The 144,179-nt window shown below is 42.6% G+C and overlaps 3 protein-coding genes and 1 pseudogene across 4 annotated transcripts; 2 read left to right on the top strand and 2 right to left on the bottom strand.

The window, feature by feature from the left end:
- The first annotated feature begins 6,705 nt into the window (after positions 1-6,705).
- On the top strand, positions 6,706-7,260 carry LOC311027331 (gamma-crystallin M2 pseudogene; annotated as a pseudogene). Its single transcript has one exon. The product of its transcript is annotated as a gamma-crystallin M2 pseudogene (transcript).
- Positions 7,261-39,687: 32,427 nt separating this feature from the next.
- Positions 39,688-43,214, top strand: marcksa (myristoylated alanine-rich protein kinase C substrate a). Its single transcript, XM_084031258.1, has 2 exons — positions 39,688-40,120; positions 41,212-43,214. The coding sequence occupies exons 1-2, from the start codon at positions 40,025-40,027 to the stop codon at positions 41,899-41,901; spliced, it is 786 nt and encodes a 261-aa protein (XP_083887384.1). The 5' UTR covers positions 39,688-40,024; the 3' UTR covers positions 41,902-43,214.
- Positions 43,215-47,347: 4,133 nt separating this feature from the next.
- Positions 47,348-60,670, bottom strand: LOC311027306 (histone deacetylase 2). The gene is made up of 14 exons (XM_084031269.1): positions 60,490-60,670; positions 58,893-59,005; positions 58,675-58,792; positions 58,076-58,150; positions 56,666-56,804; positions 55,981-56,122; positions 55,712-55,804; positions 54,762-54,870; positions 54,538-54,678; positions 51,499-51,607; positions 50,599-50,729; positions 49,679-49,834; positions 49,533-49,590; positions 47,348-47,673 (listed from the first exon to the last, which is right to left on the bottom strand). Exons 1-14 carry the CDS (start codon positions 60,542-60,544, stop codon positions 47,643-47,645), a joined length of 1,470 nt encoding a protein of 489 aa, XP_083887395.1. The 5' UTR covers positions 60,545-60,670; the 3' UTR covers positions 47,348-47,642.
- A 1,086-nt stretch (positions 60,671-61,756) lies between these two features.
- LOC311027005 (heparan sulfate glucosamine 3-O-sulfotransferase 5) lies at positions 61,757-134,687 on the bottom strand. The gene is made up of 4 exons (XM_084030750.1): positions 134,355-134,687; positions 94,018-94,093; positions 65,327-65,468; positions 61,757-63,671 (listed from the first exon to the last, which is right to left on the bottom strand). The coding sequence occupies exons 3-4, from the start codon at positions 65,431-65,433 to the stop codon at positions 62,741-62,743; spliced, it is 1,038 nt and encodes a 345-aa protein (XP_083886876.1). The 5' UTR covers positions 65,434-65,468; positions 94,018-94,093; positions 134,355-134,687; the 3' UTR covers positions 61,757-62,740.
- Between the last annotated feature and the right edge of the window lie 9,492 nt (positions 134,688-144,179).

Below are 144,179 nucleotides of genomic sequence, written 5' to 3'. Positions count from 1 at the left end.
AGCAAATATAGTAAAACAATACATCTCAGCAACACATTCATTCTTTTAAAGTTATATTTTTGGCCTTTTATTGTGGGAGGACAGCGTGAGAGTGAAATGGGCGAGAGAGAGGGACGACACGCTTTAAAAGAGGGCTGCAGAGAGCTTCGGTACATGGGGCGGTAATTGACCACCGAGCTATCAACACACTTATGACAATCCTTAAAAGCTAATATGCTTGGGTGGTATAACGGAATCACAGTTTACCAGGGTATTTACAAATCCTGACTGTCAATACCGTCATAAATATGCTCCTCTTTCTATGATGCTGTTTGAGGTAATGTGTTGTAGTGACCAGCAGATGCCACCAGAGGGCGTCTCTACAGAGTAACAGGCAGCAAACTCTTTCCATCTTTTGTTGCCTTAAAAAGCTTATAGTTTACAGTAGGGATGTTTATTTTGCTTTCGATGAAACAAATTACTAATTGACGTGACATACTCTCCTCTTTCTCCAGCGCTTCACCTACTTTTTATGTTTTGTGTTGTAAATGTCTTTTATTTTATTTTCTGTTGCCGACGTTTATTTGGCTACATTTTCATCAGATTACATGTACAGCCACTGATCAGCTAATATTCATTCAAAACAGTTTAATCAGAAGAGACTCATTATTTGTCTACATCAATTGGTTGATAAATTATTGTCAACTTCAGCCCAAAAATGAGCATTAACATTTTAACAGTGCAGTAAATGCAAATGGCTCTGTTGCACAACAAGAATCAAAGTTATGATTACCCCAGAGACCCTTTTAGTCATGACTGCGTCACGGCGTTCGCTGGAGGCAAAACAAAAAGGAAAGGCCGGACGCCAACATGGATCACCTTGGAGCGGCGGGCTCAAGTGACACCTCAACAGAAATCATTTTACATTTTAGTTTCAGAACGTCCACTTCAAATGACACTTCTGGCTCCGAGTTCAACAGCACTTCAACTTCATTCAACATTAACATTTGAACTGAGACTTTTAACAAAATAGTCTCAACTACTTGCTTGCTTTGTTTGAGAAGAAGTTCCACTTGAAAGTTTTCTTCTTTCTTATTAAGCTGCTGTTGTCAAAAGCCAAGAATAAATTAAATCATATTTGATGCAACATTTTGTACCAGAACTTAAATAGTTGCTCAGATATAAAATTACCTTGTGCATCTTATACATATAAAATGTATGCAAATAACTGTACAGTTTAAAAATACTTGACTTGTGACTGACTTAAGTTTCCTGTTAAGCTGAACTGATTCTGAAAGTACACAAATTAGCATTTAGAGGAAGTGCTTTCAGTGCATTTAGGTTCCGTTTTTGTGCGATGAGTAGTCAGGACATTTAGAAAAACTTTCAACAACAAAACTCCCTGGCTATCAACTCCCCTTTGTTATAAACAACCACAAACTATTGTTATATAAACAAAGACAAAGGCGAGCGCTCATTTCTGCTTTCTGTGCGTCATCTAAACGTTAAGTTTCTTGCAGAACATAAACAGCTGTCGGACCCAAAGTTCCTGGTTTGCAGAGTAAAGCAGTGAGGCTGGCCGGCCTGCTCTCCAGCTGTGTGCAGTGTAATAAGCAGCAATTACTCCGTATGACAAGTTAACAGTAAGTCCCCTGCTGCCACTGCTGTACTGTGTGGGTTTGCCCTGAGAAAAGCAGCATGTGAGTCCCGACACGCTGAGCTGGACTCTCGTTATCTGCGCTCGGTTAATCAGTGACCTGATCCTGGATCAACAGCTGTGCAGCCCAACCTTGCTGGCCTTAAAACACAGTTTGGTTCAGGGATTTTAGTTTCATCATGCAAGCTAGTTCACTGGGTTGTTTTGCTGCATTGCAAACAATGTGACATTTTCAATTGTGGCTTTCCAGAATTATATGGCAATTACATAACTGTTATTCCTGAGAATGTTTGAGTTGAAAGCTGAGTTTCAGGGGATTTTTCCGAGATAAGAATTTTGGAGGAAGTCCGCGATAAGCCTGTGACCTCTTGACCCTTCCTTCAACACCTGTTTAACTCATGTTGGATGTTTTTATGTTGTTTTTAAGATTTGAATATTCAAACCAGGAAACGCAAAGACCTACCTGACTCACAAAGAGCACATTTGAAAAAGGCTGTGATGAACAGAAGAGACCTTCCATCAGAAATCACTTGCTGACCTCACCCTCTTTCCATTTTGACATGTTTGTTTACACTTTAGCCCGTGTGTGTGTGTGTTGAAAACAAGCAGCAACCTTTGGGGCTGAGAAAGGAAGCCAATGCGGAAGTGCCCAAGCTGCCGTACATCGAATGACCACTTGAGGGTGGCTCCAAAAGCGAGTTACAGCCTGGTAATAAAACAGAAAACAAAAACGGTCTTCGTCTATTTTGCTAATTAGTTAGCTAATAAGTTAGCATCAGAATTCAAGGTCAACTTTACAGCTTAGTGTTTAAGTCATCTTCGTAGCTAACTGTATTGGTAGTGAGGCAGCAACCTTTCAATCACAAGGTAGCCCCGCCCTAAAGCATCCCCTGCTTTCTGGTCTGTTTGACTCTAAATGGATCATAATGTACTAAATGAACATCATGCTGGATTGAAGAAGACTTGAAACTAGAGATTGAGACCATAAACTCATGTTTACAATGTTTACTGAGATAATAAATCAAAGGAGGAGTAGGGTCATTTTCTCATAGACTTCTATACAACCAGAAAGGAGTCACCTCCTGATGGCTAGTAGAGAGAATGCAAGTTTGAGGCATTTCAGCATTAGATTCACTTTCCAGAACTGGAGGTCGCCGCCTGATTTTGAACCACTGACCATAAAAGTCTCTTATTTTATGCTAATGTTATCAGGTTTTAGGCTTGAATATGTAATTAAGGTATTCTTAATGGTAACTCTGCCACCATTGACAGCACTGAACCATTGCACAGTAGTAGAGATCTTATATTACAGTGAGGTAGGAGTTGAGGTACATTCCCAAAAGCAAAAACACAGGAAGTCCTATGCTACTTCCACACCCTATACTTTCTGTGGACAAACACCGCAGGAGAATACGAGCACTTTGCTGTTTGCTCAACCTGGAACAGCAGCCAGAGATGCCATAACTCAGTTTAACTACCATGTTGAGTTTAATGGAGTGGCCACACAGCATAGTGTTGCTGGCAGGACGAGAACATCTAATGTTAAGCTCCAGTCAGCTGATTGCAACATCCCCGTCCCTAAACACAGCCGAGCCACTGACTTGTTATGGGCTTCAGGGACTCTTCATCTTTAGTAGGACATTTTTCTTTTAAAAACATGATCAGCCTCATTTGCTCCGGGTGCCTGCCTGGACGAGGGTGTAAACGCTTTCATCTGCGCTGCCGTGGCCGAGGGAGGGAAAACACCTAAGCCACAAAGCTCCAGAGAAACCGAGCGGTATGCTGAGTGAAGCAATACTGGGACCAACAAGAAGTGAAAGTGATATGGTCACAGTTTACATGGAATCAGGGTCTGTTTCAGTCGGTCACCACTTCGTCGGTCACCACTTCGTCTGCGTTTGTGGCAGCCTTTCACATTTGTAGCTCGTTTGTTTAGTTGGCTCCTCTACACTGGCAGCATGAGTTACAATATTTCTATTGTCACTTTTAATGCTAGACTCAAACCATTTCCGGCAGTTCAGTTCTCCATCCACCCATTATCTGTAACCGATTATCCTTTACAGGATCGCAGGGGTGGGGCTGGGGCAGAACCCAGCTGACTTTGGGTCAGTTGTCAGGGCGGCGACATGGCGACAGTCATTCTCCATTCACTCCTATGGTCAATTTAAGAGTCACCAATGAACCCATTCAACCTAACCTGCATGTGTTCACACTGTGGAACTAAACCCACACCGGCATCAGGCGGCAACCTCAGGTTCTGAAAGGTGAAGCCTTTGTCGTTCTCCCTACTGGCCATTAGGGGGCGACTCCTCCGATTGCAAAAATAAGTCAGATTGCACGGAATTCAATGAGAAAATGATGATGAGGTTAACTTTAACAGCTTCACACCACGGCATCACTGTTCCCAGTGCGACCGTCAAACGGGCTCCTCGGTGCGGCGACATGCAATGACCCGACACACACACACACACACACACACACACACACACACACACACAACAACAAATTTTAATTACTAGAATGTTTCTTCAATAAATGTCTCATATTTTCTTCTTGGGCTGCACGGTGGTGTAGTGGATAGCACTGTCGCCTCACAGCGAGAGGGTCCTGGGTAGGGCTGAACGATTTATCGTTTTCTGACCGAAATTGCGATTTCAGACAACGCGATCATGTGATCGTCAAAGCTGCGGTTTTTGCAGCGCTCCTGACTCACCCAGGATCTGTTGTCAACTATTTTACACATGCCGTCTCCCGACCATCCTGCCAAGCTCACCAATCAGACTACTCGTGAACAGGTCACGCTAACCAATCAGTATTAACCTGCTCCGTACTTGTAATTAGTCAGAAATTACTTCAACTGGACCAGAAGCGGAGTTAGGGGATTTAATCGCCAAGAAAAACAGCACGTCCATGATTTGGGAGTATTTCGGGTTTGAGGCTGCAGACGTGCACCAGAAACGGGTACTGTGCAAAACCTGTGGCGCTAAAGTTGCAACATCCAGCGGAAACACAACCAATATACGGTGATATAATCTCCCGCGAGAGGGTGCATTTCACGGCAGGGCTGCTGATTACGGCACAACACCGGCACTTGAAAAATCACCACAGACATTTGCATGACGCGTGCATGACGAAAAAGTCCGGTAAAAAGTCCGGTGACTATGATCAGGCCCCCTGTAGCAAACAGACTACAATTACAGCATCTTTTGCCGGTGTAACTCCGTACGATAAGAGCAGCGGAAGACACCGGAAAGACGGATTTAAAAACCTCCTCCGCACGCTGGACAGATATACGATTCCCTCCCGCACCGACTTCTAACAGGTTGCCGTCCCACAGCTATACGCGGAGTGTAAAGAAAAAGTGGTAAGCCATAAATGAATGACCCACCTATTTTAATGTCTGACATATTTTTTAGAAGGGTCATTTTATTTCAATAACAGTTTTTGTATTTGATTTACAATTAAATTATTACAGTTAAGGATTTTTGCACATTTTAAGACAGTCAAAGATGGCTCTTTTAGTTCATTTGTAATAACTGCCATTGGTCAAGGACTTTAAAGAATGAACATGCATGTTTCTTGTTAATAAATTCATTTGGAAGCAATTTTTAACTTTAGTCCTTGCATTAGAGTAATAGCATTCAATGTTTTAATGTTACTGTACATTGTGAATATTGCACTGAAGCTTGATTTGAAGGAAATCGTGAATCAAATCGAAATCGCAATATCTGTCAGAAAAATTGCAATTAGATCTTTTCCCAAAATCGTTCAGCCCTAGTCCTGGGTTTGATTCCCGGGTCGGGTTCCTTCTGTGTGGAGTTTGCATGTTCTCCCCGTGTCAGTGTGGGTTCTCTCCGGGTTCTCCGGCTTCCTCCCACAGTCTAAAGACATGCGGTGACTCTAAATTGCCCGTAGGTGTGAATGTGAGTGTGAATGGTTGTCTGTCTCTGGTGTCCTGTCCAGGGTGAACCCTGCCTTCACCCAATAACAGCTGGGATCGGCTCCAGCCCCCCGTGACCCTGAATACAGGATAAGCGGTAGACAATGGATCGATGGATGGATGGATATTTTCTTCTTGAGTTTTTAAATTTGATTGATCTACAATGATTAGACACTATCCGATGAAAAAAATCTCCTAAATTGTTAAACATAGCATTTTGAAAACATGGAATTTGGGAAAATATATAAAGAGATTTCATAGGGCTCTACATCCATACTATCATTTTTACCTCTAATTTAAAGTGACATAGAAGGTCACAAGAGGAAACGTGGAACAGGAAGTGGACAGACGGGCTTTTTGGCTTCAGAATTCAGATATTGCCCTCTAGTTTCGTTGCTGCCAAATTCCAGTGTACAACATTCCCTTGTACATTAGTTTCCACCTCAACTTCCTTCTGCCTTCCTCTAAATCAGTCCATGAAAACTGTTGTAAATGCTGTAGCTGAATGTTTTATAATCTGCAACATTCTGTCAACCTCATTTTTAATTTAAAAGAGACATTATTGTGACAAATAATAGTTCAATAACCCTGCGACGAACCAATTTCAATGTATCTAATGTAATGAAATTATAAATGACGCTGTCAGTATGTAATTACATGTGGAAACAACCACTAGATTAATAGAAAACCCTGACAAATTAGCAGTCATTTTAGTGAAATATTCAATAAATGATTATAAATAAGATTAGTTTTTTGTTAGTGGTGAGAACAGATGAGCTGACAAACTGTTAAGAATGAGACGCCTGTACAAAGCAAAAACTCAAAGCTAAGGATGGTTTTGTGCCCGCGGTGATGCGAGCCTTTGCTGGTGTCACAAAGCTGCTATTGTTTCGTGTGTTAACCCTTTGAAAAAAAAAGGTTTTGTCTGACTGTATTGGTTAATTCTTTTGGGGTAAGGCTGTAAATGTGGACAACCACCAGTGCTCTATAGGCTTCTATGGTATGTTGCTGGCTCAGGCTGTTTTCACAAAAAGGGGACCTCTGCTTGCCGGCTATAAAAACGAAGGTTTCCAACAGGTAGACAAGCAGTTCAGCTCCAAGTGCAGCACCACCACCACCAGCAGCAAAGATGACCTCCAGCAACATGAACATGATGACCAAGATCGTCTTCTACGAGGAGAGGAACTTCCAGGGCCGCTCCTACGAGTGCATGAGCGACTGCCCCGACATGTCCTCCTACCTGAACAGGTGCCACTCCTGCAGGGTGGAGAGGGGCTGCTTCATGGTCTACGACCGCACCAACTTCATGGGAAACCAGTACTTCATGAGGAGGGGCGAGTACTCCGACTACATGAGCATGATGGGCATGAGTGACTGCATCAGGTCCTGCCGCATGATCCCCATGCACAGGGGTTCCTACAGGATGAGGATCTACGAGAGGGACAACTTCCAGGGTCAGATGCACGAGCTGATGGACGACTGCGACAACGTCATGGAGCGCCACAGCATGTCCCACTTCATGTCCTGCAACGTGATGGAGGGCCAGTGGCTGATGTACGAGGAGCCCCATTTCAGAGGCAGGATGATGTACATGAGGCCCGGCGAGTACAGGAACTTCAGCAGCATGGGCATGTCCGGCATGAGGTTCATGAGCATGAAGCGCATCATGGATTCCTGCTACTAGACGACGACCCGGCGCTAGACAAAGCAACTTTTCTGATGCAACACACACCGGTTGTTGACTCTTTGTGACCCTTTACCGGACAGATGAAAGTGTCGAGGAAGATTGGAAATGGAGAGAGAGAGTGTGCCAAGCAATGAAGCTCCCTGCAGCAGATAAATGAGAAAGATTGACAACAACTGACCTGCACAGAGATGTGTTTGACCAACGTCTGTCTGATAAAGATCCCAAATAAATTCTGCTTTGTTATAAAAAAAACAATTATGCTGGAGTTGATTCTTTTCCATCTTCTTTCTACATTTTTTAAAGTCAAACATACATACCCACACATGTTGGATAATAAAACACAATTTCTTATCAAGGGTAACAAAATACAGCACGTTAAAGTCAACTAAATTATTCCTCATAGGCATATCTGTATGAAAATGCTGATTGTTTATATTATATTAAAAAAATTCTATTGTGATGTTGAAAAAAACAGTGGCGACATTTGGACAACATTTTACGTCCTGATCGTACGAAACTGCAGCAAATGTTCAAAACAAGAAAAGCTTGTAGCTAAACAGAGGCTGCTTCTGTCCTTAAGCTTAAAAATATATATTTATAATATAAGTCTGTTACTACTGCTACACGCTGGTCATTAACCGTCACACTTTTTCTTCTTCTCCTTAAATAACCTGCAGACTACTTTCCACAGAAACACAGTGTTTTATTTGTGACACAGCGTTTTCTCCACATAGTCTGGTCCGGTCTCTGGACCACAGACACAGGAGACAATATTCCCTTTATGACTCAGTGATGTCAGGAGGACCATCTCAACGCTGAATTTGTGTTGATTTGCGTCTTGGCATGCAAAACACTGACTTCAACAGGCATGTGCTATTAATACAGGCTGAGTCCAGATAGGTAGGTGTTTTGCCCATCACCCCTTATCAAATCTACCAATCAGACAGACCTCGATGCCTTGAGAGGCAGTGAAGAGCTCTCTCTGTCAGACAGGAAGGTTAGAGACTACAGAGCAACTATATCACTTCAACAGATCACACCGGAAAGCTCAGCAGCCATGCAGTTCTGCTTTAACCAATAATGTCTCTGTGTATGTTCCAGGTCAAAGGTGCGTCTGCTTCCTTTGACCTCGTCTGCTCTCTCTCTCACATTAGCAGGTGGAACAGCCCTCCTCCCTCCCCGTCAGCACCAATTAGAGCAGATCTGAACAAATGACAGCTTCATACAGGCAGGCAGTCAAAGGCTCCTATGGGGCACTGCCCAGTTTTTCATAGCCGTGGTACAATAATCACATTAGCTACATATTAGTAGCTATGACTAAGGGATTTGTGACTCTAACAGCCTAAGTCCCCATCCCAGTAACCGACTGAAGGACCAAAGGATTCGGTTCACAATTAGCTTATTGAGATGTTAAAGTTGTAAAACAAAAACGCCCCGTTAGAAGCAGCCACTAGCAGTGCTGTTAGCTGTGGGAAAAGGTCATCAGCGGACACTTGTCATCACGGTCCTTTGAGCCCCGTCATGAGAGAGCCATCCGATTGGCTGGTTCTCTTTATTTTTCATCTGGGTATTTTATTGTCTTCTCTCATCAACACCAGTGCAAAAAAAGACAAAACGTAAAGCTGCACTAATTCATATGTTGGCATTAACACCTGCTGAGGCTACTATGTGTAATGTGACCGGGGCCAGCCATAGTGATGAATGCAAACAATCACCAAGTCTGCTGTTTTTCTTGACCTATCATGCCAAATGCATATTTTCCTTAGGAGTCGGTGGTGACCAAAACAGAGCTAAAAGGACAGCGAATATCCAACCTGCATTCGTCAGATGACCAAAAACCTGAAAATGCTAATCTTGCCATCATACACAACTATATAAGAAAAGTTTAAAAAAGGTGCAATGTGTAGTACCTGGCCACCTGCTCCAAATAAACACGGGGCAGCATTTCAGCTCTACTACTGTATTCATACAATCTACATCTAAATCGGTTAAGTTCACAATAGGGCAAGAATACATACAATTAATTGAGTGTCACAATCGTCTTGATAGCTTATTTATAAGATTAAATCCAAAGTGGCAGAAATTAGAAAACGAGTCACTGCTTGACAGTTGATATTGATGCACCGCAACACATAAGTGTCACTTCTTCACACTCTTCTGTCAAACTCGAGATCAGCTCATTTAAAAAAAAAAAAACCAATGTAAACCTCTCACGTTGTATTTTATATTCACAATGTGTATGCTGAGGATGTGATGAGTTATTTCAGTGAGTCACTGTGTCAAGAAAATAATCAGCAAGTTATGTTTGCCATTGATTTATGATCAAGAGTGAAGGCAACAAGACGTTTTCTTAATGGACATTATTGTTGATGGTCAGATGGCTCTGGTCTGCATGCTGCTTTCATATATACGTTTTAAACTAGTGGTGGAGCATTAGTCCCTTTGAAACCAGAACCGAGTTCTTCAGGGCCCTTGAATCCTGTAACTGGGATCTTTACAAGATGAAGAATGAGCTCTATGTTGGCTCAAATCAGTCTTCTCTTCCATCATGCTGTGCAATACTGACTTTTCAAAGCTGAGACACCTTCAGTAGCTACTCCCAAACAGTGAAAGGACAAAGACGCAAAGAAAACTTCGTCCTGTTCACAGTCCACAGCAGGGGAGCAGGGACACATGGGAGTCCAACCAACAACACACACCTTAAGAGGACTTTCTGCTGCATCTCATGTGTCCCTTGCTTCATGCTGGGCCTTGGGTAGCTTGTGGAGAGATCACAGGCAGAGAAAGGGAAAAGGGGCAAAATATCCCAATTCACATCCTTTCATGAAGAGAAGGCAACCATCTGCCAAATGCCTCCTCACATTATCTTTGCACCACTGAAGGCAGTGATGGTGCGGGACAAAACTTTACAATGCTGGAGCCAATACGACTGGCTCAAGAAGCTCTTCAATTGATTTATTGCCCCCCTCTCACTTTTCATACTCAACAGAAGCCGAGACCAAGTCTGGCACGTAGACCTGGTAGGGAGAGGTCGTGTTAGCGTGGCAGCTACAAGCCGACGACCTCAAGGGCTTCAACTGGGGATGAAAAGAATCATTTATCATAGATAGTTATTATAAAAAATTCAAAGCTATTACTTTCATATCATCTATTTATTGATCTGATTATTGTAATTATTATTCATAATGTATTTGTTTTTATTAACAAGATCATTGTTAAATTATTATAATAATTATAATATATATATATATATACACACACACACACACACACATTATACGTACCACAATATAAAACATTATATACATACATGTAGATTTTTTTATATTTGTTTTGTTAGTAGGGATGGGGCAGATTTTATCGTGGATCGCAATACGTTGATTGTGGTGAAAATAATCGTAAATACAGTCATGAGTACACTGTAAATAATTTCTGTAAATTTACGGCATAATTTCAACAGTAGTAAGGTGTTTTTTAATAAACAGTGCTTTACTGTTAATATTACAGAAAATTAGTGAAATTACAGCTCATTTACTGTTTCTTAAACGAAACTAATGTATTCCTATTATACAGCACTTTACCGTTAAAGTGTATTAGATAACAGTATCATGCATTATTTTTGGCATTCTGGGAAGAGCATTGCCTGAGCTGCACATGTGAAGCTAGTTACCTGCTATTCCTGATCCATCTCCATCTTACTAATTATTTGGTGAGTAGCAACTTTATTTGATTGTTCTTTATTACATATTATATTATTGTTTGATTTGATTAGTTTTGATTAGTTTTGTTAGCGTTGATGATTACAGCATATGCACATGCTAGAATGAGTTTGGTTAGCAGCTAGCTACATTTTCAAAGCTGATAGTCAAACAACACAAGGAGCACATTTTAATTTCTACAAAGTTAACGTTTGTTGACCGCTGCATTTTGCCAGCGAATTAATGAAACTTTATGATAGTTTGTGTAAACATTTTACCGTCTATGTAATTTACTCTATTCGCATGAGATAAGTATTACCTGGGGACCTCTTGTAATTTGTAATGAGGAAGTTCTCTCTCTCTGTGAAGATGTTGAGCTGTCATATTGTGTCCTCCAGCTTCTGATGGCTCAGTTTTCCCAGAACATTACAGATCTGATCCTACTTGCAGATGTATGTTTTCTTTTTGTATATACATATACTATGTCATACAATGACTCATCTTATAACAACACAATTTGTAATTCAATTTCTATGTCCTAGGGATCTGCCACTACAGCTGACATTGAGAGGACCATCAACATACCTGAAACTCCTCGTCTGATACTACTTGGTATGTTTACACCACTGCATATGCAAGCAACACAATTTGATATTAAAGGTACCAGGAGGATGTTTAAGGTTGGAATGTTATGGTTTGCTGAGGTGTTAGTTCATGGCTTGGGACATTTTTTTTATCAGGATGGGGGGAATGAGGGGCAGAAATGTTAATTTTGTATGCAAGAAGTTATAAGTTATTTTAGAGCTGATCTCTCTCTCTCTCTACCTCTCACACACACACACACACACAGGCACACACAGGCAAAAAAAACACGCACACGGTTACTTGCAGGCTGGATTGAGAAACCTGGTGTCTTCAAGTGAGCCGTAACTCTCCTGCCGATGTTCTTGGACTTCAACACTTACAGTACTGTATATGTTTGTAATACTGTTAATATGTATATGTTGGTAATACTGTTTTTAACATGTCATTTTAACATGTAATACTGTTTTTAACATGCAATTTGTTCAGCAAGTTTTTACATGTAATCTTTACATTCAAATAAAAGTAAAGTGCAATAAGAAGCTGCTTTTTGTCTTACATTTTAATCACAGGATTGAAATATCAGTAGGTTAATTTATTATGGTTTGCCTTCCGTGCTTGTGGGTTCAAACAGAGATTTTGTGAAACCTAAAGTCAGTCACATGTAATATGTTTTTCTTCACAAAAGTGCCTTTAACTGTGTGCAATCATATTTTTTTAATAGATTATTGAAACGTATAAATAACTAAATAGTCATTTAATTGTAAAACACAGTGAAAGTAATTTTAAATATCAGTTTACACTGTGTTTTTCATTTACAGGACAAAACTGTAAATTGAGTAACAGTAAAAATATGTAGATTTTACAGAAACATAATGGCAACCCAGCTGCCAGTTCATTACTGTTTTTTTTTTTACAGTTCACACTGTTATTTTTATTTACAGTTTAAAGCTGTAACTTTCAGTGACAGCAAAAATATGTTAATTTTACAGTAACATAATGGCAACCCAGCTGCCAGTTCTTTACTGTTTTTTTACAGGAAAATTTCTAACAGTAAAAAATAGAGCCTGATTTGAAACATACAGGATACAAAATTACATTTTAAAAGAGTGTATTTATCCTTTACTTATGAAGGGACACATTATGATTTTTGATCACCTTATTTAATTTGATTGTTTCTCATTAAAATGTCACTAAAAAAACAAAATATGTTCCTTCACTAAATGTTTTATGATACCAGTGTGTTTTATGATACCAGTGTGTTTTTATCAAATTTTGACGATTATCTGGATAAAATTGTGTATTGCAATTATTTTGGCAGGATATTCGTGACATGACATTTTCATATCATCCCATGCCTAGTAAGTAGTGTACTCTACCGGTCTTCGTATCCTAGTGTTTGTATGTCTTCTTGACTCCAGCCAATCGTCCTTTGTTTTTTGTTATTTTGCACCAATAAAAAAAAAAGTTCTTTGCTATAGAAATTGATCCAAAAATGGTATGATGTTCAAAAATGGTCTGTTTATATAAAGAGAAAACATTTTATAATATGGGATATTCAATTAAAAATCTGTGATGATTAAAAAAAGGAAGAAGTCGGACAGCTGCAGAAATAATTCATGGATTGTGCTGAAAATAACTCTGTTCAATGTTTTAATGCTGCCTTCTGTGATCTTGGGCGGTGATCCAATGTGACAAGCTCCTGTTCAGTCAAAATCATCCATTCGGAAAAAGATGTGTGCAGGCTAATCCCAAAGCAAACAATGAGCTCATCATTGTCTATCTAAGCCGGTTAATTTGCACAGTGACACAGGTCGGCGAATACAGAGTAGCAACTTGGCAAAGAGCAGAGCGAGCAGAGTTATTGAGAAGGTTTAACGAGGCTGCGGGCAACATTTGAGTTGTTTTGGATGTCCGGGAGCTGGCAACAGGGGAACCAAGGTTAGTCAAAAACCTGTTAAAAAGAGAGCAGAGTCTGGCAGGGGAGGAGCGCTATTCAAGATCCTTTTGTGAGTCAAATCAAGACAAGGCTCTACCGTTTCAACAACAGCATGAGGTGAAGGATGCCAGCTCTTCTTAGGCATAAACAGCACAACTAGGCAAACCAAAGCAGAGTGGTCAACACAACTCGACTACAGCGCCGGCAACCACTCGTACGAGGAATATGTGGACAATGGTGGGAAAGGATTAGACACTTAAGGGGCTTCTGGGTGGTTCATTGTGTGAGGGAGCAGCGAGTTGGGCCCCCAGCCTGTGCTCACATCAACTCACACATCAGTCTGCGACCGTGGCACAACTCGTACCCAACAGCTGGACTACAATTGGCAAGTCCGGATTTATTGTAAGGGTTGGAGGTGCTGGGAACTGGGGGGCTGGTGGGGGGCTTTGGGGGGGATCAGACTACCACTGAAAGTCCTCACTAATACGCAGAGGAGAGAATTAGAAGGGAAAAAGCTGAGGAAGGGGAATGCTGCTTCAAAGTATAACCCCCCCCTGCCAGTAGTTAATAGTTTTGACAATCGTGCCTGGTGATAACAACATGGTATTCACCATGTTACTGGCTGTTAATGTAGCGACAACATGGGTCAGAAACATGAGCAGTGATACAATCACAGACAGATTTCGACAATCCGGCCTTCTTGCCCTGTTGGACACTCTTCACTACTGGAGCGTGTCAGGCGTGGAACAGAGAAGCACTCGTCCACCCACGACATCTTCATAGAGGGAGGAGAGTCGGGATGGGAGTTACGTGACGTCGCCCATTGGTTTGTGGACTACGGTTTTCAAGTTTGGCAATTTGGCTGCGGAGGACGACGGGTGGATCTGATGAACACAAGGAGCAGAGTGGCAAACTTGCTTGATCTGGATCCATCTGGATTTTGGCGTGAAGCTGTTAACAAAGTTAGCTTCATAATTCAAGGTCAACTTTCGTGGCTAACTGTATTGGTAGCGTTGTAGCGACCTGTCAATCACAAGGTAGCCCCGCCCTAAAGCATACCCAGCGTTATGGTCTATTTGACTCTAAATGGACCATAATGTACTAAATGAACATCATGCTGGATTGAAGAAGACTTGAAACTAGAGATTGAGACCATAAACTCATGTTTACAATGTTTGCTGGGACAAGTGAAAAGTCTCTTGGACTTCCATGAAATCTGACTTTTTTAACAACCAAAGGAGTCGCCCCCTGATGGCCAGCAGAGAGAATGACATGTTAAGGCACTTTAGCATTGGCTTCACAGGACTAATGGCAATGGCTCCATGGTGGCAGCATGGATCAAGCAGCACTTGATGGGTGGACCGCAGGGCAGAGCACAGGAGGTCTCTGTTTGCATCAATGATGCTTGGTGCTCAAACGTGTTCAAAGCAGAAGCCGGCCATGTGATCTGCCCAGGCAATACACCAGTTTTTTTGTTGCTGCTGTTTACATTCATCTTGGTGCAACCGCAAAAAAATGCACCACCCTATAGTTTTGTTATGGTTACAAATGTGTAGCATAAATGGATCAGGTTACAACTGCATTTTGCTGTACAATCCTGTGCTGCAGAATTACAATAAATCCTCCATGAGTCCTTAATAGGTCGACTTCTTGCATTCCTAAGTTCATCAAACAAAAATGTTCCTTTCACTTGTGAAAGCCAACAAAAATGTTACAAGACATTATTTGGGGCCTCGGGGCTAAAATTAAGTCTTGAGGATCAGTTTCACAGGTTGAACTGAAAATGGAGTCGGTACGACCTCCCTATTGGGTTTCTGACACAACTAAAGGTATTTAGTTACACTCATGGGGGGAGATTTGTACTCAACACATTATGGCTTGTGGAGTTTTTATTTTGCAGACCTTTATTTCTCTGGTTGCCATGGAAGGCTGAGGAACTGGAAAAGCGTGTTTAGAGCAGAGAAGGGTGGCTCAGATTGAATATCAGACTAATGATCCTAAGGCCAAGCACGGAGTGTGTGTGTGTGTGTGTGTGTGTGTGTGCGTGCGTGCAGTGGGGGTCTCTCATATTGACTCATTGTGATTCCCCTCGTAAACTTGTCATGTCAAAAAAAACAGCTGTGAACTGTTAAAGGGATGAAAGAATTCACCATTACAAGAGTGCGAAGAATCTTGTTTCACACATTGAATGAAGCAAACAGCTGCACTTCTGTTGTCAGCCGGTACAAGCAGATAGGATCACATTAACCGTCACATTAACGGCTCTTTATGGCTGCAATTGGTGGGTACCACAATATGAGATTAGCACAAAGGAACCTTTTTGATTTGGGACTTTCTTGATACGCCATGAGACAGCGGGAGCCATCCAAGAAGCAAGATTTAGCTGCAATCTCAACGCATCATAGTGTCATGAAGTGGAACATAGTGCATTGTTAGTATCCACGACGCCATCCACAACACGTCCAAGACTGACGCTGGAGCATGTGACGTGAGTAAGAAGTTAGCTGTAACATTAGAGCTGTCCTGTGACAGTACAGTTTCGGCAATTTGTCAGATCATGAATGCAACAACTCAAGACCCAGGACAAGTTCATCCTTGGTCATACGGTCCAACTTTCTATTTTTTATATCAAAATCCAACCATTGTGCGTGCTTATGTAAGCTAGAACCAACCAGTTTCAACCAATAACAGCATGGCGTCCATCCATCAATCAAACCTGCCCTCCCATTCCTTTGAATGGGGCCAGTTTGGACTTCCTGTCTCATATTTCATCAATATATTCATCAACAACCCCCTCACAAAAGAAGACCCCTCTGTTTTAATGCAGGGCTGTACTAAACAGCATCTAGATATGAGACACGTTAAATAAAGTGTAAATCAGAACTCAGGCTCAGGTTACAGGCTTATCATTTCAACCCATCTTTAGAAAACCCTGGATTGGAACATGGTACCAGGTTGGATGATGCAATCAACTCAATTAGTTTACTAGGAAACATGAATTTATTTGTCATCCTGCTTCAGTTTGACACAACTGAGAAGATGAGTTTAAGTAAAGTGGGATCCAACATCACATATTACACTTGTATCTGCACCAAGCGGAAACCTCCGGTTCTGAAAAGTGGAGCCAAAGTCAAAGTGTCTTAAACCCGCATTCTCTCTACTGGCCATCAGTGGGCAACTCCTCTGGTTGCAAATAGAAGTCCAATTACATGAAAGTCTATGAGAAAATTAACCTACTTCTCACTTGATTTATTATCACAATAAACATTGTAAACATGAGTTTATGGTCTCAATCTCTAGTTTCAAGTCTTTTTAAATACAGCTTCACACCAGAATCCAAATGGATCCAAATCTAGTAAGGTTGCTGCTCGGGGTGCCGCTTGTGTTCATCAGATCCACCCGTCGCTTCTCCACTGTCCAAATATGGTCACTTCCTTCTCTGGTTGCAGAAATTCCAAGATGTCGACGGACAAAATGCCAAACTCAAGGTTTCAAACCCGAAGTCCACAAACCAATTCTTATAGTCTATGAGCTGCACTTGTAGCAAACAGACTGTCAAACTATTAGCTGCCACAGCAACTAGGCATCTGGTTTCTATGGTGTACTGAAAATGGGCTTTGACACATGGGGACAGGGTGGGATGTGTCTGTCCTGGGAGTCTGCCTGGCAGCCACCTTGGTGCTATTAGGCATGTTACAAACTGTTGCAGCAGGTACCCAGAGACAGACAGACAGAGCGCTGATTGTCGCTGGTGTTATCTGAGCCGAGTGGTGGCAGTTGGCAGGGTAGGTTTCACCCAGCGTAAATGTGAAGTGACAGTGTGTTATTGTGATAAAATCGAGCGGGGCCAGTCTTATTCCAGGCGGTTCTGCTGGCAGCAGACAAGGACACTGATGCGGGCCAACTTTGCAATGCGAGCTGAACCCAAACTGCCCGCTTCCCTTTGTGTGAGCGGTCGAAAAACTGCTGTAGCAAGCAGCAAAACCTGTTACCATCGTCGTTTGCTACCTCTGAATAAATATCTCAATCACTTCCAGTGAGATATCAAACTGAAACATTTGGACCTGGTTTTTAATATGTGATAATCCTGAGTGCAGGTTTGGCTTGAACATCAACAAAAGAAGATGGAGAAAGGGCAACAAAAAAAAAAGACCACTGACAGAGCAACTCAACACGTGGGTTGTGGCAGTGAATTATGGGAGCATATGGCACAGGATGGGAGGAGCAACGGGAGTCATCACCAGTGTGGCTTAAAGGAGACACAGAAAAGAGGAATTACTTCCATCACTGGCAGATGAAAAGTCCACCTCCAGACTGGGGAAAGGAGACATTACATGATCATATGTGTGGTTGGTAATCCACTCATCGACCTGCAGGGCAGGGAATGGGGAGAGAGAGTGAAGGGGGTGAGGGGAAGCAAAACCAATAAAAACCATTCACTCCTCTGCAGGTCAGGGAGCCTTACGCTTCTTTCCCCTTCACCAGCCGCCGCCACTGCATCGTCTGGGCATTGTGGAGCTGTTGCCATGGAAATGTGGGTCAGGGTGCCGATGTGCGAGCGCCGTGTGGATTTGGCGCTGGCAGCCGAGTGCAAACAGCCCAGGCTAGAGCCGGCAGTAAACTATGGCTGAATCTAGGTCAGCGGGATTCTCCAGAGCAGGCTGAGGCACAAGTTACTGGGGGGGGGTATGAGGTGGTGGGAGGGGGGAGAGAGGGAGGAGGCTAGGGGTGGGGAATACCGAGTCACACATAACTGGATAGACATAGGATAGGATAGAATTTTTCACTTTTGGGATTTGGAAATGTAATTTTTCTCTGGCTTCATCTTGTGACATGTTATGGCAGTCTGTTTTTTTGTATTATTTTTTTTGTGTCTTTTATAGCCACAAACAGCCAAAAGACATGTTGGGATATTGGCTTTAACAACACTGCGTTGTTGCTGTGACTTCTGTGAGACCTTTTCTTCCTTTCAGGATTTTCTCTTCAATAAACTTTGCCGTTTATAGTTTGACATTTCCGGTCACTCCTGGGAATCCCAGGCTACGTCATTCGCATCATGCCAGATTGTGCATGCAAGTTAAAATGGTTCACATGGAAGTCAAAAATGTATAAACTAAACATTATTTTTTAAATAAATAACTATGAAGACAAAAACAAATAAAATATAGAATGAATCAAGTCAATCGAGTGTTTAAAATAAAAAGAAACTTTAAAAAAAACATGAATTTCATTATTGACTTATTGTCAGGTTGTCCAAACAAATATTAGAAGAAAAGGGATTTCAAAAATGTTATCCAGGAGGCGATTAAAATATGCCCTCCATGAAATCAAAGAGAGTGAGAAATCAGTTTCCTCTGTGGGACAACAACCAAAGTGAGCACTGGGTTGAAATACCGAATACTGTTCCTGTACTGTCCAGTAAAGACGGGCTCTTCAGACCCCTTTCCGACCAACACAAACCTAGTTCTAGTTCTAGTGCTTGGCTGACGGGGCTCCTAACCGGCCTTCAAAATGCCTTGGTGGGAAGAGGGGTAGCTGAATTATGACCAAAGACAGTGAAGTGAAGTCTCCTTCATGACAACAACCTAAAATAAAATAATAATCCCTGGTGAATCTTTGACAAGGCAGGAAACAATTCCTGCCACTCTTTCTGCACCTCCACAAACAGACAAAAGCCCCCGAGGGGAGAAAAGCTGCGATCCTGTCCTTTCGAGCATCACCCGGTCAAAGGGAAATGCTAATGAGGTGCTGGATGCAAATGTGGAGGCAGGAGGACTGGCATGGTGAAGTAATTGTCATTCTGATTCACAACCTTGACAGGAGAAATAATTAACTTCTTTACTGGTATGGGAGAAAACCAGAGTCACTCAGCAGCTGGTAGAAGTGCATCAGTGCTGCCACGGCGGACTTCTAAAGCCTGAAAGGACAGAGTGGGCAGAGAGGTGCAGAAGTCGCGTTCAAGTCACTGCAGGTGCAGGAGCATTGTGGTGGCAGAAAAACAGCAGGAACAAATTGGAAATGACGATGTCTTGCTGTGCCTTGGATATTAAAATAGGAATGCAAAGAAAAGATGATTTCTTTATGGAACGGCGTCGTCCAAGACGCTGTTTGAAGCTAATGGTTTATTAAACAGACTAACTGGACACTGTGTCTGGGTGAGTCGGCATTTATCACACAATAACTAACACAGTCAAACAACACTAGTCAACCAACATCAACGTTTGGCAGAAGTCATGCTTAGACACACTCGGCATGCTTTGAAAAAGGGCCATCTTGATGAAGATAGCATTTGATTTGCAGTAAAAAGACCAAACATGCAAAACAACCGATGTCATCGGTCACTACGGCGGCGTGATTTGCATAACGTTGTTGAAGGCTGTAGGTGAGTAGGTGATAGCGTTGGATATTTGAATGACAGAATCATGCCAAAAGGCTACTGTTGGCATGGTTACAACAAACTAAATAACAACACACTACTAAATCAAACAGCATTGAAAAAAACAAACCATAATGCTATAGATTTGTTGGTTGGAATAGGATTTTGTGTTTGATGGTGATGGATGAGCTGCCTTTTTCTCTTCCGGAGACGCTGCTGACGCACAAGCCAGAGACTCTCAGCCAGCGCTGTCGTCACTTGTAACGGAAATCACACATTTACACAAGATGACGGTGACCAGTGAAGGCCCCGTCACCACGGAAACCTGGACACCTTTTATTCTCAACAAGAAAAGAGCAGTGCAACAAAATCAGTTGCGAGACAAAGCAGCTCTTCCCTTCACACGCAGCCCATGATTCAAAACGTCCTTGAGATACAAACACATTGGGCGTCATGTAACGAACACTCATTCTGCCATTTAGTAAGCTCTGTGCGAGCTCGGATAATAGAAGGGAGGGGACGTGTGAATATGGCTATTAAATATACAGTATTTGCATCATCCATTAGGGTTCTCTTACGGCAACAAGCACTAAATAACTGAAGCAAAGCTGCATCACAGATTTCAGATGATGATTTAAATATCTTTTATGAAAGCATGTTTAATAAAGTGGGCTAGTAAGTCACCACCATGGAGAAGTAAAAACCACAACGAACCCAATTACAAAAAAAATAAAAAATACCATGTGGATCATGTAATAAGAAAACAGACTCATACATTTTTTTTTAATTGATTTATCATTTATCAACGTAGCGAGACGTTATAGGCCTACTTCATCAAAAATAAAGGTGTGTTGCATCTGTGATGACAAAAAGTCATTCAATTATTTAAAAGTTTAAGTATATTTGGTAAGTTTCGGGTTAATATTGTGAATTGCAGTCATATGGGTCGGGATAAGCGTGGCAGGATCGTCCAGCGCATCATCTTTGCTGCTTCTCTGCGGTCTCAAATATGTCCCGTCCGTTCTATCCTACTTTAAATAAGCCAGTAACCATGAAACAGGAAGTGCTAGCAGCTTGGTCACACAGTGATTGTTCACAAGGCTAACTGTTGAGTCTTCATAACTCATTCAAGCTCCTTCAAGCTGCCTATAAACACTCACATGTTGCATATTTAATTTAAAGGACCATACCAGTCTAATTCTGACTTCTCTTCATCAGCAGATATTTAGTCTTCTACCTGTTTTAACCACCATTCATGTTGAAAAGGTGTGCAAAAACTTTATTCCACCTGGGGAACAAAAACTTCTCCATCATAGAACAATAACTGCACTCAGCCCCTCAGTGAGCACAAATTCATACTTACGAATGGATGAAACAATCTTTAATATGTACTCCTTTCACATGAAACATGATGAACTTCAAAAGCCCTTCAGCCTGCTGTCCAACTGCCAGCTCAGTGAGAGGAATTTACTTTCAGTACTTGCACAGCCCAACAAAAACATTTTGAGTAATTATTTATTTTACGTATTGAATGCAATTAAATGTCAAAGCAATTAGAAAAGTAATAAAATACTAAACAAATAATTAATAAATAATTATCAAACATGATTTTTGTTTTTCTGTTCCTTTCGTTTTCCAGAAGCTTACAGGCTGGAACATGGGCTCTTTACAAAGACAGAATAGGAAAGACATTCCCATACAGTGGGCCTCTTCTTCCAAACATTGGCGATGTAAAAAAGAAAAGAGAATCGGCCCGTGGCCTACTTCTTAATAAAATCCATGTTTTTTATTTTAAAGCTGCTCCTCTCATCAACAGGAATCTTGACTTCCTACCAGAGTCAAGATTATCGTGGCAAATATACAGTAATAGCGAACCATTATTCATTATTCCGATAATGTCTCCTCACATTTTGTTAAGAACATATTTTTATTGCACCACAGATAAGACCGGTGTTTTTTTTGTGTAAACAATGAATCTTAATTAAGCTAATCACAAATCATAAGGTCTCCCTGCATAAAAAGGATAAGTAAAATAAAAGTTTAAAAAAAGAAATCAGGGTCTATTTTTCACACTACCATGATCAACTTATTGGCTTTTTATCATGATCTTTAATTCTGAAAGTAACTAAATGGGGCTGAATAAAGACCGACACCACAGTAGAACCTCTGTATACAGGATTCACGATGCCCAAAACTCTTGCATCCATTGCGTAAAGAGCTAACAGGTGACTTGCTACCGGCATTTTTATGAGGCAGTGATATTGGTTTTCCAGCATGGTCCGTTCTCAGATGGCTTGGTGGCTCGTTTATCTGGGGTAAAACACCAAACTGTTTTTTTGCCTACGGAGATAAAAATGTAAACGCAGTTAATCTTGTTCCAAGTTACCGTCAGTGTTGGCTTGTCATATATTACGAGACAGTTTGGTTTTGTGACATTTGGTCTTGTGTTAAAAGTACGACCACAAACTATAATAACTGACGCAATCAGGTCAACAACTTCTATTATCCCTGAACAAACTGAATGACTCTCAGCTCAGCAGCCACGCCATTTAGCAGTGGTCCCTAATTCATCGCCACTCCTTTTGTGTCCAACTCCAACATTGTTCACGTGCCCACTGGTGCTTTCATCCCTCCAGACAAATCCCAAGCAACTGTGACCACATCCTTGCCATTCTTTCTATGAAAACTCCCAACGACAGCAATTAGTGGACTGTGAGTTACACTATGCAGAGGGCTTGGGAACATAACATTCGTAGACCTCGGAAGACCTTTCAAAAGAAGACAACAATGCCTTTCCGGCATTCCACAGAGAATATGTACATATGCCCTGGAGCACGGAGGGGGGAGAGCTCACATTCCCGGTCTAGAAGGATCACAATAATCCCCTGATGGAGTACAACAGTAAGAAGTCCAAGAGGTCTCATCGAGGATGAAAAAGCCCAATTGAGATTAGCTGTTTAATTCCAGTCAATTCACTGAGTTCTGATGATCTTTAGCACACGGGGGCACATGTTCAACCTGTTTCCCATAAACCACACAGAAGAAAAAAAAGAAAAAGTAGCTCCAGACGTGGGATTAAATCCAGGCATGACTAGCAGTGCATGTGTGTCATATAACGAAGAATTTCCTTCCATCCGTCAAAGAGAATTACGAGCGTGACGGGACATAATGTGCTCATTGTGCTCTCCGGCATCACGTCTTATCTACAGCGCGGGGAATGCTACGGAGGGAGCTACCGCAGTTTCTTTGGCTAAACTCAAAAAAAAAAAAAAAAAAAAGGTTTGTCCCCAGTGTGAGGAAATCTGGATTGGGGTATCACTGCAAAATCCATCATACCAGATACCTCAGGTGATAAAGCAACAGCTTTTTACTGTGTGTTCAGATTAACTGACAATCCAGATATTCATTCAAATACAATGACTCACCTAAAATAGACCCCATGTCGGCTTGGGCAGTATCTGTTATTTCATACCTTTCTGACATTTCACCTGGACATACGGTATCTGACGGTGTATGTCGGTGGCTAATGTTACAGATGATTTAATATTTCCTCCCTCCCTCTCTCACTCTCACAGCAGGTGCTACACATTGGACATTGCCCTGATCAAAATCCGGCAATAATCTTCAGCAAAGGCAACAGAAAACAAAACATTAAAAATGGATGGACATAACTCTTTGCAGCAGCAAATATCATTGAGTCAGTTGAGAACCGGAACGGAAAGTGACGCTTCTAAATCAAGGCAATTTACGTTTTTGTTTTGCAAGCAAAATGAACCAAATCTGATATCCTGACTATGAAGATCAGCTTTTTAAGGCAACAAAAGATAAAAACACTGAGTCACTATCTTTGTGGGCTCAGCTGCCTGTTACACTGTAGAGATGACCTCTGGTGGTGTCTACTGGTCACCTCCCATCAATACAGCATCATAGGAAGAACAGCGTCTGGATTTCTGATTTATTTATGTCATAATACAGTGGTATACAGTAATATTCCCAAGCTCCACGATTAAAAAGCACATTTGTCACTCACACCTGAACTGGGACTGCTTGCCGTACTGGCCTTGTGTTTTTCTGTATTTTTTTGGTTTTGTATTTGTTGTCTCTCCCAGTCTCTGCTCTACCTCCGGGCTGGGAGTGGCTTCCTGCCTCTGGGCCAGCGGCGCACGTGTTTCAGATCCTGATCATCTGTCCTCTATCTACTGTGTATTTAAGACCGGCTTTCGGTTTCACTCATCGACACATCGTCAGTTAACCCATGTGGAAAAACTTGTTCAGATCTATCAACTCGTGAAGATGTCTTTGTGTTTCCTAGTGTCCTTGTGTTGAGCTTTTTGTATGTTTTTTGTCCTTTTGCATCCTTTTGTCTGGACCAATTTTTGCCTTTTTCTTACCTTTTTAGTCTCCATTTCCCAATCCAGTGGCTAACCACATTCAGCCCTTGCCCTCTCTTCTTCACTAGTTTATGGATTTTTGCAATTTCTGTTTCGTGGTGAAATAATCCAAGTTGCTCATTCCCTCCTAAGCTGTTGTGAGCGTGTTTGGGTCCAGACTCTCGTTTGATATGACACGATAACAGAACGACGTTCAATTATACAACACATTTAGCGCTTCATCCCTTTCTCTCTTAGTCTCCTGCTTGCCCTATGCATCACAAAAAAAAGAATGCGTGCTAGCATAGTCTGATTTTGTGTTATTGTGGTTATATGAATGCTATTTATGGTTCTGTTAGATTTCTGCTACACCGCCCCGTTACTACTGGTGTGTGCGGTAAAGTTTTAGATGGCAGAATTTTTCTTAGACAAAAACATGTTGGAAAAACATCTGTCATTTTTTCAATATTGCATGTAATGTGTAATAATAATTCAAATGTCAGCATTATGAATGAAGCTTCGAGCTACTCAATACAGCCCTAGGTAGCCATTATGTACTAAAGATGTCTGCTCTCCTGAGCAAAAGGAATGTAAATGCAGCTATTCTTTGATTTAAAACCAAATGAAATTATAAGAATATGCAATTCCTTGGCCAACTTCATCAACAAAGAGCAGCTGGTCCAAAACTCCTCCCACTGTGAGCCATTAACCTTCAATCAATTTATGAGTGCCCAGTTCATAGATTACCGGTATACTGTATATTAGTCTCTCTCTCTGTAGCTTTCTGTTAGATGATCATTTCATCAACAACTTTGAGAAAAATGTTTGTTCATTTCATTGTTAAATATTAGAAATGCTGTTGCTGACTTCTAGTATTAATAAGTCTTAATTTTACACAGATTGGGGGCCTTAGGGAAGAACCAAGTATCAAAAACAACAAATAACATAACTAGTCAATCAGCTTTAGGTGCACTCTCTATTAAAGAAGTAGCTAGCACATGCTTTTTTCCACATTAAGCATGGTTAACAAATGGTTTGAGATCTGCTCAGTGGTGAATCAGCGGCATCATTTTACCGCAAAGCTTCATCTGACACCCATAAATGTGCCTCGCACGCTACGATTAAAGCATACTTTAGTCATAAGTCAGCGAGTTATGCAATTACAATTGTGACAAAACAAGATCAGAACGAGTCTACCCTAAAACTCTACATCAGACCAATACTACATTTAGCACTTTTCCTTGTTGCTTGCACGGTTTCCCAAAATATTCAAACAAAAGACACACAACAACTGAATGATTGCTGCAGTAAACATTATGCCAATTACACACCGCGTGAATCACTGCAGCCAGGTGCCACGAATATAAGGAAGAGCTGAGGGACAACAGATATTTGTAGACTGTTTGGTATGCAGGGAAGACTGTTATCGCACTCGCTCCACATTTTATTGAATAAACGAGCCTATTGGACGGAGGAGAAGCATGTGGTGTTTCCACACCCAGACAGACAGGAGAACAAAAGGGCTCATTAAAAACAGATTCATTCTTTCGGAGCCCTCTGTCAGCTTTACGGCCCCATCTGAATCATTAAACATAGGAAACTCATCTGGCCTTTAAGGTCATTTTCTTACGTCACATCAGCGAAGGGGCCTACTAAGACGCTGATGTCTGCTAACACAACTACAGGTCACATTGCCATGATATTCATGGTCCCCAAAAGGGTGATTCCTAATGTTTTGCTGACCCCCCTGGCCTTTCTTCTTTCAGCAGTCCAATATTGTCCAGTTGTATACCATAAATACCAAATAAATCAAATACACAGACATCACGAAGAACTGACCACATTCATGGTCCCCAGAGGACCCTTGTTGGCTTGCTACTGGAAAAATAACCACTTTGTGGTGTGTGATAACCATTGGAGCCTTAATCATAATAACAGTAACTAATGTGATGAATTTTGGAAAAAACCCATAGTTAAATCATCGTATCGACACCGTAATAGACGGCCACACCGTCAAATATGATTAACTTTATTTAATGTAATTTATATCCAAAATTCACCTCCCTTACATTTGCCATGAACAGAGATATTTGCTTTCCACGTTTTAAAGCCAAGCCTGATGTCAAGCCTTACCCACAAAACAATGATCCCAGTCACTTCCACATAGTGAGGCATTCAGCTTATTAACTAAACACTGTTATCAGATCGGTACTGAAAAATGCTGATGGGTGCATCCCTATGAATCTACAGCTTTCTGCTTCTTCAGGTCAGGACTGTTTGCTAATGGACGACGGCACACATTTGCACAGATAGTCATACAGATTATTATTTCCCTACCCGCAAGCTGATCTGCTGATTGCAGAAATTCCCTTGAAATTAGTTGATTTTGCTACAAAAGTTTGACGTTTTAGAAAATATCAATCAAATATCTTTGATTGATATTTATTCAACGTGTTAGTCATCTTAGTAGCTAATGGCATTGGTAGCGTGGTAGCGACCTGTCAATCATAAGGTAGCCCCGCTCTAAAGCATCCCCTGCTTTCTTGTCTATTTGACTCTAATTTACTAAATGAAAATCATGCTGGAATGAAGAAGACTTAGAGATTGAGACCACAAACTCATGTTTTACAGTATTTACTGAGATAATAAATCAAATGAGAATTAAGGTCATTTTCTCATCGACTTCAGACTGGAGGTTGCCGTTTGATGTCACCAAAGTTGAAGTTCACATCCAAAATTAAACCAGCTAAACCCTTAATGCTGATTTTCAAACAATTTACAATCTTCTTTTATTTTTACCTCAGAAATAAGAGCAGTCTTGTGCAGGATTCATCAGTTGCATCTTTAATCTTGTTTGATCCCCTTGAAACAAAACCTCTGAACAGAACCGCGCAGCACAGACTGCAGACTGCAGAGGAGCATATTGATTTCTGTCTGTGGAAGAAAAATGATTTCCTCCGGTGCATGCTGTTATGTACAATTCTACTTAATCTTGGTTTTGCATTCATTATTTATGTTATCGACAGGCGCTCTTTTGGTAAGCCCTGTACATCCCCACACTACACCCAGGCTCATTCAGATGTGTTGAATAGAGCATGAATATATACTGCATTATTACTTGCATCAGTAATAGCACAAGTCAATGGAAAATAAAAGCATTTGTCTCAAAGCAATTTTACACATTTCAAGCATGGAAAAAAAAATGAAGAAAGAAGATGATAAATTACAAAGCATGAGATGTGTAAAGAAATTATTTCCATTCCCACCGAATCGTATCAGCATTGCTTAAAGGAAGCTGCTGCGTATTTAAACCATTCTTTGATCTTGCTGTGCATATATGTGGGACAGGAGGAGCGTGGTCGTGCAGTCCAATAAGCATTGTAAGGGCTGGGTGCTGGAAGGGATTCAAGCATCCACTGAAACTGATTTCATATATATTATATATATTGTTTGTTATGTTGTTGTTGAAGTCCCAGATACGCCAAGAAATCAAACGCCATCCTGTCTGAGTTCATACCATCATCCAGAGATGCTCGGTGAATTTCACTGCTGGATTCACTGGATCTAGTAAGACACACATCTGGTTCAACTGGATGAACCCCAAAGAAACGATTTAGCTGTGATTTAATAGCAATAACCAGATCAAAAGGATGCTGAAATAACTCCATAAAGATGGTGATGAGTAAAAAGTCTGACATGCTTTGTTAGGTCTGTCTGCAAGACGGCAAGCTAACAACATTTAAAATGCTTGTTTTCTGAATGGAGTTTGGATTGATGGGTGCTAGGCTATGCTAACAGTGTAGCTGCTCCACCATCACTCCAAATAAGGTCATCTAGACATAAATACGGCAAATTTGCTTCACGTTTGGTGTGGACACAGCATTATTGGTTGGCTTTCTGATGAGGAATAAATTGAATACTCAGCTCAGCTGCTTCGCATTAAAAGGCTCAGTATGCTTATTGTATCATCTGTTTATATTTAGGCTTTATGGTGTATTTCATAAACACTCGGGCATGACAGAACTCAGATGTATGTACTTGTTAGTTCACATTTGATGCTCCTGACATTAGGTGATGTTGTTTCAAGGACTTTTCCTGGTGAGTCCTGTACATCCCTTACCCTACGTACCTACCAATTGCAATTACCAAAGGCATTTCCAAAAGCCATTCACCACATTTGCTTTTTTTCATCAAAAAGGCAAAAAGAAAGCTTCCTTAGAAACAAGTTATATTGAATTTAGCTGTTTCCATACAGCTTTTCTAAGACGATACTTCTTGTTTGCAAAGAACAGGAAACAAAATGCGCATAAAGGTATGTAAATGGGTTGATGAAGAAACAATTGAATGTGGTTTATCAAGTTTGGCTGCATACTCAACCAATTTAATATGCTAGTTATCACCACCGACATTTGCAGAATAATTTCACTTGAATTCATTTTGTCCTGAAGAGGACAGAAATTCAAACGACTCAAGTGTCATCACGTGGGCATGTAAAATCCAGCTGACTGACCCGTCATGATGCATGGCCTGATTTGCTCCCATATCTTGTGTCCTTTGTATCTTATGTGTTGTGCCGGAGATCGACACGGTTATTAAGGGCCAGGAATAGATGATTACAGGTCCTTCAGGGCTATCGGTGTCACTTTTAAAAAGCCTGAACACAGAAGCAGCATGCATGACTTCATTAAAACCGGATCAGTGGGACAAAGTTTCACTGTGGGTGTACTCCCTCTGAAACAGTAAAGATCTGATTTAGCTAAAATAATCACAGTGGACATCACTTCTCATATAAAATAAGCTATGTCTCACCCTTAAAGAGGATGATTTTTCTGCTTTTACCCACTTTTTATAGTTTGTTGTTAATGTAAAACATCTCCAAAGTGTCAAAACGTAAAGTCCATTTCCAAAGAGGGTTACTCTCGCCGACAGAAACTATTTAATTGAGTCAAACGCCTCTATTGAAATAAATGGACTGACATTACTTTTGCCTCCTCTTCTAGTTCTATGGCGACACAATGGATCAGAAGGTCAGACAGAAAGAGAAGCTGTCTTCATTTGCTTTGACCTTACCCATTGACTACAGACAACGTCCCATTTTCTACTTTTCATCGTAACCTGCTTCATCCAACTCAGCCCTATAGTAATCAACCATTTCCACGATCGTTGTATATGCACTCAGCATGTCCGTTTGTTGCATTTAAGCAACGTCCACTTCTTATAGACGGACTATGGTTTAATTAAAGGGATTCATTTTTAAGGATACTATCATTCTACTGTACGGTTGGTAATGTAATTTGTTATTGAATTCAAAAAAAAATTTGACAAAAGGTTTGGTGTGCGTTATGGGTATTAGTAATGCCAAGGGGATGAAATAAATCCAAATCGACAAATCCCAAAATTGAAATCCAAATACATAGCCAACTAAAAAGCCCCAACAATCTGCCGACAGATAGCAAACACCAGATCCTCGTTATTACATTGTATCCTGTCACACATTTAGCTTAACGAACAACAACACTGTGCTGTGAATGTGCTGTGGTCTAAGCTGAATTACTGCCACAATCACTGTTGGTGTAAAAATACCAGGTGCAGCAGGGCAGCGTTGTGGCCTGGAGCAGATATCCAGGAACTGCTGCCTCCAACACCCAAAACAAGTCCTCCAAGGTTAGTACGCTGCCAGCTGGCCAGCAGCCATGGAGCCTTTCCTTCCCTCTCAGATTCCCCCAGCTGGCCTCTCGGTCATTATCAGCAGCCGATGAAAAACCCAGTATACAGATGTACCTGGATCAGACCATTCCACTCAGCTGTCACCTCCCAAAACCGCTGTATATAAACCCCCAAAGTCACAGACAGCATGACCTGACTGAGGGGAAAGGCCTTTTGTTGGCATTACTGGCTCTGACTGTACAACATCAAAATAATCGGACTGAAAACATCCTTTGCAAAGACCCTGAATGACTACTTCCTATGTCCCGCCCCTTCCCTTTGTGCTCCAATAAGCTTACAACCTGGCAGAACCTCGGTCAACATTCCTCTTTCCTGTTATATTAGATATGACGATTAATTGACAGAATGAAACGGGCAGAACTGTGCTGCGCTAATGTTTGATTCAACCAGCCCTGTGTTTCATGCTTTGGGTCAATAAATGAATCATTTAACACCTTCAATAAGCACACCTCACCTCCCTCCTCTCTCCCCAGGGGGAGAAAAAATGTGAAAAAAACATTTGCATGCAAACCGAAATAATGTGAAGAAGCATTTGAAAGTAGCAACTAACATCAATGCAAAACTATTAGTCGCCCTTAATATGGATTATTTTTCAAATACTGAGCTGGAGAAGGCAAAAGCGGGGTTAAACAGAGGAGGCGGAAAACGCCAAAATAAAAACTGCGATTGTCAGAAGATATGCATATTGAAATGAACCTTGACATTTGCTGGAAGGGAACACTGAAACCCATGTCCTCATTTTTCAGGCCTAAATAAACTTGTCACTTCCTCATCTGCACCTCCATTCAGCTGGAAATGTCTGTGTGGGGGGCGGGGGGGCGATCAGATGGGCTCCATCATTTTTATATTTGGTGTCCATGTGGGAGGATATGAAACATTTTCATGTTGGTGTTGCAATCAAAGTCAATGGTAACTTCCTGTTACAGGCTAAAACATGATCTGCTTTCTGTTATTAATGTGTCCACACAAAGACAACAACATAATGACAGTGACAGCAGATACATTCACATTCATACATTACACTGTAATTATGTGCATGTGTACCATTGTTTCAAAAGATTTATATGAACAAGAAAAAGACTTCCAAGGCATTATTTTGGAATGAGTAACTTACAGGGGACCATTGCCAAGTTCAGCTGCGCCTCCACTGTAAGCAGCTGCAGGAATGGGTTATCCAACAGCATTGGTCTGGCTTTAGTGGTAGGTCAAAGGTCAAATGTCAATGGTCAAAAGAACAGCACACTAACAGATCTATCGACTATCAAAACGGCGACTTCTGGTTCTGAAAATTGAAACCAATGCTGATGCGCCTTAAACATTCTTTCTGCTGGCCATCAGGGGGCGACCCCTCTCTGATTGTATAGAAGTCTTTGAGAAATGACCCTACTTCTCTATTATCTTGGTAAACATTGTAAACATGAGTTTATGGTCTCAATCTCTAGTTTCAAGTCTTCTTCAATCCAGCATGATGTTCATTTAGTAAATGATGGTACATTTAGAGTCAAATAGACCATAAAGCAGGGGATGCATAGGGCGGGGCTACCTTGTGAATGACAGGTCGCTACCATGCTACCAGATCCAGATTCTGGTGTGAAGCTCTGCTGCTTGTGTACATCAGATCCACCCATCACCTTCTTCACTGGTTACAAAAATTCCAAGATGGTGACGGCCAAAATGCCGAACTAGAGGCTTCAAAACCATAGAGCACAAAGCAAGGGGTGACATCACAATGATTATGTCCACTTTGTGTATACAGTCAATTGTGTCAGATAAAGATGCATGATATTGGGAAAAACTGACAAAGCAACATGGTTTATTTTTGTCTGCGATGTGTATCGCAATATAACAAAAATACAAGAATATCCTCTCTAATCTTTGTGAATAACGTTTTAAAGTTAAAAGCATCCATCTGGTCCACTTTGAGAACAACATCAAGAGGCTAGATACACAAATGTGTGCTCCTAAACCATTTTGTGCTCCAGTAAAAAATTGGTTCACAAATATGAACATAAATATGAATGGTGATTAATGCCAAAAAAAAGTCCCCCCCCACGACGACACAAGCTCCGTGTTTCAAGACCCACCCCTACTCAACCCACTGACAGGCACGCCCATGTGAGAGGAGACCCTGGGGAAGACCCAGAATGCACTGGATGGATTATATACCCCATGTGGCCTCTCCAATATGAGTTGAATGAAAGAGGAAGGAATTCACATAAATCTGGAATATATGATGCGTTACTGTTTTATGATATCCCTACAGAGGCCGATGTGGTCCAAATCACCCCGAGGCAAATGTAATACATCAGAAAGACTAATGTGATTGTAAACGCTGATGGATATTATTTGGATATTAAATGAGCCAAGGGGAGTCGGTCCTCAAAGCAGCCCTTAACAGCTCTAACTGATGGTCTGACACTGCAGGAATGCCTTGTAGTTGAAATGGCCGAGGCTTTGGGGGGTTCACAGTTGTGATCTCGGTCCAGTTCCTGTTGGCCCTTAAATCCCTGCTTTAAACGCTGCTGATCTGACGCAGCACACGCAGCGGCAGGCCTGTTTACTGAAGCCAGGGGTCAGAGATTCTTGCCACGCGCTCGTCATTAATTGGGAGCAACTGGCCGCGAGGACGATCAAAGGAGCGACGGCACGCATGTAGACACTGTCCAGGCCTCTGAGGAGGGAGGCTGCGTGGGGACGGACCAGATCTAAGTTTCACACCCTCGAAAACGAACGGCTACTGCTGATTTCCATCACCCTTCTGTCGTCGTTTCTCTAGTTCTTATGGGTTATTGAAGCAAAAGTAAAGTGATTCCAGAATATTTTAGTGCCATAAGTGTCATAATCGTAGCATAGCATCTCTGCTATCGATGACATGAAGGTTCTCTTAAATAAAAACACGATTAAGCACGAAAAAAGACTTAAGAACGATTCATCGAACCAACCTGTGGCGTCACTGAAAGCAGCATTAAAGTTTGGGATGTGGGATTTAACTCTCTCCACATAAAAGTCAACATGAGAATTTTATTATAATGAAATAATGTTCCAAAAGAAGCAAGTTGAACTGCCAGATTTCCATTTGCTTTAAATAATATATATTTACAAAAAAAAAAAAGAGATTCTGACAGACTTAGTGGACTGACAGACAGACTGCTTGTGGATTTATTTTTTCAGTGTGTGAGCTCGGCAGGCATGTGGTGCGCTGGCAGACTAAACATGCTCCGCGAGACACATGCTGCTCTTGCTGCATCTGTCAGCCAGTGGCATCCCTGTGGCTGCAGCCCGTGCTGAGGCAGCAATCTGCACAGACAAAAGTCTTATCAACACACACAAACAACAGTCTGACCCCCGCCGCAGCCCGATGGAACGGGCCGCCGGTCGCTCTCTGCCTCCTGCTTTAAATCCAATCAGTAAAAACGATTAATCGGGACGTTTTTCCTCATCGGCCTCACTTTCATTTTCACACAGTTCTGCGACCTGCTGTCTGGGTGATAACACTGTTAGGACAAAGGTTGAGGAGGCCGAGAACTGTGTACGGAGATGAGGATGGGCCGAAGGAGAAGGAACTCTATGAAAGTGAGGGACTTTTCCCTTCACTAATGAGAAACACTGCAAACAGTGTTGGAATGCGGGCGACTATTACTTCCAGGTGACAGTCGCTGGCACACACACACACATACGCACACACACACGCACACACACACGCACACACACAGCAGATTTATGAGGTATATCTGCTCTCTAATGGATGCAGTGTCTCCTGCGGATGTGGTCGCTCCCACTCACACATGCAGGGAGAGTTGGCTCGCTGCATGCCTTTGTATGATGAGACCGTGTGTTAAACAGGAAAAAGCTTATTATGACTCATATTTTTGTAATTGCAGCTTTCACTTGTGTTTTCTCTCCAAAAGTTCACACTCCCTTTGTTTAGTTTTTTCCCTACGGTCATGAATATGACACATGGGTCTGCAGTAGATAAAATCAAAAGCGAAACACATTTTTACTGTGAACAGCAAGACACAATTATTTCAGATTATTGATTGTTTTTCACTTAAAAGGAAAAACAAACGTGTCTTATCTGTGACGCAAAAATGTTGGCTTCTTAAGACAATATTAATTGATTCCAGCGCGTTTTGCTGCCATTTTAAGAGTTTTAAGCACATTCTGATGACTATCAGGATAATATGATGAATCCCAATTATTTCGGATGGGATAATCGTGACGGTTTTCGTATCGTCCCGCATCTACTATTCCCTTTTTTGCAGCCAGTTCGTTGACCCGGTTCAGACTTACATTTAATATTTTATTAACTTCAATAATGACTTCAGTGTTACATTGAAGTAAGACTGTCGAATTTTCTATGTCATTCATTTTATGATTTAATCCACTGAGCCAGACTGGAACCGAGCCGGTCCAGCACCCAAACCACATCAATCATCCAAACCTTCCCGAGACGTGAACTCGTGGTTTTAGCTAGTGAAACGGTTCTGAATGCAAGAAAGAAAGGAGGTTTACAGTGTACAGATGTGGTTGCTTTCACTGACAGATGTGGTGTTTCGGTTTGTCACCGTGTTCGGAGCTTGTTGTTGAGTAAACGGCCTGAGCAGAGAGGTAGAGCAGGAAGACTGAAACCTCCTGTTTCTTATCAGATCCCCCCCCAGGTAAAACAGCCACAGTTTTGTTCAAACGTGGTATATGCAAATAAAAGCCCAGCGTGCGCCGCATGAAGTCACTGACAGTGAAGTCACCGCTCAGCAACGATCCCAGCATGGCGTTTGACATGCGGGATGCCTAAACGGCCATCTGTGTGGCTAAGGAGGCACACCCGAAGCAGAAGGAGATAGTCCCTGAATGCTTGCAGCTAGGGCGGGGCACCGGAGTGGGGGGGGGGGACAAAGCGACCGGGGCCAGATCCACAGTGGGGAGTGGAGAGACCTGCAATTATATAAGCCAGCGGAAGCACCTTACCTCTCCCCTCTCACACAAAACTCAGCCTGATGAGAAAGACGATCACGTTTCCGCAGCCTTTGTGTGGCCCCCGAGTGTTCGGTTCCTATACCTTTTGTATAGGAAGCACGTGGACAAATCTCTAGTCTTAGCTGCCAGCTCGAGCCAGGCTATTCCCACAGGGCACAATAGGCCCAGCTATTCCTGTAACGGCAGCAGAAAAGCTGTGGACAAACATTTACGCTGGGCCAGATTGAGTTTTAAAGAGCCTCTTTTCTCCTCCCGTCCTCGTCCCATTGAGACGGGTCGGTGGGCTCCTCCCTGGTGTTTTGTGCGACGCCATTCACGGCCCTCCATCACTCAGTGCCTCCGACTCTCTCCTCGGGCCCTCTGCTCGCTCAGACAACACTGACCCTGAGCAAATGAACTCTGGCATTCCTCAGCAAGGAAGCGGTGTTCGGAGCGAGGCTGCGGTGCTACGAAAAGAAAATGAGGAAACACTCCGAGATAGAAAGTTAAACTTCATCATGAGCAACAATGTCTTATCAAGCTGCAATGCAAAACGTTAGTGATGAAGGTATCCTTCAACATACTTGTGTTTTCCTCCTGTATCTGTTCATGACATAACTGGCTGGGCGTACCTAAAATAAAATATGCAGTATTGCTTGACGTTGTTATCACAACCAACAGACAAACAATGCTGGTGAAATAGAATTCCAGTTCCTCCTGTTTAGTACCAAGAATTAGTAAACAAATGTGGTTGACACGGTTTCCAGTTCAGCTTCTATCTTTTTTTTTTTTAAATCAGGTTATTTACTCTATAAAAGGGGCCGATATGCCAGGTGGAAGAAATTAGCCAAAATCTAATGTTAAATGGCAGCAAATAGATAAGATGTATTTATTTTGAAACAAGATAAGGACTAGGGAGGTTTCGCGGAGGGAAAGTAATCCTGAGAGAAAGGTTCGGGGATCGGCTGCTTGGACTAAAAACACAAAACACAGCCTGAAGGTTCCCATTCACCGTCTTCATAATACGAGTCAGCACCGGTGTCGTGTTTGCGTCATCCAAACACATGGGACTTGGGTCGCACATTTCCTTCGATCTGGCGAGTCACTGGTATCAGATTTCAGAAGAATGTGTCCACAAACAAGCTGCGTTTTGTCAACACATCATGTGTTAGTTGTTACTTAGCAGGTTGTTGTTGTTCTGAACCAACAGCACTTCTCTAGTTTAGGTGTTAGTTGTTTTATAATGTGTATAAAAGTGACGTCCATCTCCAATAAATGTTCCAAAGTCAAACATTTAATTTGAATTATCCTATCTTGTTGCCATTTTGGACTTTTTGCAACCAGTGAAGGAAGTGACCATATTTGGACTATGGAGGAGCGACGGGTGGATCTGAGGAATACAAGCAGCAGAGTGGCACCCCGAGCAGCAACCTTACTGACCGATCTTCTGATTGGTGGAAGACTAACTCGACCTCCGAGCCACAGCGTGCGATGCAGTGGTAACCCTAAAAAAAAAAATCTTCCAACCCTGCCAGTCCCTCGCCTTTGGAAATATGACTTGTTCCTCATTCTAACCTTAGCTCAAATTGTTCTGTTTTTTTAAGCATGGTATCACATTTGGTATCGAGAATCACATTTCCCAGTTTTTGGTGTCGACTACTAGATTTCTGGTATCGTGACGTCTCTAGAAAGTGGCATTAAAGTGAAAACAGTCATGTGAAGTAACATCAGTCGCAAAAAGTTTGACTCATCAGCTGTGTTCATCTCAGTAAATTAGTGCTCAACATCACCGCTGTACACCGACAGCCAGGTGTCTGCATCACAGAGCTTGTTGAGCAGCTCGGCAGCAGAAAAACCCCTTTCCAGTCTGACACTGAATATCCTGTAATTAGCACAACAATAAATCATTATCCACATGTTCTCACTTGGCAAGTTCTGCTCGTCATGAAGATCGCTGAGAGCAAAAAACTGCCAAACAAGGCACCAAGCACAACCGACCGCTCTCTACCCTCCGGGGCAATTTTTACCAGCTGGAGGTATAACCACGGAAAAAATAACAAGAACACTATGATTAAAAAACCCAAATACAACATGCCAACAAATAGCTATGAAGCTAATTTTAAGGTTTAAAATGAAGCCAAGTTTAGAATGCTGTACTTTTTCAATCCATTTTCTGCTTTTGTATTCAATGTCTGTCACAAAACACAATGTGGAATTAAAGTAAATATACAGGAATGAAAATGGAAGCCTTGTCCTGGAACCTGGCTACACCATAACCCCAGACATATAGTCCCTCACCCTCGGAGGCAAGACTGCATTTAAGAAATGGGTTTGTGGAGCCTCGGGTTCTGCATGTTGGCTGTCACAATCATGGAATTTTGCCAACCAGTGAAGGAAATGACCATATTCGGACTGAGGATGAGCGACGGACGGATCTGATGAACACAAGCGGCAGAGCCGCAACATTACTGAATCTGGATCCATCTGGATTCTGGTGTGAAGCTGCTAACAAAGTCAGCTTCATAATTTAAAATCAACTTTACAGCCAAGTGTTGAAGTCATCTTAGTAGCTAACTGCATTGGTAGCGACCTGTCAATCACAATGTAGCCCCGCCCTAAAGCATCCCCTGCTTTCTGGTCTATTTGAATCTAAATGGACCATAATGTACTAAATGAACATCATGCTGGACTGAAGAAGACTTGAAACTAGAGATTGAGACCATAAACTCATGTTTACAATGTTTCCTGAGATTACAAAACTAGTGAGACCTAGTCATTTTCTCATAGACTTCCATGCAATCGGACTTGTCAGAGGAGTCGCCCCTTGATGGCCAGCAGAGAGAATGCAAGTTTAAGGCACTTCAGCCTTGACTTCACTTTCCAGAACTGGAGGTTGCTGCCTGCCAGATGCTTTTCCGTCATCAGACTGATAGCCGATGGCTTCCATATTTCTAGTCTAGTTACAACAGAAACTGAATCAGGTGAGACTGGCCCCACAGTGCTGTTTGTCTACTTCTGTTTGAGTTTTGTTGATACTCCCAGTGCTTCAGAAGACAGTTGACTCTGCCTGTGCTTGTGTGGCTGTTTTGCATTGCAAATGTAGGATGAGGAACCTGTTTGAACACTCGCAACCTTCCCCATGATGCAAACCACGAGGTCGTCAACACGACTGCACCGGGAACACTCCAACCCCCCAGCCCCTCCACTACCTACACACACACGTGTGTTTGTTTAGCTGAAGTGTTGGAAGGTGGTGGTGATCTTTCCTTTTTAATACAAACTAACTGCTTCTGATGTTTTATCACCCCTCTCTCTGTGTGTCTGTCTGTTCTGTGAAGTTTCGATGATCACATCTTAATGTAGGCAACACTTGAAAGACGTGCATGCAGAAGGCAACTTCAGGCAACAGGTTCATGGTGGAAAACATGCCCAGTGTTTGTGTCACTACCTGGTTATCCAGGAAATCCTATAACAGGGTAAACGCAGCGTTTACTCGATTCAAGCCCAAGAAAGCATCAAATGTATTTACTTTAAATATACGGTTGATGAAGCAGAACATCTGTGGCCATGACAAGTTGATGCTACAGTCTCCAGTGCTGCGTTCAAGGCACACCGAAGAAATTGTACATACAGGTTCTGACTGGGAAATGAGGATCATGATGACGTTCAGACGCTGAATCATTCCAAAATGACTCTTCAAAGTACTGATGATTCTTGATGTCAAACTACAAAATGAATGATTTCATTACACATTCATGCATGTAGGTCGATTACCTGTAAATATGAACTGTTGTGTTACCTAGAGGAGTGCTTACCAAACCCCTTTCACATCAAGTACCACTACATTGATCCAAATTAGACCAAGGACCCAGAGTGTTTTAAAGAAAATATTGAATAAATTGTTCTTGCTGAGACCCTCCTAGAACACCCTCAACAACCCCAAGCCAGTGGTCCAGAGATCTTTTGCTTCTAACTAGTATCTCCGAACGAAAAGGTCCAAAATACTGTATATTTTAGTCTCACCAGAATCAAGTCGGGTCCCGGTCTATTCGCTCACCGGCAACTCTAATCATGTGACACATCGTAGGTACGATCAGATCCATCGCATTTCAGAACTGGTCTTATTACCCTCAAGTCCAACCTGACTGTCCTTCAGTCCACTCTTTGGTCGGTTGTGTTCAGTTCTGGTAGGATTTCAAAAAAGTCAGTTTTGGAATCGGGTGCAAAAAATGTCTGACCTGGTTCAACACCGACCTTTAATGTATCTCTGACATCACATAGATTAACTTACGTATTGTCCACAGATCATATTCTAACGGTTTTATCTGGAAGTCGAAATGGAAAATACGACTAAAGTTAATAAATAATTACATACCACAAATGCAACACATTTTTTTTTTTTTAAAGAAAATTTAACGGACGATTTTTCATTTCAGAGTTGCCTGAAGTGCACATGAACATCTTTTTATTTAAAAAAAAGTTATCTTTCATATATCGCTCCAAAAACGAGTAGGTGGACCTGGACTTCTCTATGATAATGTATTATGACGGGGTATTTACCATCTAAATGCTAAACTAATGATCACGTGGGTTGGTAAGATACAACTCCACTATAAATGTTGCCTTATTTCGGGGTAAATCTGTTTCTCAACGTCCCGTGAACGCAGCGCTACAATCTATTGTTCACTCCCTATCGCAAACTCCGCCCACACTCTGCGCGGCGCCTGTGATTGGCTGAACGGGAGTGCGGTGCCGTCATCGCTCGGAGCGCCCATTCATCTCCTCACTTGGGCGTTGGACTCCGCATCTTATTAGCAACAAGGGAAATTTCTCCATTTTGCAGCCCGTCTACGGCGACACGGCCACCGATCTGGGATTTTATTGCTTCTCCGCTGCCTGTCAGCTTTTTCCTGCTATTTTGAAAAAGCCTCGTCGCGTTTAACGGGACTTTGCTTTACATCCCCTCTGTGAACTTTTTCTCTGTGCAGAGAGAGAGAGTGAGAGAGAGGAGGCAGCAGCGAAGAGCTTTGCGTTTCAACAAAGAGGCTTGTGGGGTCTTTGTTCGGGGTTTTTTTGTGCGAGGATCGGTTGGGTTTCTTTGTTGGGAGCGAAAAGCATGGGAGCGCAATTGTCCAAGACAGCTGGGAAGGCTGAAACCGTGGCTGAGAAGCCCGGGGAGGCTGCTGCTTCACCCACCAAGACCAACGGACAGGTAAATGATATTTTATCACCCTGCTTCTTCGCATCCGTCGGGGGAGAATCTTCTCGCTTTGGAGGGGAGGGGTGGGGGCTGCGCTCTCAGGGCGCAATCCGTGCGTAAATGTGGATAGATTGAATGGAGATCCTAGGATGGAGTTTTAACTGAATGCAAGGGGTTGTTTTTAAATCTGAATAGAATATGAGCAACAGTTGACCGTTTGATGTACCCATTGTTTCCTGGGAGACGGTATAGTAAGCGGATATTTAGAGGAAACAAAATAACAAAACGTTTATTTTCCAAGAGGAAACCAATTTGGTTGCATCTTTTGTTGGTGATTTCAGTCATATGAACCGTATCTGAATTAAATCGCGTGCTGCTGGGTTGATCGGTGAATATGCCCCCCCAAAAAATTAAATAATGGCACACCGACAGCGAGCACATTTCAATGAAGTCGCCCCTCGATCGCAATTTGGGAAATTTGCTGAATATGACGAGATGCGCGGCGGCAACAAAAGGCTGTGTGCGCTCGGAGCGCCGCTCCTTTTGTTACAGATGCTCGACGAGAAAGTGGAGATGGCAGCCTGCTATCACACGGGAGGGGAGACGGGGGAGGCGAGGGAGACGGGGGCTCGGAGCCACCGGTGCGCCCCGGGGGGAGAGAGAGAGTCCCTGCTGTTCTCAGTCGCTCCTCTTTATAAGAGTTTGGATGTTTGCAGAAATATACAAGTCAGAACCCCGTTTAGATTTGAGCCGTTTTTAGGAGATTTAAGTCAACTGTGCAGGCCTAATGAGCATCTGCTGTTTTAATGAGCAGCTGCTCCGCTGTTGAGAGTGAGAGAGAGAGAGCGACTTGCGATCATATGAATGAAATCCAGGAAGAATCGATTAACCGTTAGTTGAGCGCATGACTGGGATCGATCATTTCCATATAAAGTCTCTGAAAGCTTGAAAGTAGAACCTGCGTCCAGGCTGAAGCGAGTCCTGCTTTTGTCGCTGCTGGTTTGGTGGTGTCTGCTGCCCCCGGCGTCCGTCAGTGGTACTGCCCGGCTGGACAGCATGCCAGCCCTTTACACGGCAATAACAGCCACTGTTTGTCTCTTTAGGAAAACGGCCACGTTAAAGTGAACGGCGACGCCTCTCCTACAGCGGCCGAGAACGGCAAGGAGGAGGTGCAGGCCAACGGCAGCGCCGCCGCCGAGGAGAGCCCCAAGGAGGAGGCCAGCAAGGACGAGGCCGCCCCCGCTGAGAAGGAGGCTGCAGATGGGGAGAAGGTAGAGGCAGCATCCCCTGCTCCCGCTGAGGGAGAGGCGGCAGCAAAGACGGAGGATGCCGCTACGCCATCCACCAGCACCGAAACCCCGAAGAAGAAGAAGAAGCGGTTCTCCTTCAAGAAGTCCTTCAAACTCAGCGGCTTTTCCTTCAAGAAGACCAAAAAGGAGACAGGTGATGGAGCGGAGGGCGAGGAGGCGCCAGCTGCAGCAGCAACCACAGAGGAGGCCAAGGCTGAGGGCACAGAGGAGGCGGCTGCCGCCAGCGAGGAGGCCAAGCCCGCCGAGGGGGAGGCTGCACCTGCCGCTGAGCCAGCCAAAGAGGAGGTAGAGGCCAAGCCGGAGGCGGCGGCGGCGGAGAAGCCTGCCGAGGAGGCCGCGCCCGCAGAGGAGCCCAAGGCGGAGGAGCCCAAGGCTGAGGAGAAGCCGGCCGAGGAGGCGCCCAAAACAGAGGAAGCCGCCCCGGCCGCACAGGAAGCAGCGTCAGCGGAGGCCCCGGCTGCGGCTGCCGAGGCCGCTGAATAAGATCTGGGAGAAATTTGAAAAGAAAGAAAAAGGAGAAGAAAAAAAAAGAAAGAAAGAAGATAATCAAAGAACATTTCCCTGTTTTGTATTTTGGAGTGACGCCAGGTCCTGGCTTTGAAGAACTTTCTACAACCAGGGATATTTTAAAGCTTTTCTTCGTTTTTTTTTTTTGGTTTCCATTCCCCCCTTATACAAAACCCATCTCAGTCCATTGTTACTTCCATTCCAACGGGCGAGGGAGGTGGGTGGCTTCGATATGTACAACACATTAAATACATCCACACTCTGCCATTTACCTTTTTTTTTCAACAGTATTACATGTTTGTTTTTTTGGATTTTTTTATACAAAATGTAAACAAAATGGTATGGACATGCCCGTGGTATGAAGGAGACGGGGGTTGAGCTGTAAATGAAGGGGAAGGGAGGGGGGGATGCCACAGACTATTATGAACAAGAGTAGTCTTAAAGAAAAAAACTAACAAAAAAAAAAACGATGAGACCAACATCTACACACGCCATACGCTTTGACAACACTAAGTCATTTTTACGATAAGACGACAAGAAATCCCAGAGTTAGTTTTTTTAGGAAGTCAATATAAACTCATAGGAACTTTTCACTTCTCATTAGCCGTACCAGTCAGTGATTCAGTAGAAATACAAGTTGTATAGGCTTTTATCGTTTATTGTTGGTTTTATGACCTTAATAAAAAAAATGTAAGTATGTATAGGCGGGGTGTTTTTAACTGTGATTATTGTACAAAATGAAATCTTTGATCAAGAAGCACATGAAGTTTGCAGCTCTTTTTTCCAACCCGCTCATTTTTTGTAAGATAACACACACACACACACGTACATGCAACCACACACACACACACACACACACACACACATTACAACAGTAAGAAAAATTAATCCGGAAAGACCTTCTGAAGCAATTACAAACTCCAAACCAAGCTGTGATAAGTGGAATGGTTAACTGTTTATATACTGTGGTATGTTTTTTTTTTTTATTACTACAGCAGGCGATGCTTTTTTTTCCAGTGGTCTTTGACTAAATTTAAGGAAACTATCAGATGCAAATGTTTGTGTAGCATCTTGTCTCTCTCTCTCTCTCTCTCACTTCCTCTGTCTCTCTCTCTCTTTTTCCTTTTGTAAATACTGGAGAAGCTTTGACCAGTTTGACTTAGAGATGGAATGTAACTTTGCTTACAACAAAAAAAAATGCTATTAAACTCTGCTTCAAGGTGTTCTAATTTTCTGTGAGCACACTAAAAGCAAAAAATAAATGTGAATAAAATTTGAGCCGCATCTGTCATTATTGTTGGGTGTCATTTCGATATTATTCGATAATTATATAACTTTACATCATGCATCGCCGATAAGACGCACCTTTTTTTCGTGAAAAATAATCTTAAATAGGATGAACATAAATCATAAGGTCTCCCTGCATAAATAAATGATAAATACATTTGAAAAAATGTAGTTTTTCCAAGTCACTCGTGAAGATTATCCTCAAATTAACCATGATGAACTCATTGAGTGTGATAAAATCTTACATCATCCCATCTCTATTGACGATATTACCCCGATAATCATCAAAATGTGCATAAATCTCTTAAAATGGATGAAACATCCTGAAGTCACCTTACATTTTATCAAGAAACAAATATTTTTATTGCGTCACAGATGAGACATCTTTTTGTTTTTCATGAAAATCCTTTTTAGTGAAACAGCCAAATAATCTTGAATAAGACAAACAGAATGTCTCACTGCATGGATAAAGGATGGAAACATAAATAAATAAAACACGCTTTTGCATCCTGTATTTTTTTACTTCTCTACCACGATAGTGAGCTAGACGGTTTATGATTGTGCTGATAATGATAATTCACTACGATCAGCTTGGATCTGATATCGTGCCATCGCTCATTGAGGCCGAGCATCACACCAACATGAGCCTGCTGATCACCTCCTTTAAAGCGGCGTTCCCCGGCAGCTCTAATCTGCTCCGGGACGCCGTTCCACCAGATCCTGGATCCTGACTGCACAGAGTTTGCTACCAATTCCAGTCGAAACCCAAAAGGTGTTGGATGGGGTTCAGTTCAAGACTCTGCACAGTTCTCCCACACCAAACTGTCCACATACTTTTGGCCGAATAGCAAAGATACCAGCTTGTTTAAGTTGCATAATGGCCTCCTGGGTGGAGACACGGCCCTATGAAGTGCACACATTCAGTGATTTGGTGCCAAGGAAAAGTGACTAGACACTAGATCCCGTCACTGATCTCCTGCCTGAAGCCGGCTCTATTCCACACACCAACCTGAGCTATGTTTAATGATACCGTCACTAAAAAAATCATATTAAAGGGGATGGTTGGGATGTTTGACAAGGGTCTATTATGACGGTCAGCTGGTTGCTGGTCTACAGCTGCCTGCATTGGTAAGTGTGTTATTGCAATAACACAAACAAACAAACTGAGGCAGCGGTAGACCAGCATCCAGTGTTCTGCAAGCACAGAATACTGATTTCTTTTAATGGAGTCCTGAAGGCTTTGGCGAAAAGCACAGAAAACTACTTCAGTTCTCTGGAAACAGACTGTATAGCTGTCTCTCTCAGCAAGTAGAGAAACTATTCTAATTACAGCTGACTCTGAAAAGACCATCGTAGTAACACTGGTCTGCTACTGGTAACACTGGTCTGCTACTGGTAACACCATGTCATCGTCCATTGAAAACATCGGCCACCTGGCTCACATAAACCTCCGCCATGTTTACCAACATTGCTTTATGTTTTAGATATCGTGAGACAGTTTGTTTATTTATGTTTTGTCCAGATTCAACAAACATTACAAACTATTTTCCAGGCGTTATAACATTTGGCGTAGCAGCTCTGATAGGCCACAACATATAAGAATGCTTTTCCACTTCTCCCAGTACGTCTTCCTCATATTCATACTGGGACATGTTGGGAAAGCATATTCTTCTCTACATGAATTGTGGATCATAAAGCAGTATCTCATAAAGCCTTGTTTATATCAACGCTTCCTGGTCACAAAGTTCAATCAGAGCCAGCCAGAGAACGTTTGACCAATAGGATGCAGCCGTGGGAACATGTGTAAGAAAGTAAAAAGGGAGCGTCCTTGTTATTGAGGTCCAAAATCCGACTCTTGAACTTGATATTACCGGCTAGCTCCATCCGGTTACTCAGGTTAACTGGAAGCAGCTGGATATTAACAAAAGGTGCATCCAGAACCTGCTTCTAGCTTCAGACGTGATTTGATATCAATACGTGGATTTGAATTTCTTTCATTAGAGTAATACAGTCATTTTAGATCAAATAAACAATGCAGTGATTTTCACAAAGTTGAATTACCTAAACCCAGAGACTAAACAGTGTAGTACTCTTGAGTTTCTGAAACTTGAAAGCATGAGAAAGGAGGTGAAAGTCAAACAAACTTCAATATGCTCCATGAAGAGCAGACTGAAGCAGGACGTGAAGGCCAACTGAAGACATCCCAGTCCCTGAATTCACCTTCTGCATCACTTTTAATGTCAGATAATTGTATTTAATTGTCAAACATCATCCTACCCGAGTCATGGCTGATGCTCGCCCTCTGTGTCTTTCAGGTGGACTCGGAGAACCTCAACCTGTGGAAAACCATAACAAACATGAAGCTAATGGCTCAAATGAAACGTTACTAGCTAACCCCCACTAGTTAGCTTACCTAGCCTGGACTCCCCCGTGGGCCCTCGAGCGGTCTGTCCCTTACAAACCCCATTCAAAAGTCGGACAGTTATATGTTTATCTGCTGCTACGAAGGGGAACGTTCCTGCTAGAACATAATTTTCGGACGTTTACAAACAATTAGGAGGCACTTTTCAATTCGGCACTCGAGGTTTCCTGTTATTCCCCGAGGTCTGATTCTGGCTGGACGGCCGGAAAGAGGAGCCGTCTGACCGATAAATGGCCTTTCATTACTTTTGAGTTGTCCTCGTTGGGCTCTCTGTGTTGGCTCACCGGAATAAAGTGGTCATATTGTGTGTATCTTATATATATATATATATATATATATTATTTATTCATTATTTACGCCGGTTGAAATGAACGTGGAGCAGGTTTCCCTCCGAGAATCACTCCACCTGTAACTGGCTTGACACGCTATCTCCTGGGTTAGAGCGCCCCCACGTGTCTGCACGTGGTCATTACAAAGACCTCGTGATTCTCTCAGTCCACATCCATCCATCCATCCATTTTCTACTGCTTATCCTGTATTTAGGGTCACGGGGGGGCTGGAGCCGATCCCAGCTGTCATTGGGCGAAGGCAGGGTACACCCTGGACAGGACGCCAGTCTATCACAGGGCCAACATGTAGAGACAAACAACCATTCACACTCACATTCACACCTACGGGCAATTTAGAGTCACCAATTAACCTATCCCCATCCTGCATGTCTTTGGACTGTGGGAGGAAGCCGGAGAACCCGGAGAGAACCCACGCTTACACGGGGAGAACATGCAAACTCCACACAGAAGGAACCCGGGCCGACCCGGGAATCGAACCCAGGACCCTCTTGCTGTGAGGCGAGAGTGCTACCCACTACACCACCGTGCAGCCTCAGTCCACATCATAATTGAAATTCAAATAACAAAAGAGCAACCATTCCTAAACTGCTATGTTAATTCCTACAATACAAGAAACGTAATATATAACTTCAATTAAACAACAATAGCACCTTTATGTTAGTTAATCATTTTACCATGTGAGGTTATTTGTTTGACTATTTATATTCCTTTTATGTGTTACTAATATTAACCCTCTTAAAAATGCATTCATCAGCATAAAGGTGTTTGAGATGCAGCTCAGCAGTGTGCATCAAGTTGTTCTAGTCATGAATCGGAAATAAAAAAATGAATTGTGAAAGTGTAAAAGGAACACTATGACGACCATATCAATTTTGAGTTGATACAATCTTTTACAGAGATTTGGTGATGACCTGTAATGAAGATAAAAACAGGCCGCCTTAGTGTTGAGCAGAAAAAAAGCCACAGTATCAAACCAATTAATTTGTGAGCTAAGTACAAAACTTAAAGGTTTTCCCCGTTTGACGGTGCAGTTGTGTTATTTGTATTTGACGAGTGGTAAACTGGTGCTGAAATACCAAGTAACAACAGCCACTCTACGAAAATGGATCCTTATCGTTAATACAAAAATGTGTTACTTCAACTCTAGTTACATATGTGACTATCTTTAAGACGGAGCCCACAGGTGACCCCGTGAGTGATGGTTTATATGCCTGGTATTATGTGTGTTGGCCAGACTCCCAGTGGGGTGAGGTGGGAGAAATACTGTATGACGTACAATCTGCACACAAAACATTACTGACAATCATGAAAACTGACCTTAACAGAGCTAGCACCACATTTAAAGTAATGCACACTTCAAGGAAACCGTATAAAGGTTTTATTGACCAATACAAAATATTAAAATTTAGACATGTTTGGTTTACCTAAGTTTCCTAAAAAAATAAAAAAAACAAACAAACAACTTGAGGTTTCATCCAGAAGATAACGCACATTGGAATAAGATGATTCAAAGGGCATCAGAAGGGCAAAGTCAACACAAAGAGAGACGATTCAGAAGATTTACACGTAGAAAAGGGTCATAATAAATATAAGGCTTCTAGAAGCGATTTAGTGCAGAGTTGGATCCTTGAGGGAGGACAGCACCGTCGAGTCATTATTCAGGCGCTGCTGGTCGGCTCCGTCTTCACACTGCCAAAGAAAAGGAAGAGGTTCAGAACTGTACGGGGGCAACAAGGTGCCTTTTCTCCTGTCAGAGCTAGGACGACAACATTGAAATGCACCAACAACACCAGCTTTATTTTGAATGGTGACATGCGACAGGTGTGGTGCTAAATAAAAACACAAATTGTAATCATTTTTTTTTCAAAATGTTTGTTTGTTTTTGTATCCTAAACACATAACAATGTTCCATGTGTTCCGTTACTCCCCAAGTCGGTTCATACTTACAAACCAAATCAAGAGCAGTGTATAGCTACGTTCTCAGACACATGACCACTTCCTGTCTACATCAGACGGAGGGTGCAGTCGAATAGTCAAAAAATAAGGTCCTAACTCCTATTCCTATCTCCTATTCCTTGACCTCTGGGGAAAACGTCACAGGGTTAAGGAAAGGCGATAGGAGAACTCAAAAGGATTTAGGAAAAGTCGACCGCGGTGCTCAGAGAATACGACCGGACTTTCACTAAGCTACGTCATTATAACGCGGCCGCTGATGATTGACAGCTGATGATCGGCACCGGCGATTGACGTGCGTCTGCGCTGGAGAAACTACAATAATGGACTACAAAAAGCGCATCGTCCACTTCTCCACATGTTGGTTTTATAAACAGCTGGTTCACTGACCGGCTTCAGTCCAGCAGCTCCTCCTTCCTGTTTGACCGTTGTTTTATTTACGTTTCATTTGTGATTTTAGTTTAGTTTTTGTCAAACATTTGTAACATGATTGAAATAAATTAAATTATAATTAAATTATTATCACTGTTCACACACATTTATTAACACAATTCCAATTACTACATGTCTGCATGAAAGTAACGGTCAAACAGGAAGGAGGAGCTGCTGGACCTGAAGCCGGTCAGTGAACCAGCTGTTTATAAAACCAACAACATGTGGAGAAGTGGACGATGCGCTTTTTGTAGTCCATTATTGTAGTTTCTCCAGCGCAGACGCACGTCAATCGCCGGTGCCGATCATCAGCTGTCAATCATCAGCGGCCGCGTTATAATGACGTAGCTTAGTGAAAGTCCGGTCGGATTCTCTGAGCACCGCGGTCGACTTTTCCTAAATCCTTTTGTGTTCTCCTATCGCCTTTCCTTAACCCCGTGACGTTTTCCCCAGAGGTCAAGGAATAGGAGTTAGGACCTTATTTTTTGACTATTCGACTGCAGCCAGTGCCTTTAAATATTGTGCTAACATGGTGTAGCGTAACACACACCAGGTCAGAGAGTCCACGGTAATTAAGCATGTAAAAACACTGTCAGTCGGGTGTGATCGCGGGCCTTAAGTGAATTTAAAAATGTGATGACCCCTGCTGTTGAGGCAGCAGGCTCCTGATGTGACTTGGGTTTGTGGGAGGAGTTTTGGTCAATCATGGGCACCTGGGCCCAGTGTTCCTGAGATTATAAAACGACCCATGATTCATTCATTCTCTCTCTCTCCTCTCCAGCAGATGTCCTACGGGTGATGTGGCAGCTGCAGTTTTCTTAAGTTCCATTATGCTCAGTTATGCACTTTACAACACACATCCATTACATTGTACACACATGCACATCCTACACTACTGATAGACTGATGGTCACATCCCATTTGTTCATTATTTTCCTTTGTTGCACATTGCGTTGCTTTATGTTAAATAAATATACTTTGCTAAACCTTCTTAAATTCAGTGTGTCTCCCGTCTTGTCGTGGCCCAAAGAGCCAGGTTGTGACAAAAAACAACATTGATTCTTCGAGAACTGGATCTCGAGGAAGTGAGTGAACCCAGATTTATAAAAGCAATTATAAAAGCAAAACATGTCTGTAAAGAATACTAATAAAGGCCTTTTCACCTTTTTGCATCAGTCTTCTCAGCACTGACGTCGTTTGTTTCCTCTTCTTCTTTTATATCTAGGACGAGACGGAGAACAAAATAAACCTTTATAATAGCAACTAACAGCTATTTCATCGCTGAGAAGCAATTCCAAGTTGAGAATACCGGTCTTCTTCTCCTCTTCTTCCTTCTTGTCCTCGTCGACTCTCGGCCTTTTTGGAGACTTCTTGTGATTGGCCACGTTTCTCCTGCCTCCCTCCCCCTCGTCTTCGGAGTCAGAGAACTCTTCGTTGCAGGCGATCCTCTTATCTGTGGCACGAACTGCAAATCACACAAGACAGCCGACGAGTCACATTACAGCTGGGCACGCCCGGAGACGTCCTTCAACCGGGTCACGCTGGAGGAAACGTTTGGAGGACCTCTCAGAAAGATTTGTCGAGACACGTCATGTATTGTTACTTTCATGTTCACAGACTTAGATTAGCGCGTTGTCATCATAGACCGGATTCAAGACTGAATTCGACATTATGACCGTCGCCATCTTGTTTTGTTGCAACCAGAAGTGTGACTCGATGATGAACAAAGACATTTTAGGTGACTAAAACATTACCGAGCTACCGTTTGTTTATCACAAACATAAAATCATTTTGACCTCTTTTGCTTGATTTAATATTGTGCAGTATAATCCTGCATTAGCATGCTAACATTTGCTAAATAGGACAACATAATTGTCATATTTCATGGTAATCCATTCAACTGCTGTCATGACATTTTCCTCATCAAGGAGGAGGATGACTAAAAATCATATTCACTCTCCGGGTTCTGTGGATGTCTGAACCACACGTAATGTAAATCTGTCCATATTGTGTCCATATATTGGGTGATGCTAACGGGAATAGCGTTGCTTTAAAGATGATTTACAATGCTATGCAAACAGTAAATACTACCACATTATAAAATAAATAAATAAGAAAGTCAACTATTTGAACAACCAGTGTTTGTGATGAAATACATATGGGTGTTTGAACTCGTCCTCACTGTACGTAAGAGGAGGGACGTCGTATGAAAAAGAACAGCAGTCTTACTGGACAAGCGTTTGTCGGGATCCTCCGCATCCTCGTCCACGGCGTCGTCTGGGACGGCGTCCTCGGGGATGGCCTGCATCTGCACTCCAGGAGCATGAGGCAGCATCCGCAGGTTCTCAAACAGCCGCTGCCTGAACAAATCAGAAATGCAAAGATGCAAAGGGTGGAAGCTATATTTACAATATTTTCATCAATCTACCCAAGAGAGAACTGAAGCAGTTCCTTTGATCTAAACAAGATCCATTGAAGAAAAACAGCAACACTGCCTCCATCAGTTAGTTTGTTTGTGTTATTGTGTGTTTTAAAAAGGTTATTTCAGATTACCTAAAAGTCACATAATAACAAACTAACCAATCAAGACTGCGGCACCAGCTACTCTCGAGTTCTGGGAGATAAAAATACATAGTCAGTTTTTTTTAATTGTTTTTTTAATTGGATCTCATGGCTTGGAAGAGATTACGGGTACAACAGCTTCAGTTCCTCGTCTGAATGAGTTTTCTGGCGGCAAGTTAAAGCAGTGAAAATATGCTAAATGTAAACCAAATTTTGGGGTGTCCAACATACGTGTTGCTGCCGCCCCTTCCACAGCAGTACATTGCTTTGCTTCTGTGCGGCTGCTCAATAAACATTGCTCATACTTTTGAACAGACATGCGTCAATATAAAAATGTTATGTCACGAATATCCCAGCTTCACATCCCTTCCATGATAGTGAGCTAGACAGCTTTTTCCACGCATTCATGACTATATTGACGATTATCTCGATAATGAGAATTCACCGATCAACTTATTGGGAGTGTTTGAGTCGGGATTCAAGATAAAATCTAATATCGTTCCCGTCCTTACTTTTGAAATCCACTGCAGCTTTGTTAAGAGACAGCGCTATAAAACGACTACATACTTGATCTTGTCCATGTACTCCTGCGTGTTCTGGTTGGTCATGTTGGACGGACTGATGTGCAGCTTGAAGTCGGGCCCAAAGTACTCAAAGTAGTCGTTGTACGGCAGCTCTGCGATAGAAAAACATCCGTGAGAACAGTAAGCGAACCGAGCCGAACACAGCTGGCAAATGATTTATACGCTGCAGATAAAACAAAGTGTCAAATTATCAGTCGTTTGGAATGAAGAAGCCGTGATAAGACACCTGTTAATATGATTTACCGAGGCTTTCTAACCTCCACTGATCCCCACTGAGTGGACGACGGACTGGAATGAGTGGGGAGTTCAGTTAATGTCCTGAAATCCCATTAAGAGACCTGCTGGCTATTCGACACGCTGTGATTACATCCCCTCTCTCTATGCTACACAGTCAGTCTGCTGAGTCAGCTCCCTGAAGGAAAGGGTAGCAACCAGGCTGTCCCTTCACAGAGGTGAAGTCATATAGCATTCACCCCCCCAGCCTAAAGAGGCAGCGGAGCCAAAAAAGAAAGGTGCTGCAGACATTTAAACTTTTTAATTTCAAGTTCCAGTGATTCAATTCTAAGCTGGAGCTCATTTTCATGCCCCCGCTTTGTTAGATGAGAACTAATTTCACTTCACAAAAAGATCCAATTATATATGCATAACATCTACACATGTTAATCCATCCATCGTCTACCGCTTATTCTGTATTCAGGTAACCAGTCTATCACAGGGAGACATGTAGAGACAGACAGGTAACCAGTCTATCACAGGGAGACATGTAGAGACAGACAGGTAACCAGTCTATCACAGGGCTGACATGTAGAGACAGACAGGTAACCAGTCTATCACAGGGAGACATGTAGAGACAGACAGGTAACCAGTCTATCACAGGGAGACATGTAGAGACAGACAGGTAACCAGTCTATCACAGGGAGACATATAGAGACAGACAGGTAACCAGTCTATCACAGGGAGACATGTAGAGACAGACAGGTAACCAGTCTATCACAGGGAGACATATAGAGACAGACAGGTAACCAGTCTATCACAGGGCTGACATGTAGAGACAGACAGGTAATCAGTCTATCACAGGGCTGACATGTAGAGACAGACAGGTAACCAGTCCATCACAGGGCCGACATGTAGAGACAGACAGGTAATCAGTCTATCACAGGGCTGACATGTAGAGACAGACAGGTAACCAGTCTATCACAGGGCTGACATGTAGAGACAGACAGGTAATCAGTCTATCACAGGGCTGACATGTAGAGACAGACAGGTAACCAGTCTATCACAGGGCTGACATGTAGAGACAGACAGGTAACCAGTCTATCAAAGGGCTGACATGTAGAGACAGACAGGTAACCAGTCTATCACAGGGAGACATGTAGAGACAGACAGGTAACCAGTCTATCACAGGGCTGACATGTAGAGACAGACAGGTAATCAGTCTATCACAGGGCTGACATGTAGAGACAGACAGGTAACCAGTCTATCACAGGGCTGACATGTAGAGACAGACAGGTAACCAGTCTATCAAAGGGCTGACATGTAGAGACAGACAGGTAACCAGTCTATCACAGGGAGACATGTAGAGACAGACAGGTAACCAGTCTATCACAGGGCTGACATGAAGGAGACAGACAGGTCCCCGTCCTGCATGTCTTTGTACTGTGGGAGGAAGCCGGAGAACCCGGAGAGAACCCACGCTTACATGTTCAATTCGGGTTGGACGGTATTAAAGGGATAGTTCGGAAGTTTGGACATAAGACCTATTTTCCAAGTGAGCCGGTGTGTTCGAGACGTCTGGAGACGTTTTCAAGACATTTAATTCAGTTCTTCTAGTTGCCGAGTTCGCTTGTGCTATGGCTAGCGCAAGTCAACAGTTCTAGCTAGACAGGCATTAAAAACAGTCTTGCCCACTCCACAGTGCACCCGAGGCAAATCAATTAAAACACGAGACTGTCGATGTACATATGTGTGTTGATAGAATAATATTTGAAACAAAACTAACCTTGCATCGCATGAATCATCCATTTTTTGAGGGACTAGTTTCTCAGCAGCAGCGGAATTTTACTTTGCTCCATCGGACTCAAAACTCAAGACGCGCCGCCCGAAATACTGCCCGTAAATAGGCAATCGAACCGGGACGAATTGTCGGGACTCATGACCTCAGACCTGGGTGAAAAGCCCTCGGAGCTCACTCAAACACCGGGCAGCCCACGGCCACGCGAAGCCACAATTACGCACCGCGAACCCCGACCTCTGCTCCGTCCCTAGACCCGTAAACCACCACACCGGCTCACTTGGAAAATAGGTCTTATGTCCAAAATTCTGAACTATCCCTTTAAGGTTTATCAGGGAAATCCTGATTCTCAATAAATACGGACGTTCCTCTTTCTATCATGCTTTAGTGGTGTGATGTATTGTAGTGACCAGCAGATGCCACCAGGGGTCATCTCTATTGTGTAACAGGCAGCCAAACTCAGTGCTTCCATCTTTTGTTGCCTTAAAAAGCTTATGGTTTATAGTAGGGTTGTCAGTTTTGCTTAATTTTGCTTAAAAACATAGCAGTGAGCTGCCTGCGTCAATATCGGCAACCCACATGATACACATAGCCGTATCTTATTATATAGATGATCTAATCTCTTAATTTTGCTCTCAAAGTGCATCAAATTGATGCATTTAACTTAAAATGTACAACATTTAGGGTGAAAATTATATAGTTTTGTCAGTTGTGTACCAATAAGGTGCAGCCCTAGCACTCACACAGAAGGGACAGCTAATGGACCTTGAATTTGAAAACCACTGTATTGAATAAGAATGACAGACTCCGCCTTTAAATACACCCTTGTCATATTATAATTCAAAAAATTAAAAACCAAATGAAGGGCAACAATAGATTACAACTCTATCCGTCAAAATGACGAAGCAACCACTGGATTACAGAACATAAGGCAGTTTTACGGGGTTAGTATAGATTATCTATATGTAACAGACACATTCACTAATATTAAGACATAAATCTGTGACAAACCGTCAGGGATGTCCGTGTCCAGAGCCACAGCCGTCTCGTAGGTCCAGCAGCGGGCCACGTTGCGGATGGTGTATCCTCCTCCACCCAGCATGAGCAGCGGGAGGTTGAAGGACTTCATGTACTCCACACACTTGGCATGGCCTGGGAAAACAAGAGGCACAATGCAACACTTCCAGCACGGTTTACGACTCCCACACATTTCACACCACGTGCTGACAGCGTACCGCGGATGGTGAGGTTGAAGCAGCCCAGGCGGTCTCCCGAGAGAGAGTCTGCGCCACACTGAAGAACTACGGCACTGGGCTGGTACATCTCCATCACCTTGGCCATCACCTGCAGGGCCACAGGAAAAGTCACACTCGGTACATGTTGAAAGACGGGGCATCATATTCACTGCGCTCTCCCACAGCATTATTAACACTGGAAGCCTTATTCAAATACCTCAAAAGAAGCGTTTAATGTTAAAATAACCCAAGTGACTCGGGTCTGATCCACTTTGCTTGACAAAAGGTGTATTGGATATAAATACGCCTACGGTATGTCTTATAATTTAAAACATTCAAATGACAGGTAATAAATAATGATGGAGTTTTTACATCTTTGAGTTAGACTTTCTCCGTGTCGACTGAACAACTAGTCAGGATACCAGAATTATAAGGGTTAAGGGTATAAGGGTTTTTTGTACTAAAACAGCACCATAAGTAACCCTCCAGGTGGAGAGTGGTACTGCAGCACGGGAGACGGCGAGCGGCTTCCGAAACAAAAACACACACAAAATGATATTAGTATTCAGATAAAAGTTATGTGAGAAATGGATGAGCTGCTGAAATAAAAACTCTGTGTTGTGTCAAATTGGTGTCAATTTCACATTAATGAGGAACACATTGGTTAGAATTTAACGGATACTTAACACATGCCGTATGGTGGATTTGTGTTTTGCTGAATTGCATGAGTTGCTTGGATGGATTCAGAAATAATAGCAGATCTAATTTTAGCAATACATTTGGTTGGATATTAGAGTAGAGTGGTTATTCATATCTGCTGTATGAGCGGAACTGTGCAGTCGCCGAGTGGATCCAAATTAAATTCAGGTCTAATAAGTGCTCATCTGCACTAACAGGACAGAATCCTGTTTCATGATAGATGAATATCAGACTGTCATTATTATACTCACTGGCCTGAAGATTTGCTGGTATGACTCATCGTCAATGCCGTCACGTAGGGGGAAGTTAACGGCGTAATATTTGCCTTTTCCAGCTCCAATATCCTGAATACAGCGAGGAGGGCAATGGAGTAAAATACAGAGAATTCATTATCTGAATGCACATCTAATCAGTGTGACTCCACTTCATTCCCATAAAACTCCCCAAACTATTGAATGTGTTAATGCAAAGATTCGGGTTTGTTTTAAATCCTGACGTGAGGTCAAAGGCTGAGGCTCACCCTGAGGTCTCCGGTTCCAGGGAAGTACTCCCCGTATTTATGGAAGGACACAGTCATGACCCTGTCTGTGGTGTAGAAGGCCTCCTCTACTCCGTCCCCATGATGAATGTCTACATCGACGTACAGCACCCTCTGGTGGTACCTGGGAGGGAGAGCGACAAGAGAAACAACCCGCGAATCAGACTATGGCCCAATCCCAACCTCCACACACCGAGGGTTTAGTTCTGTCCCATCCATGACATGTTAGGCCCTTTATGCCCACTCGCCATTAGTCCACAGAACTTAAGAGGATGGCACGAGTGTTCAGACTGGCATATTACATTTACACAGAAACATTCAATATGGAAGATTAAACCCAGAGGCTTTATTACACACTTGGTTTACTCAGCAACTATTTCTTTCAATTGAGTTTGTTGAAGCGGTTTTGACTTAAAAAAAGTAAAAAGTAAAATAAAACCCCATATTTTTAGATGACATGTTTGAGTGTCATCAAAGTATTTATGCCACTTCAAGCCTTCGCAGCCTCTCACACTAATATTTCTATATAAATAAAGTAACAATATACCAGATGACGTATATATGTTTCAGTGGACATCAGGATCTGGTCTATCTCCTAATCTCAGGTTCTTCTGCTTGCTTTAGATTATGTGAAATGAGAATTTGCCAAGCTGTTGGTGAAACTCACTTGAGCAGCTCCAAGATGGCCAGCACGATGTCATTGACGTAGCAGAATCCAGACGCTTCGGACTTCTTCGCGTGGTGAAGTCCTCCGGCCCAGTTCACCGCAATGTCAGTCTGCTGGCGGTTTAGTTTTACCGAACCAGCTGTGCACAACAGAGAGCACGCGATCAGATGTAAGGAATCACACAAGCACAAATGAACTAATGACATCTAAAGTTGGAAGGAAGGACTTTAAGGTCTCATGCCAGAAACGAGTCTGTAAGCACATTCAGAGTTAAAAAGCATGCTCCCGAAATCCTCGTCATGGCTCCAGAGGCCCACACACACCAGAAGAAGAAGCTTTAGTGTATTACATGGTCATAATTAGGAATGGGATCATATACTATTTTATCCTGGATTGCTATAACTTAACAACACTCACAAGCTGATTGAGGTCAATTTCCATTATCGGGATAATCGTGAATAAATGGTCCTCATTTGAATATCGTCACATTTTTGATTGTCCTGAACCAGAGTCACACAAAAAAAGAAAATTTGTATCATCTGTGAGACAATTAAAATCTGCTTCTTTACAAATTGTTATGTAAAGTGATTCCACAATATTTGCTGCCATATTGTATTTTAGCAATTATTTGGGCCACGATGATCGTGGCATGAAATGATCATATCTTCCTCTGCCTAGTCATATTAATGATTATTAAGGCAAAAGAAGGCCATTTACTTTAGTCAACGGTGAACAGCTCTGTTCAACCAGGTCACCAGGTGACTGAATGTGTTTATGATGAACAATGCACACGATGAAGGGGCTGACGGGATTGTATTTCACTGGAGATGTAAAAGTTAAAATAAATTAATTGATAAAATCAAGTTTGTATGCAGCTTGAACGTCCCTATAACGGAGAGGAACATGAAATTGCCTGCGATCTTCTGCTGATAACGGCCTCGTGGATGTGATAATTTATCACAAGAAAATGGGCATCATTAAAGCATTTGTTACTGTTACTATTCTATTAAACTAAGACGGATTGTATGTTCTGTTAAGAGGCTGCTGATGGCGAGCACAGCTGGCGTCAGAGCTGATCGTGGCCACTTGTTAAGTATTTATGCATGTTTTGAGATTTCTTTTTATTTGTCACACACAGTAGAACATAGTGACCTCAAATAGAAAATATGATGTAAAGAAAATACGATGTCTAGTGATACATACATCTTGTATTGGTATATGCCAAGGATTTAAATACTTTTTCCTGTGAATGTGTTTCTCTGTATGTTGTATCTATGTGATGGTCTGGTGTCCTCTACGTCTCATCCTGGGTTAGACCCCCAGCATGCGATCTGTATGTGTACTTATCATTTCGTAATTTCATTTCCATGTGATGGAAGTCTATCGATTTTCTATTTTCTTGGAACTCACCAGCAGAGCCGCCAGCGGACAGTTGGCAGAACTCAAACAAGCCGTCGAACACAGGACAGTCCTCTCCGACGTTGACTGCAAGATCAGAACAATAACTGATTAATTACTGAGAAACCAGAGACTGTCTATGGTCCAAACAACAAGGTCGCTGCAGTATTTATGTCTAGATGACCTCATTTGGAGTGTTGATGTAGCAGCTACAATGTTAGCATAGCCTAGCACCCATCACTCCAGACTCAGAAAACAAGCATTTTAAAAGTTGTTAGCTTGTCGTCCTGCAGACAGACCTAACGGACCATGACCAGACAGGACTGCGGTTGTTTTCCCGTGTATCTGGGACTTCACAACATGTGGAAAGCAGCAATAGTGGTTATTTCAGCCATGATGGATGGAAACGTGTTGGGGTCTCCTCCTCTCCGGCGCGTCCAGCGCGAGTGACATGAACAATAGCAAATGATTCCACGAATAAACACGAATGATACTGACATTGTATCAACACTTCCTGTTTCTATTTCAAAATAAAAGTCCTCCCGTGGTTTTCTGCAGCCAGAATCCCTTCACTTTTTTTCAGAAATACAAAGAGCCCACACACTACTTACACCGCTGCATCTGCTTGCTGTACTCAGACATGTTGTCTGGTCGTATGGATCGGAGGAATTTGATGTAGTCGTCACTGTGATACTTTGTCATCTCCTCCCCTGTGGCTTTGTGTGGTCTCTGAAACATGAAAAAAGAAGCAGCTGTTCTCACGCTCTGTTTAAACAGTGCAGCACACAAAACAGGATGTTGTTAAATCATCTAATGATTAGAAACATACATAGATCTCCATTTTCCTGTACAGTCCATAGTTCAGGAGCAGGTTGTGAGTCATCCGGATACGATGCGGTTTCATGGGGTGCCCTTGTCCATAGTAATAATTTCCTACGTCACCTGAACAGGGAAACATATCCAGTTAAAGACCACATTCACGAGCAACAGTGTGTGTAGTGTCAGGCAGGATCTACAGTTATCTAATAAGGAGGACTGACTGATCCAGGTAAAAATTATTCTGTAGAGGTTATCAGCGAGTACAGAGAGTCATATAATATAGCAGCTCATTTACGCTACACTGGAACAACAACAACAACAACAACAAAGGTTTGCTACCTAATCAGTAACATACATGCAAAATAGTACTAGGCAGCTGTGATTAAACGTTTTTCTTTGAATTTCTTCTGAGCTGTCAATCACAACAGAGCCAAGAAAGCCAACAAGCCAAATGGTATTACGCCTGGAAAAATAGTTCCTTACAAGAACTGAGTTTCTAACTGGACTTTGAGCGAGAAGGAAGATTTCTCACAATATCTACAAAATAAAGCAATTTTGGTAAACATGGTAGAGGTTTATGTAGACTAGCTGGCTGATGACATTTAGTAACATTTAGTTTGCTATAACCATATTATAATGATTATCATGTGAATCTGGTGAATTAAAATTATTTTGGCCAGGATAATCATGACATGAAATGTTCCTATCGTCGCCTGCCTACTCGTGAGGATATTTACATTATCCCGACAATGGAAATTCACCTCAATCAACTTATGTTCATCATGATCTGCGATAACATCCTATATCGTCATCCTTGTTGATTTTAATCAAAATCACTTTGAATCAAAATCAACTATGTAATCACTTTTAATCGGCCTATGTCACAATGATAGTTTGGTGAATATTAATGTGTATGAACAAAGCTTAAAAACAGCAAGCCAGAGTATCTCAGAGTTTCACCACTTGTAATTACTACTTGAGGGGGGAGTTCATGTGCAATATCCGAGTTGGCAACTCGTATTTACTATAATTCCGATACCACGTGAAGGCAGCATAAATCCACTACAGTGGAATTCGGCTCATTTGGACGACTAAAGGGGCGTCAACAACCGAGCCTACTGTGTAATTATGTAACCTTCCGCATCAATTAGGCCCACTGTTTTGTGCGTTAAATACTTTCGCACATTTCGCTCCGCGGCTTCAAAAATGTAACTTTGGACTCTCTGTTTCTAAAATGTGTCGCCATTCTCGTGAACTCTTCCAGGTCGACGTGCTTTCACATAGATAATGAGCGTCAACCACATTCACATCCAGCTAATTAACATATTCAACATCGACGTTACGTTGTCCTACTTTACGTTCATTTCTTCTTTCTTTTTTAGTTTAAAACTCTAGCTCGCTCAACGTGAACTGTGAGCTACATGTAAGATTAGCGTGACCCAGTTAACACGCATACAGTAAGCACCTTTCAAGCAGCGACGTCACTGGCTGTCAGCGGCGAGCTGGTGCGTTAGTTAGCTGGTGCGTTAAAACACATTCACCGGCGGTGAGCGGCTAGCGTTAGCCCGGTTCAGGCACCTGATACAGACACTCGGGAGGTCCCATACCGTCATAGTAGTAGCAGACCTTCTTCTTCGTCCCACCGGCGGTCGTGTATGCCATGTTTGGAGGATGTTTATTTTCTTCTTCTTTAAAAAGTTGGTCTAACGGATGGAGAGGAGAGAGTGGACGGCATCAACACAGAAGAAGACGAAGAAGCGGCTCGTCGTCGAATGGAGGCGCGTCTGAAGCGGGCGGAGGGTTACATTAGAAAGTGGCCCCGGGTCACCAGAACACAAAAATAAATAAATAAATAAAAAAAACACAGAGTGAAACCAGGTTTTACATCCGTGAAGTCAGCAGACGCACAATATATGTTTTAAAATAAACATTTGCTTGTTACGGTTGTGTATGAAATTAGTGTTAGTTCTTCCCCACGTTGAGGAAGCCGCTGCACTTTTTGTACTACTCTAACACAACACTAGGTGGCAGCATCATCATCTCTGATGCATTGTTTTCCACCAGACTGTCATCCACAGAGGTTTGAAAAGGTACAGACATCGTCTACTTGAGTACTTGTGTTCAAAACTACTCTAATAGAAGCAGAAGTACTGATTATTAAACTTCTTTACTAGAGTAGAAGATGAAAAAGTACAGGCTCTGAAATGCACTCAAAGTAAAAATGATCCCTATCATGGACATTTCTACTGGATCTTTTTACAAAGCTGATTCTCACATCATATTAATCAGAAAATAATTTCTTGATAATTCACCCTATTCCGTCTGAAACCCCTCGTTTTAGCGCCTGTCTCTTGAAGAAAAAAGCTCAATAAGGTGCACATTTGCAATGGTAGTTTTCAAGCTCAAGCTGTGTGCAATGTGTGAGTCTATACTTGGTATAGAACAGGCAGATAAATCTAGAGCTAGATACCCAAATGTATGTGCACAGGCACTGAAAAGGGTTTTCACGATATGTCCCCTTTAAGACTGGAAGCAGCGGGGAATCAGCTGGCCTGGCTCTGTGTGAAGTTCAGGAATACTACTAGCATACATACACCGTATACATTTACACCACATACACGACACATTTTAACATTTCTGTTTGTGTTAGAATACACAAACAAGACACAGCATGTTAATACGTGGACTTATGAGCTGTTGATGTTTTGTATGCTGGAAAGCAAGCTAGTCATTTCCTCCTGCTTCCAGTCTTCATGCTAAAGCTAGGCTAATTACCTCCAGTCTTCAGATAAACAATTTACGCAGCTATTGGAATGGTGTCAACCTCTTCCTCTATTTCCCAAAATGTTGAAGTAAAGGATAAATCAGCTGACAAATGTTTACACGTTCTTTTAATTGAACCTTTTTTAACAACACACATGATACAGAATGAATATTTGCACGGAAACAGACATCTCTTGCTAATCATCATAGAATAAACAGTTGGTTTGACAACAATCATCAGAGGACAACCATTTTTTTCTCACTATGGCTTTTTTTTTTTTTTTTTTTTTTGCCAAGGTGTTTCGCAAACCAATGCAAAAGCTGTCGTTGGGGAGGAACCAACATACTTACATTAAAAACACAAGCTTGAGTCTTAAAAGCTTCGAGGGTTTGGGACACGAGTCAAGCTTAAAACACTAGATTGTGATGAGCCTGTTCTGATCTTCAGACCGGGTGCTGAGCATGAAAAGAGGTCACCTTGTAATGGATTCATCACAGCATGAATTATGATTAAATGTGGTGGAAAACAACATGAACAGACGAACCGAAGGCAACTGATACAAGTCTACAATGTTAAAATGGCATCTTGATTGCACATGCAGTTTTGGTCAAATAAACAACATGATGGGGGAACAAATTAACAATTATGTCGTTTGTCAAATTGTCATCTTTTTAAGGTGTTTTTTCAGGAGAAAAACATCACACTTAAAGCTTATCTTAACAGCATGAATGTCAGTGTTTGATAGTCTTTTTAAAGAGCAACAAAAATAATCTCTCCCATTAATCACGCGGCTCGGTACTGCTTCGTCTCTTCATGGGGAACGATGACGGACAGGGGAATTCATTTTGCAAGATCAAGTGCTTTGAATTGAATCTTTTAGTCAAACCATCAAACTATTTTGTTTTTATTTTCACACACGTAAAAACAAAAATGACATCAAGTCCCTTTTTTTTAAATATTTGGTCACACTGTCATTCTTGTTTGAAACTCAATCAAAGTGCTTTTCATATTTCATATTTTATTTTGAGCAGCTTGGCGTTTTTACAAAAAAAAAACCCAATCGGAGGAATCTCATTGGAGGAGTCCGAAGCTCGTCATGGCCAGCTGAATGTCCTACCGGTGATCTGGTAAAACTTCTGATTGAAGGGGTGAAAGAACTTCTGCAGTTTAGTCACCACTGACGGGTCCACCTCTGGATGGATGCGGCCCTTGCTGCCTGCCAGGCACTTGTTGAAGACTATGTTAAATCGCAGGCAGTAAAATCCCCGGGTGGCGTTGAAGTACAGGTTGTACTGGCTGATCCTCGAGGGGAGGTTGAGGAAGCGCTCCACCAGCTGCAGCTCCGGCAGCGGGTCGGTGATGAGCCGGTCGCCGTCCACGATGTGGAACTGCTCCACGGGAAAGTACTTCAGCCAGCGCTCCAGGTGTTTGGTGTAGATGCTGGTCCGCACCGCCTTGTACTTTGTGTTTACCTCGCAGGTGTTGGAGTCGATGGCCAGCTTCTCAAACTTGTGGTAGGTCTTGTTTTTGCGCTCCTTGCCCTCCAGCACCTGCGTGTAGTCGGACACGGCCCTAGTGGTGGGCTCGCGGACGATGATCAGCAGCTTGATGGAGGAGTTCATCTTGAAGATGCGTTCGGGGACCTCCTCCGTGATGAAGTAGGCGGGGCTCTTCTCAATGGTGATCTGATGGGGGAAGGAGAAGGGCATTTTCTCCCTGTACCAGTCGATGCCCCGGGCGTAGTTCTGGTCATTGTCAAAGAAGTGGATCTCCTGCGAGGCCTTGACCACCGCCGGATGCAGGTTGAGCATCTCCAGCAGGGCGCGGGTGCCCCCCTTGCGCACCCCAATGATGATGGCCCGGGGCAGCTGCTGGACCAGGTTGTGCAGGCGGATTTGCTCTTTGGTGGCATTGCCTTTGCGTAGTTCATGGAGCAGGCCACGCTTAAACTGCAGGGTGCGGAGAGGGATCTGCTCCGGCTCAGCGGGGGGCAGTCTGCTCTCGATGGGGCAGATGGGCTGCAGCCTGAAAGAGACGAAACACCGGCATCACGTACTCATTACAAGAATCATTAACTTCATTTTAAATTAACTCTCTGGCTGGTTAAACTACAGGCCTCGGTAAATGATGTGGAATGTGAGATTCTGCAGGCGGTGCTTTGCAGGTTCAGCCATTACTGTCCGTGCCAATAACACGGCCTGATCTTGCACAAAAATACACGCCATCTGTTTCATCTAATATGGACACTGCAAGCGAAATATCCATGTCCCGAAGAAAGGTTGCTCTATTATTGAAGCTGGAAAGTATTGTATTCTTAAAACAAGTGAACAATCTGCTCTGCAAGTTTCTACCCAAGAGTTTTGTAGAAATCAGTGTAGCATGAAACAAACCACAAGGGATTTTCTGCTCAAACAAAATGCAATTGATCCTAGTAACTTAATCAAAAATGTATATTTACTGGTATGTAAAGTTGATTTGAAAAGTTTTAAATTTTTAAAGTGTATGAGAAGTCAACCATGGTGTCTGTCAGGTGCGTAAATATGCAGTGCAGCTGGCGGGTACGAAGTAGAACATTTCACCGCTCTTTATAAACAACCTGCTGGAAATTGTTGCCCTGAGCACAGTCTCTCAGGAGTGTTCCAATGTTATGTACAGTAAAAATGTTTTGGTTGGGTTTGAAATTGAATATTAATGTACTGCGTACTGAATCAGTATGTACTGCCTGCTGCCTGCTAAGATTGAAGACGTTACTGATAACGTTTAAAGCCCAGCGAGCCAGAGCGTAGCCTCACATCCTCAGGCTCAACTCTAAAGGTTTTTGCAATCCAGGTCCTTTAGATCTACAACTCCCTGCCTGAGAGCATCAGTAACATATTTTAAATCATTAATTAGATTTTTTTTATTAATGTGAGGAAATCGTTTTATTACATGTCATATCTTTTTTACTTTTGGATACTTCATTTCATTTTTAATATGTATTGTTGTAATTATCTTAATTGTATTTCATTGCAGTCCTGAAGCATTTTTATTTCAACTACTAAAGCACTTTGTAATTATGTTTTAAAAAAGCTGCTGTATGAATATAGTTCCAGCAGACTGTTCACACAGAAGTATTTGCCTGTATCTTGAATTGTGGCAGTTGCCATCTTGCAGCACCCAAAGCAGCAACCTCACTGGATCTGGATCCATCTGGATTCTGGTGTGAAGCTGCTAACAGCTGCTTCATATTTCATCTTAGTAGCTAACTGCATTGGTAGCAATGGACCATATTTGACTAAATCATCATCATGCTGCATTGAAGAAGACTTGAAACAACAGATTGAGACCACAAACTCATGTTAACTATGTTTACTGAGGTAATAAATCAAGAGAGAATAGGGTCACTTTCTCCGATAAAATCAGTCTTCTTTTTACAACTAGCAGAGTCGCTCCCTGGTGGTCAGCAGAGAGAATGCAAGGTAAAGACACTTATAAATTGGCTTCACTTGTCAGAACCGGAGGTTGCCGCCTGATTAGCACATTCAAACAACTTCATTAAGTGGAGAACTGCATTGAATCACCAATTCACTAAACGCTGTTATCGTAATCATCAGTAAAACAGACTGTGAATGCTACCACTTACCGCTATCGAAGTTGCTGTAATCGTAATAGTTAAATGCATTGTGACAGTGATGACTTACCTATCCAAGGTCCCAACCCTGGCCACGAGATAGAGGACACTTCCGATAGCGAGGCTGCCCAGAACGAAGAGCTTCTGTCTCAGCAATGCCTGCTGTTTGAATAGCATGGCCCTCCATCAATCTTCAGGACTGCGTCTTCAGCCTGCAGAGAGCAGAGTACATAAACCACTAATCACCGGGGGAAGAGAGACAGCCTAATGTTTATTAGCACACACTCAATCAAGTCTTACAAGTGATTAAGCCACACTCACACGCGCCTTAAAAGTGCTGCAGTGCCATTAGAGAAAAATGTTCCCCCACCAGACGCCACTTTGTTGCATTCATCTATTTATTTATTTCTGTAAACTCGACAATCAGATTTGAATGTGCAGGCGAGATGCGAGGGCCCAGTTGTGAGACGGGAACGTGTTATATGAAGTAAGTCCTTGACCGCTGGTCACTCGTCCAACGCTGCATGTGCCGCCTGGAAGTTCTTGCACAACTTTAAACTGCAGGTATCAATATATTGGTCTGTTTTGTTCTGCATTTTGGCCGTCGCCATCTTGGAATTTTTGCAACCAGTGAAGGAAGTGACCATATTTGGACTGTGAAGGAGCAACGGGTGGATCTGATGAACACAAGCAGCACCCCGAACAGCAACCTAACTGGATCTGGATCCCTCTGATTTCTGGTGTGAAGCTGGTAAGTCGTCTTAGTAGCTAACTGAGAATGTATGTATCCTTATGCAGGGAGATGTTATCATTCATGATCTTATTCAAGATTATGTGATTGTTTTTCACCAAAAAATAATATCTTATCTGTGACGACGTGATAAATATATAAATATATTCTCAATGTAAAGTGATTCCAGTATGTTTTAGTGCACATTTTGATGATTCTAAGGATAACATCATGAATTGCTATTATTTGGGGACCGTTCCATGTCTAGCCTAGTCCTTAAAGGATTCTTGTCTTGTTTTCTTCTTGACCTTAACGAAAGGATGCACTTAAAAATCTTCTTTGCCTCTAAACATCGCCAGACAACCGGTACAGATTACTCACATTATGTTGATGTTTATGGGTCTTTTGACTTTAAAAGAAAATGAAAGAATTCATCCGTTTATCCAAGAGAGGGCACTACATCCTTTCAGGAGGATCCCACACAGACAAGTTTGTCTCAATGCAATTAAAGAAAAGAGTTTCTTGCAGATCGATGCACCTGAGCCTTTTCTGCATCTGCAAGCTTACCACGGGCTAAATCACATTATGGAATAACAGATCCATACAGGAGTCGCAGCACTATTAGGAAAAGGCCAACTGCACTTGAGTCCAGCCTTTGAAACGGCCGGCCGTTACCAACAGAGCAGATCCTCCAGAGCATCTCATAAACAAGTAGAGCCAGCTTTTGACCCCCGTGTGACTGGACAACATTTCACTCATATTGCCTCGTGGTGACTTCTGAAGGGAGACCAGCAGAGCAATTGCAATTTCAGTCTGACAAAGCAGAAGAATGAAGCCGGTTAGCCGGGGGCCGGCCTTGTGTTTGTGGAGGCCCATTTAGAAAATAAATGTTTTTCATTACAGCCTGTATCTCTGAAACAAGTGGGAGCTATAAATTAAATTGTTTCCACTGGAAATAAAGTCAGTTCAGTAGTGAGTGTGTGTGTGTGTGTGTGTGTGTGTTTGTGTGGGGCAGAAAACACTTCTTTCAGAGTATTTAAAAAAAACAACAACTTCAAAACATGAACCGTAAGTTAACACTATAACACATTTGATTGTCCAGAATGTTTATGAATTAAAGCGAGACTGTCACTTTTCAAAGAAAATAAAACAGGTTCTTCTCTAGCAAACAAAAAAATAATAATTCAAAAGCAGAACAATGCACCATTAAATATTCTTGCGGCCACAGCTTTACTTGGTCTGGTATGATCAGTAGCTGTTAAATATTAATGTTTACAATCATGTAACCGGATAACTCCGTCAGTTGTAGGTTGTAAATTAGTCCATGTGATGCTAATAATAACACCATATTCAATAAAGTTGGGTTTAATAACCTTGTACAGCAGATTAAAGTACATTTTCAGGCATTTGTTGTACTATTACACATCAAGTTGGATACATCAGAGTATTCTGAAGACCGATGCTGTTGGTGAATGATATTTACAGATCAGAGGAGCGTCCCATTAACTCCAGTATGCAACACATACTCCTGACTTGTCAAACACCGATGCCATGTCAATGGACCTTCGCTTCAAACTATGCATCGCTCCGGGTACGCCTCCAGCATCCGTTTTAGGGATGGTGAGATTACTTGCATAATAACCTCTTTGCAAAATAAACTTCCAACATGGTTCATTCACATGGACGGAGGGAGGAAAATAACTTGTAGTACAGTTTACTGGTAGGACCTGATGATTTAAATGAGGGCTATCCAAGTGTTAAAAAAATGGTCCACTGATTGGCAGACGTCTCTTTCCCAGTGTAAGTCTATGGGGAAAATACTTTTTGGGCCCGGTGGCATCGCGTGACGGACGTGGAAGTTGTAATTACACGATTTTGGAGACTTTGTGAAATTTGCTACTTACTGGCTATTACAGCCATTAAAGCCCGGTTTATTCGCTCCAAACCACCGATTTTGATTTCATTTTTGGGGACATGTCACAAGTTTGTTCAAAATTTGCGGGGGAAAAATGAATAAAAACATGCACTAAGATATATGGCAGCTCTCACCAGACACGCTGTACTACCATACTAATGCATGGAGAGTACCACTACACATTCTTCATGACTTATTTATAAGCAAACAGAGACATTAATTTGTTTGCTCTGTCAAGGAGCTGTGCCAGGCCGTGAGCACAAGAGGGAGCCCACACAGAATTATCAATTATGGAGTTTTTATGGAAAATTATGGAGTATGGAATTATTTCCATAACCCGGGCACTGGACCTTTTTCTTAAGGAGGTAAGATAAATGTATATTGGCTCTGGCTGCCTATGTTTGACTGCACTACAGTTAGATTCATATACTTCAGAGAAAAGCATAAATAAATAAAATACCACTTTCCATCGTGAATGTGAATTCTAAATTGACAGTATCATACTAATCCACAGCGCCGGTGAGATCACTCCCGAAAAGGAAATGTGCAAGTTGTCTATAAAGCAGATTCTCATAGAGCGTGACCTAAAAAAACCCTGCTGTTTTGTCCCGGTGGGGTGTGAAGACGGAGGGATGTTTTGAACGAACAACCAGAGGGTAGTAGCTGGGAGAGAGAGGAGAGAAAATGTTGATTACACGCGATGCAGCAGAGACGTCCTCAGCGAGGGAAGCAACGTTTGTCTGGAGATGCTTTAGACTGTAGTGCGCTACGTGCAATAACAACCTTTTTTCCCATGCAGTAGATGGGCAATGGGTATCTAATCAGAAAAATCACTTTTTTTTGGTTCAAATACAGACGGAGCTAAGCATGAGTATGAGGGATTTTGCAGGAGAGCTATTATGGAGCCTGGTTGAAAGTTACACAGGTGCAGTACGCTGTGTTCAGCTGTGCCGTTTATATAAGAACAAACTGACAAGCAAGTCAACTCCAGAGCTAAGACGATGTTTATTACAACCCGGATACAACAGTGCCGTAGTGTTTCCGAGCACCAGAATCCCTTTAGAAAACCTCTCATTTTATTGAAGCAGGGTGTGAGTCTGCCCTGCTCAGTCCTGGTTCTGGATCTCCTGTGGCTCCCTTACCTCCCACGAGCCCAGCAATGCGGCAGCAGCCTGGTGTTTGTGTTGGTGTTGGTCAGGATCAGGGCGCCACAAAACTTGCTCATGTTGAATTCAAGTGTTTGTTTATCCAAATGGTGTGACCAACCAGGATAAGTGGACCATGAATCTGTCCTTTGTTATCCTGGCCTTCTACTCATTTAAGTTTAAATGTCCTTTTGAAAAGTTTAAACATTTGGCCAAACTCAAAATGGTTCATCGTCTGGGGAGTGGGGACTCACTGCACACTTATGGAAATATTATTATTTAGATTACTTTTCAAGATACCTTGCCATGGACAAAAATGTACCTGATGATGGCACTAGACCTAACAGCCAGGAGATGAACAAAATCATTAGGAATAATAATAACACATAATAATGTATCCATATTTTCTTACACTATTAATCGTACATCTTGGGGCCGACCAGGCGGCAACCTCGGGTTCTGAAAAGTGAAGCCCCGTCTGAAAGACCTTAAACATGCATTCTCTCTACTGGCCATCAGGGGGCGACTCCTCTGGTAGCAAAAAGAAGTCTGATTCCGTGGAAGTCAATGAGAACTTCTCCCTTGATTTATTATCTCAAAATATCCTAAAAATGAGTTTATGGTTGTCATGAGTGGATTTGAACTCAATGGTTGTGCTAAAGAAAAGATCATTGCCAATATGTTAATCCTCTGTGGACCATGAAAGTGCTCAGTGAATATAAGCAGTTGTATATTGAACACAGACCAGGAAGTCCTTAAACACACAAGTATTTATCATCTGGAGAACATGAACATCCACAATATATTTGAAACAAAGTATTGCTGAAGTGGAAACATGCACTAAAAAATGTGTGAGTGGGTCACAAAATAATGATGGATCATCCTCTGGGGGCCGTTGAGATTTATGTTATCCTGGTATGACAGACACATGGTCTTTATCCCTGTTGCTGACGGACACAAGGCGCAGCAAACGATCCCAGCTGTAGCTGAAATTGGGTCGGACAAGAGCTCTAATCATACAGTAGATGCCCAGCTTTAGTAACCTTCAGTCACTTTTGGGCAAAACGTCAAGACATTGTGTCCGAAGCCATTCTACAACAGTGATCCCCCTCCTACGTCACGCTTTCATCTCACCTCCTGACTTCTACACGTCTCAGATCAGCCTTCTACCATCCTCTGCCTTCACTATCGACGCAGAACTGCAGCAAAATGAAAAGCAGGTCATCCCACCCACTCCTCTTTGACCGACATATGTCCTGGGTGATCAATCATATACAGGCTTCGGAGCTAATGGGCTGAGAACAAGCATGGCAGAAACACACTAGGCGATTAGGGGAACGCTGACTGGCCTTTTCTTTGTAATTAAAACACTGAAAAGCGTTGCTGTTTACAGGCCCTGATAACAACTATAATTAGTTTCCAAATACTGGAACGTGGAATATATAAACTTGAGAAAAAGAAAAGTGGTTATTTGCGGTGACTCTGCAGTTTAGTTTTTAAGACACTTGCTAATAATCTGCACAGTGTTATTTTTTTTGAGGGCACAGACAACTGCAGCCAAACTCATTATATTTCCTCCTAATCTGTTAATTCATTGTGTTACTGAAACACTGTTGTTGGAATAGCAAAGAGGACCTGTAGTCCCTTTGGAATAGAACCAGTAGAATCACACGTTCTGTTCAGATCTCCTCTAATCCGTGGGGCAATATCCAAGGCATCAACACATTTTGAATATTGGATACTGACCCTGATTTTATTCTTGGATTCAGCTTTAATAGATATAATTAATATGCTGTGTTCACACCAAATGATTGCATACAAAGTCAATGCAAAGACGCCAATGGGTGCAAATTTGCATCTAAACTAACCCAACAGCAAATTGGTTAAAGTAAGTTCCACCTAAACCAGCTCCAACAGCAACATGTTCCTTACACATTAAAAGTATGAGCAACAATAATCTTATGTAATATATAATTGTATAACACATAAGGGGATAAAGTACAGGAAAAAATTAAAATGACAAATGACTCATGTTCGACTTTGCATAACATTCTCTTTGATTTGCACTAAAAATGCAAGTTACAGCAAAATGTGGACTCAGTCTTAAATCAGTTGGCTTGTGTGCATGAATACAGCAGTTACAGGAGGTGTAGTTTTGGTTTTACGTGCAACTTGCATGTAAGAAAATGAGTAAAATTCTACAAAGGAGGCGACGAGTTGGTGTAGATGTATCTAATAGCTCCACACAGACCTGATGTAAACTCAATACATGAAACAAACATTGTTATTAGGGCCACGGGGCAATCGCACCGAGCACTGGCCCCTACAGCTATGAAATAGCTGTAGGTGAGATAGTGCTCGGGGCGATTTTTGGGATTTTTCCCTAGTTTTCTTTCATCTTCCGGACGAATTTTGAGTGGCTACTCTTCGAGTTGTAGGACAAAGCCATTTGAGAGGTAAATTCATGCAAAACTGCTGATGCGCGTTCCTTTCAGGGAGTTTTTCAGCAAGCAGTCTCTGTATTTGCCTCTAAAACAACTCCGTCTCGTTTGAAATCTCAAAAGAATCTCATCGTAATGTATACACACTCCGGCAGTAGCCCCCGTGGCCCTTTCAAAATTTCCCGCGGGGGAATTTTCTAGTTGTTCTTATTATTCACCATTTGAGTTGACTGCCACGCTTTTAGCTACGTCACCTTGTTGAGCCCTCTTCTTCTGCAGTAGTGTTGTGACTGGAGAAATGGCGCCACCTACTGCCCATCTCCAGAGAAGAGACCAAGTCATTTCTTTTGCAAGTCACAGTTAAGTTCACTCAAGTCCCGAATCATGTCCCACATCCTAAACTTTGTGTTTGCAGCTTTTATTGGACGCCATCGGATTGGTTGAAACAAAGTGGATCTGAGGGAATTAATTGTCGGCTTGCTGAGCGCGAATAGTGTTCAAGTTAGTTGATTCAGGGAAGGAACGGTAATGAATTGATTCGTGGTGAAGCCGATTGCTTATGTTCAGAATCTAATCTGACATTTTAATGTCTTCTTTCATGGTGAATCTCCCACATGGATACATGGACCAGCGTCCCATAACACTTCCCTAAATCAGCAAGACCAGACAGCTTGCAAGCAAATAACCAAGCAATAATCAGAGCAAACAATATAAAAGCAGTTCAATATGAGACAGTGGTATAATGTAGAATCCAACCCAGGAAAAGAAAATGTATTTACAGGCAAGACCCGATAATAATGACTCAATATAAAGTGTCCAGAGTTCAACAGAAAACACACCTCTTTTTGGGGATTCAGCAATGCTCACAAGTAAATCCTCTCACCAAACAAATCAATAAAGGATCTCTCACAGAGTAAATAAAACATTTCCGAAGCTGTCGGAGTTACCCCCGGTTACAGGCGGATAATTGCCTGCAAGCACACACTTTTTAAATCACATACTTTAATCTTTGGAAATGGGGGGAAAGGGATCAGGTATTCTCAAGTTAAAAGGCTCAAGTCCAAGTGAAGTCACGAGTTAAAGTCCAAGTCAAGCTGCAAGTCTTTTTTTTTGTGGACTCGAGTCAAAACACCTCTGCTCATCTCCATGATGAACTCCTAATAATCACATAATGGTAGTGGATGGAATCAAGCGTTCACTCGGAAATCATTTGGGACTCATTTGGAGGAAAACCTGGTTTGGGAGCTACAGTAGCTAATCCCGAGTTTTCTCTCATTGCATGCCCTGATTAACGTTATTCTAACCGGAGTTCACTTTCCCCAAATCTCTCCAACAGTGTACGATCATGACCAAGGATGAAGTGATGGATAACAACCAATACTCTGCACAGTGCATCCCGCTGATCGATCGCCTATAAATGGCAGCCACCACAGTCTACTTCACACAGCCATTACACATTTAATCCTCTGACAGAACTGGTGCACCGCTCCAAAGACGGTCTGCGATCAAAGATGAAGTCATCCACCCATCGAAGGCATTTCCATGTACTAAAAAAAAGCAAAGTGAATATGCGTTTGGCTCTTTGTTAGTGAAAATAAATTCTCCTAAGTTTGCTGCAGTGTGCTGTAGCTCATAGTGCTGGAGACAGAGAGAAGGTAGAGCGTTGATGAATAATTCACCACTATGTGCTTTATTATTGTTATTGATCTTTGCTTATGCACAAGGGAATCATTCTGCTGTTCAGCTTAGAGCTCAGCCCTCCGCTGACCTCCACTCCACTCCTCGAAACCAGGCGTCCATTTTGTGATATTACACCTGCATTATTTATCACCCGTCGCTGCACATCCCTTTGTCTCCAACTCTACCCTGGCATCCTCTGATCTCCTGCCACTGTGTACATCATACATCAACTGTAGGTAGGAAACAGTGCAGGAAAAGGTACTTTCAAAATGACTTTCATTGCAAAGGTAACGAAATGACTCTCTGCGTAGAATAATGCCTGATCCTCTTTTTGTTACTTTCACCAAAATATTAGCCATAACAAATAGTTATTACTAAATTAATAATTGTGTTTCATAGTGGGCAATCAAACCACAGAAGCTCCAGTTTATTGCTGTTACTGCTCTACACCAGGCGGCAATATGCGGTTCTGAAATGTGAAGCCAACACTGAAATGACTTGAATGTGCATTCTCTCTGCTGGCCACCAGGGGGCGACTCCTCTCTGATTGTATAGAAGTCTATGAGAAAATGACCCTATACTTCTCTCTTGATTTATTATGTAAACATTGTAAACATGAGTTTATGGTCTCAATCTCTAGTTTCAAGTCTTCTTCAATCCAGCATGATGTTCATTTAGTAAATTATGGTCCATTTAGAGTCAAATAGACCATAAAGCAGGGGATGATTTAGGGCGGGGCTACTTTGTGATTGACAGGTTGCTACCAATGCAGTTAGCTACTAAAATTACTTTAACAATTAACTGTAAAGTTGACCTTGAATTATGAAGCTAACTTTGTTAGCAGCTTCACACCAGAATTCAGATGGATCCAGATCCAGTAAGGGTGCCGCACTTGTGCTCCTCAGATCCAGCTGTCGCTCCTCCGCAGTCCAATTTTGGTCATTTCCTTCACTGGTTGCAAACAGTCCAAAATGGCGACGGTGAAAGTGCCGAAATGGAGGCTTCCAAACATAGTCCACAAACCATCGTTTGACGTCACCATGACAACGTCCACTTATATACAGTCTAGGCTCCAACACTGGTAAGAATACACAGAGGTACACGTATGCATTTAGACATGATTATTACAGCACCTTCACTAAAGCAGGTTTCCCATATCTAAATCGAAAGAACTTAGTCCACAATTTCAGAATGTTTTTAAACTTTGAGAATGCACCGTTTCCAATACCAGGCCATCAAACAACTCTTCTCCAAAAACCCATGCTGCACTTGAACTGTTTTAAAAGGACTTAATGTTTTTGCTGTGAACGCCGAACTCTTCCAGCATGATGAGAACTGTCACAACATTCAGAGGCACGGCTTCTCAGTAAACAGACACGTATTAGAAATCCCAAACCTGATTAGCTCTCTCGGTCTGCACTCGGCTGTGCGGCTGCGAGAGCAGCTGACCTCTCACATAATCCCAGAGTGAATTCATTACTAAATCTAACAACCTGTGAGAGCGTCTCACACAGCTCTGACAAGACGGCAGAGGAATACAACATGAGGAGGGGCGGACGTCAAGGACTCAAAGCGGCATCTGGCTTTTACTCAAGACTAAGTGACCTTCAAACACCAAATAAGACAACGTAATCACACAGTTAGACCTGGGAGACAAACAGAAGGAGATATCCCCACAGTGGTTTTATCTGAAGGTGCTGTGTGGAGTGTTACTCCCATTTTAACACTCCAACTGAGCTGTATAGAAGAATTGGACGTAGTCATGGTGAATATCCCATTGGTTTGTCGAATACAGGTTTGAAGCCTTGTGTTCAGCAATTTGGCCGTCAACATCTTGGAATTTTTTTAACCAGTGAAGGAAGTGACCATATTTGGACTGTGGAGGAGCGACGGGTGGATCTGATGAACCCAAGCAGAGCAGAACCCTGAGCAGCAACCTTACTGGATCTGGATCCATCTGGATTGGATTGGTAGTTTGGTAGCGACCTGTCAATCACAAAGTAGCCCCGCCCTAAAGCATCGCCTGCTTTACGATCAATTTGACTCATTAGAAGCCAGATGAATCCCAATCCAGTAGGGTTGCTGCTTGGGGTGCCACTCTGTGTTCAGATCCACCCGTCGCTCCCCCACAGTCCAAATATGGTCACTTCCTTAACTGGTTGCAAAAATTCCAAGATGGTGACAGCCTCTGCTCTATGGCTCAAACAGAACGTTTCAGAGAGCTGCTGCAGCAAAGCCATGGGAAAAATAAAGCGTTTTTGGGCATTAAAGCATGTCAACATGTTCTAGTAGTAACCTGAATTATGCACCAGAAAAGGAGCAGAATCAGTCATATTTCATTCTTTACCAGCTACATCCAACAGGTGTCTATTTGTCTAATGTGAGGCTGATGTCATGGTGCGCTCCGTGTCACATTGTTCCCTGTATCACTGTTCATGGCGACAACTAACAAGATTAAGTAAGAACGGTCTGTTTTGAGCTTGAGAGAAAAGTGCACTAATGGGATTTATTAGCGGAAGGCATGTGTTCTGGTGAAAAGGGAGAGGATGTGTGTGATGGGAGGGGGCTCTCTCCACCTTTGGGAGGATCCTGAATCACATCAGGTACAAACACCTGCAAGCGTAGAGGTCTCCGGAGCAGCTGTGTGGCTCCAACAGCTGCAGAGCCAACGACGACCCCCCCCCCAGAGGAGATGCTGGTGTCCCAACAACCAACTGGCTACATCCTCTGTTTCCTGCAGCTCTGGGTGGCGCGGGGAGCTGTTGCTTTCTGGTTCTGGCCCTACAGGCGGACAGACAAGGCGGGCGGTGTTGCCGGGCCTCTAAGCACTGCCGGTCGCGTCTGCCCTCAATTCCCAGCACTCCCTGCAGCAGCTTGCCTCTGTAGCATCTGATTTTCTTCTATTACCCCAACGTGCTGTTGTTCCCCACACTGAGCACAGCTGCCTCTCCTCACTGTGTGCAGGCAGGACACGCGACAAGAACGGGCATCCTTCCAAACACTCACTTGTTGGCTGAAAACATCTATATCCAGATATTCAAGGGAAGTTGGATTTACTCAGTGGAGGAGTCAGAACACTTATAGAACTTCCACATTGTGGTGCACACTGTGAAGAACTGCAAGCATTCAAACTGCACATTTACCTCGATAACTCTTTATTGTACGAACAGCAATGGTTGATTTATTTAAAAAAAATAATTTTAAAAGAGGCTCTATTATATAAATTCTTAATTTGTATATGAAACTGAATATAAAAGGGTTTTCAAGAGAACCCCCCCTTGCTTATGCAACTTTTTCCAATTATCAGTCTTAGACCTCAGTTAAAACAAAATGCAACGTGTAAAATTATATCAACTATCTGTGTAATTCATGGCACAATTCAAACTGGATAAAAAAAATTATCTCGCTATTGATGGATTATCTGGCGATTAGCGTCACTAATAGAGAGCTAGCTAATATGATCCCTCCTGCATATTCTTTTATTAAGTAACAGTTTGATGGTTGGGTTGTTATTAATGACAAAAATGCTTTATTGCAATCAAATACTTGTGGAATATTACTGGCTTGGCACCAACGGGAGTTCAGTGATGTAATGACCCTTCCTTCTTTTATAGGCTCCTTGACTCCGGCTCTGTCCTGAACACACACATTGATATTGATTCAGAAAGCTTATTTCCAAAACTCTCAAATTATTCCTCTGAGATTAATCTGAGGACGCAGCGAGCTGCTGAAGTGCCTCTGTAAGAACTCAGACAGCTGATAATCCTCCCCCATCTATCATGACTGTGTCTCAGTCAGCAGGCTAACACCTGATCATCCTGCGGAACAGCAACCGCCTCTTTCCCAAGATCCAACAGGAGATAGATAGAATGCGCCAGGGTGCTTTTATATTGTTCAAACAGATGAAAACCTAAGCAGATTTTATCAGCAAATGATGCACACATACACACAGCAGGGTAAACCGCAGCTTTATGAGGCTGACGCAGGGGCAGCCAATCCACATTGGGGAAAAAAAACCTTGTCATCTGATGTCATAGCTGGACTAGGTGAAGGCCCTGGGGGAGCAGCGGGAGGGAGGAGGCAGGAAGAGGGTAGAGCTGAGTAATGTGTAAGTGATGAGACTCTGAGTCATGAAGAAACCGCAGGGATGGCCGAGATATCTCCCCACTGAACGCCACAAACGCCGTTCACCTCCTGGTTTTCGGCAGCTGAGCCTCTGATCAGCTCCTCTTTGTTGTCTTGAAATGAGACAACCTTGGGCCATCCTTGCTGCGCCGCTTCAATCAAAACTGCACATAAAGCCACGGATGCTTTATGTGCACGCCCGTATACGAACAACCACATCAAGAGCCAAAGAGCTCGAAGGGAGGGGGGCTCTAGGTGTCACGGGCCCTGCAGCCGGAGTCAACATATGCGTTGAGCTAATTAGCCACGCTGTGCTTATTCAAAAAACCTTTTAACTGTTTCCAGCCATCAAGCACCTTGCTATTCCCTCTGAGAAGGCCCTCGCTCTGTTTTGCATAAAGAGTGTTTAAATAATTTCATCCGCTTGAGGCAGACGCCTATCACAGCCCGGGATCATTCCTCATTCCAGCCTGCTGGCTGTTGTTTCTCCCATCTCAGGCTGTTCAGTTGGTTCAATGTTAATGGCTTGGAATTCACACAAAAATAAAAATGTGTCACGCCTCGATCTGATGAAATCATTGGGAACAATCCGATATGCCGACCAGAGGGAGAGCGTGTTAGTCTCCAGTGATGTCATGACCAACCACCTGTTTCCCTAGCTTTGGTCTCAGACGGACAATAAATTGTCTGATATACTTCTATTCAGCTCCCGAGCTCTGTTCTGAGGATGCCGATCGTATTCAATGCATCTCCCAGGTAGTTGTCATGTTCATATTTGATATCAAGTCCGTCTGATAGAAACACCTCAGTTAACCGTGTTGATACGGAGACTAACGTTAGCTACATGAGTTTCCAGGTCAGACCTATTCCATCTCTATTGCATTCTGTCAAGTCGCATCATTGTCTCGTGTGGGCTGCTGGTAGAGGTGGCAGGAATCAAATCCGTGACTGTTCTGTCAAGGGCCCGTATCTGTTTTAATAACAGGTCACTCTGGCACCTGACTGATATCATGTCTTTGCAGTGATGTGATCAGTGATGGTTCCCATTACAGCACCAGTGTGAAGATGACACATTCTGTTATTGGGAGGCAACTGTCACTAAAAAGAAAAAGTCATTAATTCATTATTCATTCATTCATTCATTATCCTATTCTTTTATAAAAGTATCTGAATTGGCCAATTAACATGTAAATAAAACATCAACATTTTAATTATCTATTATGGCAATTCAAAATTTCTATGAAATCAGTTTTCATTTTCCAGATTACGTTTTATTTCTCCCCAAATTCCGTGCTTTACATCGACATTTTTCATAATTCTATGTTTTAGAATTAAAAAAAAGTTTTTTTCCCATCAAATCGTGTCTAATCATGTGGTTGATGAATCAAAATTAAGAAATTTACTGAAGAAACATTCTAGTAGTTCTCATTTTAATTCCTTGTCATTCAGAGACCATGAACATGTGCATAAATATGTAAGTGTATGTGCAATCATCTATGGAGGAGTCACAATAAAATTGTCATTGTCAAATTCCGCGATTTAATCCATCATAGGGCCCTACTCGCCGCCCCCCCCCCCCCCCCCCCCCCCCCCCGTCATAGCTCCGCCTAGGTGAGGCGCACCCCCCAGTTTGAAAACCACTGTATATGTCAAGGGGCGTGTCGCATAATGAAGCAGTTGTGTTGTGTAGCCACAGCCACACCACGCCAGCAAGCTTCATATTTTGCAGACATCCATCTTGCTAATAGTAATGCTAAGCTAGGCCAATCACGTCCTGACTCCAGAAATACGAGATCTTATCGTCTTAATCTTGGCAAGAGATAAAGTCTAAAAAGTTTCCTGATTTACCGATTAAAATGTAGAAATATCTAATCAAAGTGTAAGTAAACAAGACTAAGAATCTAAGTATTACCCTTTTATATACAAACTGCAGCTGACACATTTTGGTCAGTACTCAAAAGTTAATTTGGGTTCAGTAGTCCACCGTGTAGCTTTTCATGAGTAACTAAAATCCTCCGGGTTGTATCATGAAAGTAACAAGTGAATGATTGTGAATTAAAAAGGTTTATAATGGCCAAATGACTCAAAGCGCTCGCTCCATGGGGAAACTGGCAGTGAGTTCCCCACAGGGAGCACATCTGGATGAGGACTTTCATTGGCAAAAGAAAGACACTCAAAGTCAGAATGTGTGTGAGTGTGCACTCTGCCAGTTCCACTCTGCGTCAGTGAGTAGAAAATGGATCAGAGCGGCACTTGAATGGATAAATGGCTGTAAATACACAACAAGTGTCGGGGACTATAAACAAAAAACACCAACGGGACAGAAACTCCCGGTGGAAGCCATCATCTGTAAGCACTCAAAGATGTCCCTGAAAGATGAGGTGACGCGAGGTGGAAATTGGCTACCGTAGGAGGCGAAACCTAACGGCAGTCGAAAAGGTTTTTCAAAGACTCCACGGATCCCACTTCGGTGCTGCGAGATAGGAGGAAGCAGCAAAGCAAAGGGAGCCGGTCAGCTGCCATGAGGAGCTCTGCTTGGGTGGACAGATTCCTCTTCACACGTCCAATTCACTGCGTCTCCCTCCAAAGCCTCCGCCTGGCGTCACGGAAGGATGAACCGACATGTCCAACCGTCCACAGAGGCGTCAGTTCGGAAGAGGAGCAAGCACCCGAAACCCGGGGCAGGAACTGATGTGTTCACAAGGAGACAGATTCAATGATTAAGATAGGAAGAGTAAATGGCACGCTTATCAATATGTTTTCATGTGAGTGATGGATCAAATTGTGATGTGAAACACGTTGCTCAATGCTTTTTTTTTATTACAGTATAAAACCCACTGTATACTAGCTAACCAGCACCAAATGGGGACAAAGATACTAAGAGCAGAAACAATGTCAGACAGCTACCAAGCTGAAATTCTGCCTGAACCAAAAACTGAACCACCAGCCACCAGTTTCTCCCAAATTTCTGGATTCTCGTTTGAAAACAAGTGAAGCAAAGACAGTGTTAATAACCAGTGCACAGAATGACAGTTAGCTGGGTAGCTACAGCTGATACAATGAGATGCATCAGCTGTCTGAAATCAGGAACCCATTGTTTTGTGTTCCCAGTGCTTTCATTGTAAACTGAAAACATGCTGTGCACGAATGGAAAGCATCACATGCGGGCAGAGCAGAGCCAATGATGTTTGCCATAGACATAGAAGGAAGTGACCATATTTGGACTGAGGGTGAGTGACAGGTGGATCTGACAAACACAAGAGGCAAAGCGGCACCCTTACTGGATCAGGATCCATCTGGATTCTGGTGTGAAGCTGCTAACAAAGTTAGCTTCATAATTCAAGGTCAACTTTACAGCTAAGTGTTAAAGTCATCTTAATAGCTAACTGCATTGGTAGCAACCTGTCAATCACAAGGTCGCCCCGCCCTAAAGCATCTCCTGCTTTATGGTCTATTTGACTCTAAATGGACCATCATTTACTAAATGAACAACATGCATTGAAGAAGACTTGTAACTAGAAATTTAGACCATAACCTCTTGTTTACAATGTTTACTAAGGAAGTACTTTATATCAAGAGAGAAGTAGGGTCATTTTCTCATAAACTTCTATACAATCAGAGAGGAGTCGCCCCCTGATGGCCAGCAGAGAGAATGCAAGTTTAAGATACTTCAACTTCAAAGTGTTTGCTAACACGTTCGACGCAACAACGGACAACCTTAAACAGCACGATGGTAATATGTCTTCCATCTTTTCCCCAGATGTTTTCTGAATGGATTCATCTACTGTATGTCCACGTATCATATTCCATAAGAAATGTAGTGGTTTCCTTTACTCAACAATGTGAACTACATAATCCTTGAACAGGAAATTAAAGATGACACATTCTTTATTTAACAACTGCCCTGAATACAGTAAACTGTATGTTTGAAATATCTTTATTAATAATACATCCAGATAGAGATACACATGTGCTTTTCTTTTCTTGGAATGCCACTCAAGACAGAATTAAATATTTATTCTGACTTACTCGTGGTCTGTACTGTATACCTGACCCTGAAACCGTTTCACATGTTTTTGAAAAATGTTTAACTAGGGATTATATTATCTTCAGGAGACCTCAGCATACGAGAGCTCATTTAGTAGAAGAAGGTCATAAATCACAGAGTGTGGCGCTGCCCTGCCTCTGCTCTGATCTCTAGTAAGCTGGGATGTGAGGTGTCGGCCCTCTCTTAATTAGACTTTTTTTTACGAGAGAGCATTTATCTAAGTGACAATATGAGGAAGGATCCATCTGAAAAATTCTGGCTTTAGCTACAGAGAAAGAAACACATTCTCCCTCCCGACTCGTGGAGAACCAATGCTTGGTCAGAACCTGTGAAATTCCACTATTCTCGATAAACGATTCGATGCCACGGTGAAAAACAACTATAATAATCATCAGGAAGTTAACCAGGTCATAATTCCCTCTGTAATTTATTTTCAAAACATCTCCTTGAAATGACTATATTTATTCAAGTTTCTCGCCAAGAGAACTATACAAGATTATATTTTATCACACATGACATGTTATTGTCATGTGTTACTTGTTATTTATGATGTTAGTGCTCTAGGTACCTGTCTAGTGTCATTCTTGGTTGTGTGACTGTCTGCTCATGCAAAGTGTCTTTTCAAAATAAACTTCCATCTTCACAGGAAACTGTTTCCGCCTGTATAGTCTTTTCGTAGGTTTACTTAGTCTAATATGTTTACTTTTGCAACAAAATAACTTGGTTAGGTTTAGGAGAAGATTGAGTTAAAGTAGTTTGTTACGTAAAAATACGTTTGCTTGTTGTTTAACAGCTTATATAAGCTAAGCCCCCATTCTCTGTGACCTCCACTGGCTCCCTGTTGCAGCCCACATCCAATTCAAGACGCTCTTACTTTATCGGCAATGATATGTTGTGGTTTCTTTCTTTCAACAAATGTACTTATTGTAAGTTGCTTTGGACAAAAGCATCTGCTAAATGCCCTAAATGTAAATGTAAAAGTAAGGCTGACTCTTAGTTGCACAGGAGACACGAACACTGGTCTCCTGGGTGAAAGTCCTATGTTTGTTTGACCAATCCATCCTAACCAACATAGACTTCTTCACACTTGAGTTGCACCGAGCATTTAGTAATGATGTGGATGGGTTTACATTAGAGAAAGTTGAAATCTCGGTGCGACGGTGCCAGACACCGAGAGGTTGGGTACCAGATGGTTTGGAACACCAGACGAGACTACCTTTTATGAAAGACAATCGGAGCGGTTGAGGCAAAATGATGTCACATTTAAAGGGCTTAAGAGGTTCACAAATTTGCACTGGCCGAGTACACACACTCCCTCCCACTTCATTTGGTGCAAATAATCTTTGGGCTCCTAAAAGCTTAAGTAAACACTTCATGAGATTATAATGCAGGGTTTGGGGGGAGATCCATTTCAATTCTCCAGATCCCACACAGGGAGACGTTGGAAGCCTTACTGAAGGCGAGAGAGGTCTGGAGTCACGCAGGAAACAAAGCTCAGCTCTGTTATTGATGGGCTCAGTCTGTCTCGGACACGTTTGCCATTTCTGTAATGTCACAGAGCAGTGAAGGAGGACGCAATAAAACACAGAGCCTGGGAGCTCACTTATTACAATTAATAATTCATATGAGTGCATTAACTAGGCGAAATCCACAATTTCACATGACAGGCATGGAGTGAATGCGGAGGGGTGGGGGGGCACCGCCGCCACAGCTGGGGGAGAGAGAATCGAAAACCCTTGTTTCGAGCCAATGAAGACTGCAGCCAGTACCGCGGGCCATGAATAATAGATGTGATATGTTGATGCTGAATGATGACGTTTCCCTCCTCTGAGTGCTTTTGTGTCTGAACACAGAACTCAGAGCACAGACCATAGTTAAGATACATATTATAGGCTGTTTTATCTTTTTAGGTTATCACTTTATATAAACAACAAGGAGACAAAAACGGATGTCTGATGCTGCCAAAAATACAGATCACAGCACATCATCCCTCTGTGTGCTGAATACTAAAATCTCATTTTTCTTTCTTCTGCCATTGAAGTGACTGTACTGGACACTTATTTATGTAAATCCCATTTATTTCTGTTTTTAAGGAGGCAGTTTGAAAGCACAGACCATACCTGTACTTCTGGTCAGGAGAAGATTAAGATGGCTAACCTCAACGTTATTTCTTTTTTGAACTCTATTACCATATATTCTCAAATAAAAGCTTAAAGATCCCCTCCAGACACATAACAATCAAAATGTCTGTGATACAGTTTCCCACAAAAGTGAATTAATAAAAAAACTTCTTCCTTCTGCCTCACATAATAATCTATTAATAAGGAAATATTTTTCATTCCAACTGCACACGAGATGTCTCCTACTATAGTCCACTGGAGGCTTGTGTAAGTCGCTTATTGGACCATCATTGGCCTCCAACCTACTAGTAATGTCACCAAGTCCTACCAGTATTGTATGTACATGTTTTAAACTGAGTTTTAAGGTTTAGCAGCAGTTTACATCCATGTCTGTCCAAAATGTCATCGCTTCATCATTCTATCTTATTAGACATCTGTGTGAAATTGTCAGAATTGTCATTGCACATTAATTCTTGAGTTTGAGCCAAAAATGTGTTTTATCACCTTTGACCTCCAAAATCTAATGAGTTTGTGCCAAATTTAAAGAAATTCCCTGCAGACAACCTTGAGATATCGCGTTCATGTGAACTATAGCGGAATGCCTCTGGTCACGCCAATCGCAGCTAATAAAAAAAAATATTATGAGATGGAGGGGGACTTTAAATAAATGGCTGTCGTCACCACTAAGAAAAAAAAAATAGCCAATCAATATTGAGGCAATAAACATTGGGTGTAATTACGCTCAGGAAGGGATTCACAAAGACTGAACTACGGCCGCTGACAGCGCTGGGAATTGGAATCATTTATAATGGCTATGTGCCTCTTAAGATCTCAGTAACAAAATATATAGTTCTAATGATATTACAGTACAAACACGCCCAAGTTTGGGCACTGAGTGCAATATGGAGCTTTTTTGGCGTTGGATTGCAATTGTAGCAAAGTATGAATGCATTTGCGTCGTTACGGTGTGAAAGTCGGCCTGAGCCACCAGCACCGATGGATCCCAATATTTCATTATTAAAATGAAGTTTCTGGATTACACTCACTGTTTTAAACGGTATAAAAGACGTGTTAGCATTGTATATTGAAAAAAACAACAACAGATTAACATGGTTTTGGCTTAAAATGACTCTTGAAAGTGAGACAAAATTTTAAAAAAGCCTGCAACAAAATGAACAGCAAAAAATCAGCAATGTTGTTTCCCATCCACCCGGATGTAACCCACAACGAAATAGGAGACAGGGTTGAATAAGAGAAATATTAATTACATTCTCTTGTTCTAAGAGTTTTTTTTAACTCTGATTTTTATTAATTACCTGCAGCCATCCGACTGCAGCAGAAACAATGAAAGAGACACCCTTTAAAATCGCTTTTTTCCCCTCATGCATTTTATAATATGACAACAGGAGTAGCTTTATTCATTTATTTTTCATGACACCGCTGTCATTGCGTCCCGTCACTGCATCCCGAAATAAATAAGTTAGAGTAGACGCACCTCATAAACGCGTCTCAGTCACCATCAATTCCCTGCTGACGCTAATAATGTGACCATCAGCGCTGATCTGTAGGACATTTTGAAATGAGGCACATTTGCATAGAAAGACAGATTTTGCACGGAATGTATGCATATTACCTCATTTAAATATGTCAAATAACACAGGAGCACCGAGATGGTATTTGCTTGGCAGCGCAGCGAGGGGTGCGTCTCACTCTCTGCAGGTGCTTTGAGACTCAGTTTCTTTTTCTGCTTCTTTGTGCAGCCTTCCTTTCCTTTTGTCAATTCGGCTCTCAGAGTTCACACTGCACATTGAGTTTTATGTTTAGTCCCATCATTACGCCATATTTACCACTCTGCTTGGCATTTTTGTTTCATGAGTGCTGTTGAGTTCTGTCAATGAAACTGAACACTGCACATTCTTCCAGTTAAAAGGGCTTTTCAGATGGCGTTGCATATGAAGCTTATAAATGCTATATATGCAAATCGTAAGCCTTCCAGGATCTTTAAGGATTATGCCCTTCAATCAATGGAAGGCTTTTAATGGGAAACCTCTGTGCAGGAAGTGATGAATTTTAATGGCAGTAGACCAACAGCAGTCAAAGAAAATAGAAAAACAAGTGAATATTCCGTCACTGTCATTGTACAGAGGGAATTAGTGTTGTAGGATCAAGAGGGAGAGGCTTCAAGCAAACAGCAAATTAAAACAGAAGCAGATGAGAAAACATGGAGGTCTCTTCTTCCCACTTCTTTGCAATTTCCAATAGTGAGTTGTTGTGTCACGCCGCCGACACGCTGGACTCCATGTCGGCGTTAAGTGCCGCCGAGTGGCACAAAGCGCAGCCGGAAATGTGATCAGAGCAGCCAGTCGGAGACGTGATCTCTAGAGTGAAAAGTGACGTAATCACATCTCAAAAGTACGACGGCGTATTAGGGCCACTGTAGGGGGAAAAAACAGAGCTGAGAGAGGTGGGCAATATTCAGAGGAAAAAAGTTGCGACTTTATAAAGTGGTAAATTTGATCGTTTTAAAGTTCGCAAATTTGCTACTTTATTACGATGCTAACAACCGGCATATATGCTAACTAAAATCCCATGAATGTTGCATTTATTAAGTAATACATTCCTTAGGGTGATGGCTGTTGATGGTTATTGTGGGTTAATTTTAGGGGCCAAATTTTCATCTTATGGGAGTTTACTGATTGGGCAGTTGGGGTAAATGCTAGCAGTAGCTTTCACTTGTTGCCATAGCAACAGCAAATATCCGGTGTTAGCGGATCCAAGCAACTTGTTCATATTGGCTATATGTACACATGAATATATGCCAAAAGAAAACGGAGGCGAGAGAGGGGGGCAAGATTCTTTATTGTATAAAAAAGTGGCAAATTTGCTAGTTTTAAACTGATGCAGCATGTAACCTATACGGAGGTATTATAAGAGGAGGCCTTTTCTCCATTTAAATATTTCTGCAGGAATCAGGTTGTCAGCACAATACAGAGATTATCTCAGCAAAGACATGATGAGTAAGGCCCGTAATGTGTCCGCTGCCCGACAGGTGTTTCAGTAATGCTGCAGTTACCCTTCATGTGGCGTACAAACAGCTTGAGGTGAGCTCGGTGTCGTTTCACGTTTTACTTTCTCCTTCAAGTTATTGTCCTGCGAGTACATCTTAAGTGGTGACAATGCCATAACGCTAAACCGCTGAAGTCAAGCGCTGGTGTGAAGGGCAGAGGTTTATGTATCCGTTCTGTTCCCCGGGTAACCCGGTGGAAGCAGTTTGTCAAGTATACAGGGAAGGTGACTGCAGTTACGCCGGCGTGTCATTTGGCTGAGATGACCCCGCCGCGTTGCAGTCATGACTTACGCATTGCTCCTGTCTTTTAATATCAACTTCAATTATGGCCCAATAGCAGCAGCTTGTCTGAGTTGGCCATCAGCGATATGCAGCAATAAAAAATAAAAAAAAGCAGCAAAGCCTGAGGCAACAGCTCTAGATATTGCTTTTGTGGGGGGGTTTCATCACTGCATTTCTGCCATTTATATCACTGCTTTATAGAAGGTGAGTCATCTTGCCAATAATATAGATAAAAGGGTTTGAAAGAAAGGAAGATAAATATTAGATTAATCTAGATACCAGAAGTCTGTTTCTTTTAGTGTCTTTTCTGGATATTTAGAATGATTTGTTGTAGAACTTTCTCTTGTGTTAGTAAAGTTACAAACAGAAAACTTCAAAACAAAACAAAATGCAATAAAATAAGAAACCAGTTTGAATTAGTTTCTGTTGCAACAATGAATTACTTACAGCAATGTTGTCTAAGGTTGGCAAGTACTGTTAAATGTGAAGCCCTTGTATCAAACTGACATGGGGAATAATTAAGAATCTATAGATTTACTCTATCAAATAAGACTGTGCTGCTCTGTTGAGGTTACCATTTGAATAAATAATTCAAATGACAATTTTCAGAGTAGAAAATACTTCCAAAACCTCCATCACACCAGCATCTGTAGCCTGGTGAGCGGGAAGATGAGTTCATGTCCACTGAGGATTTGAACGACATGGAACATTTACATCGGGGCCGAAGCAGTGGACTACAGGGGACGTACTGTACTGAGCCTCCATGCATTAAGACTAACGAGGCCAGAAAACCGATTTAGCCTGCAGACTAAAAGCACCTCACAGCTGGCAAAAAATAGACTTAACCTGAATTCAGACAAACTCTGCCACTACTCCTGCTCTCCAACATTTAACCAACCGGCTGTTATACACCGTGAAATACATTTAATTACTGGAGTCCTCTGTTGGGGCCTTACTCATTGCACTGCGCTGTGAGCAGCTATTGATTTCAGGTTGTCTCCTGCCTCATTAGACCGTGGCGGAGCTCTGCCCTGCAAGCTGAAAGGGAAAAGCGCCAATCCATAAGCTGACTACATAATATCTTCCATTGTGTGGGGTTGAAATATTGGACGCCCCGGAGGTGGGGGAAAGTCAGCGCTCGGCCTTTTAATGGTTCCCCGTCAACATTGGAGACGCAACACGACGGCCATCTTTGATGCCCTGGGGCTGACGGAGGGCGGCGGGTCTGAGGCGCGTCATCTGCATTGAATTAGAGGTAATTGTGTCATTTCAGTTATTACTGCTTGCTCATTGCAAGTGGCCTGTGGCAGACGCTTGAGTGAGGACAAGCAGGAGTCAGAGTCACGACCGGGATCACCATGATGATCCTCTCTGAGGACCCGCCGCTATTGACGTGCTTCCTACTCCGGGGCTGCCGGGGGGGAAGATGCAAGCCTCGCTCCCCACACGGCCAAAGATCAGCAAGTAATAATACGGAGGAAGGAAATGTGAAGGGACTAATGACTTCTAAACTCTCTACATGACTGAGAAAAGAAGGCTGGAAAACTTTACACGTTTGGGGAGATACAGGACTAGGGGAGGTTGGGAAATACAGGACTAGGGGAGGTTAGGAGATACAGGACTAGGGGAGGTTAGGAGATACAGGACTAGTGGAGGTTAGGAGATACAGGACTAGGGGAGGTTAGGAGATACAGGACTAGGGGAGGTTAGGAGATACAGGACTAGGGGAGGTTAGGTGATACAGGACTAGTGGAGGTTGGGAGATACAGGACTAGGGGAGGTTAGGAGATACAGGACTAGTGGAGGTTAGGAGATACAGGACTAGTGGAGGTTAGGAGATACAGGACTAGGGGAGGTTAGGAGATACAGGACTAGGGGAGGTTAGGAGATACAGGACTAGTGGAGGTTAGGAGATACAGGACTAGTGGAGGTTGGGAGATACAGGACTAGGGGAGGTTAGGAGATACAGGACTAGTGGAGGTTAGGAGATACAGGACTAGTGGAGGTTAGGAGATACAGGACTAGTGGAGGTTGGGAGATACAGGACTAGGGGAGGTTAGGAGATACAGGACTAGTGGAGGTTAGGAGATACAGGACTAGTGGAGGTTAGGAGATACAGGACTAGGGGAGGTTAGGAGATACAGGAATAGGGGAGGTTAGGAGATACAGGACTGGAGGTTAGGAGATACAGGACTAGGGGAGGCTGGGAGATACAGGACTAGGGGAGGTTAGGAGATACAGGAATAGGGGAGGTTAGGAGATACAGGACTAGTGGAGGTTAGGAGATACAGGACTAGTGGAGGTTAGGAGATTCAGGACTAGTGGAGGTTAGGAGATACAGGACTAGGGGAGGTTAGGAGATACAGGACTAGTGGAGGTTAGGAGATACAGGACTAGTGGAGGTTAGGAGATAGAGGACATGGGGAGGTTAGGAGATACAGGACTAGTGGATGTTAGGAGATACAGGACTGGAGGTTAGGAGATACAGGACTAGGGGAGGCTGGGAGATACAGGACTAGGGGAGGTTAGGAGATACAGGACTATGGGAGGTTGGGAGATACAGGACTAGGGGAGGTTGGGAGATACAGGACTAGTGGAGGTTAGGAGATACAGGACTAGGGGAGGTTGGGAGATACAGGACTAGAGGAGGTTAGGAGATACAGGACTAGGGGAGGTTGGGAGATACAGGACTAGTGGAGGTTAGGAGATACAGGACTAGGGGAGGTTAGGAGATACAGGACTAGGGGAGGTTGGGAGATACAGGACTAGTGGAGGTTGGGAGATACAGGACTAGGGGAGGTTGGGAGATACAGGACTAGTGGAGGTTAGGAGATACAGGACTAGTGGAGGTTAGGAGATACAGGACTAGGGGAGGCTGGGGTTAGTTTGAAGAAAGGTGTACAGGTTTATAGAGGAGATGAGACACTTGAATGCATGTGTGTGTGTATGTGTGTGTGTGTGTGGACTGGACATCTGTAGAGCTCCTGCTGGCTCCTGACATGGTGCTGAGTTGCCTCCATATGCAGGAAGTCAGACGTCTTCGGCGGATGGAGCTGATTGGTAGGAAATATGACAAGCACTTAGGATAACGCACATGTACTCAAACGTAAGCCGCAGCGCTGGAACCAGCTGTTCCACTGTTTAAATTATCACCTGTCAGCACAAATATCACCTGCTTCTGAGGGAGCTGGGATTTTAATGTTCAGATCTGCCATGGAAATCACCCACTGCCCCCCTCCCGCTGCCATCCATCAAAAAGTACAGGCAATGGAGGACCAGCCATCAATTTTCCTTATTTCCTTTTAAGATCACGGGGAATTCATTCAGTCTTCCTCTGGCAGCTCCGCATGATGACTGAAGATGGAGTCCAGACGGATGGAACACATTTCTAGACACAAAGGTTCGATCAGCCAGCCAAATCATATATATTCCTCTAATAAATCAGGTTATTGTGGAAAGATGAGAGGGTATAGATTTTCTCTCATGGTCCATTCAGATTTATAGCACACACAAAAAAGTATTCAATTAAATGTGTTCATGTAAATTTGACAACAGCTTTAGTCAAACTTTTGAAGTAGAGAGATTTAAAACTTTTGCTGTCATCCAATGAAATCTGTGCCCATTAAACGACAGACATTATTTTGTGAATTTTCCAAGTCATTGCGGGGTTCAATCCTAATCCATCTTGGTAAAAATTGAATGACTTTCCACTCATGTGCAACAAAGATGTTTTAGTCCTGTAAACATATAAAACTTGCCTTAAAACAACAACTGGCCATCAGGAAAGAGACGCAGCCAATGTGAGCTAGACCAGAGGGGTTAGGATCTGAGGACACTCAGGACTTGACCTGGACCTCTTTGACAACCTCAGGCAGGTAAAACATGTTTTTCTAATGAACCTGTATTTTCAATCACACATACATGGGCTTTTATTCTCCTTCAAATAAATACAGTGGTATCAGTGAAATGTCCTGTTAAAGAGGACCTATTATACTACATTTCTGTTTAATATCTGCATTTCAGGTTAGTACTCGAACAGGTTTACATGCTTTAATGCTGAAAAAAACTTTTGCAGCAGATCTCCTCAGCCTCTCTCTGAAATGCTCTATTCGACATCCTGCCCCTCCCTTCCAAAAACCCCAATCTGCTCTGATTGGTCAACCTCTTAGTGTGTTTGTCAGAAATGTCCCGCCCCCTTAAATAGTGATTGAGTTTCAGCCACTTCTTCAGTTCTTCATCTCCTCTTCCTCTAAAAGTCCATGAAGAAAAAAAGCATAATGGGTCCTCTTTAAGACATTGCGTTCCCCAAATATTTATGTGTGACCTACATTACAATAAATACATGTGCAATTTATGAATCCTATTGTTTTAAGAACAATCATCAATAATGGGCAGTCGGCTGAATGTGGAATCAGCTAGAAAGGCTCATCCACACAAAACAACCTTCCGATATTACGGGGTCAACAAGTTTTAATAGGAGAGTTAGGTCTCGCCCTCCATTTGATTCATGGCTTTTGGTGTATATTTGCGTTGTTTACACATGCCAGCAGTCTTAATTTGGTGATATTTCAGAGTGGAATTGTCACTTCATTTCAGAATAAGCCTATAAAGCAGCGAAGTGCTGACACATGAGAAGAGATATGAGAGGTGGGATTAATCATGTGCCACAGAACGTGTATAAGGAGGGACGTAGCTCAGCTAAGCTGGAGGGAGGGAGGGAGGGCGAGAGCCGCAACGTGGGCACATTGATGGATGAGGACGGTGCGGATTTACTGCTCTGCCTACCTACGCTCCGCTCCACCTCCATCCAGCTGAGGTTGGTACTAAACTAACAGCGTGCCAGGCGAGGCAGCAGCGGCCATCGAGGCAGGACAGGTTAACAGGGCAAAGTCAAAAGCCAAGGTCAGATAGTGAAGTACAGTCATCTACAGTGTACGGCACAAGAGTCAGTCTGAGTTCTCCACCTTCAATATCATGAGGCTTCTACGGACAAACAGGCACAGTTTATGTTGGCCCCTAGTGGCTGGAGCCAAAAATGCATGTAGGGAAGTAAATCTTAGGCTATTTATATTTGTTATAACAACACAAGGATAAATAATTTATAGTAATGCCTTGCTCTATAATAATAAATAAAATAATTAATATGACGGATTATTTTCCAAACATCACTAAAGTGTTTTAAAATGAATGGGCTATTGTGTTGATTGATTCACAACTTCAACTCATGCACTAAATGGAAGAAAGAATTTACGCCTTAAAAGTTACGGGTAACACAAAGTAAATGAAAATGAGCATATTGTAATCTAATTGCATGTAAATGGACATCAGTAGTGGCTTTAGACTTGTTCTTAGGTGAAGGGATTTGTAAAAGTTCCGTCAAAATCTATGATTACCTGCCATTTTCATTTTTTAATTATAATAAGACATGACCAAGACGTATTTAAATTTGATACATTTTTTGTCAAATTCAGAAAATAGCTAGCTAGCGGCTCATTCTGTATGCTGTGTGTGTGCTGACAAACTAGAACGGTGCAGATCTCCACCAGGAGCGTCTCCAACGACCAATGCTGTATTGTGTTAGAATGAAAACAACTGGCTAACCCTCTCATCACTAAACGGCTGCAAGGCGTCGAAAAACACACTTCATTCAAACGGGCAGCGATGCACAATCTGCCCCTAGTGGCCGGGGGTCAGGAAATTGTTGTCAATCAATTGCAGTATAAAAGAGGCAAAAAAAGATGTTCCGATAAGTGTGAGTCACCGGAACCAGGAGAGGTCCTTGAGCATGATTGTGATTATGCAGTCTGCTGCAACAGAATGCGAGATCAGCCTCGGACAGACACGGGGGTTCACATTCACTCACGGACACACACTCGACTGTTCTAGTGGAGATAAAACAACTGGACTTCTCCTTTGAAAGCAGACAAGAGTGAATAATATAGCTGTGGTTGGATGGATCCAGGGTATATAGTTGCAGTCAGATGGAAAAGCTGTTGTGCAATCCACTGCAGAAAGAGATTCAGCAGGAATTCAGGCAGCATGTTTTTATAGAGCGCTGAAGATTAAGGGGAAAAGAACCGAGGTGAAGTTTCACTGTCTTTGCTTACTGAGATCAGGCTGACAAATCTTGCACTAAAATAGGAGCAGGTATTTATATCCTGTCAGGATTGTTCCAGTATTCATCACTTCACCAATTTTCCACATGAAGTTGGATGTATTCATCATGAGGAGCAGCGCTCAGTATGCACATACAGTTAGAATGTGTTCTGAGGCTCTGGAGGAGAAAATGGGCTCCTGTTGGCTCGGGTCTGGAGATGATCCATTTATAACCGTATTTATAAGAAATACTTCATCTCTGGATGACTCCTTTACATTTGGCACAAACCCCTGTAATTTAAAGTATTTGGACATGAATATTGTGAATTAATAATCATAGAGAAATTGTACGTTGTGTGATTAAATACTGCTCTGACATGCTGATTCATTATGTGCGACTCCTGCAGTAAAATTAAATATGAAATACCTGTGTTTTATTAGTGTATATACAGTACATTATACAGTATATATATATATAGTCTCCCTGCATCAATATAGAACAAATACATTTTAATATATATATTTTTTTTAAATCAGGCTCTATTTTTCACTTATCCACCGTGTATAATGAGCTACACCACTTTTTCAACTCGTGGCGATATTTACGATTATCCCGATAATGGAAATTCATCACGGTGAACTTATTGTGAGTGTTTATATCCTACATCGTCCCATCTGTAATAAATACAAACACAACTTTGTTTTCCAATCACGCGTTTGATTGTTCCACGTCTCAAAAATGTCTGAAAATAGTGGAATGGCCATCACAGTTTCCCGGAGGATTTTGTGACGTTGTTCTGTCAGACCCAAAACTATCCAGTTTACAATGAAGTGAAACAGAGAAATGATCGTCTTTCAGACCTGACAGACAGAGGCAGAAGAATCTGTTGATGCACATGTGTATCAAAACTTCCTTACCAACCTGATATCATGAACAGTAATGTCTGTTCAATACATTGTACTGATATACAGTATATTCTGGATTGTAATGGCCTTTACTCTCCAAGACAGTTAGCTTACCTCCCTGTTCTGTGATATCAATGAAAGGTGTTCAGCTGCTCAGCAGGAGCGGGGGATGCAGTATTGTGCGAATAAGAGTCGTCCATACATACCCTCTATTCCTCATGACTGCCAGAGGTGGTGATTTGCACCTGGATACTTCTTCATACAGACACGCAGATCCAGCATCTGTAACACAGAGAGTAATATTCAGATTAAAGCAATTGGAAAGTCACTATTTGTAAATCCATTCCTTAAAGAAAGAAAAAATGGTGACGAGTACAGAAAGATACCAGCCAAGCCATCACACCACAGAAATGTCTAAACAAACCCGACGGACTCACTGGTTTTCAGAGACCAGCACAGGAAGAAAAAAAAAATCATCCACTTTCTAGTTTGCATGACAAATGGGATCCAGCGCCTGGCATCCAGTTGGGAGACCACATGCTCTGTGAAAATATACCTCCAGAGGAGAATAAAACATCTCCTCCTTTCCCCGGTTAATGAAAACCAGCCAGTAGTGGATACTCTGCAAGGACAAAGTTCTACAGCCTGTTTGACAGACAGAACCGGTTACATAAACGGTGAGTCGCATGAAAAAGCCCATCCTCACATAGATGCCTCAGGGAACAAGTGCATGTGGTCTGGATGTGTTATGGAGGAGACAGTGCAGAGAGCTGAATGCATCTTAACTGCAGTGCCACTGCAAAGGTCGCAGAGGTCAGCTCCCACTGGGGGGCTAAAAATGGGCACCCTGATGGTACAGTATAGCGTATGCACCAAAAGACACATGCTCCAGAGGCAGCTGATGTGCATTGTAGCCGCGGATGGAAGGGCGGGTCACTATTATCGTGTGTTATTAGCTAATATCTGTATCAGTATGTGTGTCAGCCAAGAACAAGAAGGAGCTACACTCTGATATGGCCAGCCTTCGTTCCAGGGGCGGGACTTTGCTCTGTAAAAAAGGTCACACTGACGACCAGTCTTTGGCAAAATTCTTCAAAGTACAAATGAAATTAAATTGTAGTAATATGTTTAATATGTAGGCTTAATGTGTTTTATTTTTGTTACAGTTAATACAAACGTTTAAACTCCAGCGAGACCTCCGGCAATTATATATACATTTAACTACCCAGCTGTAATAAGAGCCTAATCTTACCGATGACAATAGCCATCAGAAGAGACCAATAAGACAAAATGTCCTCACTTTAACCACTTTTGCATGCATTGCTGCAACAATCAAAACAGCAAATGATGAATTAATAAAAAAAGGATGAATCAATAATGAAAAGAGAGAAAGGGACAGACATGTTTAGCTGCATGGGAGCTGCCGATAGATGAGGCTGCTGTTCACATCCTCACTGCAGCCGTTTCAACACAAAGCACTTTTATAAGCAGCTGTTAGCACTTAACACACATCCAATGCATCGACAGGTCACACCAGGACAGCTCTGCTCTGCTTTTAGTTGGGTTTTGTTATTTTTCAAATCACAGTTCTAAATGAATCACAGTTCTAAATGAATCACAGTTCTAAACCAATCACAGTTCTAAATGAATCACAGTTCTAAACCAATCACAGATCTACACGAATCACACCTGGGGCCTGTACTACGAAGCAGGATTTGTGCTTAGCGAGGTAACTTAAGTGTTAACTCTGGGTTTTCCGTCCTACGACGCTGGTTCACTTCTTACCGGGGTAGATCGCCATGGTAACTTACGCTGTGGAGCTAACCTGCTCCGGAGCAGGTTATGTTCCTGATAAGAGATCAACGTGGAGAAACACACCGCCTACTGACCAATCAGCTGTCTTGGTGCACGGATAAGAAAAAAAAAAGAAGCTCGGTGGATCGTGAGAGGGTCTCGTAGGAGAACTACAGAGACCGGCAAAACCCTTTTTCTGTCCCTGACGATGTTTTTTATGAGAGATACAGATTCTCATCGGAGGGAAATACTTTTCTGTGTGAGCGTACAGCCTACTTACCACTTTGAATTATGTTTTTATATTTATTTGATTTGCTCCAAAGTCCGTTTTACACCGCCGGGATTGCAGCTGAAAGATTGAGGCTGATATTGTCATAAACCACGTTATAAGAATACATCCAAGCAACACATTCATCATTTTAAAGTTATGTGTTTAGCCTTTTATTGCGGAAGGACATCGTAAGAGTTAAAGGGATGAGAGAGAGCGACGACATGATTTAAAAGAGGACCGCAGGGCGGATTCGAACCAGGTCCGCTGCAGAAAAGCCTCGGTCCATGGGGCGTCAACACTACCACTAAGCTATCAACAAAGTTACTGTTGTCATCAAATCAGTCAGATCTACTAGTGTCCTTATGATGGGGCAGTCATATTATACTACTACTAATACTATTAATACGACTTCCGCATTCACACAGTCAGCGAGTTTTTGCCAGCTGTCCTTCCTGCATTTGGCAGATGAAACTGTTGCCTTTTGCCTGTATTATATTAACTTCTTCGTATTTCTGTATGATTATGGTTCTCTCCTCGTACGTGAAATACGCCGCTCCGCTGCCGTAGACTGATCCATGTTTGTGATTGGTCAAATGCTGCAAACGGCGCCTCTTTCATGTGCACGCGCTCATAGCTGAACAGGTAAACCCTGGGTTGAGTTAACGAGTTGATAACCAGCTTCGTGTGACCGCTTATCTCCGATTGCCTTTGTTAGGGTTACTTAAGCTGGATCTCTGAAAGATAACCTGGGTATGTTGAACTCGCTTCGTAGTACAGGCCCCAGGACGGCTCTGCTCTGCTTTTAGTTGGGTTTTGTTTTTTTTCAAATCACAGTTCTAAATGAATCACAGTTCTAAACCAATCACAGTTCTGAATGAATCACAGATCTACACGAATCACACCAGTAGGACGGCGACATGCAACACAGGGCTCTCACACACGCATCTCAACCTGTTTACACGTCACATCTAGTATTTCTCACGCAGACAAATTACCAGGATAATTAAAAAAAACGTTATGAAATAACGAAATAAGCTATGCAGTTGCTGAATCTGTCTTTATTTTAGATCGACAACGGTCAGTTTAAAAGATTTTCGAGAGCTTGCGTGAGGCGGCGCCGTCTCTCGAAACTTGCCGCGATGCGAAGGCATTGCATGGCTTCTTACATACCGTAAATCCTCTAATATAGACAATGGGAAGCTGGAAATAACGCTGCCTGTGGACACGTACCTTCAGCCAAAATCTCACGCTGAACTAAGTTAAAATCTTGAGAGCCCTGTGCAACTTAAAGACTCATTTTCGAGGGGTGGCACGAGTGTTGCAAATTTGCACTACTGTTTTATACTGTTCTATTTAAAAATGAATTAAAAAATAAATGGCTTCCATTTGCTGTATTCATTCATGTTTTACAAAGGGTTTAATCTGAGCCAGGCCTCACCACAATGATAATCATATCACAGTCATGCAGGCGTAGCATGATCTTTTTCTTTCTTTTTTTCTAACACACTGGTATCTGTACTCGGTATCGGCCCACAGCATGAGTATCGGAATTGGTATCCGGAGGGGAAAAATGGTATCGGAACATCTCTAGTTTAAATCTTAACTTCCACATTACTCCTTTAAGAAATACAACAGAGTGCTTATTAGCACGTTAGCATGCTAATACGTTAGAAAGATGCTGAACATGGTACATGGTTTTACCGGCATAATAAACATGAGCATGTTAGCATGTTATTAGCATTTTGCCGCCTCACAGCGAGCAAAAAAGACATTTTAATGTGATGTATTTATGCACACACATAAACAAATAAGATAAAAAATTAGATATAACCATTTGTTTCCAAACGCTCAGCATGGCTCTAATAAGTATACTGTATTAGAAACTAGTAATATCACCGACTATTCCAGGTTGTGAAGGACATGGGCAACAATCTGGCCTCCAAGAGGAAAGCCTTACTGCCAAAAATAATCCGCAGGCCACTTCTTTCTGATGTTCTGCTTCAAATCCATCTATTAGATATATTATGCAGCATAATATAGTGCCAGCAATACCATATTAGACAATATTATAACATCAATGTCGAAGTCCAAGCACGTAGCAATCAATAAGAATTATATTGTGCTACAGCTCGTTTCCTCTCGCCTGAAAAGGGGGCCAGGAGGCCGAGCTGGAGATGGTGATGAGGTAATATTGTGATTGCAGCACTGGAGGCTGACCCGGGAGGTCAGGGGTCGCGGGGTCAAATCCCAGCAGGCGGACTTTAATCTCGAAGAGTGACTGAGGCTAGATCCAGTAAATACACAACACATAAGGCAGTTAACCTGAGCTGTTTCCTGGTATCACTGCTGCTGTGTGGATATTATGGCTCCTGTAGGACAACACACTCTGCCAAACATGGCCGCGCTTACACCCTGCGGCGACAGCGGCGGCGACGCGTTTGCCAAGCCTCGCCGAGCAAATATTCATTTACTTTATGCAAATACGCACAAGGAGAGAAAATTAAATTAAATGATTAAAATGAGACAGCTCTGTGCGCAACAGATTGTTCTGCTGGTGAATCGGTGTCGTACACCTTTCTAATTATTAACAGCAGCGTTGTTCTTGGTGAAACAACTGGGAGACAGCAGGACTTCCTGTCGCTGCCACACAATGGGAGTGGAAGTTTTTTTTTTCACTGCAGTCTTCATTTCTGGGTCTCTCTCTTTTTAACTCAAACACTTGCTTCCTTCCACAGGGAAGCTTGAACTTGGTTTTATTTTTGGCCATCGCTTCCATTCTTCATGGTGTTGTTGTACACAGACATTTCTAAACAAACCCAGCGGTTAGTCAAACTCATTTGAAGATAAAAAGGATGTGAAAAAACGTCAACATTTGTGGGATGATTCTGAAACTAAACTTGTTTTGTATCATACATTTCTCAAAAACAAATGGAAAAATAAATTTATGCTGTGTGTGAAATTGGATGTGGATGCAAATGATTCTTAATGTAATCCATTTAATGCCCTAACCCAGAAAAAAACAATGTTGTTTATTTGTTTTTGTCAATTCTGAGCCTCTGTAGTGCAATTACAACAATCGGCATGAATTATTTTATTAATGCACAGTTCATTTTAAGCAAAAGAAATTAAAATTCACTAGATTTTATATTTTTGGCGAAGATTCCGTTAATATGGAGTAAAAAGAAAAATTCTGATATCAATATATCGACATGTTTTTATTGGCCGCCGATGGATCGGTGCATCTCTAGTTAAAATGTCTCCTGAGAATAATCTGCTGCTATGCTAATGCTAACATGCTAATATGGGTGGCAATGAGTAACTCCCTATTTTGTTTTGTAGTTTGAATAAGTATTAACTTGGTTAATGGCCAAAACAACAAAAATAATCCCTATGTTTTGCTGAAATGGTCCTGTAAGTGATAAAAACGGCACCTCCCGTCTTCATCCGTCAGTCTGAGTTGTGTTCCTGAAGATTCTTCTTTCCGTTGGCCGAACTTTAACGTCACTATGGAAACTGAGAGGCCACTCCTCCTTCTACCCTCACGCTTGTGAAACAACATGCCTACTTTTTACCATATAAAACTAAAATGTGCCTGCCTGCTATTACTATAAGTGGCATTAGCGAGATTAGTTTGCGGAGCACGTTCCCCAGCTGCACAAAGGCACTTCCTTTAGAAGAGTCGTTTAATGGAAGCTATTGTTTCATGGGCCGATAAGGATCTTGCATTATTAAAAAAAAAAAAATAAGGCTCCCGCTGGAGAAAATATAACACTTTTAGTACATGTAATCAGATTAAGTGTTGGAGAAACTATCCCGAGAATGTGGTTTGCATTCGCATTAAAATAGCAGAAACTTCTACATGAATTACCATGTTTGTTAAATTTGTTGATTGTTTGTTGTTTTTTTCCCACTGGATGACTGTGTTTACTGGTTGAGAATCCACGTAGTCCCTGTAGCAGTTTGTTCTTCTGAAACCAAATACTGATAATGAGCAGAAAATGCTCTTCTGGGTAGTTTGTCCAGGAACAGATAATGAGCCTGGAAGTAGAAGCATCTCTGGCAAGACAAAAAGCCCAGAAGTACTTAATGATAATGTCTTGAAATGACAACATTGTGGATGTAGAATAAATGACTGACGGTATTAGCTCGTTTCAGTCTAATGGTGTCACATGATACAACACGGCATCATAATATTAATATTTTAAACTGTTAGTTCAGTTCACAAAGTGTTATTTTGGACATTAACACTGTGACTTGACAGATTTGCCCAGATGAACAGAGTTGTTAAAGAGACCAGATTTGAGCCTCCTTCTCTAGCTCTCTTCTTAAGGCTACATGTTTTGTTTGTGAACAGGAGCACCTTCATGAATGCTTGTGAGACGAGACCTGACAGAAACAGGGATGTCGCAAAATGCCAAAATATTTGATGCCAATGTCTGAGGGACGATAGAACATCAGGATTAAAAGAATCTTTAACAAACAAGAGATTGCATTTTGGTCCTCTTTTGTACCCTGTAATTGTGTCATATATGAGGTTATACTGTTCAGAGAGATACAAATAAATACAAACTTATCTGTATTCCAAGTGAAACAAAACGACAACAACAGGAGTATGAGAGGGCAAAATCAGTTCCGAGAGAACCTGAAAGTTTACTTTAGAAAAGTCATTCAAACTCTCGAGAACTCCCGCAAACAATCCCACGTCCACGATGTGTCCCCTGCTGCACTCTACTGGTGTTTGTTAATTAGTTTGGATGTCTTTTGGCTGCAGCAGTCAAATAATTAACAATGACAAATAGCTTTCGTGTCCACTAGCGCTTATCCCACCTCCACAGCTGTGGGGATCTCGCTCTTCTTCAACCTGTCTTTATCAGGCCACGGGAGCCAAACCAGAGCTGCGAATGTGTTCGTTTATAACATAACTTGGCATCAGGCCAAGACAGCCACTCAGAGAGAGAGAGAGAGAGAGAGAGAGAGAGAGAGAGAGAGAGAGAAGAGAGAAGAGAGGGTGGTGTTGTGAAAAACTGCAGTGTCACCACAAGTCCACTTTTAGCCCTCTTGCATCAGGTTACTGTGTAAGCGCTGATACAGCCCCGGGAAACAGATGTCCTTGTGTGCCTGATTGTAATTATTAATGGGTGAAACTTGCTGGTTTCATCAAAGACTGGGCTGCGTGGCGCCGCACGCAAGGCTTGATATCCGGGCGACGGACAGGATCGCTTAAGACGGCGACGCCAGGCGAGATCGATCACGACTTAGCAAGCACGGTCGGATGTTAATGTGAGAGCAGGAAGTTTGGGGTGATAAAGGGAGAGACAGTTGGATGACATGATGAAATGATGATGAGGAAGGTCAAACGTGTTAGTTAGCTAACTCGTGATTTCAAACACCCTTTTACTCCACAGAGAAAGTTATCGGATTTTCACTCTTCAGACTCTCAATTCTAAAAGGTCTGCATCAAGAGTGTGAGGTCAAACATTTTCTCTGAGAAATAATAATACATTTTTGTTAGTAGTTGATGTAAATGATATTTTTCCTTGCTGGGATAACTCATTGACCTTCATTTTGATCTCATCTATACACCTGTGCAGTTGTCCACATTCTTTAAAGCTGCTTTAATACGTATTTTTATATTAAAAGTCCATAATAAGAGATTGGGAGCATTTGGATAGCCTCTCGGCAGCTTTCGCGAAGTCTGAGCTGGCGTTAACAGTGCTAACACAAGGCTATCATACTGACTGAGCTAACAGTGTTTCTATCAGGGGGGGCAGAGGATGAGCCAAATGCTAGATGCTATTTGATGGCAGACAGCTCATCAAGCTGGCCGTCGACTGTCACAAACATAACTTGACAAAATGAGGTTAAGTAGAGGAAAATAACACAAACTATTGAAACCAGCTATAGAAAAGGACGCCTCAGAGGAGTCTTGATGTACGTGTGTATGATCCCACATACGCAACAACCTGGGATTGGGACATTGGAGTTGCTTAATAAGGACAAAATATGGTCCTTTTCTGGTGCATACTTGTATTTAAGGTTGCTACTAGAACAAGTTTACATGGTTTGCTGATAAAACGATCACTTCATTTTCCCATCAGGCTGTGCTGCAGCTTCTCTTCTCAGCCCCTCTCTGAAACTCTCAGTTTGACTTCCTGCCCCTCCCTCCCAAAAAGCCCTGTATGCTCTGATTGGTCAGCTAGTCCACTCTGTTGCGATTGATTGAAGAAAATGAATATGAGCTGCTTGTTCTTTGACTCCTCTTCCTTTAGAAGTCCATACAAAGGACATCTACGTATTCTCAACATGGTGACTGAGCTCCACTCTCACTAGCTTCGTTTGAGGTAGGGGAGACCGGGGATGGTTGTAACAAAGGGATAGTTGTAACACTCTCAGTTTGACCAATCAGAAACGAGCTGTGGTGATGTCATCAATACAGTCCATGCCCACTGACAAATTGACCTCACTGGTGAAGCCTCATGTATCTGAGTTGAAAACTGTCTGTTCTGGAGCCAAAAAACTATTTTTCCAGGTAAGAAAGTAAAAATTTCCATCACAACTATTTTTTGAATAGTGTCCATTGTGTTGTTGATACAGTTGTTTCACTTACATAAGCTCAAGTAGTAGTTTCTCTAGTTTAATTTGACGTGTTGCATTAGTGCTAGCTTTGAAGCTAAATGCTAAAAATGGTTAGCTATTAATGGCTGCCTGGCATGGGGATGGTTGTAACTGTTAAAGTGTTACAACCTTCCCCATATGTTGACATTTTGTACTGGTCTCCTGTTTACAGCATGCCTAGGCAGTGGAAGCGTAAAACAGACAGGGGTGTCCCTGCAGAAGTTCTCCAGAAGGCAGCAGCTGAAGTCATCCAGGGAACATCTGTGAGACGAGTCGCCAAGGCCCACAAAATCTGCCATGTTACCTTATACAGATATTGTAAAGCTGCAGAGAAGCTAAGAAAAGAGGGTAACAGTGAGATACCCCATGTAGGCTACCGTAGCAGCCAGAAGGTCTTCAGTGAGGAACAGGAGGAACTTGTGGCTGAGTACTTAAAGGAAGCAGCTGACCTGTACTATGGCTTAAACCCTCGAGAGGTAACAAGATGTTTAAGTGCTTACACTTTGCAATATGATTCACAAAAGAGCAATAGTAATAAATAATAACAAATAAATAGTTGATAACGTGTATTTCTGATGTGTGTCTTAGGTCAGGAAGTTTGCCTACCAGTTGGCAGTTCAATACAACTGTAAGCACCCCCACTCCTGGGATGAGAACTCCATGGCAGGACCAGACTGGTTTTCAAGCTTCATGAAACGTCAAACCAATCTGGCCATCAGAAGCGCAGAGCCAACCAGCTTGTCTCGGGCCACAAGCTTTAATCGCACAAATGTGGAGAGATTCTTCAAGAAGCTTGGAGATGTCATGGAGAAACACGGGTTGGATGGAAATGATATTTGGAATGTAGATGGGACAGGTGTCACAACGGTCCAGGCTCCTGACCGTGTTATTGCACACCGTGGTGTCAAGCAACTCGGGGCCATGACGTCAGGAGAAAGAGGTGTTCTGGTGTCAGTAGCCTGTGCTGTGAATGCGTTGGGAAATGCCATTCCTCCAGCCTTTGTCTTCCCACGTAAAAGGTACAACGAGCACTTCCTAGCTGGTGGACCACCAGGTAGTGTTGGGTGTGGCCATGCCTCAGGATGGATGCAGGAAGAAGAGTTTCTTGTCTTTTTGAAACACTTCGTGAAGCATACAAAAGTCACTCCTCAAAGGAAGGTGTTACTGTTGTTAGACAACCACAGCTCACATATCTCAGTGCAGGCAGTCAACTACTCCAAAGAAAATGGCATTATCCTTCTTACATTTCCACCGCACTGTAGTCATAAACTACAACCCCTGGATCGTAGCGTGTATGGTCCATTTAAAAAAATGATCAACACTGCCAGTGACGCATGGATGAGAAGGAATCCTGCTAAAACAATGAGCATCTACAACATCCCAAGTCTGGTCAATACTGCATTCCCTCTCACTGCAACTCCAAGCAACATACAAGCTGGATTTAGATGTATAGGAATCTGGCCTTTTAATCTAGACATCTTCCAAGACTGTGACTACGCACCTTCACAGGTCACAGACCGCCCTGATCCGTCTGCTTTTCCTGCCACCTCAGCTCAACAACCAGGCCACGCCTCTACCTCAGCCCAACCAGGCCAAGCCTCAGCCCAACCAGGCCACGCCACCACCTCAGCTCAACCAGACCAAGCCTCAGCCCAATCAGGCCACGCCCCTACCTCAGCCCAACCAGGCCACGCCTCTACCTCAGCCCAACCAGACCAAGCCTCAGCCCAACCAGGCCACACCACCACCTCAGCTCAACCAGACCAAGCCTCAGCCCAACCAGGCCATGCCTCCACCTCAGCCCAACCAGGCCACACCTCCACCTCATCTACCCTGGCAGCTGAAGCTTCAACCTCAGCTAACCTGAAAGCTCAAGGCTTCAGTCCATCTGCTGTCCGTCCATTTCCTAAAGCAGGAGCCAGGAAGAATCCTGCTGGCAAAAGAAAGAAGTCCTCACAGACACACCAGTAAAACAGGCACGGGAAGAGGAAGAAAAGAAGAGAAGCAGTGCAAAAAAGAAAATCAACTATCAGGGGCAAAAGAAGAAAATTATTATTCATTAAAGTTCTTGCATACATTTTAAGTGTAGATCTTTTTTTAAGTATAATAATTTAATTGTTACATCCATCCTCAAGTAGTGTTACAATTCACCCCGGTATTGGGGTAGGTTGTAACAACATACCTCTTTGTGTTTGACATTAATTTACATAATCTGTGATGGTGTAGTAGAAGTCCAAGTGTATGTCATTCACAGCAGACAAATATGGGTACCACATGTCAAAATTTGAGATCTCGAGCACCAACAGTGCTTACACTTGCTCAAACAAAAGGTGTTACTATCATCCCCGGTCTCCTACTACGAGAAATACATCAGCAGCCCATTCTCTTCAAACCAGAATAAACAAATCCACATGACAACTTCACAGCTTGCTTTGTTATAAAGCACATAAATCTAATACTGAGACCGAGGTGAGAAAAAGGTTTAAATTAGTCAAACTTTTGAAACGACACACTGGCGTTCGCCTGTAGACAGGAAGTAAATTACAAACAAGGGATGTGTTTCCGCTAGAGGTGTAACGATTCATTCGATTAATCGATGAATCGATTGTCAGCCCTATAGATTCTACTAAATCGATCTGCTAAAATAAATAAATAGAATGAATCGTTTTGGCTTCACCAATAATCAATATAAATGCATTTAATCGGATTAATCGTGATTCTTACTTATGATTAATGTTTTAATACGTTTAAGACGCACTTTCCCCTGCCAGCATGTAGTCTATTGAATAATGTTCAAAATAACTGAGCAATGTTTAATTACATTTTTGTATTCAGCATAAAATATTATGCAGGTTTACTTTTTTATAGAATACATATGTTATTTTTCCCCTTTGAGAAGAATACAGATAGTCTCACTTGCATTATTGCATGTTTATTTAATGGATATAGAATTTTGGTTACAAGTTACTAAATCGAATCGTGGTTTACAGAATCGAATCGTTACAAAAAAAAAAAAAATTGTCCTTGAATCGAATCGCCAACTACTGTATCGTTAATCGAATCAAAGTGAAGCCAAAGATTCACACCCCTAGTTTCCGCTCTCTTTGCCATTGCAGTCGGTCACAATGCTCCCACTTCTTGCACTGGCCCAGTGGTTCCAGTGCATTCCCCTGACCGAAATGGCCCTTACTAGTCAACAGCTGATCAGAAGATCCACCCATCCATCCCCTTGTTTGCCGGGTCGTGGTGGCTTCTTGCTTTAGAGGAGGCTGCAGCAGTGTCAGCACCACATTTAAGGGATCGTTCCACAGTTTTGTTCCACCCAAAAACAACTTTCTGTCGCTGCAACGCCATCTCAAATAATGTTCTGTCACAGCCTCTGAACACAATAATGTATTAAAGTGTGTGCTGCTGCTGATGCCACGGAAACAATTTAGATTTATGGAACAAAAATGCTTTGTTAGGTTTAATAAAGAAAACATCATAGTTTGGTTACAAATAAGTAATGTTAGACTATTATTAAAAAACTCCTACCTGTTTGTTTAGGACGACAGAACTGCTGAATGTCTCAATGACAGAGATGAAAAAAAACAACAGAAATAACATTATTTATTGTTATTGAGGTTTAACTGACTGATACTATGTGCTATGGGGTAAACATGCAGTCAGCAGTTTAATTATGAAAAAGAATGAATTAAACAAGAATTTACACTGAAGATTGTAGGCTTTGCAGAAACCTGGAGGTCCTGAAACTGCAGCTTCGTCCACTGCAGGAACATGCTACGTAAAACTTCCAAAAGAGATGTGGCCGAATCACCTCAACTGACTCCTTGAATACCAAAGAGCAGAACGCTTCATAGCCCACGGCTACAGGTGACAGTCGGAAGGTAGATCTAAGAGCTTTGACTTCAGGCTAAGCTCCCCTTTCGCCACTGTAATCTGTACTACATCAATCCAAGTCTTCTGCAATCCTGCATGATGTTCATTTACTAAATGATGGTCCATGTAGAGTCAAGTCGATGATAAAGCAGGGGATGATTAAGGGGCAGGGCTACATTGTGATTGACAGGTTGCCGCCATGGCTTTGTGCTGTCTGTGTTTTTGTCTTCCACCTGTCAGTGTGTTCTCAAGTCATGAAAGATAATTGTTACATTTTGGTGGCCTAAAATGTGATTTTCCCACACGTGGAATGCCAAAATCAAGGCTTCAAAACCGTAGCTAATGGGTGATGTCACGATGGCTATGACCACTTCTTGTAAACACTATGAATTAAAATGGTAAGTCAATATCTTCCCCTTTGGTTCCCCCTCAGCACAGCAGTTTGGCATTTCAGCAACACCTCTAACCCCAAAACGCCAGGCGCTTGTGTACTTTAACAAACGCCAGCGACTGAAAGCTCAGCTGAGACACGATTATAACACATTTTTCTTGCAGCTCCCCACGCCGTCGCAGTACGACTCAGGTCGGAGAAAGATTTGAATATTCAGTAACTATTTCATCAGTTAACTGCCATCTTGGCGCCCACACAGAAAGTAATGATGCCTCCAGTCAGTCAGTCGTCGTGTGGCTGTGAAACAGGTAGCATAAATTGCAATAACTGTTGAAAAAAAGAAAAAAACTAGCAGCTTTTTAAAGTATTAATTCCCTCTTCACATAATTGGATAGGACACCGAGGTGGCTGGCAATATTTTTTATGGGACTACCCTGTCAGGAGTGCAGATTGTCTTTTGAGCCAGAGTGATGGTTGAGTGCAAAGTGACAGTGAATCTTGGAAATGGGACTCCTTAGAACATTATTTGCCATAAATTACCGCGAGGATCTCTGCTCAAGGTCAGCTGTAAAAGTGACAGCCTTCAAGCAAGGCGAAGCCCGGTCCAGCTCGCCGCCGCCGCCAGCCAACAAGAAAGAGTCCTGGGGCCCGTCCAGCTGAAATGGGGGTGTGACCCAGTCCCCCCTGTGAAGGCCTTTTAAAGATGGTCAGTCTCCAAGCAGACTGGTCCACGACTCATAACCGGGGACAGCCAATCACTTGGCGCCTCTCATAAAGAGTTAAAAGGCTGAACTTTAAGATTGATTTGCTCCCGGCGAGGTTTACTGATCCCTCATGAGCTCACAGTCGTCTTTCGTATGGACCAGCGAATGCAATCCATTTTAATTTGGATGTTGGCTGGAAAAGGTTCGGGAGACACTGAAAATCCTGAAAAATATCAGCGGCTGCTGCATCGACATATACTTAATGTCAACATTATTTTCATTTAGCAGCGCTGTTAAAAAGGCTGCAAGTTCAATCAGCGAGGAGTTTTTTAAATGCCCTGTAACTAAGGTGAATGGATGGAATGGTTTTTTTTACAAGCTGTTCCTATCAGGTGTGTTTGCCAACTCTTTTTCCGATCTAATTTATGGAGCAGAAATTATGAGCTGCTGTTAAACACCAAGCCGAATGTTGCTCCTGCAGGACTTTCATGTGCTGGCGAACGCCGACGACGCTGTACCATATAACAAAGGTGCAGGAACTTATTTATGTATTCAGTGAACAGTCACGTCAAGGGGCCGTTCTCTTTGAAGGTCAAGAGCCTTTGGCCATTTCATGATGGCACAAAAGTTCAAATGGAATTACATGGGCTAAGATGTGCGATAAAATAAAGACAGTTTTTATTAGTCTTTGATCCAGATTTGATTTTGATTAATTTAAATCCACAGTGAGAAAAAACAAAGCTAATAGTTCAACCTATAGGCTTAAAGAATTAACTTAAAATCACAAGTCAGGTTGCAATTGAGAAGCAGCAACTGCTATTTTGCCCTACTGGATCAAAAAATGAATTATAGCGCAGACCATGTCGATCCATAGGCCATCTAATCGATCGATCTAGCCTCTGGGGACCAATATTTATGGGGTTCCCAGAAAACCAGCAGATATCCAGGACTTGCTTTTCCGTTTCCATTCCGATCAGCAACGTGGGATCAGTGGCAAATTGAAAAAGTGAAACAGTCTTTAAAAAGAAAAAAAAAGCAGCCAGTGAGCGTTCTTCTCACCGAAAGCACAACTGACCAAAGTCTGACCTTTCACGTCTTGTCCTTTTGCCGTCTTGCCGGCATCGTAAAAGTGAGCATGTGAAGTCGACTGACATCATCACACCACATAATGGGACCTCGTGATGTGCAGAGCTCGCCAACATTCCACGCCGCCTCGTACAGCTTTAATGAAAAATGTAATCCCTCGCTATCTCCGACTCGCAACGCTGCATTTGCCCAGACGGTTCGTCAGACTCTGGTGACACGTATTCCTCCGCGCAGGGGGGGTGACATGTGATAGCGCAGGGCTTTTTCTGCTTTATTCCGCAGCCCCCAGTGATAATTTCCAACGGGCCGCGCAGTCAATCACGCTGCGCTGCCCTGTCACCAGCCGTCAGCCTGCGCCGCCTTCAGGGAGAATAAACGCCAGCCCCACGCTCCTCTGCTGACTGGCAACAGCTCGTCCTGTGACAGTGCAGCGGCGGCGTGTGTGTGTGCCAGAGATAGCCCTGCCATATAATCATCCTCTACCCTTCCATAGCGCTGTGTCAGGCTTCCACACTGGTTCAGGCTAATGATCTTAGCTGATGCAATTAGAAAGCACATGGATGCGACCAGTCAAAGCCGGGTTATGCAAATTTGTTTTTTTCCTCTTTTCTTCCCGTTTGTTTTGTTGAGCGTCCTGTCTGGAGTGTCCCATGTGCTGATAGGGCTCGAGGGTTGTCGGGTGAAGAAGCATCATTAGCGACTGCGTTAGCGTCTGCGTTAGCAACTGTGTTAGCAACTGTGTTAGCAACGAGTGGCTTAATCCGTGTTTGGCGGACTAAATTAACACAGACGTGGTTGTTAGGAATCAATACCTCCATGCATCAGATAAGAGCGACGGGACTGATTGTACTGTGAAAATGTGTTAATTAATGGTTTGTCCTTTTGAAAAGATCAGTTCACCCAAATTAAGAGAGAACATATTTTCTATGATCGTTTCTTATGTATGAAATTTCTCTGATGCAGCCAAAAGCGCTGGATCGGGTATTGGTGAATCTGTACAAAATCTATAATGGATCTCCACCGTCTCACCCTCTCATCTCTGAGAGTTGCACATGTGCAGTACCAGTCGTGACCTGTGGAGTTTGACTTGAAATAAAGTGATGTGGAATGGACGCTCGGCCTGAAAGAACATGTGCGCCAACTAGGGTTGCAAAATTCCGGGAATTTTCAAAAGTGGAAACTTTCCATGGGAATTAATGGGAATTAATGGGAATTTATGGGAATATACGGGAATAAACTGGGAATTTTTAAAATTGATGGTTGGCTCTTCAAAGGGGACTTAAATATAGCTGAGGAAAGTTATTTTGTAGCATAATCTTGACTAAAACAAACAGATGCCATTCAAATACACTTTAATATCCATGCCATTTCTAAACCACATGCACAGAGCACACTGCTTAGTGCACTGCTATTGAGACCACACCCCCTACTGGCTCTGTGCATGCCTCCATCACATGTACAGAAGATCACTAGAAGACTGGACCACACTTTTGAGCCTGAAGCACAAAGACTATTGAAGGCACACATTTGAGCTTCTGGACTAAACAAAGTGAAGTAAGTTTTGATGCTATTATGGGGAAATATATTTATTTTATTAAAGCTCTAGTCTACGATTTGAAAGGTTTGAAAAAAGCCCCCCCCCCCCCACACACACACACACACACACACACATGCACCCCTCCCCTCTGTGCTCTGTGCTCCTCCGAGCTCGTATCGTTCTCCCCTCGCAGCCTCCCACCTCCCTCTTATTTTACAAAAATAGTTCACTAAAATGTGTTTCTGAAAACATTTTAGGAAAGAAATAAGCTATGCAGTTGCTGAATCTGTCTTTAATTTAGATCGACATCGGTCAGTTTAAAAGATTTTCGCAAGCTTGCGGCGGCGGCGCTCCGTCTCTCGAAATTCGCTGCTCCGCGACGGCATTGCACGGCTTCTTACATAGACATGAACGGGAACATTCCATTCCATTTTTGAATGAGTGGAGTTGGGAGTATTGAACCTAACATTCCTGTTTTTGACTTCACCCATGAAACAACTAATTAAAACATGTTCTGTTCTACTTTCAAATAAATCTGTTGAAATATCTGTTGAAAACATTTTGTATGGATGTTTTCTTATGACTTCTGTTCATATTTATGCTTGGATATAATATATTCCCAGTTGGTTCCCCTAAATTCCCATTAATTCCCATAATTCCCATTATTCCCATGGAGAGTTTCCAAATATGGAATATTTCCAAAATTCCCAAGCTTAAGTTCCCGTGGAAATTTACCGGAAACTTTCCGGAAATTTACCGGGAATTTTCCACCCCTTTGCAACCCTAGCGCCAACTAGCGAGCCTTTTTTGCATTTAGAGTCAGATATCTTGTGGTTGGTGGTGGAGACCAAAACAGAGCTTTTACTTCCATGAGTTGAAACTATAAATGTATGTTAATGTTGCTCTTGTCTGAAATTATGATTGTGTTGACAGTATGTGTTTGCAGATGTCGTCTCCGGGGAACAAAAACAATAAAGCTTGTATCTTTGACACAGGGTGATCCAATAAAAGTGTTGCTGTTGAGGAGAGTGGCTGGGCTGACTTCAAACAATTCTAAATGGTCATTTACAGAACAGCTCGGTGACCGAACTTTGTTTTCTCCTTTGCAGTAATGATCCACCGTTTGCCCACGGCCTCTAAAAAAAGACACACATTGCTGGGCCACATGTGAGGAGTCTGCATGGCGGTAAGAAACGCCGCCCCCGCCAGGACAGATGTAAAAGCTCTCAAAGCAACTGCAAGTGTTCATTAGAGATAAGGGAGTTTGCCTGCCCACGTAATTGCCCGACTCCTGTGGCAGACTGTATGTGCCAGTCAACTAGTAGGACAGCGGCCTGCCAGGCTCAGCAGCTGCTCTTGTTCCCTGACATATAGACCGATTTAAGCTCATTAGAACCAAGAGGCCAGTGGGATCGTTTGTGTTTTGTCTGTTTTGCTCACACAGAAGATAAATGAGTGGCAACTTAAGTGATTTTCTAGCATTTGTTTTAAACTTTGGTTCAGCCGGTCTGTTGTGACAGGAGAGGCACTTGCCCTATACGCCTGTATAAACACATTTCACTGCTGGAACTCGCATTTCCACGCGGCAGTGAGAGGTGCAGAAAAATGTGAGCACTAACCAGAAATTGTAAGCAAACAATGCATGGCGACGGCCAAAATGCCAAACTGGATGCTTCAAAACTGTAGGCCACTACTACAACTGTGGAGACCATGTCCACTTCTTATATAGTCTATGATATGTTGGTTGTATAAGTTGGCTTATCAATAGTTTTTCTAGATATCAGCCAAAACACGCAGTTAAATATTTATAGTTTTAGGATTCATAGCCAGAAGGCATTGTTTGCATAGGAACATAGGAATCAACAGATGTGGCAAAATTGCTTTCTACAACCTGAGGCATATTGGGACGCTTACAGATAATCACATGCATTTTGTGCACATTGTTAAGAGTCAAAAAGGATTTACTAGAGTCCATTGTTTGATGTGTGAAATCTCATGTGCTCTGACCTCCTTCGTGAAGTTAAATTTAGTGAGGGCTCACTCAGAACTGCCATCATGTTGCTTTGATCTAACCATGTTTCCAGTTAAAAGTATGAATAATCAAGTTCATAATTAATCAGCAATCAAATCATCCACTGAACCAATTTCCCTGCCAGAGACCAGACATTAAATAAGGGTAAATGAACTGCGATGGAGACGGGATGTAGTTGAGGGAAGAATAGTGATAGTGTCAAACCTTCCGGTGTTTGATATTAGAACATTTAATCTCTGTGATGACAGGAAACCTCAGCACATCTGCTGCCGTCTTTGTTTTTAACACAGGAGAGTTCACTGAATTTCTTGCTGCAGCCTGGTCTCACTCTCATACCCTCAAATACCGATCCCTCCGAGGCCCCCTGTGAAGCCCCTCCACGTCATCATTAGACCCTCAGAGCAACCGGGCATAAAGAGCGAGAAAGTCTGCTAACAGTTAGAAGCAAGGGTGGTCAAACAAACACAGGACCTTTAGCAAGGGCACCAGCATCCGTGTCCCGTGTGAAACCAAGGTTAGGTGACACAACGCCACTGGTTCACATTAATCAGAAGACACTGCAAATATTAAAGACAATATCCTTAGCTGTACTGTGTGGGAGTTTGTTGTACATTTTTTATTGGAATATGCACTTTATTAGGCCTTCAGCTGGGACCTACTTTATCTCGGAGCCCACTGCCTCAATCTAGTTTTAGGACCTTCATTATTTCTAAAATTATGCTTACGTGGTGCATATTCTTAAATGAATGTGCTTAGTCCAATTACCCAGAAAACCTGGGGCAGTTTCATATTCTAGCGCAGGAATACTGTACCTATTAGAGAGAAGAGAGGCTTAAAAGATACAGATTATCATTTTGGGGGACCTATTAGCAGATGTAAGTACAGCATAATGACTTGAAACGGAAGAACTGAAACAAAGCGACTACGTTTTTTTACTCAGCGGCTCACATTTGTGAGTGAGTAGCGGCATATGCAGTTGGTTGCACTCTGCAACCACAAAACTTGCCACCAAAACCTAAACACTGGCCCTTTAACAGGGGCCCCAGCAGAACAGCAGGAGAATCTGGGAATGCGTACGACTTGAGTCAAGCAAATGTCAACGGTTTGAACATCGTCTTAAAAAACGCCAATGTAGTGAAAAGAAGCGACACAACAGTTGGGAAACTGGTCAGTACTATTGTAATGGTCCAATTAGCTTAGATGCAGCAGTTCCTGTGGGCCGGTGAGTGTCTATATCGGACACAAAGTTTGAAGCACACAGGACGAATCTACGGGAGGCGGGCCATAATTCTACTTTGCAGCGAACAAGACGGCTGCATTTTTATGTACAGAAATGTTGCTGAGTGCAACTTTATTTCTGTAATGCTGGCAACATTTTTTCAGTTTAGTGAAGACTCAGACGGAGTTCAGAGAGTGTTTTTTTGAATCCTCTGTCTGGTTTCATTTTTGAATTGCCTGTTTAAATGACATACTGTACAGCGTTGCAAAGTTTTGCAGAGCGCGATTTCAAAGAGAATATTTTTAGTGTTTTTCGACAGGCTGGATCTATCCTCCAGCTCGGAGTCTCTGGGGAGTGCCAATTAGCTTGTTTTTCTACTCTTTGATCATCCCAGCTGAGATGGTGCAACATCATGCCACACTCAGGTGGCGCTGAGATTATCTCCTTTGTCGGCGTGTAAAAGCATTAGGAACAGATCACATCTGTCGTAATACGTCCAGGTGTTGCATCGCGGCACTGCAGAGGAGGCACGTTCCAGCAGGAAAACAACCAACACGTGCTGTGGAGGATATCTATCAGCCCCGCTGTGCTTTGAAGTAGTTACACTTGTCTTTTCAATGCAACTTTTGTCATTTGATCACACCAGATGCTTTAAGTCCAGACACTCTGAGATCAGATCTTGAACCGATTGGTCGGACCACATGCTGAGGTGGCCTGGACCTCAGTGACGTGGAGGGACCTGATGATTTAAGATCATCTCATTTATTTGATTGTTTTTAATGGAAAAGGATGTTCACTAAAAAAAGCATCCTATCTGTGACACAATAAAAAAAATGTTAACAAAATGTTAGTGATTCCAGTATGTTTTAGTACCATATTAAGAGTTGTAAGCACATTTTGATGATTATCAGGATAATATTGTGAATCACAATTTCCTGACGTGAAACATACATATAGTCCCCTTCCTAGTCAGGTCTATATGCTCTGAGACTGGAACTGGAAGCTCACATTTGGAACCGATTGGCCACACCACATGCTGAGGTGGCCTGGATCTAAGTGAGGATCTCATTTTCCCGATAAGAAATCATGGGAGCAATCCAATGCTGCAGAGAGGAAGAGCAAACAGCAAAAATAACAGGGGGCTTTTATTGTGAAGAATTCACAGGAATGGAAACGTGCACATCTGTTTTGCAGCCGCTCCTCAGACCATGAAATCTATCCATTCACTATCCGGTCAGGCGGGTCACAGTGGAGTGTCGAGTGTGGACACACATTTGGACACAGCAGAGTTCTGATCCGGCGCATCCGATAACAAAAGTCACATTGAAATGACAAGTGGAACCGCGGCCCCAGAGAGTCTCAAGAGACAGGGTGACTTTGCCGAGCTGCCGTTAAAGGAGTCATCACCTGGAAATCGCAATTTCTCTTGTTAAAACATGCATATCTGTGTTTGACCTCAGTTGAAACTTGCCTGAAAGGCTGGAGTTTGAAAGTGGCGCCGTTTTTTCGCTTCTGCTCTTTTTCCGAACAGGAATAGCACACAAGGGTGTGCATTCCTAAAGCACGAGATTTTGATTCTGCGCCTTCGGTGACGTCACCGTGGCGGCTACTTGCATAAGCCCACCCCTCTTTCACCACCCAACCCCGCCCCGTCCGCTACCTGAAATCGCCGAAGCGCCGCCATTATGTTTTGGAGTCTGCATGCAGGCAAGCCCCCCCGGCTCTGTCCTTCCTGCGGCGAATCAACGCGCGCCTCATTACATATTATACAATGCACATCCGGACCAGTCAAAACCTCGCGCGTAATCTCGCGTGATAAAATCGCGGTACGAAAAAGGGTCAGAACAAGCTCAATGTTTGATTAAATTTTTTTTTTTTTTTTCTAATAAGTTTTACGAATTGATCCAAAGCGATCCAAGGGGGGCTGGATACGTATAAAACCAGGTGATGACTCCTTTAAGGAACAACAGACTCTCTTTGTTTCAGATAATTTGGCCCTGGCACCGTGCCCCCCTTCCAGAGGACTTCCGGGCCAAGGCGAGCATGGCCATGTCCCCCTGCAGCCAGTGACATCCATAAAGATGACAGCAGCCCTGCAGGAGACGCTGGGGTGGGAGGGGGGGGGGGGCACAGGAGGAGAGGTTTGCCCTAAAATAACCAAGCTGCTCCGGGTTGACGGCAACGCTTACTGATAAGAAGTGGCAGGGGAAGCTGTGGTCCTTTTGGCAGGCACCGGGCCCATTTGGCATAACTGCACACGCTGGCGAGGCGGTGATAACTTTAGATGGCTGAAATCATCAGGCGCGAAGCTCTGTAAACGGACATCAACGGGAAAGATAAATGGTGACGAGTGAGCGGGCCAAAGCCGATAGATGCCCCGACGCAAACACACCTCCTAAGTAACGCCGTCTCCTCCAACACATCAGCCGGCTGCAGGCAAGCAGCTCCATCCTTTAAAGTTTGATCTGACTTCCTCCAGGCTCTGCACACGGTAGTGTGTCACATCCTGTGAGCAAAAATGGAGTAAATATGAAAAATAAACAACATTAGGTTTTAGCTTAAAAGAGTTATTTTTCACCGGCGGGGGTGAGGGAGGACGAGCGGACTCCCTCTGCGGTCCTCGATGGGGTGTTATGACAGCAAGTTTAATAAAGCATGAGGAAGTCGCTGATAAGTAATGCTCTGCTGTGTTGACAAATAATGTGGAGCGCATCAGCTGGGGGCCCCGAGTAAATCACGTCAACGTGAGCAGCCACACATCAAGTCAATGAAGCCGAATCAGGAGTCATTCCAGTGACGGAGGCTCAGCCTGCATGCTGTGTACAGTCATGCATCACTGGCGGAGGAAAAGTCCCAGATCCTCCTGCTGGTTGGAGGACAGACAGCCAGAGCTGCTGTGAAAACAACACGTAAGTGAAATACAATAGATATACACCAAAGTTTTCTTTTAGGGAACAGCACAACATTCTGAGAAACAAGCTAATTCACTTTCTTTTCCGAGAATGAGATGGGAAGATCAATATCGACCTAATGTCTGTGTGTGAAGTACAGAGCTGTAAAAGTGGGTTAAAGAACAGTCTAGCAAACAGGCACCCGAGCACCACCCTTACTGGATCTGGATCCATCTGGATTCTGGTGTGAAGCTGCTGTGAAGTGTCAAAATCATCTTAGTAGCTAACTGCATTGGTAGCGACCTGTCAATCACAAGGTAGCCCCGCCCTAAAGCATACCCTGCTTTGACTCTAAATGGACCATAATTAATTAAATGAACATCATGCTGGATTGAAGAAGACTAGAAACTAGAGATTTAAACCAGAAACTCATGTTTACAATGTTTAAGGTAATAAATCAAGAGAGAAGTAGGGTCACTTTCTCATAGACTTCTATACAATCCCACTTGTTTGTCTTTTACAACCAGAGGAATCGCCCCCTGATGGCCAGTAGAGAGAATGCAGGCTCAAGGCACTTCAGTTTTGGCTTCCCTTTTCAGAACCCGAGATTGCCGCCTGATCTAAAGTGAAAAAATATGCAACACTTGTTAACCTAACTAATTAGCTAAATGCACCTTGTTTATATATATATATATATATATATATATATATATATATATATACACACACACACACACACACACACACACACATACAAATGTAAATAGCAAAACAGACTTTGGGGGGTTTAGATCTCTGTAAATAAGGTGCTGTGGGGAAGGAGAAAGCTACAGAAGCAGAACAGCATTGTTATCACAACTTGAGTTAATATGCAAACTAAATGGAATCCATTAGTCTTCTCCTCATTCCAGTAAGGCTTCAAATGACCGTGACACGTTTGCAATCAGTTCTTGCTCATTATATTGTTTTCTGTATTGTTCACCAGGTCATTATACCTAGTTGCTGCTAAAAGTGAGCTGAGGCTGCATCTACTATTTTTAGGCGTGGAAGCACCTGAGGAGGGACAGCAATATATTCATTTCTTGACAACAAGTCAGAGGAAATGGGAGAATCGCCCCATTTAAAAACAATAAATTAGCCGTGGTTGTCTGGGGACCAGAGTGCATTGCTTCCAGGCCTTTAATTGATGCTAGATGGTGATGTCACTACAGCACCCCAATGACGTGCATTGCCAGATACAACAATAACATTTTTCATAGACGTCTGTGCAGAAATGTTGGCAACTTCAATTTCGACAAAAAGCCTGTGGAAATCAGTGCACAGTCACTGATCCCAGCTGATAACCGGCAACAAATAGTCCCAACATGTAATCCCACCTAAAAGGACATTTGTGTACAGATTAAATCATCAGGATAAGTGTTGATCTGTGATCTAAAGCCCTTTTTCACTTTGGACAAAGTCATAGCTGTTTCCAACCGCTTTGAATCTTTATGCTAAGCTAGGCTAACCAAGTCATAGCTCCAGCGCCATACTTGAGTTGGGCAATTGGATTGGAAAGGAATGTAATATATCAGCGCTAAAACGAAGTGTCAACTCGGTCTCAGTCATGAAGAGTTGGGATTTTATTTCCGAAAAGAGCAAATGTGAAGCTATCACTATTTCGGTCGTGACTTGTTGTTGGTTTAGGTCCCGACTACAACACTGCCAGTAGCACAAAATAAGCCACACTTAAACATTACACCACGATTATATCGACAATCCCACACTAACATTCCAACACTAACACCGACACAGACAGACGCATATTTGTCTAAAAAGCCTTCAAGGCACGAAGACATCTCGTACTTGGAATGACAGTAAAGAAGCAGAGAGGCCGACAGAATGTCCAGGCAGCCTGTGATCTACGGCATTCTGCTGCACTCGCATCCCAATGCCCAGCTACACAACCATGAAAATAATCATGAGTCAAGCTGGCTTCATAAAACATGGCCACTTTTGTCAAAGCAAGAAATAATGGTATTCTGCTATTTTACAGAAGCTCATCTGCCCATGGCCACTCCTGCCACCGCTATATTTACAGCGCAGTATAAAATGAGCTCATAGAAGCTCTGCCTCATAACCCAGGCCTTGATCGTCCTCTATTTGCTTTGTGCCACACATGCGGAGGCATCACGGCAGCACGCTTCATGTGTGGACATGTCACATCTTCACAGATGTATTTAAAAAATCCTCTTGCTTCGTGGCAAAAGCATCGAGAGGACGAAATACACAGCGTCATGTACCTCATATGGTATCATGGGGTCCTGGTGTTAGACCCCCTAATCCCTCACAATATGTTACCAGTAACATGGGTAGAACATGTAGACATGCTTGATTATTATTAACGAACTTCGAACATTACGAGACGACTAGCTATGCTAATGAGCTATCGTGTTTGGATGAAGAACATTTTTCCTTCAAATGTACAAAAACCTTACTGTCAAGGCGATAAGCGAAGAATCATGACATTCATTTTCTTAAGCGAAGCACATTACTGTTACAAAAAAAAAAAAACCTTGAGCACACTGCCCTGCTCTTATCCTCTCATTGTGTGTCAGTATGCAAGTATAATCCTGAGCAAGAGGCTGATTCAGCACCATGGACAGCAGCTACAGCCTCACAAAAGCTGTTATTAGCTCAGCAGCTGGTGAGAGCTGCTGCCACTTCTGGACCTGTTCACCAAATCTTCTCCTCTGTTTAATTCTAAAGTCTGGACTTTTCTAAAATCGGACCATTCAAAAGTTTACGCATATTAAGATTTGAATGAAAAGAAAACCTTTAAACTCAAATTAATCTCGAAAGATAATTCCTGTTTATTACAATTTGGATTTGATTTTGTAAGTTTGGCCATCATTGCTTTCCATTATGATTACTTTTAATTAAAGTCATTCTCACAATGAGGTCACATGGGACAAGTAAGTCATGTCCATTTACTTAAGAGTTTCCCAGCACTTTCAACATTATCTCACGGTCTTCCTCAGTGGATGCCATCTCAATGTTCAACTGCAAATGAGGTTTAGTGGAAAGTTTAGAGATGTGATTCTCTCCCTGAACTCGATTGGGCCCGACTACACCCGCTGGATTCAGGAGGGTTTGGGTTTATTAACTGTAACTAGAAACACAAATCCATTTCTAGCCAAAAGAAATTCAACAAGCTTGTGTTAAGAGTGCATCGAGAAATCAAAACTCCCCTAGAATAAAACATGAACGCCTTTGGTCCTATCTTAAAACTATTTATTTTTAATAGAAAGCTTTTTTTCCCCTCCACCTGTTCTAAAGACAAAGACACAGGAGAGAAAACACTTGCATCAGATTTTGAAATTAGATTTTTTTCCCTCACTTGCCTCTCAGGGCTTCCGTTGATGGGGTTTTGCTGAAAACACATTATTCACAAACACATGCCAGCTGCTTATAAAGCATCGCACCACTATCTTGCCAGTAGCTGAGTCGGGGCCAAAAGGCAAACATCTCACCTAACAATCTACATCTATTTCACATATACACTTTAAGCATAGAAGGAAACGGATATAGTGAATGGAAGTCAGACAGAAACACACGTAGAGGTAACCTTCAGGATTTATCCCTCTGAAGGTAAACACCTCCGCAGAAATCACATCCTTACACGCTACAATCAATGTTGATGATGCAACGCAGCGGCACATTTGTCCCACCCACATGTAAAAGACGGAGACGGCGGAAGCTAACGAAGTCACAGGTGGGCTCATTATGTGGAGCATGAAGGTGTCAGCCTCATTAAACCCAAGTCAGATCAGTGGAGTGGAACATCTTCATAACACTGGGACTGGAGGTATTCACTGTGCAACATGTTTATCATCGTGCCAAAAAAAAAATGCTGCTCAGCTTGACAGCTTTAAAATAAAAAACTATGTAAATATATGGAGAATGTGAGGAATATAAACAAGAATTAAGTGTAATCCATTGTGAGTGGTTTAAGGGTTCATTATTAATAAATGAATAATTTGGCTAATTAGCACTAAATTTGCTCCGCCACTGGTTTGGAACGGTACACACTTCCTGTCTCCAAAGTGGTCACGGCGTGTTCGCCCCATCCGCCCACCTACTTCAGATTTATCCAGCTGAAAAAATGCCCCTTTAGTGTCTGAAAGTTGGGCGGATCCGTGCAGTAACTACGCTGGCGACTGTGGAGCCGAAGCTTCATATTCTGTGTTCACGTTCACATAGGATTAAAACACTCAAAGACCTGCTGCTCGTCTCCACAAACCGCCCACTCACGCCATGGGATACAGTCATTTCCTGTGGGTGGGAAGGTTTTCCAGTCACTGATAAAAACCCACAACCAGAATTTAATTTGGGGAAATTAGGGCAATTCTATTGGAGGGAATCAGATATCGACATATGCTGCAGGCCGGCGTGCGGCTTTAAGCTAATGTAGTGAAAGAGAGCGATGTGTGGGTCAGCGGTCTCTGCTGGACACATTCATCCACATATTAGATGCACTGATCCAGTCGTTTCAGAATGGATGGCCCTGCTGCGCTCACCTCCAATTCAATCCCTGCTCCAATCCCCCCCCCCCCCCTCATCTCCATTGTGCTTGTGAGGCAGAAGCAGCAGCTAATCATGGGAAATGCCGGCGTGCCCTCAGCTCGGTGGAGGACGCACATGACCTGTGGATGCATTTAACCCCGAGGTCAGTTGCTCCAAATAAACTGTTATTTTAAAGAGGTGGTCTCCTGTATTGCCCCGGCTTTCACTCCTATCCAACCCATCAACCAGCACCCATACATTATTTCCACTCTTTCACATGCAGCCAGATGAAACGACGCCGGCCCGTTTCCTCGGTGGAGGGATCCACACTCAGAACTGGAGGCTACGCAGAGCAGCACCAGCCTTTAACTGCAAACTACTGAGAGACCCCACTGGGCCAGTTAGGATTTAGTATTTGGGGGTTTAGCTTTCACAAGGTCTTTAAGGAGCGCTGGATATCTATCAGAATTTCTTTGCAGAGGGAGTTTTATTTATATCCCCATTTCCCAGAAGCATAACTGATCTGGAGGCATAAATAACTGGGGATGCACGGAGCCGACTTCTTCAGTCCTGATACCCGGCTTATCAGCCGATACAGTGTTTTACTTCTCGCTGTGTGGGAGTCAATCTTTCATGTGTAAGGCGACGTCAGACTTTATATAACATTGCTTTCTTAACTTTGTAAAATGGAATGGAACAAATACATTGTTAAAATGTATTAAATAGATTATTTCGTATTCAAATAGAGTACATCATCACACCAGCAACTTGGTAAAAGAAAAAAAGTTTTGAAAATGAACAGGAATTACAACCTAATGGCAAACTTTTTTTCGCAGCAACAAACGGAAATAAAATGACTTTCATTATCAAATATAGAACTGACTTCTGACTTGAATGATGAACAAGTCCAAACAAAAACATCCGCTTACAAACTATTTGAATCATGTCTGCATTTGTACAGGCAATTTGTCCACACAAGTCCAGACGAGCGCATTCTTTCTGCTGGCCATCAGGGGGCGACTATGGAGTCTTTGTGAAAATGACCCTATTTCTCTCTTGATTTATTATCTCAGTAAACATTGTAAACATGAGTTTATGATCTCAATCTGTAGTTTCAAGTCTTCTTTAATACAACATGATGTTTATTTAGTCAATTATGATCCATTTAGAGTCAAATAGACCATAAAGCAGTGGATGCTTTAGGGCGGGGCTACCTTTTTTCACAGAATGTTTTCAGTGTATGAAAGTTAATTGTATCATTTTGATCCTAAAAATGTATTTTTCAGCATTTGGTCGTACTTGGCTCCACCCTCTTGTATCGTCCTGGTTCTAAATAACAAGATGGCGCCGTCTTAAATACAGTCTGATTGTGAATAGTAAGGTTTAGATGCATGTGTTGGGAAGTGGAGAGAACACGACTGGAGCTGTGTGAGTTTTTATTTCATGTTCGCACAGGCACACATGAAAAATGATGCTTTTCTTCCACATAATATCACGTGTATTTATATCGTAGACGTACTCGCCGGTAACTTAACACAGCGTGATCAAGTGAGACGTGTGTGCTGAAGGAGCAAAAAAAGCGGATGGGAAGGTTCATTTCTGTACTTTGTGCAGGTGAGGGGAAATCGAAAGCGGGGACTCAGCAGAACCTCGGTGACGAATGAGAGCTGTGGCCGAGCTGCGTTTCCTTCGGCCCGTAATTGCAGCCTCAGAGATCTAACGGCACAAGCAAAGCTTCCCCAGGAGCAGCTCGGTCCAGGCAGACAGTCTCCGGGTGCTCGTGTAAATGTGAACAAACACAACCTCAAACTAACTCGCTCCGAGCTCGTAGCGGATTCCTTTTCACAGGAAAATACATAGATCTGTCTGTTTCCCCCTCCAAGGTCAACAGAGCAACAGCGTGGAGTCAGAGATATGGAAAGAATCGCAGCAGATCTGTGCAGATAAAACATCTAGGTTACATCCCAGTGGATGTTCTGTACCCTGACTAGAAACCACCTCTTCTATCTTGTGACAAAAAAAAAAAACACAAAAAAATCTTCATGTACTGTGAGGAGGAAGTCGTCCTGAGGGGACATGGCAATATTTCCCACCTGCTTCTCTATTCCATTTCTCCCAGGTTGCATAATGTTGAGTCTGTTTCCACCACTGAAGGTTTTTAAGCTGCAAATTGATGTTATTATTGTGTCTTGTTTCTTTTGATTTGGATCCAGAAAACAAACTGTAGAGCTGCATTTTTGAAAAGAGGATTGTTTTAATGTTGCTGACGTTTTTCTCTCTCTCCAAAGAACACTCAGGGAAAGGAAGAAATACTGAATAGATGTGAACAATAATTGCATCACTAGGCTCCTGTTTATCAAAACTGTGAATTATGATGTTTTTGTAAAGACTCAAATTAGGGGTCAAAATGTTCCTCTCTGAATAAAAACATTCATCAAGTCACTCTCTCCTACTTACAGCAAACTGTAACCTTGAAAAGCAGCTCTTTGTTTATCACATGAAAACTTGCATGCAGATTTTTCAAAAATCGCTTCGAACTGATGAGAAACTCCTACAGATGCTTATGAAGATCGTTCAGTCGTACAGTTTGGCTCTGGAGCGTCGTCCATGTTTGTACATTAGCTCTGTTTACAGACAGGTCAATACGCCGTCAATAGGTCAAGCTTTTAAGAGCGCCCTCTGTTAGAACGCCGTGGCCTGTTGGGATGATTGACTGTAAATTTTGAATTTGAACACATCGTTACAGTCGGACATTGTTCTCCCATGTTTGAATGCAAATTTAAATGGTATTGATTATAAAATTATAGTCAAAAGGTGCGTTTAGAGGAGTCCTCTTTTACAAAAGAAAAACACTATGCATGCATATATTTTATAAATACATATAAATAATTAATACATATGGTAAATTGTTTTTGATCAAGTCTTTTCAAGCACAAAATGTTGAGCTGTTGCTGAGCTGTGGGTTCTGCCTTCCTGCCTGAGCGGACCGGCTCATGATTACAGATGACACAGCTAATTGACAAAAACCTGTCTCAGCCCAGCTCCGTCACAGTGGAACATATTAAATATTAATAGGATTTCCAGTTTTCCATCCGTTTTGGCCTTTGACACGTCCTTTATTAAATCCCTTTGAGCATTTAAAAGCAGCCCTGAATGCAGAGTTGGGGGACTGACCTGAGACTGCAATAAACCTGGACGACTGCCTTCTTCTGGAGAGACAGTGAGCTCGTCAAGTCACCCAGCAGCAAGGCATGTTGTGATATTCTTCACTGGAGGTTGTGTAGCGTCTGCTGGCTGCAGACCAGAGACCCACATCTGGCAGGGAAGCCAGTGTCACAACTTTACATCGCTTTGTGTGATGTTGCGGGGAATCGGACCCGATGACAGCTATTAACTATATAGAAATATCTTCTAGCTGAAGCTCTAGTTTACTTATGTAGGTCATATAGAGGCGTCTGTATAACACAGACTGTTTCATAAACAGTGGAAAGTTCCTTGTTGTAACTTTGCCAGCATACAGCCACTAAAATAACCCAATTCTGACTTTCATGATGAATAGTCCCACAATGCAATGCTCGACGGAAATGGAGCTCCTCACATTTGGAAAACAGTGTTGGCATCAATAACTAGTAGAGCCTTGTAACAGATTGTAGTCAGCGGTGCTGAAAGTGACAGTGTGTGTCGGGTGTCTGGGGGTCCTGGTGGCTGAGAAGAAAACCTGTTGTTTCTGGACTCTGGGACATGTGTTGCAGGTCAGGCTGCTCTCTCTAATCCCATGTCTCTGGTGTTTATCTGTACTATCAGTGATCCCATGAAAACAAAAGTGCCAACATGTCTCAGAATGCGAGGGCAGCTTTTACACTACGAGGAAGCCTCGTCTCCAAATGTCCTCTAACTGTCCAGCTGCTGTCTTCCAGATGGGAGGGCTGACCAGGTTTCATTCACTCATCTGCGTTGCCTTTCAGGCCACAGTGAAGCTATGCTCTGATGAGTGCACACTTTGGGGAAAAAGTCATTATAATAAAGATTTATGTAATTACTCTAGTAAAAAGACAAAGGACAATGAACAGGACATATTCTTAATGACTAAAACTATATTCTGATCATAACGTCTTTCTACGATTTCATTTTTTTTAAATAGTGGTTTGATGTTAGAGCTGTTAATACAGGACAACACTATCAACAGAATGGGAAGAGGTCAAAGTGTTGACGTTAAGGGACGGGGCGATAAAGGATTTGATCGTGGATCACGATACAAATCCCTCACAAAGAGTTGATCGTGGTGAATTTCTGTTATTGGGATAATTGTAAATATTGTCACGAGTGACTTGAAAATGCTCTCTAGCTCACGATCATTGTTGAGAAACGAAAATAGAGCCGGATTTAAAAGAATACAGCATGAATTATCATTTATTTTGAATTTATTTAGTAAAAAACATTAAGTCTCCCTGCATTAATAAAGAATAAATAAAACATAGATTTTTGGATTCTGTATTTTTTAAATCAGGCTCTAATTTTTACTTAAAACAAGACAGCTTTTTAATGTCACTTGTGATGATATTTATCCCAAAATATGGAAATGTACCACAATCAAGTGTTTTTTTGTGTTTTTCTTTAATAAAATCTTGCATCGTACTATCCATACTCTTGCAACACCGTTTCAACTCTACTTTAAATCCATGCTGTTTCATCTTTTCCTGTCTTCACTGCAACAACAAATACAACATATTAAATCAATCCTTACAGAACATGTGGGTTCTCCATCAGCGGAGAACACACATCACGTCCCTAATTCCAGTGAAAGTGTTTGATTCGCTCTTATGTGAATAATTCAGCTTTGCTGTGAAATGACGAGCTCGTCTAACGAGCAGCAGAAACGTGTCCATCCTCTGCTTTTATTGTCCCCGGTGACAATCAATCGAAACGGGATCCGCTGACCTTTGACATCAAGCTGATAAAAATCGAAAAAGATCACTTATCTACTCCGTCACGTTTATTTATTGATGGATGGATTTATTTTTACAACAGACAGATAATAGCCGCCTTTCTTATTACGCAATGCTGTCACATCCTGCGTTGTCACATTACATTATTAATGAGGATAAAAAGAAGAGAAAAAACCATCAGTCCGACCAGAGCCATGCTCATTCCATCCTCCACTCCCCAGTTCCCACCGGACTCCACAGACAAATGACAACAGTATGAATTAAAAAGGCCGACGCTGGCTGTTAATTTCAGTAAATGATTATCCTGCCACTTGTACAGCAGTTTTTTATCGCAGCATCAGTTTAAAGAAAAACATTAATCTCCGCTGGCGACAGAAACCAATAAAGCTCGACAACTTTTACACTCAACATTTCTTCTTTGGTGGTGTGCATGCTCAGGCTATTTTCTAATTGAGTGTTGGCTCCAGCCTGCTTGTGCAACTGCATTTCCTCCTTAATTACAGGGGTCCGCATGTGCAAGAAAGCAAGGTAATAGGATACGGCCGGGGGTCATCACATTTAATAGTATGACTCATCATTAACACTCGGCAACAGCTATCGATCGGGCGTAAGTGAAAAGAATACTTGACAACAAGGCTGGGCTTGAGACTAAGTGCTCCATCAGATAATAGAGAGCCATAACTCACAGCTGGACAGGAGGAGGCTGCTGGGCTTCTCTCACTTTAAGGAAGACTCAGATTACTGATCATCAGCGTCTCTCCGCTGACAGCGTCACAGCCGGGACGGTCGCCACCAAAATAATCACTTATTTACACACATCTGCATATGAATGCCAAGTCTGAGAGTTTTGGCATCAGAAGCAGTCTGGCTTTGCATTTAGGAGAACCAATCACGTTTGAGAGGGCTTTGATTTAAAGAGGACCTAAGCTCCTCCTTTTTCTGGTGCATACTTGTAATTCAGGTTACTACGAGAACGTGTTTACATGCTTTATGCTCAAAAACACATTATTTTCCCATCAGGCTGTGCTGCAGCAGCTCTTCTCACCCTCTCTCTGAAACGCTTTGTTAGACCTCCTGCCCCTCCCTCCCAAAAAGCCTGTTGGTTTGTTGGCAATTTGGCTGTCGCCATCTTGGAAGTTTTGCTATCAGGAAGGAAGTGACCATATTTGGACTGTGGAGGAGCGACGGGTGGATCTGATGAACACAAGCAGCAGAGCAGCAACCTAGCCCCGCCCCTAAAGCATCCCCTGCTTTATGGTGTTTTTGAATCTAAATGGACCACAATTCACTAAAATTCACTTTTCCCGGTTTTCCCCACCTGATCCCAAAATCATATTTTTTTTAAATATTGTTTCAAACAATTAAGAGGATGAATCCTAGTGAATTTAAGCCAAATTAAAATGTATTCGCAGCTGAAGTCAGGCTCTGAATCTGAGTGTATTGTAATTATTCAGCGTTCATTTTTTATCAGATGATGGACCATGTACAGTATCGACTTACATACAGATGAATAGTCTATAGGGAGCGTCACACTCACCTAGTCTATATGCTTCATCAAAGCCTTCACACTGCCACAATAAAAGGACTGAACCCTTTGTTGGCCTAAAGATACTCAAATCCAAATATATTGAGTCTGAAGACACTGGAGCCATTCTGTATAACATTTAATCGTAGAATAAAACTCCCTCCAAGTCTCTAAAACCTCTCAATTCTGAGACCAAACACAGAGACCAGGACCTCCTCTGGCTCTAATCCCTGAGACATTTCAATTTAACACTCATGTAAAACTCGCCACTAAATCCAAATATTTTTTTAAGAACTCAGGTCACGACTGCCCATAAAGCGTGTTATGGAAAAATGCTAAGTTGTTAACTCAGACGTTTTCATTTGACAGAATCCTACAGCGGCTTGTAAAAGTGTGCGAGCAGGTAAGTGTTTGCTGTAGAAACCTGGGCTCGCTGCCAGTGAATTATTACCTCTTTGCCTGCTCCACACTTTTGCTACTCCCTCAAATTGTCAAAAGCCATCAGCGAACATTCAAAGTCGCCTGGATAACCCGTCCGCAGCCGGGAAGCCGAGGAGGAGCCTTCATCCACAGACGGCCCCCGTCTGCCAACGCGCCGCGGTGTGTTTCACGCTTATTGTTTCTGTCCCCGGGCGCTCAAGCTTTCTGAATCTTTAAAAATGCACTGCGCAGTGAGACTTTTTGCGAGCGCTCCATCCACGGCCCTGCAGGGGATGCGATGCACTGCCAAAGACATTTGGTTGCCATGGTAACTCTGACAGCGCCTCCCCGTAAAGGCTTTAATTGATGGCAGCAGATAGCTGCAGAGAATTAAGAATCACGCCCCTGATGGCTGGCACTGCTCCGTGCAGACAAAGGCACCGGCAGCGGGACGTGTCCAGAGCAACATGTGAGCGATCTCAAATCCTGACACTTGAGGTCATCACAATATGCTTTTCCTTTCGTTTGCATGATGCGTTTCTATTCGGAAACACTGATCATCCTTCAGCGTGTATTTTTTTAACTGTGAATTTCAGAAATGAAGTTCCGTTCTGTCGTGTTTTCCCACCGGCTCTGAATTGACCCCGAGGGAAAGCACTTCCCGCAAAATTGGATGAACCCGCCTCCCATTTAGTTAGAGATATTCTGCTGAAAGGATTCGGAGTAAATCAGCTCACTGCTGGGAATACAATTATGAATGGTTTTTTTTTTTTGCATTTAGAATGGCAGTGTTATGTCCACATGTCAATAAAGCTTGAGTGGTAAGTCTTCGTTGGCGGCGTTTCAGCAGCGGCAGCAGAGTGAACGCTGAGAGGGAAAGTACAGAGACATGGAAGTTGGGAGAATAATCAAAAAGAACTAGCGGTTCCTCTCTGCGTTTCTGTCTGTGTTGCTGTGTGAGCTGGATGAACAAGCTCACAGACAGAGGACAGCAGCAGGTTTTAAATCTCTGCCCACGGTCTCCTCGCTCTGGTTGCTTTTTTTCAAATTAGCTTAGAACTGACATGACGGGCAGAAATGAAAGAGTTGAAATGTGAGTCAGGCATATGATGGTGATGAAATAGCCCAGAATGCAACGAAGTCCATGCATGCTAACTTGAATGCATCAGACTTGATGCCAGACTGAGCACAGAGTGAGCCTCCACTGATCAGACTGATCTGTATTCCTGGTTGATTTGAGTTATTTTACATACAAAGCTGGATTACCAACTGGGGAAGCAAGAGGTCCCAGAACTCCTAAAGGTCTAAAGGTCGTCGACACTGGAGGTGTCAGTTTCCCGCTGTCTGTCTCACACGAATCAGACAGACAGATATGCTTCTATTGTATCAATACAGCAGTCTAGTCATACCCTGCACGTAAACTCAATGTACACAAACTTCATTTTCACCAGTGTCCCGAACAATGATTTAAACCGCCCCAAACTCAGTGTAAACCGCCAAAAACTGTCAATATTATATTTTTGTTATTGTCATCTATGGTGGTTATTTGCATAAAACCACACAATTTAAATGATTAGGAAATTATTTATTGGATTTTTATTCAAATATTTTATTTAAAAACACATCTTGGCATCAGTGCGTCCAATTTTCAGCTGCTTAAAGCTACCGTTCGAAAGTTAGAATGTTATCATTCCCTCACATATATCTATATTAATGTGAAAGAAACTGTACGTAATCAAGTTTCACTTGTATGCAATCGGTTTACAAGTTTTTACGTTTACATTTGAACGTGTCAAGATAAAGCTAGAATTTACCTTCGCCCAATTTACTGAGCAGAGCTTGACCGCATCGTGATGTAACTCTATGCAACATTAGCTGTTAGCTCCGTTATTTAGCGCTGCTAACAGCTAACATTAACTAGCTCTCCTCCTGCTGATGATCTTGGTGTATTTGTGTTGTATTTGTGTTCTCGTGCGGTTACAGTTTTTAACATCCGTTGATGTTTACTGTATTTACAATTGAAGTATATTTTTCCACTACAGAAGAGTTCATATCATAGTCAAGATTTTATTAACCAATTTTTGGTTTATGTTTATGACAAAAACACTGGAAGACATATCTTAAATGTATTTAAAATCTTATCCTAATATCGGCCTCAAAAAGCCAGATACTGGTCACTCTATTACTGACTTCTAAATTTACACCCTGCTACAGCTGATATAAGAGTGCTAACTAAACACAGGCACTCTCTGATACCCTGAGAGCTTACATTTTAACATTTTAAGCATGAGTGCCCCCCCATGGGATTTAAACCTGTCACCTTAGCTGTGTTGGCGTCAATCCACTAGGCAACACAGAGCCATAAACAATCTCCCCAGCTGGAAGGCAGATCGGATGTTTTATTCCCAGACACCCGGCCGGACCACAGCTTTGTTTGCTCCATGTTTCAAACGTAGTGCTCTTTGTGGAGGCCGGGAGGTGGAGGTGAGACGGAGGAGAGAGGATGGACGCTCAATGAGAGACCCACTCGTTATTTATGTGTTCAGAAGTCAATTACACAGCAAACACAGCAGCGGTAATAAATATGGATCCCGGCGAAACACCAGCGCGACTTCAATCAGAGGCTTTATAATGCAAGCGCTGCAGAGGGAGAGCGAGTGCATTTCATTGTTTCGCACTGAAGCGAAAACAAAACATAAAACACGCAACTCAACTTTGCATCCGTTCCCTTTAAATACGACTCGACAAACACATTCTTTGTAAAGATGAGAGAAAACGAAGAAGCTCCTGCAAATAAGTTCACATGGTGTATTTTTACACAACTATATTCCTCAAAAGCATTTTCATACAATCGATTGTACAATGCTACCTTCACATTTACGAAATCCTAGCTTTTTATTTGACACAGAGCTATTGGGATTTATTCATGCTTCCATTGCTTTGTTACATTTCGGTTGAAGGCGAGGCTGCAGCGGAGCCTTCAACGTATTGGCTGTGGTTTTGTAGGGAGATGAAAATAGATTCACAAAGAACCATCAAAAATAAATCTTGAATGATTCCTTCATCGCCCGGTCGTTCAGTCAGGAGACATATTAAATGGAAACATATTACATGAGAAAGATCTTCAAACCAGAAGAGGGAAAATAAAAACAATCCTCTAATTAAATGAATCCCAGGCTTGCCCTGTGGCTCCGTTCTCCGGTGGGGGGGGACACTGAAATTGCATCAAGCAAATCTGGGGAGTGGAACCCATATGGCTAATGGATGTGGATTATGATATTGTTTTGGGAGGCTCGGCGACGCGCCGCCCTTCAGATGCTATGTGCCACGGACCTCCACAAATCATAACAGCGGGATAATAGAACACACTTGATCAGACCCAGGAGGGAGGCATGCCAAGGGAAAGAAGGAGAGGACCAGCCTGTGAATAACGATGACGGTCACCTTTGCCGTATATCACCATCCTGAGAGAAGATGACTTGGATAAGGGTGTCAGGGTGGAGGGCTGACAAATTTCTGCACCATCCTCAGATTCCAATCCCACAGATCCACCCTTCCCCTCTCTGTGCCCGCCTCACCCCCTGCCTCCGTAATTGCTTGCTAAGCCAAGAGATTAATCCACACCGTCGCTACCACAACACGTTTTAGCAGATTGGACGTAGCAGGTTGACCATCGCGGATCCGGCGTGAGGGCCTACCTCTCTCGCTAAAGGTCGTCGGGAACCGGTAACAAAGGTCACGTTGGTACAGTAGGGAGGGCTTTTCCTGCATATTGGATGCATTCAATTAGCGCTTCTGCAAAAGGCGAACGTGAGTGAAATGTAATCGCTGGCTCCGCCGCGAAGGAGCAGCCAGATTGAAGGCTGCTGTAAAATCAGACTGACTAACTCGCTCCTCCTCTCCTTTGGTTTCAGTTTCAGTGGAGTTGGCAGCCTCCCGGGCACGCCTCGCTTGTTTCATCTGTGCTCCGTTTGTCAGCCGAAGAAGGTCAACCCGAGAGCGCTTTCAGGCCCTCAACGTCCGCGGCAGCCCGGCCCACAGGAGTCGTTAAGGGGACAATGTGCCGCTGCTAACCGGGTGCCATCATGACCTCTGATGTGGCTCAAATTAGACCTTCAGAAACGAATCTGCTGTTCTCCAGTGATGAGATCCACATTCAAGGGCCGTGATGCACGGAGTGATACTGCCACGTGATGAAGAAGACACCTTTAGGGTGAGGTGAAACATTGCTCAGGAGATAAACTCTGTGTTTGTCAATAGCCTTCTCATTTTTTTAAAAAAAATTGGCATTTCAAACTCTTTTTGGTTGAAATTGATTTCCAGTTTTTTTTTTTAGACCCATTTGTTTCAGGTTCAAATACAAATATTATATTGTTCTGTTGGCAGCTCAACTTAAAGGGGACATAAACATACAAGGTATATCATTTGTCAATGACAGAGGCAAACAGAATAAGGGAAGAGTAGAATAACTCATATCCATGTCATATAGGCTAATTTAAAGGGACAGATCAGGTTTAAAGGCAGAGTAAGTCATTTGGAAAAACCACAGAGACTTTGACTTTGAATGCACCTAACTAATGTTTTGTACCATTTTACACCATTCATACTTGAACCACAGCAACTGTGCACTTAACTATAAAATGATTTTATCAGGTTAAAAGAGAAAACAGCTAAAATATTATTTCCACTGTGATTTGCTTTGACATGAAATAAAATATAATTAAATAAAAGTGTAGCACTTCATTTATGGGGCCATCATTTACTGGATGGAATTGTTTTCCTCAATTCCCTGAACAGAAAACGTAGTTACCTTTGTATTTCTGGCATCTCACAGGTGCTTTATAATATCAGTAAATGTGTCCTCAGCCTACTTTGTCTGTCAATTTGTTCCTAATGATTTCATATAATTGTTTGTCTGTTTTAATTAGTGCGTTTTAAAAAAACACTAATGTATTATGGTTGTGGGAGCCCCAGTGAGAAGCACTTAATTCCATCCATGCAGTTTAAATGGATGACTTATTGAGTTCATGTTTGTCCTAATTTAAAGTATCACACACTATCAGAGGGGTGGAGACATGTATTCAACCTTTATTTTGACAGACCAAGGTTTCAATATACTTTTGTTTTGAAAGACAAATAATATTTTTAAAAGGTGTTGAAGTTTAAATGGCTGTGGGTTTATTATAATCAATCTACATTGGGGTCAAAATGACTGATGGGTTTCAACATAAATGAGACACAAATAATATTTAATCGAAATGACTGAAATCTAAACCAAAGCAGAGTAAATAAGATGTTAAGCACAGATCTGGATTGCACTTGGGATCAACTTCTTTGCAGATGACATTAATTACATAACGAATAGGGTTTTGAGAAGAAACCAGTTAACATTTTGCTTAAATGCCTGTTTCTTACAGTAGTTTCTTCATTCGGTGGTCCTTGTATGTTAGCTATGTTGGTATGATGAGGGTCAAACATGAATATGACGTTTAGAAATCTAACTGTTCATGCCACCTCTATGATTAAAGTTCAGGAAACTACTTGATTAAGGTCCGAGGAAGATCATAGGGATAAAATAAACACGACAACGACGCATTACTTGCGTTTACGCTTCCCAGATACAACAGTCATCACTCACATGAGCACAAGAGGTTGCTCAGACCACCAATGACCAAACAACCAATGCCGTCTCTTTTGGGAGAGTAAGAACAGTCTCAGATAGACAAAGTGACTGGAGGTGCAAAGAACGTTATGACACAAATAGAAACTGCTGCTTCTTCCTCTAGATCCAAGCCTTTATTCCCTGTTTTTATTCAAAGCACTCACAGAGCTGTTGTGTCTGCAAACAATGCATGTGGAAGCCCGAAACACGGTGGATACAGCAGCATCAGGCTGTTATTAAACCAAAGCACCGGCTCATCCAACACACCCAATATCGCTCAATACACGTCCTTTCAATCTTCCTCCTCGCAGGCTGCCACAGAGCTTCAAGCGCTTAACTAATAAGAAAAACCCTGTTAGAGAGTTAATGCGGAGTGATGATGACAAGTAGCACCACCGTAAATAGCACCTGTCGCCCGGGACAATAATAAATAACCCGGGACGAGACGGCCACAAACACGGGGGGAAAGTAGAGAGATGGTGGATGTGTGGACCTCTTTGAACTCCACACCATGAAGGGGAGTCTGGAACAGCTAACTGTTCCAGTGAAAGGTGTTAAAACAGGAACAGAAATTAAACTGCAGGGAATGTCAACATCCAGTGAAAAAAGGTGCTTTATGTACTGGCATGCAGGGCTTTTTTATGTTGTTGTCTTTGGAAAATGCATGCTGTTTGATCACCGAGAGAGCAGGGGGGACTCAAGATTGCTGTACTAAAGCTGCAACTTGATCATTCATGTGAAAAAAAATAAGAATTTTAAAAACTTTGCCATCCTGATAAGACAAAAAAAAAAGAGAAAAAAGAAAGAAAAAAACAGCAGCGTTGCCAGTCCCTCCACAGGAATGTTGCACTCATTTCACGGTCAAAGAAGTGCCTTAAGGTCATTATAAACTCATTATGGCCACCACTGGGACACTATGTGGGTGTGAAATTTAATCTTTTATGTGTGTCCCATCCTCTGCCCATTTTGTTTTTGCTAAATGTGTGGACTCAACAAACCAGAAGTCAAAAGGAGGACTGTGTTTACCTGTTCGGCATCCTCCTCGGGACACGGCGGCTACCCTTCCAGCCAGGCGCGGTTGGCGGGGAACAGCCGGGACGCAGCGGAGGTCAGAAAGCCTCTCCACATGTCCCTCTGCCCGTGGGCGCGTGGCTTCGGGTTAAACGGCAGGTGCGTGGAGGTGTGCGCGCGCTCGGACGGCCAGGCGCGCGGAGAGAACCGGCAGAAAGAAATACGCGTCCCAGTCGCGAAGGAGTGTTACCGCACCGGGTAAGGTACGCAGGAAGCCTCCCCTCAAGTCCACTTTACACCGGAGCGCCCTCCTCCAGCAGCCCGCGGAACAGTGTGGCGGCGGAGACGCGTGCACCTCGCTGTAATACTGCTGTAGTGCTGCTACTGGAGGAGGAGGAGGAGGAGGAGGAGGAGGAGGCTGCACGCGGAGAGCTGGGGCGTTTTCCTGAAAGAGGAAGAGGCGAGGGGAGGGGGGATTGCACATAGACGATCAGCTCAGTGTGAAAGAGTTAAAAAGTTTCTGAAACAATATAGGCTAATGTATTCCAGAGTTTAGTTGGGAGATATGAAACGATACGTCAGCATTTTTAAAACAGATTATAATATGATTTGATGACAAGAATGTTAAAAGCCTGGTTGCTGGATTTAGATCGAGATGAAGAGAAATTAAAGATGGAAGCAGAATTACATTGAGGAAGGACTTCAAATATAACTGAGCATCCTGGAATAACACAGGGTTGATCTTAGCTACAACAGCTAATCAAAAGTGTCATCAGAACATATGGGACTACCAGCTTTACAGAAGCCTTCATAATGAATCAACGCCTCCAGTGCCAAATGATTTCTTCCCTTTGGAGTCAATTTAGGAGCTAAAATGATCCAGTAATTCACAAGGAAATGAAAAAGCACCGATTAGAGGAGAGCCTGAAAAAAAAAAGAACAGACATTTGTTTCCTGCTTTCCTGAAAAAGCAGCTTCTGAACATTTTCTTTAAAGGCGCAATACGCAAGATCCAGCCTCATGCAGGGGGCAGCATTTCAGCTCGACTAAACCGGCTGCAACCGCTTGTTCTGAAAGGTGACGCATTAGCTGAAGTGCCTTGAACTCACATTCTCTCTACTGGCCATCAGGGGGCGCCACCTCTGGTTGTAAAACGAAATCTGATTGTATAGGTCAATGAGAATATGGATCTACTTCTCTTTTGGTTTATTATCTCAGTAAATATTGTAAACATGAGTTTATGGTCTCAAATCTCTAGTTTCAAGTCTGCTTCAATCCAGCATGATGTTCATTTAGTACATTATGATCCATTTACTATCGACTTGCTTCAAAAGTGGCCACATTCAATGTATTTATGGTTTGCCTGGGCTGAGTACAGCTACCTGACAATGTGCATATTTCTTGATGGACAATTATAATAAAATATAACATATGTCATGTCGACAGTGAAAGAGATAAAACATGACATTTTCTTACTGTTTGCTTGCTACTGATTGTTCCTGACCAGATGTGAGTGTGCATGGATGGGTGGAGGAGGAGACAATTGGCCCCTGGGCACAGACATGACTAGGGACCCCACCACTTCTCCTACATGGCAGACTAAATTTAACCTTTTAGTGTTGCATTGTTTCGATTTGTCATTGTTATACATCTTTTTATGTCTTTTTTTTTCATAGTGGTTTTGCATCTCTTTGTAATAATTGAGTCTCATTGTGGTTAATATTGTCTTTTTGTAGTCCTTGTGTCTCTTTGTAGTCATTGAACATTTCTTTTTGCTCATTTTGCATCTCTTTCTGGTTGGTGTTTCTTTGAGTGATATTTTGTAAGTTAAGTCCAAGTGGGCCCCTGACACTTTGGGGGCCCTGGGCCTGTGTCCCATTCAGTCATCCTTCAGTGTGTGTGTGTGTGTGTGTGTGTGTGTGTGTGTGTGTGTGTGTGTGTGTGTGTGTAAGAGACCGGAGGAGATTCGGCATCCCAGCTGACACGGAGCCTGAGCGTGCAGTGAAATGGACTTTATGTCGTATCAACAATATTTGAGCTCCCGCTCTGATTGCCTCCATCCTCCCAAATAAGCCGTCAGTCTGACACAGCACATTTGGGTTTGCCGGTAAGCAGCTCAATCTGTCCGTGCAGGGGTTCCTGCTGCCGCGTCCCGCACTCTCTCCACCGATGCTATTTGAGGAGGGCTGGCGTCTCGCGCGCTCGCTTTGGGCTGCCAGATGGTCCTGCGTTAGAACTTTGAATTATTCAGCCGTCCCGCAGCAGATTGAAGCTGTCGTGCGCAAGACAGCTTGGCCGGCCTCTTCCTGCGCCGGGGAACACCGGCGGATGAGCGTGCACCCGCTGCAGAGATGCTGTCAGGTTATGCAACTCCACATCCAAATTTCACTAATGCCCAATTTAGGCCTTGCTCACAATTTACTGCAGCGATGGAATGATTTTTTGTTCACAGAGATGATAAATTATTCACCTGATCCGGCTTTTATTTGTGAATGCTGAGCTTACAGCGGTGCAGGCACATCAAGGGACGGGCAGTTAAGCTTTTTAATAGATACACAGTATCTGTTTGTGCCATTCTCTAATGCATCGCATTAAGTCAGAGTGTGTCAAACACAATTATGGAAATGACTAAAGTTGGACAAGAACGTGTGAAAAGCCATAAACCAAAACATTGTCATAAATTTTGTGAAAGACATCATGTGGGTCCTTAAACATTTAATGTGCTACAATTACCATACTGGCCATTAGTGATATTAGAGTGAGGCTTTACCGATGGCAGGGATCATGATTGGAGCCATAATTTAGCTGGATAACTCCTGTCACTTTAACAGAGCCATTGACACTATGAATACACGCCATTACAAAATACTGCTGTATAATATATCACCACATTAGGGATGATGTATGCTCCATATTTCACTTTCTCCTCATACCTACCTCGTTTGCCTGCAACTAAAACCATCCCCACTTTGTCAAGGTTGAGACGGCCTGAACTGAATGACACGGACGTGGTCTCGTCCCTATTTTTGTTTGCCAGACAAGTGTGTGTGGGCGGGGCTAATCCTTTCCAAACAAGGTGAAGAAATCCACTTCACGTGGAGGGTACAACCGAGTGTGTGCGGCCCATTAATCCAATCGGGGGGGCTTTGATCTCTGGCTGAGTGGCTCTACAGCGAAGCTCTTGAACCGAACACCTCCACTAAGAAACACTCAGAAGCAGAAAGGAGACTTTTTATGTGAAATGGGTTAATAGCACGTCTTCAGTCGAGGGGGCGGCTCGCACGCGGCGCTTAGACGTGAGGCTCGTTTCCAATAAGTGGTCCAATTTCAGATAAGGGCCTCTTCGTGAGGGGTAAACAAGGCAGTTATGTACTCTGAGATCCCTACACTGGAAATGCACAAGGTTGTTACTGGAAGCGTCTGTTAATTACATCCGACTCATTTATATGCAAACAAATACAGTGAGAATGTGTTGGTTTTAACTCTAAAATCTATTGCATGACTGCAGAATCGAAACACGGTTTCAAGCAACACATTTGTTTTCTTGTGGAAAAGGGGGTTGGAAGTTTTTATTTAACATTTAGCCAGTAGTTTTGCTTTTTATTGTTTTATTTATTGTTAAAACACAAGTGTTAATACGTTGTTCCAAACCAACCGCCAGAAACATTTTTTTGGTTCTATACGTTTCTGCAGATAACGGGACCTTTAACATGTCACATGTCATACAACAAAGTGAAAAAAAAGAATAGAAGAATTAAAAGAAAATAAAGGCAAATTTAAAATGCATTACAGAAAGACAAGGAGAATAAAAACATATTTCCAATAATTAAAAACAGTGCAAACATTAAAAGATTTAGCAGAAAGCTATGGTGAACATACAAGTTTTCAGTCTAGTTTTCAAAGTGGTCAGAGTTGGGGCAAGTCTTACATCTTCAGGAAGTTTATTCCAGCTATTTGTTGCGTAGTGACTAAATGATGCTCTCCCGTGATTTGAGTTTACTCTGGGAATCACCAACAGATTGGTCTCAGAAGATCTTGTAAACTTTGCTTATTTGCACATTCCATCCATATACCATAAATTCAAACCGCTCAAAACCACCATAATAGTTTGGAAAAGTGATACGTGGTAATTCTCATACACCCTTAAGGTTAAAACACCAAATCATTACAATCAATCATTACTAATGCTCTGGGAATTATAATTGCTGTTTGTACTTCTTCCAACATGTGCTTCCACATCAAAGTTTTACACCTTATATAACTGCAGGGTCTCCTGCACCAACAACACAGCAGGTCGGTGTTCAAGTCATGCTCGTGCTTGTCCACCCAGTATTCTCCTTCATACGATAACATTAGGATTTCTATTCCATCCACTTCATCGGCTGCAAAGAACACTGATGCTGCTTCTCCTCTTGCAAGTCGAGTCAAGCTCTGAAGCCTATTATCGCCTTGAAGGGAAAACACAATCAATTTTACACATCTGTTTACAGCATTGAGTGTAGATGGACATGTGTCTCCTCTTCCTCCCACTAAAGAGAAGCCGAAATACACTGCTGTTTTCAGATTAGGATGATACTGTGTCAGCAGCACAACAAACGATAACTGACTACTTCTCTCTTGGGCTGCACGGTGGTGTAGTGGGTAGCACTGTCGCCTCACAGCAAGAGGATCCCTGGTTCGATCCCCGGGTCGGCCCCGGGTTCCTTCTGTGTGGAGTTTGCATGTTCTCCCCGTGTAAGCGTGGGTTCTCTCCGGGTTCTCCGGCTTCCTCCCACAGTCCAAAGACATGCATGGGGATAGGTTCATTGATGACTCTAAATTGCCCGTAGGTGTGAATGTGAGTGTGAATGGTTGTTTGTCTCTACATGTTCGCCCTGTGATAGACTGGTTACCTGTCCAGGGTGTACCCTGCCTTCGCCCAATGATAGCTGGGATCGGCTCCAGCCCCCCCGTGACCCTAAATACAGGATAAGCGGTAGAAAATGGATGGATGGATGGATGGATACTTCTCTCTTGATTTATTACCTCAGTAAACATTGTAATCGTGAGTTTATGGTCTGAATCTCTAGTTTAAGTCTTCTTGAATGCATCACAATGTTCACTTAGTACATTATGGTCCATTTAGAGTCAAATAGACCATAAAGCAGGGGATGCTTTCGGGCGGGTCTACCTGGTGATTGACAGGTTTGCTACCACAGGCCAGTAACCACTTGGTTACAGTTCGGGAAAGATCCGGATATTGGTTCAATACATGCAAAACGTCTGCAGGAACTGAACGTCTGAAGGAACTTTTGAACATTTATTTACATTTCTCTCCCCAACTTTAAGCACAGTGCTTTTGCTGCCTCAACCTTAGAGTCAGGATGTGTGAAACCCTGTCTCCTGCGCTTTAGATGCCCTCCATCATCCTCCTCAACCACGTCCCATAAATGTAGTGCTTCATTCATATGGACATAATTTCTAGGAGACAGGGAAAGACACTAAAAAGACACTAAAAGCTCTGGATGGAGCTGAGGGAAACTGCAGAGTTGGTGATAATTCTCTGTGGATTCATCACTGCTAGAGACACCCTTCCCATTACACACAGCGATTTGATCCACTGTTATAAAAACATAACGATTAAGGCAGCTTCAAAGGTTTGGTTGAATCATTTTGAGATAAAGTGAGATTATGTATCTTTTATCTTCTTATTCTGTAAATTGCCACTCGTCAGCAAAGGGGGGGGGGGGATGCCTCTCAGTCACATTGTTTCCAAGTGCATTATGGTTCATTATGGCAGAAATGTCCTGCTACAGTGTCTTTATTATATTTTAATATAATATTAACTATCCACTGTCCACTGTATATCTATTCCTCAGTAAATTCCATATGACCTCGATGTATATTGTGATTATATTGTATTTCATTTCAAATACTGTAAGTGACTATATTATTCCCATATACAGTAGTTTTGTATGTTATACAGTATATTTTAGATTTATGAATCACTATTTGTATCACACAGCATCCACGCTATGATTTTTAGGAATTCATTTGTTTCCACACCGATTCATTTGTATTATCGTTTTGTTTAATAATAAGACTTGATGTCTGGTAGAGGAACAGATGATTCATTTATGCAAAAATAGTAACAATATCTGTTTTAATTATTTCATTTATTTAACTATGCAAGTATAAAGGGATTCTGCTGCTTTTGCCCACAGGCTGCCCAAATTAAGACAAAATTATAATTCCTCGTTGTATTTTAAGTATTCTGTGCGGTCACAGGTTAGAAAAATGTGTTCAAATTCATGCAAATTTTTGCGCGAATTTGCACATTTGAGTAATTTTTGACAGAACAGTCTGATCAAACCGCCCTTTTCCTTCCTTTAAAATACAAAAAAAGTAAAATACCTTGGCATTATCATCGTCACAATCAGACTAAGAAACATGACAGAATAGCAAAGAACTTAAAAACTCATAGAAACTGAAGAAGCTGAAAGGTATTCTTTTCCTGCTTTTGTTCATGGTTCATAGTCAAAACTGGTTGTTTAAAAAAACAGATTTTTTTTAAAGCACTCGGCTCAGCATATTGTGTTGTTTAAACCTACTTATTAAACACACATTTTGACACCCGCATACATAAGAAGGCTGTATGTGTCAAACTCAAAGAGGAGAGGGTGTGCTGGGCTCCCGCAGACACAGAGAGAGGCGAGGCTGTAAATATTCATGGCCGAGCTGTCAGCGTACCGGCCCTCTCTGCTGGCTCCTGTCACTCCATTGATCTCTCATACATGACATTCACGTCCAATGACCGCCCTGCCTCACCTCCATCCTGTGGGAAGAGGTGCCCTTTCTCCCACCTGCTTGATGTCAGCTCCTCCAGGAGACGGAGGCATGCTGATCATCCCCTGCATCCTGTGCTCTTACATCCACTTCATCATCCGATGCACACTGGAGGATCTAAAGAGCCTTCCCTCACATTGTGTCAGACCTTAAACCATCTACGTATCCCAGGATGCCTTTCTAACAAACTTCAGAGGGCTGATTTTTACATATGCAAAGTTTCAGAATCCAGATGGATCCAGTAAGGGTGCCGTTCATCATCAGATCCACCCGTCGCTCCTCTGCACTCCAAACATGGTCACTTCCTTCACCAAAATTCCAAAATGACGACGCTCCACAAACAACGGTTGACGTCCCCATGACTACATTAACTTCCAATATTCATGCTTTAACCTGTGCACTCAGCTTTACATTTTACTATTTTACTATATATATATATATATATATATATATATATATATATCAGTATTTCCTCCATGACTGTGTCTCCCTGCTCATCTCGCGGTCCCGTTGCCTTTACCTAAAATGTACATGGCTTCCCACAGTTTACATATAAGTAACCAAATCATTCGATGGGATGTTGGTCGAGACCAGGCGGCAACCTCCGGGTCTGAAAAGTGAAGCCAATGCGGAAGTGGTTTAAACTTGCATTCTTTCTAATGGCCATCAGGGGGCGAAAGACAGATGGCACAGTCAGTTATGACCTCAATCTCTAGTTTCGAGTCGTCTTCAATGCAGCATGATCTTCATTTAGTAATTATGGTCCATTTAGAGTTGAATAGACCAGAAAGCAAGGGATGCATTAGAGCGGGGCTAACTTGTGATTGACAGGTAGCTACCATGGCGTTATCTGGCCCGTTTCAACGCTTTCACCACACGTTTTTAGTTCACGAAAGTTAATTGATTCAGCCATCAGATGGAGGAGGACTAGAACGCAAACAAACACACACTGACTACATTTATACACTCATATCCCACTACACACCTTTTCTGTGTTTGTAAACCCATTTTGTGGGCGGAGCCAAACTGGTGTCAGAAAATGACAGTTCATTAGCAGCGCTGTCAAGTGTGGAAGGACATCATCTTATATCTGGTGGAGAACCCCAATATCTATACAAAAGAAAAACTCTGGTCCAGACTTTAGCCTCCCAAAGCTGTGATACGATGGAAGATATCTGTTCCATCGTATCATTGTTCTGAGTGACATTGAAAACCCTTCAAGAAACACTTCCTATGTGGGTTAGCGGTTTCCCCACCTGCCAAATCCCGCTTTAACCCCTGCATGCAACGCGCCAACACTATTTTACCACAATTCTGTTGATGGAGTCGGACTCATTCCTCAGATTTTACATGACCATAATATTTGATATCACTGTAGGGTAACCTGCTGCAATGAAATCACCTCTTCCGATGTCCAATTCCAGTTTGTCACGCATAGTTTAGATTATCTGTTCAATCTTGCAGTGTGAGGAGAAAGAGGAGCATGCTTGTCCTGAGGGGGGGACGGGGAAACCTGATCAAGGTGAAGTCTAGAACCTCACCGGATCCACACCGTTTCATGTCTCTTTTTACAGACCTTCAAGGTGCTGAAGATTTCCACATCCACCGTGATTTCTATGGGTCAACTTCTTGCTGATTTATACTTTAATAAGACACAGCTTAGACTATATCTTTACAGTATGTGGACTACTTTCAGTGCTTGTGATTATTGATTTCCTGCCCACAGTGGCGCTTTTCTCAGGTAATAATTACTCATCCACACTGAAAGGCACCAGGCCAGCATAATTGCTTTCATAAGACCTTTATGCACTCTCTTTCAGCATGCATTCAATCAGAACACCGATACAAGAGAAGCTGTATTTACTGATTCTAAAAGATATTAAGATACACAGACACTTTTTTTTTTTGCTGAGCCCGAGACACTTTGTACATCCTGATGTTCCTCCTCCATCCCCTCTGGCTTCTGTTCTAGACACGCTTCATGAACCCTGGCTGATGTACAGGTGGATCTCAGAGGGGGGGGGGCAGACGGGGGGATGTTTGCTGAAAGGATGAAGAAATCTGTCATTATCCTCAGCAAGCCATTCCTCTCACGCTGCCTGAGACCTGACTGTTAATTGCCCTGAGAATCCGTCCAAACAGAAGAAACACCGGTGACAAGGCGGCGTATCGGTCAGCTTTCACGAGGCTGAAAACCATCTTTTCTTTATGAAACAAATGTCCAAGCATGATTCCCCCCAGGAGTTGCTTTAGAGGAGAAGGTAACTTTGTGTTACAGTAATTCCACTACTCCGAACACAGGTTGCCCTTACTGACATCCTGTCATTCAATATTCTGGTTGAAGAGGACCTATTATGCTTTTCATCTTCTCCCCCTTCCAGTGTGTTGTAGTTTTTTTGTTTTTTTTGTTTTTTTGTTTAGGCATAGACGCCTTTATTAGTGGACAGACAGGAAACATAGGAGAGAGAGGGAGGTGTGACAGGCAGGAAAGGACCTCCGGCCGGGATTCGAACCAGGGTCTGCTGCGTATGTACGTTCGTACATGGCATGCACTCTAACCACTCCGCCAACTGTGCGCCTAGTGTGTTGTAGTTTTTGTGCATATAAAAAAGTGTGTTAAAAGTCCACGTCCAAAGGGAATTTCAAATCTTGCCTTTTCTTCTCTGAGTGAGTGATGAGTCACCAAGTAAAACATTTGCAAAAGATCTGCCCAACTGCACACCGTCAAACAAAGATACTTAGAGCAGCTGGAGCATGATATGAGCATAATTAGAGCAAGCTGGAGCTTAAAAGGAAGAGTTTGGTTAGCAGTCGCCACGTTGAGAAGACACCGTTTTCTACTTTGTGAAAGGAAACTGCCGTCTAGAGGAAGAAGAGTTGCAGAACAAGTGTCTAAAATACATTTTTATCATGAATCCTCAGCAGAGCAACAAGAGTGGGCCAGCTGACCGGTTAGAGCAGACTAGGCTTTTTGGGAGGGAGGGGCAAAAAGGTCACACTGAGCGTTTGAGAGAG

This window comes from Eutrigla gurnardus, assembly GCF_963514095.1.
Source record: "Eutrigla gurnardus genome assembly, chromosome: 16".
In the NCBI taxonomy this organism is placed as follows: Eukaryota; Metazoa; Chordata; class Actinopteri; order Perciformes; family Triglidae; genus Eutrigla; species Eutrigla gurnardus.
Note: the sequence above shows the minus strand (reverse complement) of the source record. Positions and strands in the feature narration are given on the sequence as shown.

Bases quoted from the DNA above. Each gene is read 5' to 3' on its own strand.
- LOC311027005 (XM_084030750.1), bottom strand. From the start codon at position 65,433: ATGCTATTCAAACAGCAGGCATTGCTGAGACAGAAGCTCTTCGTTCTG. The intron at 63,672-65,326 runs GTAAGTCATCAC...CGTCTCTTTCAG, and splicing joins AGGGTTGGGACCTTGGATAG to GCTGCAGCCCATCTGCCCCA.
- marcksa (XM_084031258.1), top strand. From the start codon at position 40,025: ATGGGAGCGCAATTGTCCAAGACAGCTGGGAAGGCTGAAACCGTGGCT. The intron at 40,121-41,211 runs GTAAATGATATT...TTGTCTCTTTAG, and splicing joins CCACCAAGACCAACGGACAG to GAAAACGGCCACGTTAAAGT.
- LOC311027306 (XM_084031269.1), bottom strand. From the start codon at position 60,544: ATGGCATACACGACCGCCGGTGGGACGAAGAAGAAGGTCTGCTACTAC. The intron at 58,793-58,892 runs GTATGTTTCTAA...TTCATGTTTCAG, and splicing joins ACAGGAAAATGGAGATCTAT to AGACCACACAAAGCCACAGG. The intron at 47,674-49,532 runs GTGAAAAGGCCT...TTTCTTTGGCAG, and splicing joins GAGAAGACTGATGCAAAAAG to TGTGAAGACGGAGCCGACCA.